The sequence below is a fragment of the Nannospalax galili genome, unplaced genomic scaffold, assembly GCF_000622305.1.
Source record: "Nannospalax galili isolate Female #2095 unplaced genomic scaffold, S.galili_v1.0 scaffold990, whole genome shotgun sequence".
NCBI lineage: Eukaryota > Metazoa > Chordata > Mammalia > Rodentia > Spalacidae > Nannospalax > Nannospalax galili.
The window spans coordinates 1-111,735 of record NW_008328087.1 but is presented as its reverse complement, the minus strand read 5'-3'; the positions used below and the strand labels follow the sequence as shown (position 1 = coordinate 111,735).

General features: G+C 44.3%; 1 protein-coding gene, 1 non-coding gene and 1 pseudogene across 2 annotated transcripts; 1 reads left to right on the top strand and 2 right to left on the bottom strand.

Moving 5' to 3' along the window:
• Positions 1 to 16,366: 16,366 nt before the first annotated feature.
• On the bottom strand, positions 16,367 to 77,015 carry Rbm20 (RNA binding motif protein 20; the record flags this gene model as incomplete). Its single annotated transcript, XM_008846359.3, has 13 exons — positions 16,367 to 19,084; positions 23,728 to 23,849; positions 30,406 to 30,540; positions 32,058 to 32,715; positions 33,765 to 33,869; positions 42,366 to 43,035; positions 45,442 to 45,521; positions 54,416 to 54,547; positions 57,170 to 57,310; positions 71,077 to 71,174; positions 71,990 to 72,081; positions 74,090 to 74,151; positions 75,929 to 77,015. Coding segments are annotated over 13 exons (3,493 nt in total), but the record flags the coding sequence as incomplete, so codon positions are not given.
• Positions 61,795 to 63,741, bottom strand: LOC103744451 (annotated as a pseudogene).
• A 12,492-nt stretch (positions 77,016 to 89,507) lies between the features above and the next one.
• Positions 89,508 to 89,612, top strand: LOC115072378. Its single transcript, XR_003851431.1, has one exon. It is a non-coding gene; the product is annotated as a U6 spliceosomal RNA (small nuclear RNA).
• Positions 89,613 to 111,735: the final 22,123 nt, after the last annotated feature.

Below are 111,735 nucleotides of genomic sequence, written 5' to 3'. Positions count from 1 at the left end.
TCCTAAAAAGGTTCCAGGGACCCGGGGGGGGCAGGGGGGCCCCCCCCCCAAAAAAAAAAAAAAAAAAAAAAAAAAAAAAAAAAAACCCACTTAGTAACTGAGAATAACGTTATTTTATGTGTGCCTCGGGGAAAGTATTTGAACCAAAGCATTAATGAATTGTGTCTGGGGATGGGGACTTGGCTCGGGAAGGGAAGACCTTTTACTTCTTGTTACCTATCTAACAGGTTCAGTCATCTTGAATTTACACATAAGTTTGCTTGTGTGTAAACTTGGGGAAGTTATCATTTGTGGGACTTGAGAGATGGATCAGTGGGCAAAGTGCATGAGGACATGAGTTTGGAGTCCCAGCCCCTACATAAAAGCTGGGTGCAGCAGCAGACATGTATAAAACCAGCACTGGGGAAGCAGAGGCAGGTAGATCCCAGGAGCTCATCGGCCAACTAGACAGCTGAACCAGTGAGCTCCAGATTCAGTGAGAGATGCTCTCAAAAAAGTAGAGAGAACAGAGAAAGACACTGAATGTTGACTTCTGGACTCTATATGCACATGCACATGTACATATGTGCACACACACACACACACACACACACACACACACAAGAAGTTGTCACTTGCCAAGGTCAAACTACTGAGTGGCACAACCAAGACCCTAGGTGAGGAGGACTGGTCCCAAGCTCTTTTGGTCTTTTTTGAGACAGGGTCTCCCTGTAGCCCCAGCTGGCCAGGAACTTGCTATGTAGACCAGGCTAGCCTTGAACTCACAGAGACCCCTCCCCCCGCCTCTGTCTTCCAAGTGCTGGGACTAAAGACATGTGCCATCACACCCGGCTCTACCTAGACTCTTAAGGACCCACTTGGGCAGGAGTTAGTCTGTTGTGAGCCCTACGGTCTTTTCCTGAGTGGCTTCTTGGCAAAGGGTGAGCCATGGACTGTCCTGGATAATGCTCTTTTTCCAACCTGTTCTCCTATTCCGGGAGCCTCAGACTTTCATAACAGGAACTGGAGTGGTCACTGAGCAGCCCAGCTGTTCTCTAAGGGCTGCTTTTCCCTTGAGAAAATGTTACCCAGTTTAGGTGAGATTTGCTCTCTGCAAACCTGGAGACCACAGGGGAGCTGAGCCATCAACTTTGCTTCCTCAGAGCAAAGGTGTCATGGCTTCAGTGAACTGGGACATCTGTTTCTCTTGTGTACCATTTCCTCAACTGTGTCCTGGGAGATGAAAAAGATGACGTGTCTATGGCCTCATCCACATCTTTGGGAGGATCAAGGGAAACTGCTGCAAATGACAGCTATAAGAAGCAGCAAGTTCCTAAACTACAGGAATGAAGCCAGGCCTGCACACTGCTGAGAGAGCTGCCCTGCACCCCTGCTGGGCTATGACACCCTGGAGCCCAGTTAAGCTGAGGTGTCTCCTTAGCCATCATCTCTAGAAAATGAGAAAAAAGCCATTGACTAGGCAGAGCCACACATCTTGTTTTTCATATGCTGTGCTGCTTTTGGCTGACTCTTTGGCCTCCCTCCTGAATCAATATGACAGTATCAGCCACCCCATTCTGGTTGACATTCCAGACTTGGCATCTCCCTGATGGTCTCATGGTGCTCACCTGATCCTGCCTTCCGTATACACCCTTCTGGAACTGCTCCAACAGCTTTTCTGGGAAGATATGCCCTGGCCAAAGTGACCCAGTGACAAGCTGTCACATTTAAAGTACCAAAGCTGTCAGGAATCACTTTGTTTCATCAGTTTGTCCACAAATACACAGACTGCCCATTTCCAGTGATCCACTCTGGATGGTAAGCTGCTAAGGGCAGTGGCCATGCTGTATTTTTGCTTTGTACCAATAGTACACTCTGGTACGTAGAACCCACAGGAACTCCCGCAAGAACCTGGTGACTACGCAAATACTGGACGAATCTACTTATACTCCCTTATCCTCTGCCACATTTGACTGCTTAAGACATTGCAGACAATCTACTTAAGATTTGCAGGGTTTTTGTAAAAACAAGTAGCTAGTAAATATTTTATTTTGAGGGTCTAAAGAACCAAAAAATCAATGCTATTACATGGGAACCTAAAAAGCAAAAGAGGAAACAGATTTATATGAGTTTGTTTGTTTGTTTTTGAGACAGGGTCTCAGGTAGCCTGGGTTGGCTTTGAACTCAGTATGTAGCCAAAGATGAACTTGTACTTTTGATCCTCCTTCCTCTACCTCCCGAGTTCTGGGATTACAGGTATGTACCACTACACCCAGTTTATGTGATACTGAAGATTGAACCCGGGGCTTTGTGTGTGCAAGGCAAGCATTCTACCAAATGAACTACATCTCCAGCCCTCTATGAAAATTTTGTTGATGAAATTCAAAATATAATAATAATTGAGCACATCCCTTTGCTAATACAGGTCTCCTAATGAGAAAAGCTAACTTCCTTTTTGAGTAATAGCATTTTCTAGTCAGAATTTGAAGTGTCTTTTGTTATTAAAGGTTATTGCAAATGTTCATCTATGTGTGCTGGTGTGTAACAAGATTTTATGTGTTGTATCTTTGAAAGTAGCAGTTGAATTTCACATAATTTGTATGTCATAACATATTCCTTTTATTTCTTCAATGATTTTCAGCTTGTAGGCAGTGAGCTGTAATTTATCAATCGTTTACGATAATACAAAGTAGAATATTTTCATTCTTTCTCTTGTCTCTGCCCCTAAAACCTCCACTTAAATTTTAAAACCTTCTCCAAGAAGGAAGCAAAGCTAGGCCTGACAGCTCAGAAAACCACCCAACAAAAGAGAGGAGAGAGAGAGAGAGAGAGAGAGAGAGAGAGAGAGAGAGAGAGAGAGAGAGAGAGAAATTTAGAAGAGCTGGCTATTGCTTTATAGCCCCAGCATGGCAGAACAGAGTCAGAGCTCCAGTAGGTACTTCCTTTCCAAGGCTGGCATTAGCTCTTTGACAACGGCATAAAAACCGAAAACCACTGCTTCTTCTCTAACCCAAACCACAGAGAGAGGTGAGGCCTTCGAGAGGCTGGGTTAATGGAAAACAGTTGTGCTTGCTGAGCCCTGCCCACCAAGGGAACAAATTTAAACCTCTAAAATCTCGTTGCATCTTGAAAAACATGTCATTTGGAGAAGACAACTGGCCACAGCACAGAGTTCAATGCTGGCAAAACAGCATAAATAATGCATGGCAAGGACCTGGCTAAGGGGTTGAGGGATTTGAAAAAGTAAATCATTCACTGGCTCATTATTCAACACATTCCTCAAGGGTCTGCGATGGCTGGGTACATATCAGGCTTTGGGTATACAGAAGATAAAGCAGACCCAGTCCCTGCCCTTGGGGACTTTATGGCAATCATCCCTCAGGGTACTGGTTCTAGGATTCCCTTGTAGAAACCCAAATCCACAAGTACTCAAGCCTCTGTGTAAAATAGCAAATGTTTACATATAACCTATATATGTCCTCTCATATACCTTAAACCACCTCTAGATTACTTACAGTAACCAATACAATGCAAATGTTATGTAGCTAGTTATTATGCTGTATTATTCAGGGACTAATAGCTGTACATGTTCAATGCAGACATACATTTTTTTCCTAATTTTTTTTTTATCCACACTTGGTTGACTCTGAATGTAGAAGCCATGGACAGCTAACTTACCATCTTAATTTACTTTAATTTCATTTAATTTTTGAGACAAGATCTCATGTAGCCCAGGCTGATCTCAAACTCTAAATGTAGCTGAAGATGGCCTTGAGCTTCTGATTTTCCTGCCTCTACCTCCCAAAAGCTCGAGTTACAGGTGTGTGTGTTGCAATACCTGGTTTATACAGTGCTGTGTGTTAAACCCAAGACTTTGTGCATGCCACCAACTGAGATACATACCTCACACCTGACTTACATTCAAGAGCATTTGTAAAAGCCCAGTATCCCTGGGCATAAAGCTTCCTTGACTTTAAGTAATCACAAGATGAAATAGTTGAAAACAGAAAGAATCAAATAACCTGACTACTTTATTGTGAGCCCTTAGAACATCTAGTGTGCAGATTTCCATTGAGAATCTCGAAGAATGCAACCCCGCTAAACTCATTCAATTATAGTATCCTTTTGTGAGTTGCATCTCAGAACACAAAGTCATATGAAACATAGTTTGGAAAGCACAGCTCTCAGGACCACTGGGTACTGCCATGGAGACTGTACCATGAACAACTCCAGTAAAATCACTCATACAGAATCATATTCATGCTACCCTGGAGTTATATGACCAGTGGATGTGACCTCCACACCTGGAGGGAAAAGCATGGGCAGCATAGTCTTCATACGGTTCAGGCTACTTCATTATAATTCCTGAGTCAAACCTGACCAAGATGGAAGCATAAAGAGTCACACCCTACCATGCTGAAAGGCGCCGCAGCTACTTGCCTCTCAGTGCCTTCCCACAAAACAGCAGAAGTACCAGTGATTCTCTTTCCCTTTGCTTTTGCATTGTCAGTGTGAATGTCAGTGGAGAAAGGCAAAAATCTCATTATGAATGCAAACATAGTTTTGACCTCATGCAAAGCTGGCAATCTCAGAACAGAGTCTAACTTTTTATGGTGCTGGTAAGATCATGGGGAAGAGTTTGGTGCTGGGTCATGCTCTTCTCCCTACATCAATTCCAGTTAATAAGGATGAAGTATTCTGATTGCTTGAGTCTAGATCTGGTGAATGCCTGTCTAAGAAGGATGGGTCAGACTAAGTCATGTTGTTCAACTCAAAGGGAATGGGTTCCCTCCCAAGAAGCAGTGGTTTCCTCACAGAAAGAAGAGGGACAGGAGACTCACAGGCAAAAACAAACTCTGTGTGACCCAGGAAGGTAAGTTGGCTGTGACTGGCTGAGGACTGGGTCTATTCTGGAGGAAGCCTGAGGCCAGCATCAAGCAGGACATGAGATGAAAGTGGAGGAAGGTTCCCCAGGTAGGAATCTGCCCCTGAGGGCACAGCTCCTGCAGCCAGTTTGGTAGCTTGTGAACTCAGTCCAGCAGACAGGACCTGGTGGCCAGAGCCCAGGTTGGTCAGACAGTGTGTATTTGCAGAAGTTGGCACTTCCATCTAGGGCAACTCAATAATAGTGGGGTATAACTGTTTACATATTTCCTATCCTGGTCGGGAATTGAATGTCAGGGAGTTTCCAAGGATGGTAGGTAGGGGTGAGACAGATGGGATTCCAATGTCTGAGCTGAATCAGGCATATATAACATTTGGATTTTGTTTTTGTTTTTTGCATGTGTATGTCTATATAGTGTGCATATATATGTGTATGCATGTTCACATATGTGGGCGTACATGTGTGTAGATGCACATGCGTGCGTTGACATCTAGAGTCTTCCTCAGTTGCTCTCTAACTTGTGTATTTAGGCAAGGGCTCTCACTTGAACCCAGAATTCACCAAATGGGCCAGTAAGCTAGCAAGTAACTTGGGGAATCTCCTGTTCTACCTTCAAGCACTGGGAATACAAGCAGGCAACCTTTGCATGGGTGTTGGGGATCTAAACTCTGGTATCCACATTTGTATAGAAAGTGCTTTATCCTCTGAGCCATTGTCCCATCCCATGCCCAACTTTTGACATTGCAACATGTTGTTGCCATGTACAAAGTTCACATTTGAGAACTTCACAATCAAGTTATTAAAAAAATTCACATAAGAAAATCTCATAGCCGGGCCTGGTGGCGCACGCCTTTAATCCCAGCACTTGGGAGGCAGAGGCAGGTGGATCTCTGTGAGTTCAAGGCCAGCCTGGTCTACATAGTGAGTTCCAGGACAGCTGGGGCTACAGGGAGACCCTGTCTCAAAAAGACAAAAAAAAAAAATCTCATAATATTTTAAGTAGGTTTACAATTTTGTGTTCAGGCTCCATTCATAGCCTTGGACACATGGCTAAAGGCTGGGCACTCCTGCATACTAAGTTGATGAAAATTAGCTATGTCACCCTAGGCACTGCAGTTTTAAAATGGCATCTGCTCAAATGCAGTGCTACTGACCTAAAGCTTTTCACTTTCCCAGGTAGTCCTCCATACCTTCCACCCTCTTACAACCAGAACACAATACACCAAACTAATCTGGCCTCTAAGGAACATTTTGGGAAGACCAAAATCCTTCCCTTTTAAAATGCTCCCTTGGGTTTTCTTAATATCAGACTTTCCCAGGTATCCTCCTGATTTCTGGATGCTGCTCCTCAGTTTCTTTGCAAATCCCTTAAACAATGATAAGCTTTGGGATCTCTGCCACAAACTTTCTTTTCTTCCCTCTAGGGTAGTCTGCTCTGGCCCCATGCTCTCAATTTCTGCCGCATTTCTTTCTTAAAACCACTACAGACCACCCCCACTTCTGCATGCACAAATGCATTCTTTGTGTACTAATTTCCCTCTAGACTTTCCTTAAGACTCTGGAATAGTCAGAGCAATGGTACTCTATTGGCACCAAGGCAGTCATAAGCCCAAACATACTGTGGGACTGCAACCAAGTCATTGTGACCACCCAGATGTCTAGACTGTGGTGTGGTGGGGGATGCAAGAACATTCAAGTGAGCTTGTCTTTCTATCCCTATTTCAGATTGACATTCACGTTTTTAAAAAGCTGTGGAGACTTTGAGAGGACTGGGCTGCAGTTCCTCGAGAATATGTCATTGCTCCTTTCAGTGTAATTAAGCAAATGAATTCTTCCTATGTGTCAAGCACAAAGAGTAGTTGTCATGAGGGCTCAAGGGGCAGACAGACACAGACACATCCCTAGTATGAATCAATTGAACAGCCTCAAATAGTTCATCCCCAGTGCACTGTTGTATTTTTAAAAACCTAAACTAAAAATACTATACATATCTATTGTAAGCAAGGATCTGTCTAACAAATGATTTGTGTGTTAGAGTTTGATTGACAGTGTTAATTTCTTTCCTAGTTGTCTAAAATACAAAAGCAAGATTTATATTCAAGGGGCTGAGCAACATGGGTGCATATATGTGTGTGTGTATGCATAACTAATACTCAAAAATGTTAATAAATTTTAAAAATTAAAAAAGATTTATAATCAATTAATTGATGCTGTCTTAGAGTAAATGAAAAATATTACATGGATTCCCCTCAAAAACATTGGTCTATAATCCACAGCAATGTGTTTCATTAGGTTTCCAACTCTCCATTCATTTGTAACAATCATCCCTAGAGAGACTATTCTCTTTCTTCTCCCTCTGACTCTCTCTCCCTCTTCCCCTTCTCTGGGAACCAATCTTAGCCATCTTTGTTGGACATAACTGGTTCTTCTCTAAGTGAAACCCCTACCTTGATGGCTGCTCTTCATGAGTTTCACCTGCACATAAGCACACTTGAACATCTAATAGTTTACATGAACATACATACACTCACACCATTCTTGTATTCTTGTACATGTGCTTAAACACTAGGTTGAAGCCTTTTTCCGCTACCTTGCATCACAGTGGGAGGGAAGGATGAAGAGAGGGAGAAAGGAAGGATGACTTCTTTTCCGGGAGTGAAAACACCAGGGAAGGAAGGAGGGAGTGGCTCTATCAGGTGACCCATCAGTGAATGAAAGAGGCAAGACAGGAACCTGACTCCCAGGTGCCAGCCAGACTGACTCAGATGGGAAGACTGGTTGCAGAGAGCTTCGGGGATTGGTTTTATCCCAGAGCAGAAGGTTGTGTTAACCATTATGGGGTCTGAGCACCACTCCTATTTCCATTCCCTCAGATTAGAACTAGTCACAAACAGCTGGACGGTGGAGCTGAAGAGATGGCTCTGCACTTAAGGGGGCTTGCTGCTCTTATAGAGGTCCTGGTTCAGTTCCTAGCATCTACATGGCAGCTCACAAATGCCTAGAACTCCAGTTCCAGGGCATCTGATATCCTCTTCTGGCCCCTTTGGCTTATGCACGCACATGTGTACATAAACTCATTTGGGCAAATATATACATACATTAGTATGTATATAAATATCTTTTTTCAAAGGCTGGACAACAAGAGAAAAAGAGACTCCACTAACATGGAGACGGTCTTGGAACTCTGGGGGATGTAAAGATGGCAGAGGAAGAGGAGGCAGAAGGTGGCCTCTGGGAGACAATATGTTCTTAGGACCTTGGAATAAATAAGGGCCAAGCTGGGAGGAGGAGTCTGCAGTGGGGAGAAGCAAGGGATCCCCAGTTTGTCCACCTTGCTGGACTCTGGAGTTTGAGTCCTTGGCCTCTAGTGTCCAGGAGTAGATGGAGCCTCAGGGAGTCTCAGAGCTGGAGAAGGAACTGTGGGAGAACTTAGGACCTGGTCCCTAAGGATAGGAATGGGCTGCAACCTGGCTGTCAGGTTACCTCCTCTCTGAGCTAAACATTGTTTACCTGATAGCATCAAGTGAGAAGCCACCCCTGGCATGCTGAGTGTGCCCTTCCCTTTGCAGGGTGCTGGGCAGAGGGAGAATAAATAAGAAAAGCAGTGTCTGGGCTCAGGAGGTCAGGAGGAGCTCTGAGGAAAATGCAGTGTAGTTGGTCTTGTGTCCTCTGTGTCCCCCTCTACCTCCCACCTCCCCCATCTGATCTCTTACCACAGACTAGAGCCAAGGCTATCTTCTCCTTAGCAAAGCCTACAACCGCTAGAGTTCAAAGCTTTCAGAAGAGCAGTCTGAGGTCTTGTTCCTTAGGCTCTGGGAGTCCCTGCTGTTTCCGAGGCTTTTTCTCAGCAAGGCTCTGGGGATCTCTGGCTATGGGTGTGTACCTCTGGGAATAAGTTAGGTTTAATTATTAACCACCTGGCTAATCCAATCAACTTAGACCAAGGTCCCTCTCTGCAAGGGCTCTTCCACTCCACCTTCTGCCCACCCCCCATCACACCTTACTGCCTTTTAGACGATTGGAGAAGAGGGTGCCAGGAGCTCCCCACAGCCAGATCTTCAGGAGGCACTGATGAGGTGCACGAGATAGGCAGGTGTGGCTTCCAAGGTACAGGGTGAACCAAGGCCATCTACTCAGTGTTGACATGACTGTCACAAACACTGTTTTGTTCTAAGCTCTGCCTGGGAAGGTCCTGGGGAACTGGGTGGCCCTGGCTAGGAAGGGACACAGAATGAGAACAGACAGGTTTGGGGAGGGGATGCCCCTGGGGTCATGGAGAGATGAGGCCTGATTAGAAGGCCCAATTCTGTGGCTTATATTAAAAGGTTGAGTTTTGGACAACATAAGCAGGGCCATGGGATGAACAGAGACAACTCTGGGCTAGGGAAGACTGGGGAGGCAAGGATGGGCAAGGCAAGGCAACAAGTAGGTGTGGCACTTTCAGAGCCCACCGTTACTACAGCCAACCAGCTAGACCAGTGCTTGTGGTGGCTGGTTACTGGGCAGAAACCTGAGGCTCATTCCCTTGTTGCTCCAGATGATCCCAGGGTTAGACAAGGGAGCCGCTTAGACCTTCAACTAGCAGCCACTGATCCTGGCCCTGTGGTAGGCACAGAGCAACAGGACATGTTCCTGTCCTTGTGGCCTCAATGTCTGTTGTCTGCCTCCTAGGTTTTCAGGCAAACAAGGGCAATCAATATAGAAACAGATCACAAAGCAACATGACTAGGGTTACTCGTGAGGGAGACCAGGGTAGAGGTACAAAGAGTCCTGGGACACAGTCAGGCATAAGAACACCAAGGAGGGGAAGATCAGAGAGAATCGAGGAAGGCTTATGAAGATGGTAACATGAGGGCTGGGGATGAAGCTCAGTTGGCAGAATGTTTGCCCAGTATGCACGAAGCCCTGGGCTCCAGTCCCAGCACTGCAAAGAACTGGGGTTGGTGGCATATGCTTATAATCCCAGCACTACAGAGGTACAAGTAGGAGAATCAGAAGTTCAAGATACTATACTGGCTGTAGAGCCAGCTCAAGGCCAGACTGGGCTCCATGAGATCCCGTCTCAAAGAAATTTAATGAAAGTAAATAATAAATAAATAAAGATGATACAAGTAGGGTGTAAAGGAAGGTCATGGCTGCCAAGCAGTAAGAAAGGAGATGGTGGGAAAGCCATGGGTGAAATCAAGCAGCTGCAGAAGGAGTTTGTTTGGGGACCAGTGAAACATGATCTTGGCTGAGTCATAAATTGGGGCCGGCAGAGAGTGGGGTTAGCGGGGGTAATGATGAAGCAGGGCTAAGTGGGGGAGGCTGAGTAGCAACATAAGACTTAGAAGAAGCATACAAACTCAGGGTCTGGGACCTCAGGGTGGTAGCTCCTAAGGAAGTCTGCCCCATGGAGGCACTTTGCTGTGTTGCTGATAGCAGACACCTCACTGAGTGGGAGGATAGGAACGAGATGGTGTCCTTCCTAGGCCTATGGCCAGCTGTACTACGGATATGAACAGTTTGACCAGGGGAGTCACTACTCTACTTTATTAGGATGGACTGTGAGTCTCCACCCTGTCTCAGTTTTACTTCAGTACCCCAGGGAAGCACAAAGCACATGTCAGATAAACACTTGGGGAAACAGGTGACGGCAGGTGACACTGCCCAGTCTTGAGGAGGATTTGCTCCCAGAAACTCAAGGGTCCTGACCCCCAGCAACCTGTCCCTATCCAGAAAGCTCTTCCTTCCTATGCTTGCAGGCAAACCAGGGTGTCCCAACACTGTTATTCCCCAGCCACACCTTATCAGACAGAATAGGGAGATTCTCAGTTCACTTGAGGGACTCCATAGTGCCTAGGAGGCTGTGGTCATTCTTTACTGGGACCCCAAGAAGTAATTGCTAGAGAAGTTTTCTCCCAGAATCCAGGGAGGCAGGATCCTCATACAGGCTCTCTGCTGTGTGGTGTGGCGAGGCAGGACAGCCAGATGAAGGAATGATGGCAGCCTCTGCTGGGTCTTGCAGATCATGGTCCCAGAAGTTCAGCCAGTCAGTCAACAGGAGGCATTTCAAGAAGAGCATGAGAATAAAACAACAGAAGTCCCTCAGGCTCAGTGTGCTTGCCCTCAAGCAGGCTGGGAAGGTATGAGTCTTTGGATGCTAGGATGTCACCTTGACAACAGGAACCCACTTAACATAGGGAAGGAGCCGTCCTAATGTCCCCTCCAGAAGGGCTTCCATTTTGCTCCTTCCAATAGTGGGCTGTCAGGTACGAAAGGATTTTTTTTCACTGCCTCAGTGCCTCTGCCCACACCACATGCACAAGGCATTTCTAGAATATAGTTAGGTAGAACAATCTCTCTCGGAGAGACTGGAATGATAGCTCCATTACACAAAGGAGTGTGTACCAGATCATGCTTCCTCTTTGCTTTGGCTCCCAAGAAGCTCCCAGTCACATGCCATACAATTGCTCTGTCAGCTCTTATAGATCTCGTACTTAGTGCCTCTAATCCTCTTCAGTTAGCATTTAAAATGTTTCTGTTGGCTTAGTCAGGTCATACTGGCCTATATTTTGTATCATCTCAACTCCTTGTTGGAAAAGGGTGGCAGGTAAATAAATAACTAAGTTTCACTGAGGAAGGGGAGGTCAAACATTCAAAGCACTAGCTAGCATTCTGGGGCCAAAGGAAATGCCATTTTGGTCATAGCCTGAAGTCCCCCAGGCCCTGCAGCAGAGAACAGGTGCTTTCCCTTTCTTGCCCTACCTGAAGCAGGAGGAAGTTGAACAGCCCTAGGGGCTTCTCCTCTCATCCTGTCCCTCTTGCCACTACAAGACACAAGTCCCCAGGCAAGATCTTTTGAGTGGGGAGAGGGAGAAAATACGCAGTTTTGCTCCTCTCTCCTCAGCCTTCATTCTTCCTTCCCTTGAAGGTGGGGTCCTTTCTTAATCTACTTTCTAGGAAGGGAAGGTATTAGGGTCATTGCTTTCTAGAGTTAGAAACGAGAATGTTTGTCATGAGCCCCTGGAGCACAGTTAAGTTACGCTGCTTTTGGTATAACCAGAGCTCACAGTCTTCAGGAACAAAAGTTAGCCAGGCTTTGAGACAGGCAGGGGAAGACAGCGGCTAAGAGAATGGTTTGAAGCCCAGTGTGGTGGTGCAGGCCTGTAATCCTAGCACTCAGGAGGCTGAGGTAGGAGGATCACAAGTTCAAGGACAGCCTGGGGTGCACAGAAAGAACCAGCTACACTCAGTCAGTGGCTGCTGAGAGAGAGAATCAGATTTCTCCAGGGACAGGTCCCCTGATAGGTTATCGAATCCCAGGTGGTCAATCCTAAACACATACCTATAAATAACACTGAATGGACTCAGTAGGGGTGTGTGTGTGTGTGTGTGTGTGTGTGTGTGTGTAAATTGGAAGAAGTTGTGAAGTTGAGAGGGAGTGGGATACATAGGAGGAGTTGGAGGGAGAAGGATGGATGGGAATAAGGTAAGTACTCAAGTGTGAAATTCTCAAAAAATAAAAAAATTTAAAAACGAAAAAAGCCCTGTCTTTGAAAAATGAAAGAGAGAAAAAAGAAAAAAGACAAGAAAGTAAGTCTCTTGCTTAAGGCTTCTCTGGCCTTTGCAAACTGCTTTGTCTCCCAAAGCCTCACTTTCCCGAGCTGTGAATGGGAAGAATCGCTGTGAGGACAACATCCCTGCAGAGTAGCAGAGTACACACAGGATGACACTCAGGAATCAGCAGGTTGATGTGGTCCTAGTAGCGAATCACACAAGGTAGGAGAGCAAGTACCTGTGAACCCCAGGGCAACACGGCCTTGCTCCGTCACTACAGTCTCTCATTTCAGCAGGATCACTGGCTCTGTAGTGTTCTGTCCTCAGGGACAGACTTTACCAGATCTTCAGGGACCTCACTAAGGACCAGACACTGCTGTCATTAACACAAAGAGACCCAAAAGGAGTTTGGAAGGAATGGGAGAAGAATAAGTGGGGGCAAATATGATCGAAATATATAATATACATGTTTAGAAAATTAAATTTATAAAAGGAGCCCCGAAGACTGACTCTGTCTAAGCCCAGTAACTGAATTTCACTAAACAAACCCTGTCTCATGCCTGTCTCCTGACCACCCTCACACCAACTCCCATCATCTTCATCTGTCATGGCTAGGCTGGTTTCCTTTCCTCTGTCCCCCATTGGCATGCTTTATACACCACAGTCCCCCATACTCTGAATGGTCTCCATTCATCTCTCCTATGTGCATGGCTGTAAAATAAATGCCCCTTCTATGCTAGGAACTGATGGGGAAGTCCCTAGTTGTCATGGAGGCAGTGGACACCACCTGCACTGAATGCCCCAGAGGCTTGCTAAAATGTAAATGCCTAGGCTTGACCTTGACCAGCCCCTCAACGGGAGGCACTGAACTCTGCAGTTTTGGCAAGCCTTCCAAGTAACTGGGATCAGGCATCTGTCTTCAATCTCTTGTTCACTGCCAATGTACAGCAAGGGCTAGACCTGGTAAATTCCCTACATAATCCAATAGAACTCTGGGGGCCCCAAGAGTACTATTCCAGGAGATTGGAGTCTAAACTGAGTTGCCCTAGGCAAGCCACTTCCCCTTTCTGGGCCCTTCTCCTCATCTGTTTCTCTTGCAAAAAGAACTAAAGTGGATACAGGGACATGTTGCTGGAGTCCCAGAACTTGGGAGACTGAGGTAGGAAGATTGTTTGAGCTCAGGAGTTCAAACATAGTGGGCAACATAGTGAGGAGAGGAGAGAGACACACAGAGAGAGAGAGAGAGAGAGAGAGAGAGAGAGAGGCAGAGACAGAGAAAGAGACAGAGAGAGAGACAGAGAAAGAGAGAGAGAAGGAAGGGAGGGAGAAGGGGGAGAGAGAGGGAGAGAGAGAAGAGAGTGAGGAAGGGAGGAGAGGTGAAGGAAAGGAAGAGAAAGGAAAGAAAGGGAATGCTCCTTTAAGATTTCAGGGTTTCTGGGGGCATCCTACTCTTAAATACTTGGGATTCTGTTTGTAAGACTATCATGGTGAGAAAAGAAATTGGGAGTTATATGGGGTGAGCCTAGATATCCCCGTGATTGTCTAAGTAGACAATCAGCACTTGCTATTGATATTTGAAGGACACAGAGGTATTGGGTCAGACAGAGGCCAAAGTCAGTATCTAAGAGGCTTGACTGAGGAGGCACTGCGAAGAGCAACCCCAGCCTCTAAGTCATGCAAGTCAGGCCAGGCAGGCGTAGGTACAAGGTGGGATCCGAATAGCAAGGCTCCAGGTTAGGGAACCAGTTCAGAACCAGACTGGTGGGACATCAGAAAGCAGATGGGGACACCCAGGGAAGGGGGAGCAACTCCAACTTGGATGGGAGGTGTCTCAGGAGAGTGTCTATGCCGCACAACCCTGGAGCCTGGACCTCCACCATAGAGTGCAATGTAGACGGTTCTCTATAGAGCTGTGTACATCCAGCAACATGCTGGGTCTGGGGACTGGAAAACCCCAGACATCCTGGACCCTAAGCTTTACCTCATTCTGGCTTTGGTTAGGGCATACACAGAAGCTGCAGGGAAAGACATTCCTTCCTCAGCCTTCTTGAGAGCTAGAGGCCTGAGCTCAGCCCTAGGCTGGCTATCAGGGGATGGAGGTGGAGGTGGGGCAGCAACAGGCTCAACAGGAATTTTCTGTAGATCCATAATCTGCTCCAGTAATTATAGGTGGCCCCACTCAGCCATCTGGATCCAGGTTGCCCATCCCATCCTCACTGACTCAGAAGCACTGCCAACAAAGGTGAAGGGCCTAGAGAATGTTACAGGCCATTGGAAGCACTGGCCAACAGGGCCCAGGAGATTGACCATTGTTTTACTAGAACAAATTTCTGAAATGTGGAAGGTTGTTGCACAGACAGAGCACTGATTGCAAAAACAAATGAGGTTTGGTGCCTTGCAGCATAACAAATGCTCTCACCAGCAATTACCTTACCCTGAAGGTGATTAATATCATCAATCCCTTTTATGCCCAAGGAAATGAACCAGAGGAAGTGATAGAACTAAGGATGGCAGAGCCAGGCCTGTGCTTGGGACAACTATGTCCACTGATGGTCAGATCTTTGTTGTCACCACCAAAAATGGCCAGACCCTAGTTTAAGACAACTGGGTTTAGTCACTAAAAGATTAAGGAGTAGTAATGTTAAAAGTTTGTGGGTAGCAATGTTAAGAGTTTGTGAGAAGCCCAGAGCATCCTCCCTAAGAACCTGACTCTCTCTGGCTCCTAATCAGAGTCCTAAGTGGAAGTTGATTTGTAAACTCTGATCAAAACTTTGAAACCTTAGAGGGCTTTGGAAATGGTGCAGTTAGTAAGGTGTCAGCTGAGTAAACATGAGGACCCAAGTTTGGATTCCCTGCACTTACTTAAAAGCCTGTGACTCCAGTCCTTGGGAAAGGGGGTGGGCAGAAACGGGTGGATCCTTAAAGCTCATTAGCCAACCAGCCTAGACAAATTGACAAGCTCTAACAAGAGATCTTTTCTCAAAAACTAAGGTGGAGGGCCAACAAGATGATTCAAGGATAAAGATACTTGTGCCAAGCCTGAGGACCTGATTTCAATTCCCAGGACTCACATAGTTGAAGGAGAGAACCAATTTATAAAAGTTGTCTCCTGAATTTCATACATATACCATGACATGCACAGGCCCCTACAATAAATAATAAATAAATATTTAAAAAATAAGGTGGAGAGCATTTGAGGAAGACACCTAGCATCAATGTCTGGCCCCTACACATACATACACACACACACACACACACACACACACACACACACACACACTTGAAAGTAAAAAAGCAACCAAATCATAGACTAGCTCTGTAAAACCTCTGACCAGATGTTGAAGGATATTTGTATGACACATGGCCATTCATAAGCTTTCAAATTCTCTTTATTAAAAACCTTTTCTTCCCCCTTTTGTAAAAACAAACAGTTTAGCAAAGGGTCAGTTATACAGATCAGAAAAGTGGTGACAGTTTATATAAGACACTCAAAAAATTCTAATACTTTACAAGTTCAAACTTAAATTAACGTGGTTTTGTTTTTCTCAAAAACTCACAGAACAAACTCTGGTCCAGTTCAAGAATAATCTTACAGATCACCGCCTCGGACTGTCCAACAATGGGAAACCAAAATCTAATGGTCGATGCTCATACCAAATTTAAGTTCATCAAACTCCTTGAGAGTACTACCTAGAGAACAATCAGGTGTTAATAATGAGAATAAAATTACACAGGCCTCCCGTTGTATTAACCCAGGATACAAATGGATCTTTTGTGCAAGGTAATAACTATTCTTGAGCAACCTTAGGGAGAGACATTTTAAAATAATTGACAAAACACTAAATAAAAGCTTTAAAAAAGAAATCAATATTTTCCTGGTTGCCTTTAATACTGTATTATGTGTGATGCACATAGAAATAAAAAGTGCAAATTGTAGGGTCAGTGAAGGGTCATGCCAATGAAATTATATAAAAATAAATAAATATACACACAAGTATAGAATCGCCAATGATTTTAAGTGGAAGGTTCTGATTGAAAGTAGACTGTCTTTTCTCTCTGCCTTGAGGGAACTCTCTCACTTTCCCACATGAAGGTCATTTTATAAGTTGACTGGGCCACATGGATTTCCATAGAAACACTACTGGGATAGGGGCTGGCAGACTTGGTGAGGTCTGCCTCCAGTTTGTTGGAGGATAAAATGTCTAGCTTCAGATGGAGGTGCAGATGAATTCAGGGAGGTGGCTATCAGCTGTTCTCAGGAGTTTGAGGTTTTCTAAGAAATAGGAAAAGCTTAGCTGGTGACCAGAATGCTGGGTTAAAACCTGTAGAATCCTCCAGGGGAACAACAGGGGCTGAGCCATAATCTTTAGTTTTTTGGGTTTTTTGTTTTTTTTTTTTTTTTTTTGATCTTTTTGAGACAGGGGTTCCCTGTAGCAACAACTGGCCTGGAACTCACTATGTAGACCAGGCTGACCTCAATCTCAGAGAGATCTGCCCGCCTCCCAAGTGCTGGGATTAAAGGCGTGCCACTACACCCAGCAATCTTTAGTCTTTTCTCTTTGGATACAGCCAGCTTTCCTGAAAGCTCTAACTTCTCACCGCTCCTGTCCAGACTGGCCTTTCCTCCTCTCTTTACCTTAACTCTTCTCTCTCACAGGTTCCCAACATTTCTCTCCTGGCCAGGGACTGCAGGTCTCAAGGTTCTACGTTTGTTTTCTTTCAGTGCCTCAGTTTCCTCTCTCATAAAACTAATATTAGTGTTGAACTAGATCATTTTTTTGTCCTTCTATTTGTGTCGAGTACAGAATTCCAGTATAAGATTGAAAAAAAAAAAAAACCCCACATGATCCCTGTGCATGTCTACCCAATTGCACTTGGGGGAATAAACAACAGGCAACTCACACGGACTAGCCATCCATATTCCTTCAGTTATCACAGGCCATGGCATGGAGGGTGTCTTCAGGAAGGCACCTCTACTCATGAAGGCAGCACCAGGCTCCCTCTGACCTTTTTGAGATCCACTCAATGGCTCTGGCAGAGCTCATTTCTTCTAACACCTTTATCTCAAACCCTTCCATGAGACCCTGCATGGGGGGTCTGGAGGTGCTGATCCCATTGGGAATAAGGGCTCCGTTCTTTCTCACATATTGACAAAGTTGGCATATGTGATGAACCCCAAGCAGTCCCTCCATCTGACTACCTACAAATACCCAGCAAGCAAATGTTTTAACTTCTCCCCTACTGAGGGTTAATTTTGAAATCATTCTAATACAAGGTCAGTTGGAGCCAAAAGTAGAAGCACCAAGGGGTGAGTCAAGGTCAGATGCCAATTCCTTGATACTGAGTCAGGCCAGTGCTGTGCACTGCAGTTATCAGTATGTGCCGTGGGCCCACAGCAACTGCTGCTTTAGCTATAGGGAAAGACATTAGCTTCAATTTCAGTTAAAGTGAATTTATAACGAAGTTACTGTCCTACAAAGAATAACTCCTGACACTTCCTGAAATCAAGAAGGAAGCAAGTTTGGATGGACTCTATCAGAACTCCCACAATGGAGGGCTCTTCTTTTCCACACCAAATTAATATGATTTTACTTTAAGGCATCAACCTCATGGATTTCTAAAATAACTGAGGAAGCATGAGTTCTTGAAAACAGGGACTTTAGGGCTGGACACATTGCTCAGTTGGTAAAGTGCTTGCCTCTGATGCATGCACCTCTTGGTTTGATCCACAGCACCACAACACCTGTAATCTCAGCACTGGAGAGGTAGAGGCAGGAAGATCAGAAGTTCAAGGTCACCCTTGGTTTCTTAACAAACTCAGGGCAATCCCTGGATCACAGGAGACTCTGCCTCAAAACAAAACAAATCTGAGAGATTTTTGGCTGGGCATGTAGCTCAGCAGTAGAGAGCCTGTTTAGAATGTGCAAGGTTCTGGGTTCAATTCCCAGCACTAGCCAAGAAAAGAAAAACAGGGCCTTTTCAAAATGACCAAGCTGGAGGAAGCCTTAATGAAGTCACTCACATCTCTGCCACCCGATTCTTTGGTGTCTTCCCTCAGGACTACAGAACCCGACTCGGCTCCCCCATCCTTGGGCACACAGAAGGACAGGTTGTAAGAGCGCTGCAGATTCACTGAAGTGGCTGTCCACATTCAAGGGCTTCTGTTAAAACTTTTCCTTGTATGACTCAGCCTCATCTGACCTGCTATAACCTATCAACACTTTAAGCACAGTAGCAATCCCTGAGAAGTTGGATTTTATGGACAGGAAAATAACCTTGGCACAGAAGGGAGAGGTGAGAGGAAGAAAGAGCAAACTGAAAGACTGCGGGGGAGAAACAGGAGCCCACAGGGAGCTGGTCACCTTGGTGGGCTGGACCCACAAAGGAGAGCTGGCAGCTCCCCAGAGACACAGGGGTGTTTTGATGAGTCTCTGGGAACAAGCCCAAGCACCATGTCCTGCCCGCTCTCCTTCCTCTCTGGTCTCAGTCCTGTCCCTGTGGCCAGGCTGGCCCCACTTCAGCCGGCTTCCCGTCCATCTTCCAGAAACAGTGGTGGTGGCAACAACAGCATCAAAGCTTTTTCCTTTCAAAGTGTGGCACGATTCCGCTGTCTTCAGGGCTTGGACTTCCTGCCCTCTCTGTCTCCTTCAGGCCCTCCTCTGCCAGCTGGGATAAGTACTTCTGTGGCGGAGAGAGGGACAACAGAGGCAGGGAGATGTCAGGGTGTGGGTTTGCAGGTGTGTGCCTAGGTCCCCTTTTCTAACACCTGTGACCAATGGCAGCTACCTCTCCTGTCACCAGTGTATCTTGTGGTGAGAGAACCCCCTTATGTTAGTTTACAAACAATGTGAATCTCTTGTAGGAAAAGTAGAGAGTACAGATACCAACCATCGCAACCACCCCCAGCCCTTCTGTGGTGCCAAATACTTACTAACTCTCTGGCTTACATAAACTCAATCCTTGTGATAGTGCTGCCTATTTTCCAGAAAAAGCAGCAATGTCCACACATAAAAAGCAGAAGGAGGGAACGTGGGTGAGGGGCAGAAGCCCAGAGACAACTGTTTCCTATAGCTTCAGGCTATGGGGGTGGAGTTTAGTGGTCCCTCGGTGGGTTGAAAACAGTATGTCTACTTTCTAGTTGGGGGCTGCCCGCACAACTCCAGAAGCGCTCAGGGCTGTGACTGGCCATGGCTCATTAGCCAGCTGGGGATGCCTTTAAAATGCCTGGGTCCAGTGCTGTAGTTAGGATGTGGAATGGTCTGGGGCCCCAACAGGAGTGGTCTGACTCTGTTGGGACAGCAAGGACTTTATAAACAGCAGCAGGTAAGGAGTCAGAAGGATCAGGTCCAGTACAGGGGTTAAGTATGCAGGCTCAACCATATCAGATCAAATTTTAGCTCTCCACAGGCAAGTGACTAAATGTCCCTGACTGTAAAGTAATTGTAACCATGACAACCCTGCACAGGGAGGGCTGGGGGCTATAAGCTGACAAGACACCACACAAAGCATTTATCACAGTGCCCAGCACAGAGTAAATTTTAGGAATATCAAGCTTTCACCTGAGCTGGGCCAGCAGTGGGGCTTGGGGGACGTCCCTCACCTCTCCTGGCCCCAGACTTCTACTCTGTTAAATGGGAGCAATAGCGTCTTCCTCGCCCTCCTTCTGGGAGGAGACTGGCTTTCAGAAGTGGGTACAGATTGACTGGGAGAAGGGCCCTCAGTGGACACCTGTGGCTGAGGCTGCTGCCGAAAGCCCAGGTTTCTCCCCTGCCTGGCTCAGGAACCTGAGTAGATGAGTGTCTTGCCTGTATGTGCACTCTTCCCTGAGGCTTGCAGCCAGCAGTGTCCACTTTCCTGTCTAGTCCAGCCTACACTTGCTGCTCCAGATCACTCCCAGTGGGTTTTCATAGCGCCATGGCACAGCAGGGATTTCTGGAAGCTGTATACAGGCACCTTCCACCTGCTCCTGCCTCCCAGGGCATCCCCAACCCCCACTCAAGGCCTCCTGCTGAGTGATAATTTTACAAGTTGCCTGACTGAAGAGGCAGCCAGCACCATCTGTGTGGGTCTGAATTCTTCAGTTTTCACAAGTTGTGCAGTTTGCAGTGGAGTGGGTGAAGTGAGGCTATAGGGACGGAGACATTCTGTCAAGGCCACTGACAGAAACCCTATCTGAGAAGGCTGTGACAGAGGCTCCTGGCTCCCTGACAGATGTGCCAGGGAAGCTTGAGCTGAGGTTGGCCAGCGTGAAGGGCTGAGGCAATGTCTACACCCGATGTGTCTGGGGACCACAGGCATGTCACTGGCCTGCTGTAGGAATGGGATGCCACCCGGGGTTTGGCCCTAGAGGCCCTAAAAACAGTGAAGGCCGCTGCCTGGAAAAAAGGTAGGCCCTGTATTCTTCATAACTCTTTGAGTGGTAGTGAACTTGAACTCTGTGGTCTCTTTAGGGGCTGTACAATTCTACTGAGAAAAGATCAAAGAGTTTCACATTGAAACATCAGAAGTTACTGGAAAGATTGTTTAAAATGTACTTTATTGGGTTTGGTATGTGGCTTAGTGGTATAGAGTCTTTGCCTAATATGCACGAAGTCCTGAGTTTGTTCTTTAGTGCTGTTAAAATTTTAAAATGAAGATTCTGGGCCTTTACTAGAAAGAGTAAGCAATGTGCATGGTTTGGAAAATCAGTACCAGAATGTCTCCACAACCCTTCCAGCTTACTACTTACTGTCCAGGTCTGGGCAGAATGATGAGGTCTTTGGGCTAGATGACTATCCTCAGCTGCCTCTGTAGAGACCAGTCTGAATCCCCTGCTCTGGCCATGCCATGCTTCATTCCCCCACCCCACCTCCTTCTGCCCTCCAGGAGAGAAAGGACTATGGCTGCCAGGTCAGGTCACAGAGCAGCTGCTCTCTGGAGGGAAATTAAGAGGCTTAAATGACCTGTGTTTGGGCACAGCTAGTGACAGTCTTTTACAAATAGTGACTGGGCCAGGAAATTACAGGTCTCAGTTTCTAAGACAAGCTTAGTAAAGTAAAAAGAAACAAATGGTTAAGAATCAAGTGATCTAATCCTAAATCCAGTTACTTACTATCTGCATGGCCTTGAATAGATCCTATAGCTTTTCCTTGAGCTTCTGTTTCCTCAATTGCAAAACAAATCCAAACTTCTTAATTAGATGTGCACATTTTATAAGCATCCCAAGAACTTTCTCAAATTACATGCTACTACTCTACTAAATATGTCACCTAGTACATATACGTCAAAATTCTACTTCATATTCCTGGTTAAGAACCATTAGCTCAGGGTCACCAGATGACTCATGAGTAAGGATGAGTGCCTCCAAGCCTGAGTTCAGTCCCTGGAACCCATATGGTAGAAAGTGAGAATGAATTCCTGCAATTTGTCCTCTGACCGCCCCACATACAAAATTAAAAAAAAAAAAAAAAAAAAAAAAAAAATAAAAAAAAAAAAATCAGCCACTCTAAAAGATTTAACTGTAAATTCCAGGAATGCCTGACCTGGAACCAGGGCAAAGATACCCTGGGCATTTCATGATTTGAGCCCTGTGGATTAAACTCTCTTTATCATTTTAAAATTTTCTGTTTTTTTTTTGTGTGTGTGTGTGTGTGTGTGTGTGTGTGTGTGTGTGTGTGTGTGTGTGTGCAAGTATGCATGTATGTAAGCTGGAGATTGACATTAGATGTCTTCATCACTTTCCACCTTATTTTTTGAGACAATTATCTCTCTGAACCTGGTGCTCACCAATTTGGCAAGACTGGCTAGCCAGCAAGCTCCAGAGAGCCTCCTGTCTCTGTTTCACCAGTACTGGGATGATAGGCATGCACCATCATGCCCAGCTTTTCTGTGAGTGCTAGAGATCCAAACTCAGGTCTTCATGCTTCTGTGGCAAGCACTTTACCAACTGAGCCATCTCCCTACCCCTCAACTCTGATCCTTATAGTGAAAATTTAGCTGCCTCGAGAGGCTCATTCCAGAACATGTAAATGCCTGTAAATGCCTGTAAATGCCTGTAAATGCCTGTAAAGCCAACCCTGTACCAGAAGCTAATCATGAGAATGGCATTTACATTATAATAAACTATATATTTGGTAGGTATACATTATAGAATGCATTAGTATTGCTCATTGATTTTAAGATACTTTGAAAAATGCATTAACATCTCTGAGATTAAAAAATGCATTTAACAACTGATGGAGTCTCATTGTTTAATTTGCAGCATTGCTTTATCTAGTTGGTATTAAAAAATAATGTACTGGGCTAGGGATGTGGCTCAGAGGCAGAATATGTGCTCAATATACTTGAGGTTCTGGGTTCAATCTCCCACGTGTTGAAGAACAAGTGAAAATGGTGCTTTACAAATAATGGCATCTTAGATTGTACGAATCTAGTATGTAATATGTATTTTTTAATATTTTATTATTTTTATTTTATGTGTATGAGTGTATTGCTTACATGTATGTCAAGTGCACTAATATTGTGCAATGCCAGTGGAGGTCAGAAGAGGGAATTGGGTCCCCTGGAACTTGAGTTACAGATGGTTGTTAGCCTCTGTGTGGGTACTTGGATTTGAACCCAGGTCCTCTGTAAGAGCAGCCAGTGCTCTTAACCACCGAGCCATCTCTTCAGCCCATATGGTATATTTTTATATATGGTGTTTTACTATAGCATATTACTTAGTTTTTTGATTTATTGTTGGTCTTCTACATTAGGCTGGAAGCTCTATAAGGACAGAGCTTTCCCTGTATTTGTTGCTGCTGTACCCAGTGCCTAGAACAGTGTTGGGTGTATGAGCTTCTGAGATATTATTTGCTGTCTGAACATTTAAATGGGACAAAACTGTGGTTTTCATTCCAAAATATTACCTACATGGAGGAAGAGAAAAGGAAACATCTGCATTGTAACAGTCCTGGTAGGAAGGGATTAGCTGTGCCATGTGTCAGGAAAATACCAGCATACCCCAAGTTATGCTCAGTGTGGCTAGGGAGGCAGATGTTTAAAAAGCTACCCAAGAGTATGTTGTAAGTGTTAAAGTAGACATGATGCTCTGGGCACCCATGGGCTATAGCCATGTTGTGGAGTAGCCTGGTAGAGGCAGGTATTCTCTACATGGTGGGAGGAGGTATCATCTTAGAGAGGATGTATCTAAAGGGTATGCTTAGGGAATGGCAAATCACTATGCCTGGCCTTGAAGATGGGAGTTCAAGTCAGAGGCAAGAGAGGCCTAAGACTCGGAGTGCCTGGCCTGTACATGAAGATTGGGAAACCCCAAAGGCTGTGCATCAAGGAAGGTAGAGCGTTACCTGTAAGTTCCTGTAGTGGACAGCACTGCGACAGTGGCTCACCTTCGCTGCCTCCTCACTTGTGTAGAACAGGCCACACAGCTTACAATAAAAGCCAGTCCTGGGAACCACGAACTCCACTCCTAGGGAAGGGTGGGGAATGGAGAGCAGCCTTAGAAAAGTAGTGGAAGGCCCCTGTGGTCTTGCAAGTTGCAGGGGCTCAAAAGAAGAGCAAGAGCTCCATCCCTCATTTACTGCTGACTTTAGTGGTTACCTAGCTCCTCCAACTCTGACCTCAGTCACATTTACAACACAGTCACAAAAGAAAGTGCCTTCTTCATTCACAGGTGGTTGTGAATGCTGGGTGGAGGGCACTTGGCAATTATACGCTCTGTGTCCTGCCTTTGGGAATCTGGGTGAAGTCTTCCTCAGTCAACCTGCTCCTGGGGAAAGGAGAAAGGAGGAGGCTTCTGAGATTTCTTAGGATTTCACCTCTACATGTCTCTGCCTTTGTGACCAAAATTCTGGAAGAATTCACTGTATTTTGGATTTTTTGTTTTCAAAACTTTATTTTTTTCTTTTCATTTTTCTTTTATGTGTATGTGTGTATCGCATGCATGTATGCAAGTGCACCTGTGTAGTGCAATGCCCGCAGAGGACAGAAGAGGGTGTTGGATCCCCCGGAACTGGAGTTACGGACAGTTGTTAGCTACCATGTGGGTGTTAGGATTCAAACCTGGGTCTTCTGCAAGAGTAGCCAGTTGTCTTAACCACTGAGCCATCTCTCCAGCCCTTTTAGGATCATTTTAATTAAAGAAAAATCTGAAAATAAGTAAAAGATAGCAAAGTATTTCTTGCCATGTTATTTATTGATATGTAGGACTCTGGGGAGGGCTTTGTTGTTGTCATTGTTTTGTTTGTTTTGAGACAAAGTCTTATTTTATAGCCCTGGCTGGCCTCAACTTGCTATGTAAACCAGGCTGTCCTCGAACTCACAAAGATCCACCTACCTCTGCCTCCTGAGTGTTGGGATTACAGACATGTGCCACCATGCCCAGCTGTTTCAGGGCAGTTTTAATTATACCCTAAATGCGATTTTCTATCTTCTCTTTTTCACACGGTATATCATAAACATCTCCTATCTTTCTTCACTTTTTATATCTCATCATCAATTGATGATTTATTAAATATACATTCCAGAATTTGGGGAGGGGGACTTATGATTATAAAAGCAAGAAACAATGGGTGCCCAGCCCTCAGGAAGTGATAATACTACAGGCAGTCGACTCATCTTTGAAGTGGTGGTGGCTGGGCCAGCCTCCAGGAAGGTGTTCCTGAGTCACTTCTCCTCCTGAAGAAATAGTCCTCCAAGTGGAAGAGCCCAGATCAGAAGGGTCCAGTCCAGATGCTAGGAACCCACATAAACCTGATCCACTCCTGGGCTTCATTTCCTCAGCAGAAAATGGGAGTAAGATGCACTCATGCCCAGCTCATAGGGTCTGATGGTGGCACTCCATAGAGAGAGCAGGGTGTTAGGGCTGTGCAAAGTAGGTCCTCCATGGAACTACACCCAAGGCACTAAGCCTGAGGGGCCCAGGTTCTACTTGCTAGATGGGAAACTTTCCCCAAGTATGAGCAGAACACAGCAGCCAGGTGGGGCTGCTCCCCTGTCCTGTGCTGAAGGTGGCAGTGCTGGGATATCTGGCCACACTGTGCAGACAAGAGAAAGGGGATATGGTTACTTCTCCCAGGGAAGAAGATGGCAAGGCCTGGGCTGGCCTCCTCACCACAGCCTGGCTCCTCCTCTTCCTTCACTTGGTGCTTAGTACACAGCAGACACTGTCATGAGACACAGCCTAAACTTGTAATTAGAACTTTTTTTTTCCCACCTCAATAGAAGTTACTTGTTGGTGTGTAGAGGCAGCTTGGAGGGAGGACAGGAGAAGAGAGGGAGCCCACTCTACAGCTTGCCAGGTCAGCGTTTGGGACCTGGATTTTCTCTAACTGCTGCCTACCTGTCTGCCTGCCAAGCCTCAGTAGCCTGCAGCAGTCCCCAGAAGTGGGAGGGTGTCACTCAGTCCAGCTGCCCAAAGGGGGCTCAATGTCTTTCCCTTCTCGTTTCTCCCAAGCTCAGGGCAAAGGATAAACACATGGCTAGTCGGGGAGGGGGCTGTAGGGGGACTGTCCAGTTTTCTCCTCCACCTCACAAATGGGCTCCAGGATGCAGCTGAGTAAGGGGCAGTAAGCAAAGCCTACCACCTCCTTTTTCTGCTGTTGTGAGACAGTTTTGTGCTGGCTACTACTCCACAGGGGCTCAAAGCTACACAAAGCTGCTGGGAAAGAGCTCTGATCAGAGTCTGCTGTCCTATCCTGTCCCAGACCCTACGGGGTAGGCCACCTGGGAGGTACAGAGCCCTGGGGATGCCACTGGTGTCCAGGCTATAGCCTCTCAGTCCCTGTCCTGGGATCACCAGAAGGGGTATAGCTGCCTCAGGGGAATTCACAGAGCCTGAGGCAGGAGGCAGAGAGGGCAGCCATGGCCCTTTTCAACCAGAGAAGTACAGCTACCATCTGTGGGGTTGGGTATGACACTGCACCACCAAAAGCCAAGCAAAAAAAAAAAAAAAAAAAAAGAAAGCTTGGAAGCCAAAGCCATAGTAGTAATGGAAAGAAAATGGCATTTAGAGTCAGAGAGGCCTAGCCATTTTATTTAAGCTGTGTGACCTCAGGGACATTATCAAACCTTTCTGAAATTAGTTTTCTCATCTGTAAAATATGAAGAATAATACCAATACCATGGATGGTGTTGTAAGGAAGCACCTGTCTGTAGTTTTGCCTGGTGCTCAGAAAAATATTAGTTTGAGAACACTTCTTCCAATATATCTTCACAGAAAACAACTGTCTAAATGCTGGCCTTCCCACCCACTCTCCAGCCTTTCATCAAGGCTGCCCAGAGAACCAGCTCCACAATTCAGCAAGCAGTAACTTTCTTCCCAGGCCCTGCTCAGAGGGTTGGGTCATTCCAGGAATCAAAAGATAGCAATGGAGAAAGAGAAGTGAAGTGTGTGGGGGGGGGCATATGATCCCTAAAGGAATGGAAGCCCACCACAGAAAAACCCAGAGGCTGTGCAGACAACATCGAGTTCACTACCACTGCCTCAGGAAGCCTGAATGTGAGGATCTAAAACGGCAGTGCTGAGCAACACGGCCACAGCCTCAGCAAGCTCAGCAGCCACTGAGTCCTCCATTTCCTCAGCCTCGATTAAGTACCATCATTAAAGCTGCTTTTGCCTCCTAATAATAGCTCCTGGCATGGGTAATTATGACTGTGTCATACTAGCAAAGCTTGGGGTGGAGAGAGGGGGAGGCTCACTTTTTGCCAGCAATGCTATTTGGTTCTGGAAAGAGCAGGCCTTGGCAGGCTTACATTGTCTGGGGTCATGCAGAACTGGCTGGAATCACACAAGCAGTGCCCAGTGCCGTCCTCTAACCATGAATGCCCCGACTCCCCCACTCCCTGACAGCAGGGCTAAACGCCCTTTTCTCCCAATAGGGTGCCCAATCCTTGGCATCCTGTAATTCACCACTGTGCTCTCCACAGTGACTTGACTGTGCCTTTCATGTTTCTGGAAATCTCTCTGCAGTAGCGATCAGCCCTGGAGGGTAAAGGGTTTGCAGCCCAACAGTAAGTCTCAATTCTGGAATGAACAGTAACACCAAAACAACCCTTCAGTCATCCCTAAGTTCCTGCTACTAGAAGGCACCGAGACCTTACGTATATTTGTTCATTTCCACTTCAACATAGGTCTACATGGTAGGCTGGGTGGCCTCTATGACTTCTCCACATTCATGGATGCAGAACTCCAAGCAGAGAGGTTAGAGAGGTTGCTATTTGTAACCCAGCCATCATGTAACAGAGATGAGATTTGAACTCAGGTATAAGAGGCCAGAGTCCGTGCTCTTAACTTCCCACAGAAATAGTGAAAGGAGATAGCAGGGTGGTGAGAGAGCAGACAGCCCAAGTTCCTGAACCTGATGTGTATTCTTGAGAATGCCTCTGGACTTTAGTCTGCTCACCTGTCAATCAGAGAAGACAGTACTATACCTTCCTGGGGGTGGGAGTATGGAGACCAATAAGCTAATGGCTTTCTAAGCTAACTGAAGATGATCTGTAATAGCCCATTCTGGAAACAACACAAATGTCCATCACCAGGTAGATGAAAATCTAGAATGTGCTATATCCAATCCACAACGCAGTACAGGTACATACATATGCCAAAATGGATCAAATTGCACCCTTTATGTGTACTTCATTGTATGCCAATTATACTTCAATGCAGTTGTTCAAAAAAACAAAATGAGATACCATTTTCCTCCTAACAGGTTGGCAAAGATTAAAAACTGATATCCAAAGTTGGCAAAGAGGCAGGGAATGGGAACTCTCCCTCAAGGTAGCACTGAAAGTTGCTATCCTCTTTTTAAAGTGCAATTTAGTAGCAATTATAAAAGTTTTAAATGCAAATGTATACAGCCCCCACAAGGCTCCCCCGCCTGGCTAGCATCCTGTTTCAAAGAAATGCTGGCATGCACACAAAAGGAACCAAACAAGCACATCTGGACTGCAGCAGGGGACAGGGGTAAGAGTACACTACTAGAATTTGAGTCCCAGTCTTTCCCAATCAGAAGCTCTGTAACTCTTCATCTCAGATTTCTTATCTGTAAAATAGGGATTAAAAAATACCACCTGTCTCATCAGTGTTTTGGGAGTGTTAATGAATTAATATATGCAAAGCCCTAGGAATACTGCATGGTGAGTGAGAACAATAAATAAGAGCTTAGATGTTACCACATTTTCACAACGGAAAAACAACAAACAGGAAACCACCTAAGTGTTCACCAGCAGAGAAAAGGTTCAGCAATTCTTTGGTGCAGATTTTATGATGGAATATTTTCAGTGCTTTAAAATAAAGTGTTCTCTGTTTACTGACATGAAAAGATCTGGTTATGAGAAACACAGAACATGATGCATACACTGTGGTCCTATTTTTGTGGGAGAAGACAGCTGTGGACCTGACAGTGGCCACCTCTGAGACCGGGGAGGGACAAGATAAGACCTTCAATGCCGACCTTATCTGGGTCTTATTTTTTAATTTGTTATAATAAGCTTATGCATTTTCTGGAATGAAAAACAGTACTGGAAAGACAATGTGTCAGAAACTAGGATTCACTCTTATTTTTTGTGTCAATTAGATTCCAAGTTCCTGACTGGTTTGAGACTTATTACTCTCTCAGTGCCCCCAGGGTGCACAGCACAGTGCCCCATGACCCAGTAAGTGTTTGCCAAGTGTCTCCATGCATGAATAAACTGTAGCTTCAGAGAGACAGGTTTTGCAACATTAGTATCCAGAGTTAAAGTGCCTAAGAGCATCGTGATTCAAAGGATCTGTCTGCCTTTTGCTTTTAAAAATATTTGTATGAGGGGGCTGGGAAGAGGGATCAATGGTAAAGAACTCTTACTTTGCAGACACCAGGACTTCAGTTTGAATTCCTGGAACTCATGGAAAAAGCCAGGAATGGTTGTACATGCCTGAGAGCCCAGCATTGGTGGGCAGAGACAGGCAGATCCCAAGAGCTTAAAATGGCAGATCCCGTCTTAGCCAAAATGGTGACCTTTTGGTTCCATAAGAGGGATGAAGGATCTCTGTGTAGGTGCTTCTATTAGTGTAACCTTTCCCATTGCCTTTAAAAAAATTTTTTTTTATTTATTATTTTTATTTTATGTGTATGAGTTTATTTCCTGATGAAGGATCTCTGTGTAGGTGCTTCTATTAGTGTAACCTTTCCCATTGCCTTAAAAAAAATTTTTTTTATTTATTATTTTTATTTTATGTGTATGAGTTTATTTCCTGCATGTATGTAAGTGCACCCGTGTCATGCAATGCCTGTGGAAGTCAGAAGAGGGTGCTGGATTCCCCTGGAACTGGGGTTACAGGTGGTTGTTAGCTGCCATGTGGGTGCTGGGAACTAAACCCAGGTCCCCTGCAAGAGCAGCCAGTGCTCTTAACTGCTGAACTGGCTCTCCAGCCCATCCCCCCTAATTTATCATTGAAAACCCACAGACTGGTCCAACTCCGTTACAGATGAGGAGACTAAGGCTCAGGAGGGCAAGACTCATCTGAGGACACGAGAGTGACCATAAATGAATGGGTCTGAGTCTTGCTGTGTTCCATGCTCCCTTGATCAACTCTGTCTGCTCCAGTCTATTCAGTGGTACTCATGCCTCAGAGAAGGTCTTTAAAGGAGAAAAAAAAAAAAAAAAGTAGTGTAGTTTTGGGACAACACGGGACAAGGAAAGGAGGGAAGATACCAGAGGACATTCATTTCAATTGACTATATGGAGGTCTCTGGACCTCTGTTTTCCTGCCTGGACTTGTCTCTGTATGGTCAAGAACAAAGCATTCCCTGATGGAGTAAACAGGCTTCTGGGTCTCACTGCTGTGCTGTTCAAGGTTTGGTCCCATGGGTGTCAGGTCTCCCACTGAGCCTGAAATTAAAGTGACTTTACTATCTTGCAAATATAGGTTATTGCCATCGCACATTAAAAACAATGACAAAAAACCCTCTAGAGCCCCTCAAAGTTGCTTTAGAACTGTCACTTCCTGGAGCTGAAGTTCAGAAAGGAGTGTATATTTTACCTACCTAGAGGAATGCTAAGTTCACTGAACACATCCTCTGGTTCCCAGGAAGGCAAAGAAAGGGGCTCTTTCAGCTCTGCTTCGGTGAATTCTGGTGATCTCACATCCAGAGATTTCATTTCCATGTACCTGGTGTTTTCTGCAAAACATAGAACGGGGGAGAGGAGGGGTCCCTAATGAAGCACAGCAGGACTCAAAGAGTCGCCGTAATTCTATTCCCTGCACTGTGTGATTGGGAATTGTCCCTTGGACTGCTTAATCACATGAGGCTGGGGCTAGGCCTGCTAATTAGAACCAAAGCACTATAATTAAGATTATTTTCCACTGCCAAAAAATGCAATAAAACTTGGCACATCTTTGCATTTGCCAGGGAGGAGGGGGGATGCCTTCAGTTGGAATGAACTACTCTCCACTATCCCCAAATCAGAATCGCTCCATCTCTATAAGCAGAAGAATTTTTGAAAGGCAGAAATTGTGCTGACATCTACCAAGACTGGCCAAAAAGGCAGAACCACTCTCACCCCAGGCTTGTGAACAGTGCTGTTAAATATGAACTCCAAATACTGGGTAAGCTAATAAACCACCAAGACCAGCACGTGTTGAGACCTGTAGGACAAAATAAAAGGGGTTCCCTTAGAGCGAGGTGGAAATGTCAGTGCTTCTTTATTTATGCCTGCTCTAGGCCTCTTCGTTTCTCTAGCAACAAGCTGGCTGATCAAGGCAGAGTTTCCATGGAGACTCAGATCCCGGCAGGTGAAAAACAGCTCGGGTCAGCTTGACATGGAGGAAAGCCCAATCCTCCGGGTCACCCACCAGCTCATGCCACCCACAAGGCTCTGGGTTGAAATGCTTATTTTTCAGCCTTTCCTCTATATTTTCGGACCCCTGAGTCTTACTTCAGCCTGGGTGATGCCACGAGCTTTCTATAAAACGAATCTTTAGTTACTTCCACTACGAGAGTCTTAAGGGCTGCTCTCCCTCCCTCTACCCCTCAAGAGTCTTGGATGGATCTGTTTCCATTTGGCAGAGAAGCCAGGGCTTTTGCCTATTTTAGACTCCCTAGTTCATGATGTCATAGTGCCAAGCATAGACACAACATCACCTCCGGTAGAGGCGGAGTTGTTTCTGGGACAGATCCTGTATCACTAGCAGACATCGGAGAAAAACAGGTCTGAGATAGTAAGAAGGGGAACAAGCCAAATCCTTTAGGAAGACCTGTTCCCTCCCCATGAGTGCCTCTCACTCCACACTCCCTCTCCCACCACAGAAATAACAGCCAAGGGGTCTCCACTGTGCAGGAATGGGCAGCCAGCTGGTCCCAAAGAATCCAAGTTCCCTTTGCTGAAAACTCAACCTGATCTTAGTTGCCCATGCCCACATGGGTGCCCATAAACAGAAAAATCTAGCCCGAGTTTGCGTCTCTGAACACAGGTAGCCTCCTATCTGATTTCTTATATACCATTTGCCTAAAAGCTCTAACAGTTTAACCAGGCCTTTAGAAGCTTGCTTCTGTTAGTACATGACTTTCCGTCTTGGTTTTAAGGTAAGTTGAAAGCTCACATCTCTGTCTGTTCCAGCCTGCACATGCCCTAACGTCTGGAAGGGAGCAGTGGTCCAATCTGCCCAGCCACCCATGAGGAAAGGGAAGATAGTTACCCTCGGTCAACACGCCTTGGCAAGCCTGGCCTTGGAAGTCGCTTTCAGGGGGGAGGCTGGCTTTCTCTTCCAAGGGGCTGACTTCATGAGCCCCATCTTCTGGGGTCCCCCTGGCCTTGCAGTCATCGAGAAAGGGGCTAGACTGCCCGGCCCTCTCGTCTGCTGGCTGGGGGGAAGACATTTGCTGGGCTGTGGGGGCCAGACGCACATCTGAGCTCTCTGCTCCTCTTGCCTCCTTCTCGTAGCAATCTGAGTCCTCCAGTGAGAGGCCTGTCTCGCATTCAGCTGGCTTCCGCTCAGCATCCAGATTTAGGCCAGGCATCTCCACGTCCGTGTCATTGGGGCAGCGCGTGGAAGCAGAAGGCAGTTGCCGGGGCAGCTTGAAGCTGATTTCTGCAGCCCCGTTCCCTATGGTCTCTCCTTCCTTGGTGAAATCCTTGGCCAAGTCCAAATCTAAGGTGGCTGCCACACAGGGGCACATTTCAGGGCAGATTTTGTCTTTCTGGGCAATGGGCATAATTTCTTCCAACTCCAGGATGTCTGGTTCCATGATGAAGTCTTCTTCTTCTCCTACCTCATCCACTGTAACCAGCTCCTCCATGTTCGTGGGGTACCAGCTGTCCCCCTCAGCCTCACTTCCACTCTCCCATTCTTGTTCCTGTATGAAAATACAGAATGGACACCAGACTGTGGCTGAGAATGTTCAACCAGAAGCCACAAACATTGACTATCAGCTCCCTCAAGTCAGAAAGACCCTGAGCATTCCACCTTCTCCCTGGGAAGCATTTACTAGGTACTTAGTGGACATGAGCAACTCGAGTCCCACATCACTCACTCATCTTCCAGAGTATGCCCAAAGTTACACAGGTTTTGGAATCAGTCCTTGCTGCCTAAACCACCATGTTTAAAATGATACAAAGAATCCTAACCCCTGGTACATAATTGGTGTTCAATAAAGTTTGGAATGAATGGATACATTATAAATGCTAAAAACTTGTTGGAACTGTTTTCTTGTATATGTGGTTATCACTAAAGGTAACTATATTGAAATCACTCAAAAAATTCCTCCACCTCCCTCTTTCAGCAAAGGTACAACTTCCATTCTCACACTTGACCACTCCTATATTTTCCCCTTGATTTTCCCAGCAGCCTACAGGCTGGGGCAGACAGATTTAGGAGATTAGCTTCCCCTGACCGGAAAGGCACGAAGCTGGCCATCATCCAAGGACATTTCTTTTGGCTTGTGGAAGCCCAGCCCAGGAGGACTGTAATTGGATTTTGATTTTTAACTAAGTAAAATAATCTTTACAAAGCATAGAATATGTCCTATTAATCTCAGTGTCTGGGCCTGCCGAGGTCAGGACCCCAACTTGAATACTGGTATCCCCTACCCCCTAAGGGACCTGCCTATTTTGGGAGCCTGGCTCTGAAGCCTGGGTCTTTTTAGGGCACATGTTTCTCTTAGTAGAACAGCCAAGTTGCTGGAGAGGGAGGCAGAACCCACGCATGTGGCTGAAGATCACCTTAGTGAAGATACTCAAAGATCCCCCACAAAGCCATTCCTCCAGAAACTGCTGAGGGCCAGGGCCATTGGGGCCATTAGTGGAGATTTACATACATTTCATGCCACCACTGCCAGGCAGCTCCTGTGACTGAGTCCCTGATGGCTAAATATGACAGCCATACTAAGATCTGGGACAACTTTACCTTCTTCGTCCTCGTGCTTTCTGGATCAGACGACTCTGTTCCTTTCTCCTGTCTGCCCACTGATTGAGGGCTTCCATCCATGCCCTCCTGTTCCTCTTTTCCAGCCTTATCAAAGGAAGAACAGAAAAAGGAGAGCAGCAGTGAGCAGAGGCATGGGAAAGTGGGAGTGTAGAGAGAGCAAAGGTGTTCACAAGCATAAACTTTTCCTTTCCCCCCACCCTGTCCTTGAGAGGCAGCTGCTGAGGAAACTGAGGCTCAGAAAGGCTAAGGAACTTGCTCAGTCACACAGAGAGACATAAAAACATCTTGAAAGTTAGGCTGATGACTTTAGGGGGAAGGAAATCCCTGGCAATCTGGGTGTTTGTGGGGAGGATGAATACAAGGAGCTAAGGGCGACCTGACCTAGGCAGGTAAGATCTAGGGGTTAGCCACTGTGATGGCATCGTCCCCAAAGCCATATTTTTACCATTAAAAATATATCACAGTTTGTCCCCTTATGGGTAGGAAAGGAGTTGTCAGCCAACCAGAGCTACAGCCTGAGTATACCCCCTTGGCTTCCTCCTCCCTGCTTTACGGTCCTCCAGGTAGTCAACCACATCTGGAGAACAGAGCAACTGAAAGCAGGTGTTCGGCTGCTGAACAGCCTTTACAAAGGGGGTCAGTAATCTATAGTTCACAGAGTGCAATTATAATTTTGAAGAGCTATATTTTTAAAATTAGGCATATGTGTATGGTTATCTGCACATGAGTCCAGGTGACCACAGAGATCAGAGGCACTGGATCCTCCAGAGCTAGAGTTATAAGAGTTTGTGAGCTGTCCATTATGGGCGCTGGGAAACAAACACGTAGTCTGGCAGAACAGTGCTAAGCCATCTCATTGGACCCTAAGAGTTACATTTTAAATGATCGTCTAAGTACCCACATAAAATCCTCAATTCTGCCTCTTGGTCTGAATAGACTAAAATCTTTCCAAACTGATCCTTTGTAGAAAGGCATGCTAATTCTCACCTTAGAAGTTTCTGGAGGGTACTCAGTCATGACTTAACCTTTGGTCATCAAACCATGACTATTCCCTGGGCTTCCTTAGGGAATGATTACATTTTCTCAACATTTTTTGGCTGAGGTTGATTCAAGGTAAAGGCTCTAATTAATTTCAGTCAGACACATCCCCTTAAGCTGACAAGGAGCCAGTTGGGGCAGGAACCCAGGACTGACTGGTTTAACTTGTTATTCCTGGACAGGGACAGCTGATGTCTTCAAGTCCTTGCTTTTTCCAGTGTTTGGAGCAGCAGAATCCAGTGAAAGCTTTTCCTCCAGTCTTTTGAGTGTAAACCCAAGCATAATGCAGCCACAAATGCCTTCCTAGCTGTGAGAAGTCAGTTTCTGCTAAATGGTGACCGCATGCTGGTTTTTATCTCCTTGACTAAATTATCCATGGTCTTTCCTCATCAAAATAAATAAGCCTTACCCCTCGCAAGCAGTTCCTGGAGACTTACTGTGCAGCATCCCCTCCAGTTCAAGCTGGAAGAGGAAGGGGCAGCCTTGGGCACCTACCCAGAAGCCCCTCACCTGGCAGACCACTAAAGGAGCAAGGTGGCACTTTTCAGGGCTTCCCTTCTCCCTAAGGTGACAGTGGCAGCTTCAGGAGAACACAATGGAGTCCATACAAGTTGCCCATCCCTACTTATAGACCAAGGCAGATACTTCCACTGCAGAAGCAGGGCTACTACCCAGCCACCTCCTAATTGCTCTCTCCTTTCTGCTCTCTGCCCTTCCTCCAACACAATCAAAAGGGTCCTTCTAATATGGAACAATAATCACACCCTCACTTGAACTTTCTTGTCAGAACATTTCATTTACTTCCCCTTTTGTTGAAGATTTAAAATCTTTCATCTGCACACAAGGTCCTGCGTAATATGGCTCTTGTGGACAAATCCATCTCATTTCCCAATGTGCTAACTTGTGCTCTCTGCTCCAACAACACTGGCCTCTAGTCATACATGGGACCTTTGCATGTGCTGTTACCTCTGTCTGCTCTCCTTCCCCTTTACCTCCAAAGTACATAAGCTTCCTTCAAATTTCAACAGGGAAGGCTTGGATCTGTTACAGGCATTAGTAACATCTTACACCCCTTTCCTTAGCATTACCCAGTGTGTAAGTGCTGGTTCACATGTGCTACAACATGTGCGTGGAGATTATCGGGCAAGCTCTGATATCAGTCCTCATCTTCAACTTCTTTGAGAAGGTTTCTTTGGTGTTTGCCTCTGTGCACACAGGTTAGGTGACCCATAAGTCTCCAGAGATTCTCCTGCCTCTGACTCCCACTTCGTTGTAGGAGCCCTGGGATTACACATGTGCATTACTGTGCCCAGTTTTACCTGCATTCTGAAGATTTGAACTCAGTTTCTCTCTACCCACTGAGCAATCTCCCCATTCCTAGACTATACACTTTCTAAAGTATGGCAATTCCATACAGATAAGTGGACTTGAGTCTTGCTCTACGGAACAGGAGATCTGCCAATAGGGGAATGCACATCTGCATGGTAGCCACCTCTGCCAACAAGGGCATGAACTTTTGCATGGTAGCCATCTAGAGCTGAGCAGCTGCTGGCTTCTCCCATAGACAGGTACTACCTCCTAACTCTGTAGGGCCCCATTACGCCTGCTTGGCTTTACTCATCCAATCTGCCTAATAGGATTGGATTCCCTGGACATTTATAATCTTGATCCATCCTTTCTAGAAGGATAAAGGGGTTCTTTTTTCCCTTAGTTTCTTTTTTCAGTGACTTTATTTCTTTCTTCCTTCCCTAGCATGCTAAGGTCAGGACTGGACTTGGCCACCCATGAACACTGAGAAATACACACATGGGTTTTCCCATCTAGGTATTTTCTCTAGAGATTTCAGAGGGTCTGTCATGAGCACAAGCAATCATACCTACTTAACAAAAAACACCAAGGCAGAGAAGAACAGGATGTGACCTGGTTCTCTGGCATCAGGCCTTTGCCTCCAGAATCTGGCCTCAGTCATTCTCTCCTTCCACAGATACTGATCAAATGCTCACTTTGTACCAAGCTCTACTCCAAGGGCCAGGACAAGGGCGTGAATATAAAAGACAAAAATTTCTGCCTTGTAGAGATTAAACTTGGGGGTTTGGGGGTGAAAGTAGACACTGTAAAATAAGGATGCTAGGTGAACAGCATTGCTGAACACAGGAAAGGCAGGAGGGGAAAGAAGTGGGTTGGGATGTTGATCTTATGCAGTAGCCATAAGTGAAGAAGACAAAGATGCTAAGTTAAGCATACTAGGTGGACTTCTGGAAGGATCATGTGCAAAGGCCCACCAACTTGTCCTCTTGGCCCCTGTGAGCCTCTGCTTGAAGCACTGAGCCATCACCAGCACCTAGACTACTTCTGAGCAAATAACAGTTGCCTAACAGTGTCCACACAGGGATGGATTCCAGGACTCCCCTCAGATGCCAGGATCTGCAGATGCCCAAGGCCCTTATATAAAACAGCCGACCATTTGCCTATAACTTATACACATTTTCCTGTAACTTACACACATCCTCTCGTATACTTTAAATCTCCTCTAGATTACTAGTAATACTCAATACCATGCAAATACTATATAAATAATTACTGTCTTGTTTAGGGAACAAGAAGAAAAAAGTCTGTAGATCTTCATTATAGACAACTTTTTCTCCCAAATGTTTTCAGTGTTTGGTTGAATCCACAAATATGAAACCCATGGATACACAGGACTAACTATATCCTCTTCTTAAAAACACAGGCTGGTTTACCAGGTTCTTAGGATCTAGTTTAAGTCTTAACAAGGCACACAAAGTGTGCCCACCCCACTCATTCCTTTAAAATCATCTCCCATGCCTTCCCTGCTTGGCCATTCAAGAAAACAGGTAGTGCACACCTTTAGTTGAGGCACTCAGGAGGCAGAGGCAGAGGAAGGTGGATGGATCATTGTGCTGGATAGCTTTAGTGTCAACTTGACACACCTGGGTTGAGGGAGCCTCAATTGGGGAATTGCTTCTATTGGACTGGCCTGTGGCCATGTCTGAGGGGTATCTTCTTGATGAGTGATATGGGAGGGCCCAGCCCATTGTGGGTGATGCCACCCCTGGGCAGGTGGGCCTGTGTTGCATAAGAAAGCAGGCTGAGCAGGGGCCAGAGGAGCAAGCCAGTAAGCAGCATTCCTCTATGGCCTGTGCTCCAGCTCCTGCCTCCAGGTTCCTACCCTGGGTTCCTACCTTGGGCTCCCTGATGAACTGTGACCCGGGAGATGTAAGATAAATAAACCCTTTCCTCCCCAAGTTGGTACTGGTCAGAGTGTTTTGTCCCAGCAATGAAGAAACAAACTAAGACAGTAATTGGTACCAGAGAGTGGGATATTGCTGTGACAGACCTGAGCTTGGTGTTTTGGGGAGGGCTGTTGAAGTGTTTGGAACTTTGGGTCAGAAAAGCCATTGCGTGCTCAGAGTTTGTTGCTGTGGAGCTTGGAAGAGTTGCAGATGATGGAGGCCTGGCTTGTGAAGCTTCAAAGGGAAGCAGAGACTATCAGGGCTGTTGGTATGAGATTTTTGGATTGAGAATCTGGATTCTGGTTGGCGGGGGCTGAAAAATCAGCTGTGATTAAGAAGAGACCAGAAACTGAAGTAAAACCTTTGCTTTACTGGGACAATTGATGCTGGTTAGCTCGGGCTGAAAATCAGCTGTAAGTAATAAGAGACTAGCATCACTGAGGCGAAGTCTTCTGGGAGGTATTTCCTCAGGGTCAGCACACAGAGGGGACCCAAGTCTCTATCTCAAGCTGGAAGCAGGACTTGGTAATGTGTAAGAGTCTCCTGCATGGTTCTGGTGTTGAAAGCATGAAGGGGTCGCAGAGAGCAGCTGAGGCTTGGCATGCAGAGGCCAGGAAAGTCCATAGGTGAACGTGCAGCTTCAGTTGCAGTTAAGACCCCAGGATTGAAGGGGTCATGGAGAGAATCTGAGGCTTTGCACCCAGAGAGGCAAGAAGAAGCCATTGGTGAAGGTGCAACCTCAGTTTCAGTGGAGACCCCAGCTTTTTGGAGATGCCGGGACCATGGGTCAACCACCAAGGACAGCAGCAGATGTGGAATGGAGTTGGCCTGGGTCTGCAAGATGACCTGAGTGTGCTATGGACTGCAGAGTCAGAGCAATGGAGCCACCAGTACCCTTTGGAGCCCAGAGGATCGTGAGTGAATCCCAGATGTCCAGCCTCGAGCTACTTTGCTGGACTTAGGTTTTGCTTAGGTGTGCCTGATTCTTCCCTTTGAAATAAGACAGTACTTGTTTTGGATTTTACAGATGCCCACCCATAGTTAAGAGACTTTTAAAAGAGACTATGGACTTTTAAGTGCTTGGATTTCTTAAGGATTGTAGGTTTTTAAAGTTGTTCTGTCTTATGCTGTGATATTAACATATCTTGGGGACAAAAATTGGAAAGTTATGGTTTAATAGTGATGTTTGTATGTCAAGTTGACAAGGGGTCAATTGTGCTGGATAGCTTTAGTGTCAACTTGACACACCTGGGTTGAGGGAGCCTCAATTGGGGAATTGCTTCTATTGGACTGGCCTGTGGCCATGTCTGAGGGGCATCTTCTTGATGAGTGATATGGGAGGGCCCAGCCCACTGTGGGTGATGCCACCCCTGGGCAGGTGGGCCTGTGTTGCATAAGAAAGCAGGCTGAGCAGGGGCCAGAGGAGCAAGCCAGTAAGCAGCGTTCCTCCATGGCCTGTGCTCCAGCTCCTGCCTCCAGGTTCCTGCCCTGAGTTCCTACCTTGGGCTCCCTGATGAACTGTGACCCGGGAGATGTAAGATAAATAAACCCTTTCCTCCCCAAGCTGGTATTAGTCAGAGTGTTTTGTCTCAGCAATGAAGAAACAAACTAAGACAATCATTCTATGAGTTCAAGGAAGCCAGATCTACAAAGTAAGACCTTGTGTCCAAAAAAAAAGAAAGAAAGAAAGAAAGAGAACAGGTAGCAGTCTTTGAAATGGGCAAAAAAAGATTACTGGATATTTTTTTAAATTTTTTTTGTTTTTGTTTATTTATTTATTTTTGAATCCAGGGTTTCTTAAGGCTAAGCAAACACTCCACCACTGAGTTTCATCCTCAGCCCTCCACTTTGTTTCTTTTGAGACAGTGTCTCACTAAGTTGCTCAGGCTGACCTTGAACTAGAGATCCCCTTGCCTCAGCCTACCAAGTATCTGGAATTCCAAGTCTGGGTGTCTTTTAATAGAATGCTAGGCATTTATCTACCATATCCTTCTAGGATATCTGATTCTTTCTGTAAATGTTTTATTTATTACTTTTATTTTATGTGCATGAGTAAATTGCCTGCATGCATGTAGGTGCACCTGTTGTGCAATGCCTGCAGAAGTCAAAAAAGGGTGTCAGATCCCCTGGAACTGGAGTTAGTCGCAATGTGGGTGCTGGGATTCGAACCCAGGGCCTCTATAAGAGCAGCCAGAGCTCTTAACTACTGAGTCATCTCTCCAGCCCCTGGGTATCTGATTCTTTAACAGTTGGTATCTTTTATGATTTTATAGTCTACAAGTTTCTGAGAACTGATCACTGATTCTAATGCAAATGATTCTTCCTCATAGAGCTGTAAATGAATTTTATCCAGTGACGATGCAGTCAATTTCCTGTCCTCTGCAGAAGACAGCAGCTCCACATCACTGGCAAATTCATACTTGTTTATGTAAGTTGTCTACTTTGGAGTCTCCTTTGAGATACTCTTATATCTTACACTGATAAGATGTAATGAATGAGTTAAATAAAATCTCTGAGAGGTAGTCACTAGATGTTTACACCACATTCATTATTTTAATTTAAAAAACAGAACCTTGAGGTGGAGAGATGGCTCAGTGGTTAGTTGCTCTTACAGAAGACTGGGTTTGGTTCCTAGAACCCACATGGCAGCTCACAACAGTCTGTAACTTCAGTTCCAGGGGACTCAGTACCCTCTTCTGACCTCCATGGGCAATAGACATGTATGTGGTACACATACATACATTCCAGCAAACACTGATACACATAAAAATAAATAAATCTTTAAAAAAAAAAAACAGAATCTTTAATATGTCCTAAAGATGCAGCCTTGAGTATCTTCATGTTCTTGAAAACAGTCTTTTCTTTACACTTTTACCCCCATTGTACCTTTTACCAAGAATACCAAAGTGGCTTCTGTCCACTTTCAGTACCTAGTTCAAATCCCTCTATGTGCAGCTTTTATCCTGTGCAGAGTTAATCGCCTACAGAGCAGTTTAACCCCTGTACATTGTATGGGATTATTTTATAGATCTGTTTCCACCATTAGATCTTGGTCTCTGTCATAACATGGGCCATGTCTTACTCATCTTTAGATTGCTTGTGCCTAGAACACTGCCTGGTAAAGTGGCACTCCACCCACACATGTGGGGATGAAGGCTCAAGTAGTTGCCAAAGTGTGACTCTTCATGTTCATGGGATTAAGAATTGGGCTTTTTATTTGGATTTACTATCACCGACTCCTGGGTAAGGGTAACTAGTATATACGCAAGGAGGATTTTTTTTAATTGTTTCTTATGCAACTGGCTAAACCTCTACTGTCCCATCCCTACTTAACCATAGGAAGCCTCGGCAAGAAGGAACCTTATAAGCCAAGTCAGAATTTAAAGCTGGTACCCAGAGCTCCCCCAGGACTCCCCTGTGAACTGAATCAGTACAACAGACACTTGGATGCAAGTGCCAGCTAATTACAACGTACCTTTATTAAACTGAAACTAAAGCCCTTTATCTAGAGAAATGTACCATGCCTGAGCATCCAGTTTAATTTAGGGGGTGGTGGCTGCTTCTCCTTTGCCACCTCTCACTGGAGCTCCAGGACTGGTAGATGCTTTTAGCAGGAGGACAGAGTTGACCAAAGATCTAATCTCTCTTGGGTGACTCTGTGGGTGCCAACACCCCAGGGCCACTCCACCCTGGGCACACAGGACTACAGAAGTCTTCCGTCATGTCCCTCCTTAAGTTCTAGTAAAACAACTAGGTGCTGTGGAATTTGGGGCCAGATCACTAGATAAAGGTCCCATTTCCCAACCCAATCTCCTTGGGCAAATACAATTCTCCTCTGTAGTACTAATAGTACTAACCTTATAGGGTAGCTATGAGGATTAAATAGTTCAGTTGATATACTGTATTTAGCCCATTGCCTGGCACATAGTAAACAGTCAAGAAATGTTTATTTGTGGGGCTGGAGATACAGCTCAGCAGTTAAGAGCACTGGCTGCTCTTATAGAGGACCTGAGTTCAGTTCTCAGCACCCACATGGCAGCTAATGACTGTCCCTAACACCAGTTCCAGAGGATCCGACACCCTCTTTTGACCTCCACCAGCACTGTATGACATGGGTGCATTTACATGCATGCAGGCAATACATTCACACACACAAAATAAAAATAATAAAGTATTTTTTTAAAAGGTAAATGTTCATTCATTCAAATGCTCCTCAGCAATATATTAGAATCATGATTTTCCTCTGGGCCTGCCTCACATTACCTGGGGGAAACAATTGCATCATTACCTCAAAGTCTGCCAGTTTGCTTTCTTTTTTGTCATCAGCTCCTTCTTGGTCTCTATCAGGTCTCTTGGTTTTATTTTTCTCACTCTGCTTGGACTTGTTACCCTCAGGAGCCCTAGTGACCTTGGGCTCCAGCCCATCTTCCTTGCCTGAGTCCTCAGGGTGAGAGTGTCTACTTTCCCTTGGTCTGGCCTCTTCTTTCTTTCTGGACCTTCCTGGAGCATCCTGCTGCTGTTTTAAGTACTTGTCCGTCTTGGCTTTGGGCTCTTTCCGATAATAGCAGTCTTCCCGGCCTTTGTAGCTGGACACAGAGTGGAGCGGGCTGGGGGACCCAGACTTCAGGTACTTTTCCCGGTGGCCTCTCCCTCCTTCCAGTCGATCATCCAACTCAGATTTGTCCAGCTGCCTGGGGTAGTGTTTGCGATCATGTGCCCACATGTCTGTCCTGTCCCTCTTGTCCTCCCCATTCTCCCTCCAGGGGACAGAGTCTCGCTCTTCTTCTCTCCTTGCATAGGGAGAGTGCTCCCAGGTGTCCCGGCCATTGCCCCAGTCCGCCCGGGAGGGGCCTGGAGGACTGTGGGAAGAGCTGCAGGATGTGAAGCTTGGAGTGTGGGACCTGGGGGAGAGTGACCTGCTCACTGGACTGCGAGAACGTGGCCGCTCTGGTCCGTATCTGTGAGGGAGGAAAGGAGCAGCATTCAGGCTCTACATAACCTATACCCTGCATCACCGAGATACAGGCACACACAATTCTCTCACAGGTGCATCTAGCACAACCTGTCCAGCTGTACACTCTTCAGTCACAATACAGCACTACACTGAGTGGTCCAGGAAAAAGCCTATCCCCCTGCCTGGCTTCTATGAGGAGGTATTGTTCCTAAGTCACTTCCTGTCACCTTCCTCAGTCTGGGTGTATGAACTGGGAAGAATAATTGCATTGGTTTGGCTCAGTCCTACATTTCTTTCTCTGAAAAGTGAGCTATAGCTGGGGTTGGCAGCATACACTTTAATGCCAGCACTCTAGAGGCAGAAGTAAGCAGATTTCTGTGGGTTCAAAGCCAGCCTGATCTATATAGAGTGTTACAGGACAGCCATGGCAATATACTGAGACCCTGTCTCAAAAAACCAAAATGTTAGTACATAATCAGGTCTGGAGAGATGGCTCAGCAGTTAAGCGTACTTGCTACTCCTGCAGAGGGCTTATGTTTAGTTCCCAGACCACCTGTAATTCCAGTTCTGGAGGATCTGATGCCCTTTTTGGCATCCTTGGGCACCAGGCACGCATGTGGTACTCTTATATACATGGAGGCAAATACTCATACATGTAAAATAAAAATAAATAAATCTGGGGCTTAAGAGATGGTTCGGCGGTTAAGAACACTGGTTGTTCTTGCAGAAGACCCGGGTTCGAATCCCAGCACCCATATGGCAGCTAACAACTGTCCGTAAATCTAGTTCCTGCGGATCCAACAGCCTCTTTTGACCTCCACAGGCATTGCACAGCACGGGTGCACTTACCTACATGCAGGCAATACACGCATACACATAAAATTAAAAAACAAAACAAAAAATAAATTTTTAAAAAGAAAAGAAAAGGAGAAAGCAAGTGAGTTGTACTTGGGAAACTAGCCCCAGGAAGACTCTCTGCCTGGGGATGTGTAGCGTAGAGGCTCTGGAGTGAGGGCTCAGGGGGATGCCCTGGTTTGGCCTTGGGGAAGCTGCCTAACCCAGGTCCAGTCAGCTGGCCCCTTGCTTATCAGACTTGAAGCCATTCTTCTACCTGGTCTCCATCAGCATTGGGTGATCTCTTACCCTCCATTTTTCTCATTTAGTCCTCATGTCAACCTGCTAAGATTCTGGGCAAGGAAGAGGGGTGCCCAAAACTGGGGAATGGCAAGTATAGGAGGGAAGACTCATAGACCCCAAAATAAAGAGCTATGAAGACATCTAAGGATTGGAAAGGTATCAGAACTCTGGCCTGCTATAATTGAGATGAAGAAATTAAAACCCTGAGAACAGGGACCTGCCTAAGTAAGGTCTAGAGCATGACCTCTAATCCCTTCCACACTGCCACAGAACTGCAGGTAGCATGCTATGTCTTTCCATATGTCATTTAAAACCCAAAATAATCACAGTTTTTTGTTTTTTGAGACAGGGTCTCCCCAGTATCCCCAGCTGCTCTGGAACTCTCTATGTAGACCAAACTGACCTGGAGCTCACAGAGATACCACTGCCTCCACCTCCCACATCCTAGGATTAGAGGTATGTACTACCACACCCAGCTAATAACCACAATTTTAAACAAACACAAAAACAAACAAAAATCCCAAGCTTAAACACTCACATACATATACATAAACACATAGTCTCTGAAGGCTGGTTATTTTATTAAGCAGATCAACTGAATCATATACTCAACATCCTAAAAGGAGGGACAATTTTCAATTTGGTTCTCAACTGTAAGCCAACCATGTAGCCCTTACTGCCAGGAAACTGGTCTCTCTAGGACTAGGGTACCTAGGCCAGCATGGGAAAGAGCATGGACTCCTGCCCTCTACAGTGAGGCTAGAGCACCCTCTGTGGACACTCTGGGAAAGAGCCAGAGACTACAGGCCAGGTCATGAAGTTTTCCGCCTTGGCTTTTCAGAAGGCTGCCTTTGGGAGGGAGTGATCATGGTTAACTTGTAGCCCTTGCTGGCAAGGTCATAAATGAGTTAAAGTCACTGGGTGATTTTTTTTCTTACTCCTACATCTGTATTCAGTTCATGAAAAATCAAGAACTGGTTGGTTCTAAACAGAATCTCCACCATCACCATGCATATTCGAGGCATTTCAATAGAGTAATAACTAACACTTTGCTACATTGCTTTCTAATACAGGAGGAACGACTGGAGGGCCAGCATCTTGCATTCCCCTATGCTTAACCTAAGCAGCACTTCTGGACCTACATGATACTTTTCATTTGAACAGGGACAGGTAGGGGCCAAACGGCAGAGGGATGGAGTAGGAGCCAGGGTAGAGCATGGTGCAACTCAAATTCCCTAAGAACAGGACTCTGTCCTGAGACCCAAAGCCTTACCTGTCAGCTTCTCGGAACATGTCCCTCTCCCTCTGGGAATGGATGTCCTGGATGATAGCAGCCACAGTTTTCCCAGGTTTCTAGACAGAGTCAGAGAGATCATTAGATAAGAGGCAGCTACGCAAGCACCAGAGGGAAGCAACCATTCTGTAGGTTGTTCATTGCCTAGTCCACCAAAGAGGAAAAGTACCTTTTGCAGTGAAGATAAAAGGTCTAACCCAACAGATGAGGAGTGTGATCAGAGTAAAGACCAGAGTAGGGCTGAGAGTCCAGAGAGGAGCCAGAGTTTACCATCTACATCCTGGGGGGCAAGTTGTATCTGTCAGTCTCCCCCCTCAGCCTCCCAAATTTAAAAAGAAGAAAAAGAAAAACAATCTTGTGGAGGGGGGATGGGAGGGAGAACAGTAGCAGCTTCCACCTTCTATATGTGTATTAACAGATCCAGAGAAGCTGCAACAGAGCTTCTAGATGGCATAACTCCAGAGTCACTAGCCATACCATGTTCCATGGGTGATTCATGAGGTATGTCAAAGGTCACAGAGACAAAGAATGAAGACTTGACAATAACACTTTACCTCTGGTTTCTGTGTCCCTTCAACACCTTACTCCTATCATCCAGCAGTGGCTCTATTGTAGCTAATAAGGTTTATCCAAGGTGCTGTCAATTGCTACATGATCATCTACTTTCTTACTCCTACATCTGTATTCAGCTCATGAAAATCAAGAACTGGTTGGCTCTAAACAGAATCTCTACCACCTTCATGCATATTCAGGGCGTTTCAGCAGAGTATAGACTTGCCCTAAAGAGCCAGATACTGTCACTTTGCTACATTGCTTTCTAACACAGGAGGAACAACTGGAGGCCTTATCCAAGGTGCTGTCATTGCTAATGGAATACTTTTCCAACAGTATCTTATGTTGTGTTCATTCACAGAGGTCATTAGATACTCCAAGAAAATCAGTGAGGTAGGATTGCAAGCTGTGTGGCATATTTTACAGTTGAGGACGCTAGACATCCAAAGGCTCAGCCCTTTCCAGAGGTCATTGGGTGATGTCTGTACCAAGCCCAGTCCCCAAATTCTAACCAAAGCCTTTTCCTAGACCCCTAATGGACAATGATAAAATAACCAAAAATAAATATTAAAAAAGGAATTTATAAGAAAAGGGCAGGACAATATTCCAAAAAGCCTGGAGAATTTGTCCATTCAATAAAATGTACCAAGCTGGGTGACTTATGGTATGTGAGTCATATCTCAATAAAGCAGATATTTAAAAAACAGACCTATGGGGCTGGAGAGTTGGCTCCGTGGATAAGAGCACCGACTGCTCTTGCAGAGGACTCGGGTTCGATTCCCAGCACCCACATAGCAGCTACAAACTGTCCTTAACTCCAGTTCCAGGGGAATCTGAAGCCCTCTTCTGACCTCTGCGGCATTGCACAACACATGTACACTCACATACATGCAGGCAATACACGCATATACATAAAATAAAAATAATTTTAAAAAAACAGAACTAAAATCCCCAATCAACCATGTCAAAGTTTTTTTTTTTTTTTTTTTTTTTGTCCTTTTGAAACAGGGTCCCCCTGTAGCCCCAGCTGGCCTGGAACTCACTATGTAGACCACTCTAGCCTTGAACTCACAGAGCTCTACCTGCCTCTGCCTCCCAAGTGCTGGGACTACAGGCATGTGCCACCATGCCCAGCTCCATGTCAAATTTTGATAATTTTATTTATTTTTATTTTATTTTTAAAATTTTATTCTTTTAGGTCCAGAGCAATGATACATCTCTTTCAAAAGTGACTGTAAATTTTTAGGTTCAGAGTTGAATTAATACAGTTAAACAATATTGACCTCGGTATAAACCCTGTAAGACATAAAACTGAATGAGTTTCTAACCTTTAAAAAAGATCTCCATTTCATTTTAGAATATATTGTTCCTTGCAGAAAGACTCATTGTTTTTGCTATTTTTACAAAAACTTTATTGAGAATTTCATACATGTATATAAGGTGTTTTGATCAAGTCCACGCCCACTCCTTCCCCTCCAACACTCCCACCTCTGAAGAGGTAACCCTAAAATCTTTTAAGGATTAGATACAAGCTCCCAAATACTTTTGACATTTTCGGCCTTTGGAACAGAGTATGTTGCTAACAGGCCCAAGGACATTTTGACTTTTAGCCAAGAAACTGGCTACATCCCTCTTCTGGCCTTTGAGGTCACTGCATGCACAAGGTACATTTCTTTGGGGTCTTTTTACCCTAACTGCCTACCCAATTCCTACCTCCTATTCTTATCATGCCATCCTCTGAAGGGGTTACCCAAATTGCCAATAGGGGACAGGGACACAGACCACTCTGGCTTCTTCCATGCTGAACAGGGACGCAGGGTGAGGCAACTGGAGTACCCCTTCAGTGGGTCTATCTAAAAGACTCCCAAACTGCATAACTCTTGCCTCTAAGAGGAAAAAGAAAGTTCTTGAATCATGAATAGGAGGTGTAAAGGAGAAGTAAAGGCAAGAGTAATTAGCATTACAAGTTCTAGACAGGGAACCAGAAAAAAAGTCAGAACAGGGAAATTTTCAAATGTTCATATGAGACTCCATTGGAGTTTCTTGACAAGGGCTTCTAAAAGCATCCCTCTACTGGGTTCTTCCTCATTAGTAACTAGAATAAGAAATTATTTTTTTTATTAAGAAGGCCAGGTGTGGTGGCAATACACCTTTAATCCCAGCACTCAGGAGGCAGAGGCCAGTCTCATCTGTATAGCAAGTTCTAGGCCAGCCAGAGCTACATAGTGAGACCTGAAGGAAGAAGAGGAGGAGGAAGAGGAAAAGGAGGAGGAGGCAGTCTAATCAGAGGCTAGAGAGATGTCTTAGTGGTTAAGCACTGCTCTTGCAGAAGACCTGAGTTTGGTACCAAATACCCACATAATGGCTAACAACCATTTGTAACTCCAGTTCCAGGGGTTCTGAGGCCCTCTTCTGGCCTTTGAGGTCACTGCATGCACAAGGTACACGCATATGCAGGCAAAACACTCATACACACAAAAAAAAAAAATCAAAAAAATTTAAGAAGTCTAATCAACTGCTCTCCTTATTCTTGCTTTTTTTTCATGTATTTTACATAGATGCAAGAAATCTTCAGAGCCATTCAAACATTAGCGATCATCACATAGCTCATTCTGGGAAATCCAGGCCCAGCAGTACACAATAACTGGAACTAGAATTCCAATTCTTGGAAAGGCATGACCACTGATCTGTTATCACTGGGGTTGAGGGTAGGGCTGGGAGAAATACCTAGTAATGGTGAGAATGGAGGAGGGCCTGCCTGGGATTCAGGGTGAGAGGCCAGGAACACAGGGAAAAGATACAAAATGCTCAAGTTAAGGAGGAATGTCCTGTCAGCTCAAGATGCAAAAGGAAAGAAAGTCAAAGAGAACATAGTGACCCTGGTCCTGAGCCATGAAGAATTGAGGACACAGAGACCAGTCAATTCTCTGCTCGAGAAAAGGCTCAGGGGCTTAGAACTGGTTGGGGTAGTTATATAAAAAGGTACCTCACAACTTGGGCAAAATAGTACCTTGTATTCAACAGAAAGTATAAAAGTTGACATTTCATGAGAATATGAAGTATCACCTGCAAGTAATCAGGTCACTCAGGGCATGTACTGTCAACTGACACCAGATCTGTTTGAATGGGACCAAAACCTTGCAGAGCCCAAGGCTGGGTAAGGAATAAGACATAGCAACTGGCTTGGGCTGAGAAGAAAGCTTCTTCCCAGATGTTTCCTTCCATGCCACACTCACTCCAGACAGGTTGTTGGCACTCCTTTGAAGTAGAAGGAGGCTCATTCGAAGTCAACCGCACTTCACATGGATCCCGCTTTAGAAGTTTGTGACTGTCTTCATACAGCCAACACATGACAAATAATGAAGCTTGAGAAAGCCAATGGGAGTCATCAGGTAGAGTGGGCCCTTCAGACAATACAGATGACAACATCTAGTGACTCATGTAGGCCTCCAGAGGTCACAGTGATGGATTTATAGTGTTCTGGGAGGTGGAAGAGCCATTTCTTGTCTTAAACATCCCATATACCTTATTCATCAGCATACAACCTCTTTGGGGAGCCACTTTCAGCCCAATGCTGCATGGAATTACTTCTGTTCAGATTCTGTTTTCCAAGTAAGGTGGCTCCGAGCCACTTTCTTCACATGGGCAATCTCAGTGCAGACCCTTACATGAAGCAGGTGCCCATATACCTGGTCCACGATGGCTGACCAAAGAAATGGATGGAGGCAGCTGAAAAGAGTAATCTTCAGAGACAATCTGAAGATACTACATGCTGGGGTAGAGTCATCATAGACACCGTGTCCCCTTCTGAGGATCAGATGGTCAGTTCACTATTTTAAATTAAAAATTGGTTGGCACGCTCCAGACCAAATTCCCTGCCAGCTGTCATCCAGGACTAGGAACAGAAGCGGCCAAAGATTTTTCAAACAACAGAAATGGCTTCTCAATTCTGTTTCTTTCAGACTGGCCTCTGTGTCTACGGTTATAGAAAGGAGGCAGGTGCCATAATGCTATCAGCATCACAGGAAAGTGGAATTGAGAGAGAAGAGAGTCAGTCTATGATGAAATTTGGGGTTCCTTGTTATTATAGGAAAGTTTACACATGCAAATAGCAGAATGAATGGTATGCGGAATCCCATACCCATCTCCAATAGTTCTGCCCAATCTTGTGGCATCTAAACTCCCACCCTCTTTCCCCACTCTTGAGATAATTTTGAAGCAAATCTCAGATGGCATGTCTTTTCCTCTATTCTATGATGACACAAATGCAGCTCAACAGTCACTTGGGGGAATAGCCATAGTGCTCATTGTCAACACATCTTGCTGTGCCTAAGACAGGGTGAGATTCTAAGCCCAACACAATCCTAGTAAAGTGTTACCCTACTGACAGGGAGACAGCAGAAGTTGGAATATCAACTCTGTAAGAGCAGCCCTGGCTCTGCCCTCCAACTGGCAGGGTCACCTGGGGCCAAGGCTTATTGCCTATGGGAAACTCACTTTCTTCAATTCGAAAGGTGGCATAATGAGGCCCATCTGGCATCTACCAAAATCCTCAGGGCATGGCAGACGCAGGACGAAAGCAGTGGAGTGCATGTCTAACACAAAAGGAGCTGCTATGATGGGGGTGGGCTTTCATCCCTTCTGTCAGCTCTGCAGCTGTTGGCCATACCTCCAGAATCTTGGAAAGATGTTGAAATCTTCCAAATGAGCCTGGAATTCACCAGAGCCAGACTCTTTCAAGGCAGCCCCAATAGTTTCTGATATTATTGGGCTTCCCAGCCTCTACACCACCTCTCATTGAATGACTTCCTAGACCCCCTCATCCCCTGTGCAACTAATTCTTCCCATCCTACAAAGCCCTGTCAATCAAAACACAGCCTTCTCCTGGCCACTGAGATTGGTTCAGGGATAGAAACATGTGCCAAACTAGTCTAATCAGAATGACTCTCTTGAGGTTTTGTGGGAGCTAAAAGGAAAAGCCTGGTTCTCTTACTGAAAGAGAGAGGACATGATGAAAAGCCAGAGTTACAGAAGGCTATCATGCCATCTAGAGGAGAGAGCCTGGGGCTGCTGAGGGACATCCTAGGAAGCACCCAGAAAACAAAGCCATGAGGGCAGATGGCAGCTTGGAGAGCAATGTCCTGATGATCTCACTTGGGCCAGAATTCAGCTGTACCTGTGGCCAGCACTTCTCTTGGCTACAAAATTCTTTCTTTTAGCTTTATCAATAGGGCTTACTTGACACAGATTTGTTACACACAGAGATGAGGAGAGGAGGGAGAGGGAGAGAGAGAGAGCTGATTCATGTCAATTCTGAGCCCTTAAGACCTTCATTACTACAAGGTTGAAATATGCTGAAGGTCACAATGATCCTGAGAGACAGTATGACAACTCAAGGAGCAGAAAACACATACTAAAGATCAGAAAACAGTATGTTCTAGACCTTTACTATTTAAAGTATATTCTGAGGACCAGCTGGGAGCTTGTTAGAAATGCAGGACTATGGCCTCACCCATACCTACAAATCCAGGGCACATTCTGACAAGAGCCCCAGGTGATTCGCATGCACCTTGAAGTTTAAGAAGCTGTCAGAACACAGTCTCCACAACTTCCTGGCGGGGGGTGGGGGAGATGGGGGGGTCCGGAGGCGGGCACGACATGGTAAGTAAATATCTGATCTTACTGGTTTTTTTTTTTTTAATGTGAATGATGGAGAACATAACATCATAATAAAACAATCTACAGCATTTGGTACAAACTCAAAATAGTCCAGGTTTTATACATAGGTCTTCCAGTAACTAAGATTTTGGGCAAGTTGCTGAACTTCTATTATCCTTAGTATCTTCATCTGTAAAATTGAGGGTACAATGCTTGTCTAGCAGGACTGATGTCAGGACTAAAGTACATAATGTATGTAAAGAGCTTAATGCATTACTTGCCTCAGAGCAACACGACTCAATTAAAGGTAAAATTACATTATATTCTTATAATTACTATTATTATCCACCCTACATACCTCACAGGCTAGTGAGATTGTGAGACCCAAAAGAAAATGCATGGAAAAAAATTACTTAAAATCAAAGAACTTAAGTACATCCTTAACTGATCTGGGTACTGAGGTTCACAGAGGTTAAGTAACTTGTCTAAGCTCATGGAAGCAGAAAAGGGTGGAGCCTAGAATGGCGCCACCACCTTCCAGTCTGGCGTAGCTCCCGTGGTTGCTGGTGGCTCTTTGCTTCCATGCTTCTCCTCCCACCACACCAAGCTCCTCACACACTTGCCGCCTCTATGTCCATGGTACCAGCCTACTTTCCACCTACAGCGGGCATTCAGCGGACCTTAGCTGAACTTCTTTGGCCATAGTTTTGCACCACGTGAAACTCACTTTCTTGGTAAGGTATTACTGTGCTTTGGTCCTTTAAGAAACTGATTATTGTTGTTCAACATAATTAGAATCTTATGACAACATCTCATTTGGAGACCCAAGTTCCACTGGGAACTCACTGCAGAAATTCAATTCCACCCCTCAGGGGAGAATCCAAGAGAATTGGAACTGGCAAGTACAGAACAGGGTGGGGCCTTTTACTTGTCTGATGCCTCATTAGGGATTTAAAAAAAAAAAAAAAAAAGAATCCAGGCTGTGCCCGAAGCAGAAATGTTGCAAAGGGAACTTCAGAGACAATGCAAGCAAAGCAGGAGGACTTGGACAACTGGGTGACATTACCCAACTGCATATGTCGACTTGTTAGAATGCTATTCCTTGCTAGAAGCAACCACTGAGCCTTTGTCTTCTGATGTCAACCTTGAAGATTAAGGACATATTAAGGGCTGTGAGTTGTGAACAAATTGGACCCTAAGTAAACATGGCGATGAACCAGAAAAAAAAAACAAACTATTAAATGGAACAGTAGAAAGCATAAAATAAGAGGGTAGATTTAAACATAAATATCATACCAATTATAATAAACCCAAACAGACTAAGTGCTTTAGTTAAGAAAACTCCTGTAAGTCAACAACAAGGCACAATCATAGGCACATGAAAAGAAACTTCCCACCAAGATCCAGACTGAAGAGTCAGTAAACATAAGAAAAATTGTTCAGTCTTAATACTTCATCAGGAAAATAAAAGATAAAACCATGATTGTTTACCCATTATACCCCCTCCCAAAATTAAAATGTAAGACAGAAAAAGGTTAACAAGAATGTGGACCACTATAAATTCTTAAATACTACTAAGGAGAAAGTAAAATTGTAACAACTAATTTTGGAAAGAGCGTGCTCTCACTTTGTAAAGTTGAGGGTTAGCATGTCTTATCATCGAGATTCCAGCCCTAGTGATCCATGTATCACCTAGTTACATGCCCATGTGCATTTGTACCACAGTAACATGCTTGACAAGACAGTTAGCAATGCTCTTAATATTCTAAAGTTGGAAACAAACCAGATGTTCATCAGTCGTAGAATGGATCAACAAATGCATAGCCATACAACTAGAGAACAGTGAAAACAGAGATCAAAGGTACAGTGTTAAACAGAAGAAGCAAAGACAGCAGGATTCTCTTCACAGAAAGTTCAAAAATGGGTGGAACTAGCCATACTGTTGAGGGTGGTACAGATGGTGGTAGAACTAGAAGAAAAACACGGAAATGATTATCCTGAGTAGAAGAGTGGAAAGAGAAGGGTTGGGCATGAGGAAGGACCCAGGAACCTCTAGATACTGTCTGCATTTTGATTCTCAACTTTGGTGGTAGTTTTATGTGATGTATGAGATCTCGCACAGTATTAATTTTAAATTTCATAATATTATTAATTAGTTCTGTGTAGGTGCTATACTACTCGTCAAGAAGAAAAAGGAAGGAAGAATGAAGAATAAGCTAGAACAAAAATAAAGCCTGCTTTGGAATTGACTGAATGCACCTGAGTTCTGAGTGGTCTAGTCAGTCAAGTGCTGCTTAGGAAGACTTCTATGGGGCTTCAGAAATAACTGTGGATGGGGAAAGAGAGAACAAAGGACCAAGGGGAGGGCTGGAGGAAGAAAAAGTTACTAAAGGGCTGAATGCGTAGACAAGTTACATTCAAGGGGCTATGCCTTGAATTATCCTTTTTGAAATACAACCACTTTCTATTTCTTCCTTCAAGACTTCTTCTGTAAACATCTTCCCCTCTAGAATCTTTCGTAGCTCTCAACCCATCTGAAGCATTCTTTTGCATCTTGTACTCACCTCAATGAATTTACCACATTATAATTTGCCTTTCTAAACGATAGCCTCAAAAGCAGTGAGTAATTGTTTAATCATTCCCTAAGGTCTCCTTCCCAAGCAGCACTGGAGATCAATGCCCGGCAAGCAGAGAGCTTAGCTGACACTTGATGAATAACTAAATGAATTCGAGAATGCTTTACCTTCAGCTGCAATTCCTTGTATCTCTTAGACATCCGAATAAGCAACTTTTCACCGTTGATCATAGCAGATTTTTCTTGGTAATACTGGACCATGGCCTGGGCAGCTTCTGTGTAAGCCATCTCTAAAAAAGCCTAGGATAGACATGAAGGACAAATAGTAGATTTGACTTTAATGATCTTAAACACAAACCAGTACCAGATATGGTTCAGTGTTGATAAGGCTCAAGAACAGGTGGAACAGCTGATGATGACAAGTTAGAGTTGCATTTCTTTGTGATATGGGGTGGGGAGCTGACTGAAAACCCAATGGTCTGGAAATGTCCTATTTCTTGGCCTGGGTGTTACTTATATTAAGTTTACATTTGTTTAAAAAATTCATGGCTTTGTATGTTGAAGACTAATATTCTTTATGCACTTGAGAATATCTGTTTTATAACTCAATAAAAAGAAAAAAAATCAGTACAAGAAACAGCTCTCTTTGATCTTATCTGTTCAAAGAGAACTTTTTATTAACTTCACCAAAAGAGCTCATTACAGGATGGCCCCTTTTCTGATTTCCTTGGTTACCAAACATTATTCTGAATTATGTATGTCCATCCTGGGTTACATCATCCCATGGAATCTCTCCTGGGATGGGAGGGTCCATGAACACAATTCCCAGGGGGGCTGCTGTGCACTCGGCCTTGGGCTGATGTTTGATGGTAGTAACATCAGGGGACAGAGGCCCAAGCCTGTAGGGTTACTTGAGTTCCCACTTGTCTCATGAAGAAAGAAAGACGTTAAAAAACTCAGAGGCTCATAAGCCCCTAGGTTCAAAGGAAGGCAAAGCTGTTGTGACTTAGAAAAAGGAGCCCGCCCCACCGTATTTACATGGCATCTTTCCTCTTATTTAACTCTTCAGATAAACACAGAGAAATGGGTTTTTCCATCCAATCTGTGTTTACAGAATTTCTAAATAGACTATGTTGATGGACTTCATTTACCTAGCAGCTGCTGGGGCAAATTCATGGCTTTGTGGTTTCCTGGGTTGTTTGGTTTATACACATACTGATGTGTACTGATGTTGGTCCTTCTATGTTGAGGCTTACAGTATAGCAAAGACACTCTAGTTCATGCATTTCTATTTGGGGGACATTAAGCTTTTCTATGTTAATGAGCACCCCATAGCAAAGCAACTTCTAGACAATTCAGAGGCCTAAGTGACCTGTAATGAGGGACCTCTCATTGTGAGCCCCTAATCCTCCCGTTTTCATTGCTTCCTCCTCCTTCCCATTTATTGGTTAATTTTTATTTCATCAGTCATGTGAAATGTGTGGTGAAGAAGTCAGGATTCTTTGGGGTTTTATTTCCCATGGTGCCACCCAGTTTTCTAAGGTCTCTTGCTTGATTTAAGCATATAGCACTTCTAACTGTTGCTTCTCAAATGGGGAAAATAACGTAGGCAGCCTCAATGCATTAATGTTGCAAGCTGACTTTGTATATTGACCCTGAATAGTACTAGGAGAAAGAATGCAAGCAGTGAGTAGTCTATCTCTAGGCCGAGGGACTGAGATCACTGATGATCCGCTGTGGCATCAAGTTTTCAGAGTTCACATCTTCACTGGGCAAAGAATTTCTCTGCCTACTTCTCAGATTCATAAAGCAAAAATAGCTGTTAACATAAGGACAACGTGGGCTGTAGAGATGACGTAGTGGATAAGAGCACTTGCTACAAAAGCATAAGGACCTAAGTGTGGATCCCAGCACATTCATAAGAGTTAGCCGGGCGTGGTGACGCACACCTGTAGTGCCAGCACTCAGGAGGCAGAGGCAGGTGGATCCCTTGTGAATTCAAGGCCAGCCTGGTCTACATAAGTGAGTTCCAGGCCAGCTGGGGCTACAGGAGACCCTGTCTCAAAGAGACCAAAAAAAAAAAAAAAAAAAAAAGTTAGGTGTGGCTGCACACACCAGGTCTGTGGGGAGCAGAGAGAGGAGGATTGTAGGAGTTTGCTGACTGTCAGACTAGCTCCAGGTTCAGTGAGATCCTGTCTCAAAAGTTATAGGGCACCCAGCATCCTCCTCTGGTATCCTCTGATGCGTCCACAGGTACGCACACCCTGGCATACACACGTGTATATATCACACACATCACACACCATATATGACCATTTGTGGTATAATCCCTGCCCCTTTAGAAAGAAATCAAGCTTGTCAGGTCTCAAGGGCTCAGCCAGTTCCCACAGGCTAAGCAATTTCAGGTCCTTAGACTTACTAAGCCTTTAGCAATCCCCTTATACTTTTTTGCTAGGGGATCAAAGGCCTCACACACAAACACCAAGGACTGGTTAATAGATCAGTTCCTGGGCAGTTCTTGACTGGTTCCACACCCAGGCAATCAGATGTGATGTGATCAGCTCAGAAGCTTCTACTATAGTATTAGCTCAGAAGATTTACAACATGGCAAGGACAGGGAGTTCATCAATTTCCATTTGAAGGCCAATTAAGTTTTCTATGTTCATGAAGCACCCCATACTAAAGTGACCCATTTCCCTTCTAGACAATTCACAAAGACCTGTACCCAGCACAAGCAGGCAGTGCAGAGCCAAAGGAGACAAAACAACAGCCCCAACGTACACTGCGCTGAGCTAACAGAAGTCAACCGTGCTTCCCCTCTGTCTGTTAGGAACAATTTCTTTTTTTAAGGAAGTCTGTGCTCCCCTTTCACCACTGCGTGCTGCATCCTGGACCCCACAGAGTGAATATGCCCAGGCCTACCTGATTAGTCGACTTCATTAGGATGTAATTTGTGACCTTCCCAAAGGGCAGCCCCAGGTTAATGACGTCATTCTCAGTACAGCTGCCCTCAGGGAGATTGCAGATGTGCACCACCCTTCCAGCACCTTTTCTCTGGGAGAACTGTTAGAACAAAGGGGACAAAGAGCAATAGTGAGTCTCCCTCTTCCCCTCTATGCAGAATATTCCTAATGGCCACCTTCCCCCAAATAATGCAAAATGGCTGTTTATAAAACCAATACAGAAAAGAAACACATTCACAGATACACATAAAATATCAACTTTATGCCATCTGCTTACAAAAAGGATTCACATTTCCAATGAGAAGTGAAAGATAAATGCCTGGACTTAAAAGGGCCCAGAGTTAACCTCCAAAGGGCCCCATACGGGTTAAGTAAACCTTAAGTAAACCTCAGATCCAAGCTAATTTCCAACCCAGGAACTATGTAAAGCCACCAACCTGGAGACTGTATTATCTGGGAAAACAAATAACAGCCCCTATTGTCTCAAAACCTCCAAACCCTTTCAGCAGCACTAGCCCTACCCAACACTCCCACCCCCATCCCCATTTCCTAATCCCCCATCCTCACGCAGCCCACCAACTGTGCCTGGGGGTGCAGTTTCAAATCCCTCTGAGAAACTGTCACCACCTTCACTGTTCTTAATAAAGAACCATCTGCTCCTGAGGTTGATCTCATCTTTCATTTTCACATTGCCCTGGTCGATTCTGATTTAACATTTTCTAACAAGTAGTTATATCCAAGGCTGGGAAACAACTAAAGAAATGGGCATATCCAAATGTTGCTAGAGGGGAGTTGTGAGTTCACAACCTTTTCATGACACATTTTCTTAGTATTAAATACAACTTAAAATACACATCACCTATGGCCCCAAGATCTACTTTCTGAAATCTACCTTACAGAAGAAGAAAGAAGGAAAGGAAGGAAGGAAGGAAGGAAGGAAGGAAGGAAGGAAGGAAGGAAGGAAGGAAGGACATTTTAAAATACATCAATATACGAAGACTTATATAAAAGGACATTTATTGAATATTTTGTAGAGTGGCAAGGTGTTTCAAAGCAGCCTATATGTTCAACAATTGAGGACTGTCTAGGTAAATGATGTTCCAAGCATATAATGGAAAATTTCATAGTCATTAAAAGGAGGACAATATGCTGATATGCAATATTTTTAAATATTTTATTTGTTATTTTTATTTTATGTGTATGAGTGTATTGCCTGCGTGTATATATATAAGGGCACCCATGTCATGTAATGCCCGAAGAGATTAGAAGAGGGCAACAGATCCCCTGGAACTGGAGTTACAGTGGTTGTTAGCTGCCATGTGGGTGCTGGGAACCAAACCCAGGTCTACTGTCAAGAGCAGTCAGTGCTCTTAATCACTGAAGCATTTTTCCAGTCCCTGATATGCAATATTTTAAAGATAAATTATGAAGTGAAAAACAGGTTGCCAATTAGTACATGTACTATAATGCCATTTTGTAAGATAAAACTATTTGAGAATTAGGTCAAAGAAGCACTGTAAAATCTTTGATAATTATTGGAGGTGAGTGATGGGAACACAGGGGTTAATTATCCTAACTTCTAGTTTTGCATGATTCAATTTTCGTGGGATCTTTTTTGCACCAAAATGTTAAAGGTTATCAACAGTGACAGACAGGCATGTAGCATAGCTATCGACCTGTCAAGGCTGGCTGCCCTCTGAGGAGAGGAACAGGAAAGGGAGCGAGGGGAGACACGTTGGGCCTATTTTGGCTAGACCTCATATTGTTTGACTTACAATTTAAAAAAATTCCAGTAAAGAAAAAAGAGGACAGAAAGGTTTCTGGAAACAGAATATGCATGTACAGATAGATATTCACAGCATCACTGTGGTCTGAGGCAGTGGTTTTCAGAACATTTTTTTAGCCTTGGGATCCTTTCCTCAAATAAAAACCTGCTCACTAGCCAAATATATTCAATAAAAGAGGGACTGTTCTGGTTAAACTTTGGGGTTTGAGCCCTGCCTCCACCTCGGCCAGGCAATCCTAAAGGCAATGCAAAGGAACACTGCTTGCAAGCTCAGACCTGGGCCCAATCCAAGCTCCTGGAGGAAGTGTGTCCATAAGCTTTGTTCTTAATCTCCAGGAGGTCAAGAAATACCAAGTACACGCCAAGCCAATGTGGAAGAGGAAGATGCAGCTTTCCAAACTTGAAACACATTCTAATGGCACAACCAACATTTGCACAGTCACCATTTTCTACCATAAAGTGAATTTCAGTATCTAATTATGGGTCTGACTCTGCTTAGGTAATAAGAGGGAGAGCATCTGAGGTCTCATCCCTAACAAGGGCTGGTACTTAGGTAACACTACTATGAAAACCCCTCAATTTGTCTCATCTGGGCTGAGGACAATTAGACTCAGTAAGCATTTCCTTTCATGGTTCAGCCTTGAGTGGGAGAAACTTCAGGTGTGCTTTTCTGACTCTGCCTTCAACAGTGTCCCAAAGAGGGACATTGATTCAGCATGTGGCGCATGCAGAGGAGAACAGCCTTCCTCTCCTACCCCTATCCCTGAAGTGCAAATGGACTCTCCACAACCTGGGAGACTCTGAGCCTGGTCAGAAGCAAAGACTAAGTTCATTTTCAGGGAGGGTGGGAAGAGAGCTGTAAAGAGTCAGGGGCAGGATCTCTGCCTCCCACTGGGGTGGTCTGAGGCAGATGCAGCTAAGCTCTCAAGCAGGGCAAAGCAGCTAGTTCTCTGAGTTTATCACTAGGAAGGCTAAGTCTGGGCATTCTGCCTGGTGTCTTAGCCTGGCACGTTTCTAACCCATGTAACTTTGCTGTGGTTGGTGTGGGCAATGTGCTTGGCCAACTCAGCAGACAGATATAAAGTTTAATTCCAGGCAATCCTTCTCCTGGCCTGTCCAGTTGCCTAGTGACTAGGTACAAAGACTAGCACCTCTCTCACGTCTGCTTACCCTGAAAGGATGACTCAAGAAGACTTTATCTGAGCCCAGGAGAATAAAGAGGTACAAGCCTCCCAGAGAATAAACCCCATAACCACCAGTCATCAGATACCTGTTCATACTATGGACTTCTACAGGCAAGGCACTAAAATGAATGGATCTCGAAGTTTTCACTCACATTTAAAGATATAATCTCTGAATCCCTCCCCACACTGGTCAGAAATAGGAGTGGACTTTTATTGATTCTTTAGTGGTCAATTATTAAGATAACCATGAGAATTTAATATTCTAGTTAATTATCTACAGTTAATTTGGAGCTTCCTAACTGGTAAACTACAGACAGGTTCTTTTTTAAATATTTTATTTATTATTTTTATTTTATGTGTATGAGTGTATTGCCTGCATGTATGTGAGTGCAATGCCATGGAGGTCAAAAGAGGGCTTTGGATTTCCCTGGAACTGAAGTTAAGGACGGTTTGTAGCTGCCATGTGGGTGCTGGGAATTGAACCTGGGTCCTCTGCAAGAGAAGTCAGTGCTCTTAAGCCATCTCTACAGCCCCCAGACAGGTTTTAGATATGCCAAGAGTCTGATTTCCTCAGACTGGAGGCCACAGACCTCTAGCAAATGACTCCCTCAGTCAATCATTTTCTAAGTGAGCTATGAAGTGAAAATCTTGAGCTGGCTGTGTTCATGGTTTGCTTTGAGTGTGTCTAGCTTCAGGGAACATGGTAAATCTTACCCAGTTAGAAAGAGAAATGGTTTTTAATGCGTTAAATTCCTCTGCTGCTATTTTATTTGGAAAAACTTCAATCTAAATTCTTTACTATCATTGATATCTTGTTAAATTCACTTTCGGTTCAAAGCCATGTTTCATTCGTAGGCAACATGGAATAATGAGTATCATCACTTTATTCTTGAAATGACTTATATAAACATGGCTATTAATTGTCCTATGCTCTATGAAAGCTCTTAATGAGGAGAGAGAGGAATGGACAGAGGTCCTGGGTGGTACATCTAGAGTGAAGTTTGTTCCCCCAGGGCCCTGACAAGTGCAAGTGCTTGTGAGCAAGCAGCATGATGTTAGATAGTAATTCCAAGCTTGGGATCGCTAATTGGCCCTGAATGGTCTTTGAAGTTAATAACATAGTAGTCCTTCCCTTATCTGCAGGGAAGATGGCCCAAGACCTTCAGTAAGTTCCCAAACCAGACATAGTATCAAACTCTATATATACTTTTTTTTCCTACACATGCATACCTATAATCAAGTTCAATTTATGAACTTGGCACAATAAAAGATTAATAATAACTAACTATAAAATAGAACAATCATAACAACATACTATAATAAAAGCTAATTAAAATTTATAATTTTTTTGCTTCAATTCTCACTTTATTGCAAGACAGTATAATTAATTATAAATTTAAACTATAACTTGGTGATTTTAGGCACCAAGTCCAAATTACAGAGTAAGGATCAGAAATATCTGACTGGCCAATAGATTTAATTCAGTAAACGAACTTTGAACATGTCTTAGGAAAGGTACACTAATTTCAATGGACAGCAATACAGAAAAACTGTCACACAGACAAATTTCCATTAGTTAACTGTTTCTGGCTGTCTCAATTGCGATAGATACATCTACATCACAGGCTGTGCTTGAGCCTTCTTTGCGAGCAGCTTCAGATCTTGGATGCACTTGGTAATTGTCTCTTTTTCCTACTGCGCAGAGATGCTCTGCACCACCTGCTTCTCCACCCAGTCTATTGTGTGTTCTTGCTCCTTTCGATGTATCATATCCTGCATGGAAATATGATAGTTCAGGCAATTCTTCACCTCCTTATATACTCTATGTAGCCGCTCCTGGTAAGTGACTTCCAAGGCCATGGCAATGTTATTCCTCTGAACGCCAACAAGGTAGTGGTGCTTCTGAACCAGCTATTTCTTCTCTCCATCAATTGCATCCTGGATTTGTTTGATGCTTGCCTGCTTTACTTCTTCTAGCTGAGCAATTTTTTGCTCATTCAGCTTATTAGTAAATTCTCCAATAGAAGCACCATATTTTTTAATGACATAGACCATTAATCCTACTACCGCTATGGTGGAGAAGGTCTCTGGGGTGATCACATATATTTCTTTGGACAGAAAATACAAACTAAGCCCAGTTCCAATCATGTAGGGTCCTGTCACATCAGTTTTAGGATAAAGGAACTGGAAGAATTCCTCAGGGATCAGCCCAAGATGCACTTTTCTTCCATATTCAGGAAGAGGTGGTACAGGGGCAAGACATGGCTGCCCTCCCGGGCCCCAGGATGGCTGCGTTCTTCAGCCATGGGCTGCTGTGGCCACAGCAGCAAGTACCACTCAGGACAGCATGGTCAGCACAGGTCCAGGCTGCGGGCTTTGCGTCCCTGTGACCCTGACCTGAGACCGCCAGGGCCAGAAATAAGATGGCCACTCCAAAACTTATGAATAATTTTAATAATTTTTTATTTCTTTCTGAAATGTTCCATGTAATTGTCTCAGACCTTGATTGACCCCGGGTAGCAGAAATCAAGATAAGGAGGATTATTATATTGTGGGGACAGGATGCTGCTTGATACTTCTGACATTCTACAAGCTGAGATAATATCATAGTTCACTCTATCGATAGGGTGTCAAGTTAAATTTGGCCTGAGGATGCATCCATACTTCACGTCCTTAGGTAGCACTGCAATCAACTGAGTATGTACAATAACTGAACACTTCACTTAGGAGTGTAGTTTTATATCAAATGGCTGAGTCTACACCAGTCATAGCAACTGAATCTCAGTCAATCACAGGCAGCTAATGGATCAGTCCAGGGTCAAATGAGGCAAACACTAATGTATAACCAATCCAAATATCCCTGCCTCCCTGCCCTGCCCTACTCAAATGGTGTAGTGCAGATCTCTGACTGTTCTGGTGCTGTGAGATGCATGAATCATTCTTACTCAACTAAACCCAGTAAAACTGAACTCATCCAAGTTTTTCTTTTATTATTACTTAGGGTGATCAGAAAATCTGATTAGTGTTTCTGTGAATTTGATTATCAAAAATGGGTAACTAGGTAACTAGGTAACTCATTAACTTTGACAAATAAAAATATTTCCAAACATGGGACACAGGACAGTGGGTGCTTGAGGCAGAGAGAATAGAAGGGAGCTTAGGCTTTAAAAGCTTGGGGCTTCTTGATGTTATAGGAAGAAACTAAACATGGCAGCAGGGACCTGGGTTCAAGTTCACCCCAGACACTGATTAGACATAGAACCACTTTCCCTTTATAGTCACTAGTTTCACAATATCTGGAACTAGGGAAGTGGCTATATGTCTGAAGTAATTCCAGATATAAAATATCTATGTTTATGTGGCTCTAAGTTCCTAAACTCTAGTCCTCCCAGAGCCTTGCCAAGCAAAACCCTAAGGTGACTGATGATAACTTCTCTCAGTTCAGCATAAACAGGAAACCTGTGTCTTCCCACACCATCCCAGTGAATATGTCATTTGTCCTCCCTCACCATGTGATCAGCTCTTTAGTCAGGGATGTTCACAAGCCTGTTCACCTTTCATCTCGCTGCTGGTGACCTCAGCTGTGCTGCTCTAAGAGTGACTGTTGCCATGGTGTCAGGAAAGGTCAAGATGACAGTGATGGCCTGAGATGACTGAAGACACAGGATCTGGGGGCCTCTCTGGGGACACACTTGCATCTAGTACGTGCTTTACAGACACCAGGCACTAGGGGCAGAGCAGTGAGAGAAAGACAGACATGAACTTATGTCTCTGCTCCCCTGTAGCTCACTGTGGGCCAGTTACTGAATTTCTCTGGACTTGCATTTATTTGTCTGTAAAACTAAGAGAATAAAAATTGATTCCACCAGCCTGTTGAGGTGACCCACCACATTGTAAATTAAGTGCTTTGGTACAATGCCTGACTTCTAGCAGGTGCATATAAATAAATGTCTGTCTCCTTCTTTCCTCCAACTGTTAAAGAGTATGCTATGATGATCCTGGAATGGGAAAAATATTGCTGGAATTATGTAAGAGGATATCCATACTCTTAGGAAATCATGCTAAAATACAGGCCAAAAGGGACAATGCCTTCAAGCTATTCTAAAATGATGATTCAGGGGGAAAATGCCTACCTGACAGAGAGATGTCTGATGAATGGATGAATGGACAGACAGAGGAGACACAGAGAAAGAATGACGACATACGCTAGGCAAGATATGAAGGAAAAGTGAATCCCAGTAAGCATCATATGAGAGTTCCTTACATTTTTTTTCCTAATTTTTTTGTTCGAAATATTCAGAAGTATCGAAATATATTCAGAAGTATCAAAAATACATTTTAACAGAGGAGCTTTGGGGCTGAAAAGCAAATGGACTTAAAGCAAATGTCAGGCTCTCACCAACCTGCATTTCTGCTGTGAGGTGTTGATGGGCTCAGTTCACACCCACCCACGAGGCTGCTCTGCTGAGCTCCCAGGAGGCACACATGTGACAGGTGCACTTGAGACTTTCCAGCCCAAGGTCAGATCTCTAAAAGAGCTAAGGTGTCAGGGCTGTAACCAAAGCCCTAATTACCAATCTAAAGAGACAATCACCCTCTCCCAGCTAGAGGAGGCACTAACCTCGAATGCCCCCACATGGGATCAGAGCTTGAGCTGCGTATTCTTACATGCTGGGGCTACTCTTCAATACCAGACACTGCTTCTAATGGTTCAGACAGCCTGGTCCCAGACTCCTCATCTCACTCACAAGTCTTTTATAGCTGGGTGGAAATGTGGAAACAGCAAACAGACCTGTCTCTGAAAGATCGGAGACCTTTCAATGCCCTTTGGTGCAGGTAGAAACAAGCTCTGTGCAGGAGTTCAAAGAAGAGGAGCAGGTCAAAGAACTGAGAATTATAATAAGAATGTGGCCTGGGCTGAGGCCTGTAGGGTGACCAAAGCCTCTGGGTATGCTTTCTGCAACTACAGATTATAACTTCCATCTTCAAATTTCTGTACTCCAATTAATGTCTTTGGGTGACCTAAATTCAAATGGCAGAGTCTATGGGCTGACAGAATGCCCCAGGTGCAGAAAGCCAGCATTATCAATCAGCCACTTTTCCTCCCTCCTGGGAGGACTGTTTGTTGAGACTGACTGTTTCCCAAGACAGCTTGCCTCCTTGAGCAAATGATCCCAAGAAGAGATCATAAACCCTCTGTCTCTCAAGATAAACCAGAACAAATGGTACCAAGAAGAAGGGGGCCATATGGGGCCATAAACATCTCAAGAGTGCCCCCCGTCTGTACATAGCCAGCCACAGCTATATCCTATATAAGCCCCATCAGTGCCTCCCCTGGGGCAGCAGTCAAGTCCAGCTTGCAGGAAGGCTGCTGTCCCCCACTGAGGAACTTTGATAAACTCAGTCTTGTCTGAGGTCAGGTATGGTCTCCTTTTTCCTCTCCTAGTGTTCCTGTATTCTGCATCCCATAAACCTAACATGGGCCTCTGCTGGTTGTGTGTTAAATGCATATAAGGGGAGAGAGAGGGGCAAACATTTACTCCTCATGACAGTGATTCTGAACCAAACATGGAGATAGAAATGGGTGTGGATACCTTAGCTATGTATCTTGGATTAATGTGGGGGATGAATACAGGTGCTACTTCTGTGGTATTCCTAAATATTTTATTGAGCGCCCTAGGTTTGACTTAGTGTCAATTCACTTTTAACATCCACGACTCTAAAGTTTACAGGGATAAAGTTACTCAGCTTGTGAACCATTCAAGGGACAACCTATGACTTCAACCCTCCACAAACATTTACATTTTCCTCAGCCTCAGTTTCCTTACTTATCTGAGTCCCTGGAGTAGAAGGTATTGGTAAAAAAAAAAAAAAAATTACAAAGACATGTATCTCCCCAGGCCACAGAGGCTCATCTGTGATGCAGGCACTGAATAAAGTCAAAGGTGGCTGTGAAAACTACAAGACAATTTTACAAGGACAATCACAGATAAAATATGTCTGCAGCAGGTGCCAGGAACCTATTTACGGTCTCAGAAGGTACAAACAGCCCCTTCCAGAAACCTGATTACTCTGTTTATGACGACTCAGACAGCCAAGAAGAAGCAGCCTCAGCTTTGTCAAATGGTTCAGCCTACGTGAAAGGCAACACCTATCTCTAGGGACTCTGGGTGGTGTGGGAGGGGCTGGGGACACACACAAATCATACACCACTAGCAAATACGACATACAACTGTCACCCAATGTCCCTTCTCTGTCAAAATAAACATGGAGAGGAGAGGCTTCGACTCTAGCAGAGACAGGCAAGTTTAAATTCAGCCCAGCTGTTGCCAAAGGGTTTGCAGAGATGGCAGATGGTTTTGTGGTAGTTTTAGATTTTGTGGTGGTTTGGTATGTTTTGCATGCTCAATCCTTCAGCCTTTATGCTTTGTTCTCCTGCTTAAATACAGGAAGATTTCAAAGCAGCAACTGTTTTGCTGTTCCATAAACAATAGTGGTTTCACAGTGGTGGAGTCCTGGCTACGACTGGTTTTGCTCAACAGAATGTGTTCCTGAAAAGATCTACATAAATGGACTCAGAAAAAAAGAGCTTGAGCTGGCTTACATAGGAAAATTCATTATACCCCCATGGGCTCTCCCAGGGGGATGTTCAATGTGAATTTTCCCAGTAAGCATAGATTTTGTAAGGAGAAAAGGCCAGAAAATTGTATACTCTGCAAAAGTAGCTCCCAGGTACTCTACAGAGCCTGCCTAAGTCTCCTTAGGTGAAAGTAGCCCTCCTTGGATGGTCTGCGTATCTTTGGAGGTCAGGATTTGTAAGCAGGAGGCAGAATGATGGTTCTGAAGGACTCTCCTGAGACTTCAGGAGCCTTGCTAAGGAGTTTTCAATAGCAAATCAATTTCTCAGCTTGGCTTCTATTGTCAATATTTTTACATTTCAGGTTTTCCAAAAGAGATACACCTGCTGTTTGCCAGAAAGGGCTACCTAGAAACCAGAATTTGACAGAAGGATGAAAGTAAGTGATCAAGGCACTGGTAATGCAGGAACTGGCTGGGACCAGCTTTGTACTTGACCTCCTCCCCCCAGCTATCTTTGAGAAGGTTCTTGCAACCAGCAAAATGTCACAAAACATAGTGATAAAACCAGTCGAAAGAAGCTCCTTCAGTGTCTATAGGAAGTCCCTCTGAATGCTTGTGTTCATCTTGGGAGATGTCTCAGTACAGAATTTGGATATCTTACATGACTGACCTCTTCTGCTTGCTCCATGGATGGCTGAGACCAGGGAAGTACCTGTCACCCCCAAAGTAGTCTCAGACCCCCTGAATAGCTTGTGGGGTAAGCATGAGGAGAAGGGAGAGAAGCTGTAAAGGAGAAGAATCATAGCAAAAAGGGGATCTCCGAGAGCCTCAAAGTGGGATTGCATGGCTAGGAGGTGAGAAGTGAGGCTCCCAGAGTCAGGATGCTTGGGCTTTAAACCACATGCAGCATTGTGGCCTTAGGCAAGGTACCAAGTTTCTCTAGGCCTGTGTCCCGAGGCATATTTTTTCCTTCCAGGGTGAGGCCTGCTCCCAAGAATTGGCTGTGGAAAGTCAGCTACTGAGGGAGCTGCTGAGCAGCACCATCTTGGCAGCAGCAGTGGGGTGAGGTGCGGGAGACAACACGGGAGAGGGGGTATTTACTGACCTGGGGCAAAACTGCAGGCCCATGAGGCATGGATGAAAGCTAATGGAGACTGTGGGCAGAGCACCGGCAGGCCACTGAGCCACAGAGCCACAGAGCAGAACGGGCTGCTGGATGTTTGCCTTTGTAAGTTATTCTATTTCCCCTACCCAAGATATAAACTATGAAAAATTCAGATAAAGATGTGTTATGTGGTTTGTCTAATAGTGCCAGGAGCAAGGGACCCTGAGAGAACTCGGGTGACAAGGCCTCAGTCTCTCAACTGCATAAGAAAGGTAATAATAGTCGGGCACGGTGGTCCATGCCTTTAATCCCAGCACTCAGAAGGCAGAGGCAAGTGGATCTCTATGAGATCGAGGCCAGCCTGTTCTCCATAGTGAGTTCCTGGTCAGCTGGGGCTACAGGGAGACCCCATCTCAAAAAAAATTTTAAAACGTCCACCTGTAGGGTTGTCTGGAGGACTAAATGGGCTTATATAACACAAAGGCTAAGATACATTAAGCACAATAGAAATGTTGGCTATAGTTATTATTATCATCTTATAATGTCTGGGGCCTCCATGCTAGCTATGTAGAACACATCATGTTTTATATAAACTTCCCATCCCTAGGTATTTGGGGGAAGCAGTATGCAGAGCCTTTGAGTAATAACATGAAATGTCAGATCATCATGAATGCAAAGCCTAACTTGTATCGTGCTTGCCTAACTTGTATGAGATTTAAGGTGCTTTCATGGGAATCACAAAATATGTAGGGAGAAGCAGATATGACTAGTAGACAGACTGGTGCAAGGGGAACACTGGCACTGAGGCTCAGCCAGAGTCACATGGCTGGAAGATGGCTGGTCTTGATCACAACAACTTCCCCACCACTTTTGGTAGCTAAACTGGGTAGAAGGACTTGTTACTCAGTAATAACCATTGTTACTTCTTCAGTACAGGACCACATATATTGTCCATTTGATCTTTAAAAAGACAAGACTACTCTGTGGTCCATCCTGAGCCTCACTCTCAGCCTCTGGAACTATGCCAGAAGGCTCTATGTGATATTCCAAGATGCAAGGCATAAAAGAAGGTAAGTTAGAAGCCAGGTGGAAAGTAGCCATTTATACTACCTTCAAAAGCCATCACTTGGGGAGTCATTCAAGATGGGCATTTAAGGAACAGAACCTTAGAGAAGTGATGTGACCTGCCTCAGGCCTCACAGTTGTAGGCTCCAGGACTTGAACTTAGGTCTGATTCCAAGGCCATAGGCCCAATGGTCTGCACTGGAAGGTAGGGATGAGACCCTGGACAGATCCCAGAGCTGACTTGTTTATGTCTTCCAGCCTCCCCCATAGGGGGCTCAAGTGATGCCAAGTCTCTATCTTGTACCCAAACCCCAAGGTGGAGTCAATATGTAAGCTCTGGCCCCAGACCACCTGTTACCCAGCTCAGCTTCTCCTCTGCTTGGTCACAGTCTTCTCCCTTTAGTGCCTGAAGTGTGGGCCCTAGAGCAGGGGCCCATGCTGCCTTGAAACAGCAAGGGCCAAGGAGCAGGACATGAGGTCATATTACCAGGGGTCTGATTTTAAAGACAAAGGACAGACCTAATTGAAGCCAGGCATCTCCCCTCCTGAGACTGACCCAAGGTTATCACTGACCTAGGCATGGCTCTGAGAGGGAGAATTCTCTTTGACCAAAACATGAGCTTGCAGACAGGAACTCTTTCCTAAAGGACTTTGCCCACTCAGCGGCACACATACATAGGCGATGGATAAACAGAAACCTGGGCTAAGTGGGTCTCCTGTTTGGCCATGAACCTCACTTGCTCCCCAGCATCTAGAAGCTGCACTTCACTACTGTTTTTCCAATGTTTTGCATGGATGCTCACCACACGTGGAAAGAACAGCACCTGGAGAGGACTGCATGTAGAGGCCTGTCCAGGAGAGCTCTTGAAAGAGGCTGCAGCTGTTCCCAGCACGAATTAGAAAAACAGGCAGGGGCAGAAACACTCAACAGATGCCCTCTAGCAGAGCTAGGCCAGGCATTTTGTTTTACAGCCGATTCTGCCTCATCTTGCACCCACCTTTCTCTTGGTCGGAGAAGATTGCATACAGAAGGAAAATAACAGGAAAACACTGGAAACCAAGGAGAGAAAGGGGGTTGTGTCACAGTCAGTAGAAAAAGGAAGGATGGATCTTTAGGGCACTGAAATACTCAAGTGCATGTTATATATAGAGAAAAAAAAAATAAAAGCATATGGGGCTAGGGAGATAATGGCTCAATGGGTAAAAAGCACTATCTTGGAAAGCCTGATGGCCTGAGCTCAGTCCCTGGAATCCACATAAAAATCCAGATGTGGTAGCATACATCTGTAATCCCAGAAATCCTACAGCAAGAAGAGGGGGCAGAGACAGGAGAGTCCCTGAAGCTCAAAAGCTATCTCGCCTGAAGGACGCAGCATGGTGAAGAAACGAGAGACTACTTCAATAAGGTGGAAGGTGAGAACTGATTCCTGAAAATTGTTCTCTGACCTGCAACTCTCACACACTGACGACTGACAGACTGACAGACTGACTGACTGACTGAATGAGCAAATGAACATCAGTACCAAACAGCTCCCTCTGGGGTTAATAACCAGTTAGTTCTTATTGTCACTCTCACTATGTGGCTCAAGCTTCCGAATCACTGTCTCTTAAGAAGTAATCCACTGCAATAAAATATCCAAAATTCACATATATATATATGAATATATATATGTGAATTTTGGATATTTATATATATATATATGCATATGCACAAGGGATTTCTCCCCTAAATTGGTGTCATTGCTAGAAGTCAATAAATGCCATTGCTTGTGAGAATTTATGGCAGAAACCCAGGCACAGTGATGCACAACTACAATCCCAGCACTTGAGAGGCTCAAGCAAGAGAATTGCCATGGGTTTGAGGCTAGCTTGGACTACATAGTGAGTACCAAGCCACCCAGGGCTATACAGAGAGACCCTGTCTCAACAAATAACAAAAGAACTTAGGGCAGCATTTTAATGAGCTTGTTTCAATACTGACAGGATGGCTGGACTATCCCTTGGCCTCTATTTAGAGATGCTTTTCAAAATGACATAAAGCCTCAGTTTCATCCCAAGCTCCTCTGGACCTCCAGGCCTAGACATGGCAGATGATGTAAACACTTTGGTGGTGATGATGACAATGGATAAAAGGCTTTCATACTCACATTTGTCCCCAAGGCAACTGAAGGAAATGCAGGATTTGACTGAGCAAAGGCCCTTGTTGGAATGGCCGCAAATGATGTCCCAAGACTTGAGGCATAATCTGAATGAAAAATGACACCAAGTGAAAACCCAGTCACAAACTTTACTGTCAAAAGTCATGGTTGGGGGTTAGGAGATAGCTTAGCTGGTAAACTGCTTGCCTTACAGGCATGAGGCCCTGAGTTTGACCCCCAGAACCCCTAAGAAAAAACTGGTGTGGTGGCATATGACAGGCAGATTCTTGGGGCTTCCTGGTCATCTAGCCTAGCCTAATCTGTGGGCTCCAAGTCAATGGGAGGCCCTATCTCAAAAAACAAGGTGGGCCAGGCGTGGTGGTGCATGCCTTTAATCCCAGCACTTGGGAGGCAAGAGGCAGGCAGATCTTTGTGAGTTCGAGGCCAGCCTAGTCTATATAGTGAGTTCCAGGACAGCTGGGGCTACAAGGAGACCCGGTCTCAAAAAGACAAAAAAAAAAAACAAAAACAAGGTGGAAAACTCCCGAGGATCACACCCCAGATTGACCTCTGACCTCCACACACATATACATATGTGCACCTGCACAGACACAGAAGTCATGATTGGGATACACATGAGAAGAGGAAACTGGAAATTTTCTCCTACCATATTTATTAGTGTTTGGCATGATTATAGCTCTAGGTTCACTGTAACTGGTGCAGCTGAGGGTCTGAAACATCCCAGAGAACAGTGGCGGGCAGATAGCTGGGCCCAATGCATGTTAATGCTTGGGATCTGCTTGTCTGGACATGTACAGAAAGCGTATATCAGGGAAGTCTTGGTTCTCACAGGCAAGATATAATGAACTTGTGGACAGCTGATTTCTGCTGCAAACCCCAATCTGAGGGTTCCTTTACTCACCTTCATTCCCAGAGGGGTTAAAAACAGCTGTGCTGTTGGGGGAGGCACAGAGTGTCCCCTCTGTCGAAGTAAGTATACACCGGAGGCCAGCACTAGAGAGGGGATGAGAGGGAGAATCAGTTCCTCACTAAGTTCAACAACAACAAACACTATGTGACTCAAAAATTCCACTTCTAGGTATAGACCCTCCAAAAGAGCACTGGCTGCTCTTGCAACGAGCCTGCGTTCGGTTCCTAGCACCCATGTGGCAGATCGCAACCACCTGTGAGTCCAGTTCTAGGAGATCTGATACCTTCTTCTAGCCTCCCCGGGCAATGCATGGATGTGGTATACTTACATACATGTAGGCAAAACACTCACACACAGAAAATAAAATGAATCTTTTAAAAAGATGAATGGATAAGCAAAATGTGTTTGTATATACATATATTAATATATTATTTAGTCATAGAAAGGTTGGTTATGTGTGCTAGGATGTGCATGAATCTTTAAAAAGCCACAGCTTATATAATATCATGAAAAGCCATATATTATATGATTCCATTTATAATAAATGTCCAAGAGAGGCAAACCCATCAACAGAGATTGGTAGTTTCCTGGGGCTGTGGACAGGAGAAATGGGATAGACTATTTAATGGGTAGATGGAGGCAATACTCACACAATTTTTGAATGTACTAAATGCTGTTTAATTGTAAGCTTTAAAATGGTTAAAATTGTGAGTTTTGCCACAACAAAGACAGAGAATCAGAAAACGGAAGCATCTATAAAAATTCTTTTAATTGTGGCAAATTATATATGACATAAAGTATACCATCTTAGCCATTTTCTGTTTTTTTAAAAAAAAACTTTATTTTATGTGCATGAGTCTGAGTGTATGTATGTGCACCATCTGCCATTAGGTGCCCTCAGAGGCCAGAAGAGGGCATCAGATCCCCTGGAACTAGAGTTATGTAGGTGCTGGGAACTGAACCCAAATCCTCTGCAAGAACAAATGGTCTTAACTGCTGAGCCATCTCTGCAACTCCTTCCTTAGCTGTTTTTAAGAGCAAAGTTTAGTGGCATTAATATGGTCACATTGTTAGGTCGCCATCACACCATCTAGCCACAGAACACTTCATCTTACAAAACTAAAATTCTGTGTCTATGAAACACTGACTCTCCACTTGTTACCAACCCTAGCAGCTGGCAACCACCCTGTTTAGCCTCTAAAATGTCTCATATGAGTGGAATTTTACAGCTCAAGAGTATTGTACTATTTGTCAGGATTTCCTTCCTTTTTAAGACTGAGTAATAATGTTCCATTGTGTGGACAGACCGCATTTTGTTTATCCATTCTTCTGTTGATGAGCCTCCCAGTTGCTTTCACTTTTTGGTTATTGTGAATAATACCAGGAGTCCTTTTGAGTGTGTTCATTGCAAAACACTGAATCCCAGTTGTCTGTTCTACATCCTTGGGTGAAACAGCCTCTTCACCACCTCACAAGTCTCTAGGCCCGCCTTTACCCTATTTACCTGTTCTCAGTGTGGTAGTCAGGTAGTTCAGTGGGATCTGCATGTATGACTCTTTTGCTCAAGCCCCCACCAGCTCCAATCACACAACAAAACTCAAAGTCTCCCCAATAGCCCAGGGCTCAGGATCTGGGCTTTGGTACCTCTTTGGCTTTCTGTTCTGGTACTTTGTCTTTCTGTTCTGGTCACACTGGATGTTGTCTGGCATCTCAGGTCTATAACAGCTTCAGGGCCTTCAAACCTTCAAATCCTGTTCCATCTAGCAGGAGTGTGCTTCCCCTAGACAGCCACGACTTCCTAAGGTGTCTGCAATGAGGTCTTGCCCAGCTGCCCTATTGTAATGCAGGAACCACCTCAGAGCCCATGTGCACACATGCACACCTGTCACCTCTTCTAGCATCATTCAGTGTTCACATCAGGAATGCTGTCATCATTTCTGAATCATTGTCTTCATTAAGCAGAAGTTCCTTGAGGACCAGCACTTCTTCACCTCCTTGATTCTCTGGTTTCCCTATGCCCAGCACAGAGAACTCCCAATGCTCACTGAACACTTGCTAAGCACATGCACAGACCTGTTCTCCAACACTTACCTTTCTGAAAAGAGCAGGCATTTCTGGGCATGCAGCTTCCCTTTTACATGCAGCTCCCAGTCCTAGATCAGAAGGACAGAGAAGGATCCAAGTTGAACTGAGTACATGGGGAGGCAGAGGACAAAGGCAGTTACCACCAGCCAGGCAGGATGCATGGGGTGTCCACAGGTTGGACCAACTATGATACCACATCTCCATCTCCTGCTCCCTCCGCCCCCTACACCCACTCTCCTAGGTACTGCTTTCTCTCAATCTCTCTTGTCAGTCCCTTATCTGTATTTATACCCTGCACCCATCTTGGACAGGTGCCCAGACCTGAAAGTCAGATTTCCTCTTTGCTTCTCAGTGGACCCCTGAACTCACCTCCTGCCTCCCACTCTTCCTCTCCACAGAGAGACCCCACCCACTTCTCTCTGGTCTGAAGATGCACAATGAGTTGTGAAGTCTCAGAAAAGGCTGTGAGAGACAAAGATCTCCAGTACCTCCTAACATCACTGCCCTGCCCCAACATGTAGACTAGAGACTGGAAAGTGCGTCTCATTTGAGTCACAGGAATGCACTTAGGTGACATGACCCTAGTAGAGGTGAAGGATATCCTGTGCTGGGACTCCCACTAAGGAGGGACTGTATTATATTCTTGAATCAGATGGGAAAGGGATAGCAGTCTCAGGGAGGGTCACACCCATGTTTGAACCACTACTCTGTCACTTTCTAGTTAGGTGGCCTGGTCCAATCATCTCATTTCTCTGGGCCCTAATTTTCTCATCTGTAAAATGAGGATAATAACATATTTTCCTTAGCTGGGTATGGTGCTGCAATGCCTATAATCCCAGCATTCCAGGAAGCAGAGACAGGAGGGTCAGGTCAAGGCCAGCCTCAGTTACATAGTGAGTGCAAGATCAGCCTAAGCTACATGAGACATTGCCTCAAAAAACAACAAACAATTATTGTTTTTTATTTCTGTTCCAAAGGCCCAAAATGTTAAAATGTCAAAAGTATTTGGGAGCTTGTATCTAATCCTTAAAAGATTTTAGGTTTACCTCTTCAGAGGGGGGCAATGTTGGAGGGGAGGGAGTGGACATGGATTTGATCAAAACACTTATATGCATGTATGAAATTCTCAATAAAGTTTTTGTAAAAGTTGGGGAAAAAAGATTAGATCACCAGGATTAGTTATCCAGGTACTCCAGGGAGATACATGGAAGAGAGGAGGAACCAGTCCCTATGCTTCAGGCTTCAAGGAGAACAGAAACATTCTAACATCTCTGTACAAAAATTAAAGGTATGTGTTTAGAACACCCCCCAAGGAAAAAAAAAACCAAACAATTATTTAAAAAAAACAAAACAATATCTCATATAGTTAACCACTGGCACACAGAAAGGGTTTAATATATTACTTATTGCAATTATTATTGCTTTGAAATATTTCATTGTATGATCATCTTGCTTGGGATCCAAAATTCCACCACTACCCCCTTTCAAACTCAGTACAACATTTGTACTGGAGGAACTATAGCTTCTAGGCTTTCCACGGAAGAAAATTCCCCCTGTGGGAAGCAGGGTTACCCTCTTGCTTACTCAGCTGTAAATAAAGGAAGAAATCTCTTATTTGCCCTAAAGCAAGGGAAGGACCCTGACAAATTTCTGAAATTCCTTTGGGTCCTACTACCTGTGATTTTAATAAAAGGAATTGATGGCAAACTTCCATCCTCCAACCCAGAGGACTTCCTCCTTACACTGAAGTCACAGGGATGCACCTGGGTGACATGACCCTAGCAGGGGTAAAGGACAAACATCCTGAGTCCAGCTCTGGCTCCCAGCCCGTCTTGGGTGACTCACCTTCAAGTCAAATACCTTCTTGTCACAGATGCTACAGATGTGCGGCAGGTGGAGTGGGGCCACGCCATGGAAGTCGTTGAGCTCATGAACCTGCAGGGGCCTCACTGACAGCATCGCTTGCTCCTCCTTTGCCCGCCGCCGAGAGCCAGTGAACCCCTGCTTGCTGTTGTTAAGCCGACCCCCAAAGTTAGGAGGGGTCCTATCTGAAGTGGGCTCCTCGGGGTCATATAGTTCATAGGGCTGGCTGGGAGGTGGAGGCCACAGGTTGGATCCTGCTGTAAGATCAGGCTTGCTTTGACCGGAGAATCCAGAGGGGCTCTCCCACTGGTTGTTTGTGCCCTGCAGCAGTCCCCCGACTTCCCCTTTCATGCCCCTGGTCTGCTCAGCTGGAAATCCACCTGCTACATGTGACCCTTGGGTACTGGGTCCATAGAAGTCTTTAGAAAAGGCAGTTTGGCCATCTTGCCCTGTGTGACTGTAGTGGCCTTCATAGGTCACACTGCCTGAGGCCGAGGCTGAGGCTGGCAGGAAACCTGGCTGACTGTCCATTTCAGAGCTATAGGCCTGGCCAGGATTGGCTTTACCATACTCATAGAATCCCGTGGTAGCCGGTGCAGCCCCCGCCTTCCCAATGCCCAGGATGACTGCTGGCTGGGTGGGGGTCTGAGGCATCACCCCACCAAAGGGATGTACTACCACAGCATTAGCAGGCTGGCTGGGGAGGTTCACAGAAGGTCCTGGGCCTCGTGTCTGGCTGGGGGGTGAAAAGGTAATGGCATTTGAGGGAAATCGGGCACTGGGTATGGTGGCAGTATGCTGGGAAACCCCAGTAGGGCCATGGGGGCTGCCGAGTACAGATGGATGCTTCAGTTGGTTGAAGAGAGGTTGGGACATGGCCACTTTGGAGAGGACTTGATTCAGGACGGTGGCGGCTGCAGTGTTGTTAGTGACTGCTGTTTGTGCTAACTTCAGCCGGTGGAGGGTGAGCTGGGCCTGTAGTTGGGCCAGCTGGAGACTGGCAGGTGAAGGGAGGAGAGGGTTCGGGTTACTGACTGAGAAGGGGTTCTTGTCCAGGAGCTTGGCGGCACTGCAGGGAGACAAGAGATCCAGATGTACCACTGGGTTTCAGTGAGGGGGCAAGGGTCTGTTTCCGCCTAGCAGCGCCCTCTTTTCCTATGTAAACAAGACCCTCCTTCATAGGACCTATATACAAGTACTTATTAAAAAAATTCTCAGACTCCTCGGTAATTAGAAATAACCATTAGAAACAAGTATTTGCCTAGCGAAATTATCAATATGAAAAAAAACAGACTCTGCATATTGGAGAGATCAAGTAGAAAAACCTATGTCAGCCAGGTGTGTGGCTCACACCTGTAATCCTACCAATCAGTCTACCAAGAGGCTGAGGCAGGAGGATTATCCTAAGTTTGAGGCTAGTCTGATCTACATAGCAAGTTCCAGGCCAGTCCAGATTACATATGGAGACCCTGTCTCAGAAATGATGTCAATTATAGTCTAAACTCACACATCTTTGGTAAAGTCTAGAATATGCATTCATTATATCATATTCTTTCACTCAATAATTCAATTGTGCAAATCTATACTAAGATCAAACTTAATACTTAAAAATGTTGCCATGACATTATTTAATAGTTGAAAATTAAAAACAGCTCTAGCTGAGTAAATTTTGATATATCTATATAACAAAACATTAACTAACCATTTATTATTACTGTTTACTTCATTATTGTAACATATAAGTTCATATAAGTTCATTCAAAAAGTTGTGCCCAGGGCCAATGAGATAGCTCCCTGGGTAAATGCACCTGTCACCAAGCAAGACAACCTAAGTTCAATCCCCAGGACCCATATGTTAGAAAGAAACTTCTGCAAGTTGTCCTCTGCCCTCCATACACACACCATGGCATGTATGTACACACACATACACACACACACACACACACACACACACACAAGAATAATTTTAAAAATTTTTATGCAGCTCTACATCTAAGATAGAAATCATCCCATCATGATAACACCCCTTATATCTCTCTCTCCACCACCATCCATACCCCATCATTGCCAATGATAAACACCATCTTGAATTTGGTAAAGTTACCATTTACAAAACAAAATACAAAAAAAAAATCACTTTACTGGCATGAAAAAATCCATACGCTCCAATGCTGGAGGAAAAAAAAAGTTTCAAATCTGCATTCAGAACGAACTGTATGCACATTTATGACGGGCACATTTTTCAGCCTTGTCCTCATTCCACATCCAAGAATAACAACCCAGCTCTTACACCCAAGCAGTATATGCAATAACCAAAAAAATCTTACAAATGAAAAAAAAAAAACAAAACTAAATTTGAAGTAGTAGGCATTGGTCAGGTCTCCAGAATCTTTTGAGAGGTTCAGAGGAATTCTACTGGTCATGTTTTCTTGTGATCTGTGTTGGTTGGCTATTATGTTTTCTGGACCAAATGAAAATGTATTGTCTATAAATAGGACAGACTTTCTCAGAGAGTCTGTTACCACAGCCGAGGCTCTTGGGTAAACCATATTTTCTGGGTCTTAAGTTCTCCTTATGGGAAGCAGGTGTAATCAGGAAATGTGTTTGAGATATTGGTGAACTGGAATTCCAGGACATTTGAGTGAGAAAAACAAGACTGTGAAATTTAAGTCTGGATTGTTATGGACCAGCTAGGCTGCATCATCAGTCTGCTTATGAAGGGGGAGGTAGGAGAGGGAATGCACAGCTGGGACACTTTGGTTTCTGCTGTCACAGGCACTGTGCAGTAAAGGTTCAACAACAATGAAGCAGAGAGGGAGGACTGGTAGGGAGATTTGGGTGAAGAGAAAAAGAGACAGGGAATTGTGTGGGGCATCACACCCCTCTGGCTGCTTCAACTTCGGGGCTCCTTTGAGGTTGTTTGCCTTGCAGGAGGTGGGAAGAGGTAGGAGGAAAAGGGTGGGATAGACTGCTTCAGTTTACGGCAATGATGCTCCTGTGACCAGTGTTTAACTGTGTGATCTTAAGGGTCACATGAGATCAGTAATTTTCATCCCAGTTTTGCAAGGCAAGAACCTACAGCTCAGAAGGATTAGTACCCTGTTTCTGAACACTTGCTGTTGCTAAGGAAAGGGTGGTAAGCTCATGAGATTCAAAATCCAACCCGGCTTTGAAAAGCAGAAGCACCTGGCAATTAAAGTAGGAGTTTCCCAGCCCTCTTTGAGTACAACCTCCTGAGTTGTTTGCCTAATTTTGTTTGAAGTGAGATCCCAGAACATGAAGCACAACCCACTCTTACAAGAACAAAGCACATTGCAGAGCCAGATAAAAAACGTCTTCACTACTCTTTCCCACTTGTGTGAGAAATCAAAAACTCTTAAGTTCTTCTTGACACACCTGCTTAGGAGCCATGCTGAGCTCTGAGGGCAAAGCAGGCTGGCCACATTGTGAGATCTGGGGAAAGAACAGGCTAATGTATGATAGAGCTTTCCCTTTCTGTGGGGCTGTACTGGTTGTAGCCAAGCTTTGGGGTCCGTAGGGCAGCACAGAACCAATCGTAACAGCAGTAGAGCAGGGGGGAATGCTACTGTCTACTCAGGCAAGAATAACTGAAAGAAGGGGACGATCCCCTCTGATGGACGATTTTGACTTGTGCAGTATTAAGTAGCTGAGCTCTAGAAGAGTAATTAAGCTTAACTCAAAACCCTGTCCACACAGGCCAGCTCTTCCAGGTTTGTTCACCACTCAAGACTGTTCTTACTAACAAGGCGTTAATGAGGTGTCAATGTGGTTTCCATGACCAAGAGAGAAAAAGTTGGCTTTGTTTTTCCTAGAAAAGTCAGCTGTATGTTCTAAACTTCTGTTCTAGACTAGGCTAGAGGGAGCTTCTGCTGGGGTAGGAGTTCTTTTGACTTTGAAAGGCTATGTGAGGAAAAGCCATCTCCCCACCTAGGAAAGCCAAGTCATGCAGAATGTTTGCAGGTCAGCCATGGTCTGGTTATGGAACTTTGCCATCCAGGAACCAGATTCTCTTCCTAACTTCTGCTCTGTCTTATCATTCTTACTGTCCCATATTTCTTCAACCTTAAGCAGAAGTGATACCCCATGAATCATCAGCACTGATTATCTTTTAAACCAAAATCTTAGGTGAGAAAAAGGCATACTATTTCTTTTTAATTAATTAGTTTATATTTTATGTGTATGAGTGCTTTGCCTACATGTATGTAAGTGCACCACATGTGTGAATGCCTGCAGAGGTCAGAAAAGGGTGTTGGATCCCCTGGAACTGGAGTTATTGGCAGTTGTTAGCTGCCATGTGGGTGCTGGGAACTGAACCTGGGTTTTCTGAAAGATCAGTCAGAGCTCTTAACTGCTGAGCCATCTCTCCAGTCCCAAGACTATTTTGTTAAATGAAAAAACAAAACAAAAAAATCCCTAAAATTCTTGGCCTGTAAGAGTTAGTAACCTGGCCAGGCTTGGTGATGTGCATACCTGTAATCTCAGTACTTGAGAGGTAGAGGCAGAATGATCAGGAGTTCAAGGCTAGCCTTGGCTACATAGTGAATTTGAAGACAGACTGAGTACGTGAGTCTTCTGTCACAAAAAAACAAAGGGAGAGGGACAGAGGGAGGGAGGGATGGAGGGAGGGACAGAGGGAGACCTTTAGATGCATACAGTGATCTCATAGTACATCTTCTTCATGGGTTGTTTTACTGTTTTGTTTGAAGAGAGTCCTCAGAACATGAGGCACACCCACACTCAAATCCAAGTACAAAACACATTTCAGAGCCAGATTAAAATGTTGCTATCCCCATTTGTCTAAAAAAAAAAAATCAAGCTCTCAAAAAGAAAGCCGTAAGCCGTATTAGAGAGTCCTGCATTTTTCCAGCACACTGCTTCACACTTGGGGTGGGGTGGTGGTTTATCAGAACCTGGTAAAGAGGATTTTGTCATGGTCATTAAATTAAGGATTTTGAGTTGAAAGAAGATCATTCTGAAATTATGGAAGTATGCCTTGTATAATCACAAAAGTCCTTACAAGGTGGAGGAAGGAAGATGGGAGTCAGAGGGAGAAGATGTAGGGATAGAAGTAGGTATCAGAAAAGACAGATGCTACGCTGCTGTCTTTGAAAATAGGAGAGGCTGTAAGCCAAGAAGACATAGGCAGCCACTAGAAAATTTAAAAAGCAAGGGAACATATGTTCCTGAAAAGCCTCCAGGAAAAAAAAAAAAAAATATCCCCATGGACACATTGACTTTAGATACACTGAGAATGGTTTGCAGTTCCGGCTTCCAGAAATAAGAGAATAAATCTTTTTTTCCTTAAGCTATGGAATTTGTGGTGATTTGTTACTGCAGCAATAGGAAGTAAATACAGTTCCCCACGACACTCATATGTAAAGCCTGGTTTTGTTTAAAGAGGCCAAGGTGGGGGTGGGGACTTGCCTGAACATTGTGAGCATGAAGCCATTATCGTCCTGGTCCTGCCAGAGGCCCTGGGGAGACAGACCACCTGAGTGGACAATCGAAGAGCCTGGAAAGCTAAGGCCATGTAGACAATAAAATATGCCCCCACCCCCAGGTCTTTTCCTTTGAAAGTCAGCTTTCTACACCCAGCTAGAAAGCAGAAAATGGGAAAAGTTCAGAATTGCAGAATTTTAGGGGTCAATTCATCCAATGTCCTCATCAGTACACAGAGAAACTCACTTGTCCCAAGCCATATAGAAGGTTGGTGATAAAACCGCAGTGAAAACCCAGATCATCCAACTCAACTTTCAGTGCTTGAGAGAATTGCCTTGGCTTGATAAAGCCCAACTAAGCTGCAGGACCATCTACCTCATCCCTGAGTGACTTCACTACACTGACCCCCTCCATTCAGAAGGCTACTGAGTGCTTCTACGTGCAAGACACTCACTGAGCACTGGGAAAATGCAGAGATGCTGGTCCTTTCTAGAACCCCTCTCCTCTGTTTTCCAGAGGCAGTGGCAGCAAGGATACCCCTTGTCTAGACAGTGGGTGGCACAAGATTCTGTATACAGCTTCTCTCCTAAAACTCTGTGCAGCTGTACTATTTATAGCTCTCCTAGTAGTCCTGGGATCTGGAAAGGTGGAAGAACAGGTTAGTAGTTCACAGAGTGACAGATCTATTAGGCAACCTCCCTGAGCCTCATTCACACTCACAGGAAAAAGACAGCAGACTGTACACACCCTGATTTTCCAAGGCCTTGGGAAGGCTCCATCGTCCTAGGGCTAAGGCTTCATTTCTAAACCATTAATTGTTACGAAAAAATCCATAGTGTATATTTAGACTCAGAATTCTAGTCTGTTTAGAAAGGTTTCTTTTTTGAGTTAAAGCAGTATGTTCCTGAAAAGTCTTAAAACTAAAACATATTAGCTACCCTTAAAATGCTAGGTTTAAAAGAGACAGAAGAGAACTGTCTCTTGTGGTTAATTCCATTGGGAAGGATACATAACCTATTGTCCCACCAGGAGAGCAGGACAGCTGTGGTGGTGCCCATGGTCGAGCCTGAACTTTTTCACTTTTTCTTGTTTTGTTTTTGTTTTTGTTGAGACAGGGTCTCACTATGTAGGCCTGGCTGACCGAGAACTTGCTTTGTAGAGCAAATTGGCCTTAAAGTCACAGAGGTTCACCAAACTCTTTGATTTTTGTCTTAAGCAAGATGCAGTGGTATATTAGTATTTGGCCAGATGAAATGAGTTGGATTCCTGGTGTGGTGGTACACGCAAGTCAGTAATTCCAACATTAAGGAGGCAAAAGTAGGGGGATTGCTATAAGTTTGAGGCCAGCCTGATCTACATAGAGTCCTAGGCTAGCCAGAGATACATACAGAGACCCTGCCTCAAAAATCAACAATGAAAGCTGGGTGTGGTGGTATATGCCTTTAATCCAAGCACTCCAGAGGCAGTGGAAGACAGATCTCTGTGAGATCAAGGCCAGCCTGGTCTACATGGTGAGGTACAGGTCTGCTGGAGCTACAGGGAGACCCTGTCACAAAAAGACAAAAAAAAAAAAAATGAGGGGAGGGGAGAGGAGGGGGAAGAGGAGGGAGAAAAAGATAAAGAGGAGAGGAGGGAGAGGGGAGGGGAGAAAAAAGAAGAGGGGAGGAGAAGGAAGAGGAGGAGGAAGAGAGATAGAGGAGGAAGTGAGTTGGGATGCTGGAAATCCAGTAAGATTTTTGTTATACAATCCATCCTGTTTCAAAAGGAGACTGTCAAAGATGTACACAGGACCCTCTGCTCTGAAATAGTCTCTTCATCAAAGGGCCAAATGTGTCCTTAGAAGTGTGTCCCTTCAACCCACATGTACTAAGCATGAGCTATGCAAAGCTTCCAGGTATGGGGACATAAAAATGGAGAAAGAGGCTTTCTGAGATTGCCAGGGAGAGCATGATGCATTCTGACTGAGGTAAGCTCAAGACCAGATAAGGTTCATACCATCGTTTTCAAGAGATTTAACAAATGAAAGAACAGACCAATTCAGAGGCATTCCCTGAAGTCTGAACAAAGACTCATCAAGGCTCTGGGCTTTCTAACCCAGTGACAGATGTGGACATGGATCAGCAATGTGTGACGGGATGAACTGTGGTCAGGAACCCAGCTTCTATCTGCCTTGGAATTTTCCCACCTGTGACACAGAAGCAATAATACCTTCGTAGTATCTCAGGCAGGGACATCACAGCATCACAGTCCCCTGGCCACAGTGATTAGAGAGGCACTCCTTGACATTTTGTCAGGACAGAGATTCACTGCTAACTAGCTGTTAAGCCACCACTTAAGGAGAGACTGCTTGGGAATAAAGCCAGCCCAGTGGACACTGGCTTTAAGACAAGTGCGAAGGGAGCAACTAAAGACCCCATGGGAGAACCACTCTGCCTGGCTCTACCATGAACTCTTCCATACATAAGCCACAGCAGTTCCTTAATTTATTTAATCAAAAGTAATGTTGGTGGGCTGGAGAGATGCTCAGGGGTTAAGAGCACTGGCACCCGCATGTTCCCAGTACCCACATGGTAGCTAACAACTGGCTATAATTCCAGTTCCAGGGGACCTGATGCTTGCTTCTGGCCTCTGTGGGCATTCTTACATATATGCAAGTAAGGCCCTCATACACATAAAAAAATAAGTCAATCAAAAAAACTAAAAAAAAAAAAAAAAAAAAAAAAAAATGTTGGGCTGGAGAGATGACTCAGAGAGAAAGCCACTTTTCTGCTCTGGAAAAAAACATGTATTTCTGTTAAAAAAAAAAAAAAAAAAAAAAAAAAAAAAGATAATGTTGGGCTGGAGAGATGACTCAGCAGGTAAGCGCACTTACTGCTCTTGCAGAAAGACTGTAGTTCCGTTACCAGCACCCACATTCAATGGCTCACAACCACCTATAACTTCAGTTCCAGGGGCTCCTCCATCCTCTTCTGGCCTCTTCTGGGCACCCACACTTATGTGGCATATACACACAGACAAGCATACATAAATAAAAATAAAATAATCGAAAAGAAACGTTACAAACTGTATATGGTGACACACTGCTGTTATCCCAGAACTTGTGTAACTGAGGCAGGAGGATCACAAGAATTCAGTGCCAGCCTTGGGCTTCATAACAAGATCCTATCTCAACAACACTACAAGGTCAACCTTCTAAACAATCTGCATTCAATCCACCTGGGCTCCTTCCAAAGCCTACACTAACTCAAGCCTTGTTGATTCCCACCAGTCTCCTCTATGGAATGAACTCACTATAAGGACCAATGGTCAGAACTAGGAGGTCACTGTAGAGGAGACCTGTGCAGTGACTTTAGTATGAGTATCTGCAAACCAGAGACCTGCTTCTAGAAGGTTCAGGAAACAGATCATACCTCACTCTATGGATATGAGTCCCATACCATGGTCATAAAACCAAAGTACAAATGGGATTTGGGAGGAGAGAACCCTGCAAGGGTGTGGGCTGGGTCACCCTTTCGCAGGGTTGGGAAGCCTGCTCTGGACACACAGGTGCTCCTATGAGCAGGAGATACAGTTTTGTGGCTCCCAAAGTTTCTAACAAGCTGTGACACACCCTCAACAGCTGACAGGTCATTTTTGCTGCACTATGAACTGACTTTGTGTGAAGCATTTGTTATTCCGTCTTGTGGTTTCTAATAGAGAGTGTTCCCCAAAAAGGCTCCCGTGTTGAAGATTTGGTTCCCTGCTGGTGGCACGGTTGTAAGGTAATTGGATCAGGAGGGCACTAATCCCAGCAATTGATTAATCCATTGATGAGCTCATAGCTGAATGGGTTCTTAGGAGGCGGGGTCTGGTTGGAGGAAGAGGGTAACTGAGGCATGTCTCTGAAGGGTAAATCTTGCTCTGGTCCACTCCAATCTAACTGTCTACTTGCCAGTCACCATGAACTGAGCAGCTTTGTCCAAACATGCTCCCACTGTCATGATGTACTGCCTCACCACAGGCCCAGAATCAACAGTCAACCAGCACAGGCTGAAACCGCTAAAACTATGAGCACAAATAAATCTTTCCTCCTTTAAATTTCTTTTCTCAGGGTTGGAGAGATGGCTCAGTGGTTAAAAGCACTGGCTGCTCTTGCAGAGGACCCAGGTCAGCACCCACATGGCAGCTAGCAACTATCCTAACTCCAGTTCCAGGGGATCTGATGTCCTCTTCTGACCTCCATGGGCATTACATCACATGGCTGCACTTACAAACATTCAGGCAATATACTCATGCACATAAAAAATGAATAAATTAAATATTTAAATTGCTTTTCTCAGGCTAATGAGACGGCTCAACAGATAAAGGCACTTGCCACAAAGTCTGATGACCTGAGTTTGCTCCCTGGAACCCACATGGTAGAGAGAGAAAAGTGACTCCCACAAATTGTCCTATGACCTCCACACATGGCACATGTATCCCCCCAGACGTGTGTAATAAAAAGTAATTAATTGCTGGGTCAGGGGCCACACTTTTATTCCTAGCACTTGGAAGGCAGACGCAAGTGGATCTTTGTGAGATCAAGGCCAACCTGATCTACCTGTTGAGTTCCAGGCCAGCTGGGGCTACAGGGAGACCCTGTCTCAAAAAAAGCGGGGGAGGCTGGAGAGATTTGCTCAGGGGTTAAGAACATTGACTGCTCGTGGAGAGGACCTGGGTTTGATTTCCAGCACCCACATGGTGCTAACAACTGTCCCATTCCAGGGGAATTCGATGTCCTGCCCTCTTCTGACAGCTTCAGGAATTGTACAATGTGGGTGCACTTACATACATGCGGGCAAAACACTCATACACACAAAATAAAAAATAATAATAAACCCAATAATAAACTGGAGGGAAATATACTAGTTCAAAAAGCCTATTGACAAATACACATCCTTCACACACATACACATACACACACACACACACACACACACACACACGAGTACATATGTATAGCTAAAGGCTATATAATAAAAAACAGTGCAAAGCAAGAGGAACCTCCCTTCAAGTTGTTGGTTAGGGTAATTCAAGAGACTCCCCCAATAGCACAGTCTATTACCACGGCCCTTGATTGCCTCCCAGAACATGAAGGTAAGATCCTATTGCTGAAGATAGGACATACTTCAGACAGAGGACTTCAGATATAGCAATCAAGCTGGAACTGGCTAGCCTCCTTCCAGAAGACAAGCTCTCATGGTATCAGAGGACACTATGCAAGCTGCCAAGGAAGAAAACCAATCAATGGTCCCACCCAGCTGTAAAACCTAATAAACACAATGACTGGCCCAGTAAACTATCTGTATTGGTGCAGTAGTGGTACTCTTATCCTAGGGATAATCATCAGCTGTCTAATTGGACCTAAGACCCACTCAATGGGAAAGAACTCATGTGTGGAACTGTAGCCATAGCCAACTACACGTGGCTGGAGAGGTCATAGATCTTAGAGAAAAACCTACTTTTGTCACATCTTACTGTACACTAAATGTGTATCCTTATATTTACAGACAAGTGTACCTCTCACCAATCATTTAAAAAGCTTCTTTTTGCAACAGATAGGGGCTATTAAAGAATTCCAGAACTGGTCAAACACAGAGAACAAGTGTCTGTAAGATGCTTAACCCTAAGTGACACATTTACTATGCAATCTCTATTCCTAAGGCCCAGGGAACATAGTGGAACAGGAGGCAGAAGGAATATTAATGTGTCTTTCAACTCTCACTAGAAGAGTTTCCTCATGCAACAGATGGTGATTACTTGAGAAAGCCACAACAGGCCAAAGTGCAGAGAATAAGAGGCTGCAGAGTGTTTGTCCCTGGGTAGGACACCTATATCAAACCTCAGCCACCCAAGGCTCAGGGGCCATTGTGGAAAAGGGGGCAGAAAGACTGTTAAGAGCCAAGGGTGGTGGATGACTGCAAAGAACAGAGTTTTTCAGGTGGCTGGGAAGTTGTTCATACGAACTTACAGCAATGGTGGCAGAATGCACAAGACCCATGAAAGCTCAAACCAAACAAAAACCCCAGCACAGAGGTGGGGAAATGGGTAAGGAAACTCCAACCTTAGCTGAGGAACTATTGGCAAACGATGGCTACTGGGAGAGAGAGTTGGTTTTCTTTAAGTAAGTGATGCTAAATAGGTTGACAGTGGATAGACTCACATCAAGGGACATTTGGGACACAAGATAAGCCTGTAGACTGCATGAAATCCAGTGGGAGTTTGTAGGAGGGTTTTGGATATGGGAGGAGGTCTAGATATGATCAAGATGCATTGTACCAAATTTGTAAAAATTTTAAAGCTAATAATAATTATTATTATTATTGTTTTTCTCATATATCTATATTTTTTTGAGATAAGGTCTCTCTATAGCCCCAGCTGGTCTGGAACTCAACAGGTAGACCAAACTGGTCTTGATCTCAAAGATCTGCTTGCTTCTGCCTCCCAAGTGCTGGGATTAAAGATGTGTACCACCATGCCTGGCTTTCTAAGATATTTGTCTCAGTGGCAAAAAGTCTGAGTAACATATCCCTCTAGAAAAAAAGACCTTCTTTGAAAACACAGTGGTTCTTGGTCTTCTGGCTCAGCAAGTGGTGGGGGTACACAAGAAATATATAGCAGTGGACTGTCCTGTATGAGTTGGAGGTCAGAATCAGGCATCTTGGGTTCTAGCCTGAACTTGCCACTTGTCAGCTATGTTATAGTAGGTAAGAGTTCCTACCTCTCTGAGATAGGATCTCACAGTATAGGTCTGGTTGGAGCTGTCTATGTAAACCAAGCTGACCTCAAACTCCTAGTGAGCCTTTTGCCTCAAGCCTCCCAGCAGCATTCCCATTTATAAAAAGAGGTTACATTCATCTCATTTAAGGACCATAGACACAAAGTGCTGTATGGATGCTCTGTAAACTGCCAGGTGCCACACAGATGTAACATTCTGCAGAACTTTATGGGGAGGACATTTTCTACATGAGTTAAACACATACTTTCCTTTTAGAAAACAGTCCTCTCTGTGGGAAGTGGTGTTTATTTATCTTTAGACAATCTCACTGCCTCTAAGAATCAGGGTAAAATGTATCAACTCATTGGTTCAATTGTATTAATGGAGAACCTTCCATAGTAATGTGATCCTATCTCCTTGGGAGAGGAGGGACTTTGTGTAGACACAGAGCACAGGTTTCAGAGTTAGTACCAAAGTGAGTATGAATTCCAGTTTTACTACTTATAAGCCAGTGGCTCTGGGCCAATATTCATCTTCTCTAAGCCCTGGAGTCTTTATCATTAAAGGGGAAATGGATGTATCCAAGCTCCAGGCTTGTTCTGAGAGATGATGGGTGCATAATTATGTAGCACAGTTCCTAACGCACTGCTATTATTTTTTGTCATTCTAGTATCATTGGCAGTAGAATCCTTATTGTTGTCAACCTCAGCACAAGGCTGCAGGGAACTCTGCCAAGGCAGAGGAGTCTTCCTTACAGATAGAGAAGGATGCAAAGAATGTAGAGATGTAAGTGTGGAGAGAAGAAGAAAAGTGAACAAACTGCTAAGAGAGGAGGGAGCAGGGGTAGGCTGGGGTCAAGTTGCAGATAGACTGGCAGCAGCGGCTGGGTGAACTTAATGAGGTAGCATCAGGTTTGCAGGGCTGTGGAATAACAAGGGGGCAGCTGAAGCTCTGTGGTCTGACCATGTGCGACACAACCACAAGCTCTTTCCTGGTAATGTCCAGCTCCCCAGAAGCAGATGCCAAGCACCGTAGTCAGAGTGTGGTGGTACCTCAACCAACAAGACCAAATTCATTCACAATAAGCATGAATTTAATTCATGAATTTAAATCCACTCCAATTTCAACCCAGCTCACTTTCCACTGAATAATGAATTTTCCGTTTCTTATTTAGTGCTAAGATATAAAATGTGATCCAGATGAGAGGCCCCAAGGCCAGGCAAGAGGATGCTTTCCACATTTGGACACAACTTTACAGCCTGGCCAGATCAAATCATGGGCAAAGCTGGGGTCAGGTCTTCACTGGGTGCTGCCCTTCTGCTGTCTCCTGGAGGCTGTCTCATAGATCATAAATGCTAAGCTCCCGGGCTCCACAGCAGCACATATATAAAATTTAGAAGGCAACAGAGAAGCTTAGCATGGCCCCTGTGCAAGAATGCCGCATAAATTCCTGAAGCATCTCCTATTTTTCTATAGCACTATAATTTATAATTTATCTATTATATAGTTTAAGATAAACTATACAGGAGGAGCCCAAAGTCTCCAAACATAAAGGAATTCAAAGGAGATGGAAAGACTAAACCCAGACTTAATCAGTATACAGTGTATGCATCTGCTGAAATATCACACATATGTCATAGTACCATGCAATGAGTGCATGTTTAATAAAAGGGGAAGATTCTTGACTCCATTGTAATGCTCTCAGAAATTGGATGAACTACAGGGGTAGGTCCCTAAATGCCAGGTCACAAAGACACGAGTGATGACATCCCAATACTATGGGGGCTAAAGTTTCAAATTCTAGCTAATTATCACAGATAGGAAAAGTAAGAAGGGACTTTAGAGATCATCTAGTGAGCACAATCCACACATTTGACAGGGGAGAGAAAGTGAAAACCAGGGAAATTGGCGTAGTATGAGTCAACCCCAGTCAAATTTCGCCTAGATAGAAGAGCCAGGACTGGAACCCCAGAGCCAATGTGGTGGCTAAGGTGGGACACAATCCACCAGCATTCAGGGGGGAGTCTTCTCCTTTATGGGGACAAGGTGCCTGCAGGCTCTCTTCATGAATAACAATGGTGCTGCTGGATCATCACTGACTAGGCCTCTGTGACTAATTTTGAGATTACTGGGTCGATGCTGCTAACCCATGTTTGGGCCTTCGCCACGACATTACCATAGAATGATTCACATCACCGTGACAGCTCTTGGGATGATTCATAACAGCCATAATAATCCTGCCGTCCCTCTTTTGTTTTGCATTTTTCACTTGGGTTCATTAGTGTTTCTCCCTCATTAACTACCTGATCTCCAGAATACCCAAAAGGCAGTGAAGTAAAATGTAACCATTTACATCAAGAAGACATGTTCGCACTCACTTGTAATTCCAGCATCCAGGAGGCTGAGGCAGGAGGATTGTGAGTTTGAGGCAACTCTGGGTCACATAGTGAGTTTCAAGCCAACCTAGGCTATATAGTGAGACTGTTTTAAAAACAAACAAACAAAAAGACTGGGACCAAGAAAGGTGGGTGAGTCACCTGAGGTCATCCACTGAATAAGGAAGGGTCTTAACTAAAGGTCTTTTAACCGCAGTGACAATGTTCTTTTTTTGTCTGTTTACACATTTGCTAAAGGGAGCTTCTAAAACTGTATTCCTGGCCCTCCTTCCCTGCATGTGACTTTGATATTCAATCTCCACCCTTTTGGTCCCCTGTACTCTGGATCACTCTTATCAGGCAGCGTGCAATTCTCACAAAGGAGCAGCTAGTGGTTTTATAACGGACAGGGGTGGGGCTGCCTTTCCTCCCAGAGTTATTAGAAGGACCCAGCATGTCCAAAGGAGAAGTGATAAAGCCACAATTGCAGATAAAATAGCACACAGGCCCTCTCCCCAGTGCCGTACCAAAAAGACTTCCAAGGGTGTCCAACTTTTTGACATTGTGACATGACACTGTCAGGCCACACTCAAAACCATAGCTATCCTGGGATGCACGCAGCCTCTGTGGGGCTGCAGACTAGACATAATTAAAGGGAGAATTCAGGTCAACTTCCCCGCTAAGAATAATATACTAGTTTTCTTTTTCTTCCTTTATACCATATAATTTTCTTTTTTAAAAACTTTTTTTTTTTGCAGTGCTAGGGATGGAACCCAGGGCCTTATGCCTGCTAGACATGTGCTCTTAGCTACATCCCCAGCTGTCCATTTTTCTTTCTTTTAAAATATTTTTTATTTTATAAAACTTTGATATTAGAGGAATAAACTTATTTATTTCATATTCTTATTTGTGAATTTTAAAAATATAACAGTAACAAGAGCATAACAAATTCCACAAACTCATTGCCATGCCCTAAATAATGGTCATTTCTGACTCATATAATTCTTTATGAAAGAGATATGGCAGCACATACCTGTTATCTCAATACGTAGGAGGCTAAGGCAGGAAGATGGACAGTCTGAGGCCAACCTGGGCTGCATAGTAAGATCCTGTCTAATTCCACAAACGTGGTGTGTGTGTGTGTGTGTGTGTGTGTGTGTGTGTGTTGGTGGGTGGGTGTACAAAGTTGACATCCTCTTTGAGATGTTTCCCAGTCCAATTCCACCCTCATCTCCCCAAAGCCACCTATGGGTGGTTTGTGTTTACCAATCTATCTATGTTAGAATCTATCTACATATGAAAAACATGAGTCTTCTACATGTATGTGTTCATAAAACAGCATATAGGGCTAATTTCAACAAAGTTTCTCCAGAAGAAATAAATACATATTCTCCTAAGTTTCTTTCAAGATTAAACGCAGCATGATGGAGTGAAAATTTAGCAAAATCAGGAGCTTCAGGTTGGGTCCTAAGGCTAAGATTACTCTGTATGGGACTGTAGGTCAGTCTTCTTCCCTGTATCCCAGGAATTTTTTTTTTTTTTTTGAAGAGAAAACTGGATGAAAGGACCTCTGAGCTCCCTTCCACCTTTGAAATCTGATGACTGTGCAGTTCAACTTCCTCATCTGTCACGGAGAGACAATAATGCCCCGCTTGCTGTGGTCCAGGACTGCCGTAAAGATCAAAGCGGACATGCAGGTGCTCTGTGAGGCACGATGATAACCATAACTATGCTTATTATTATTCTCAGAAACTAGGCTGATGCTAAGCTCTCAGGAATACTTTTAAAGAAACCATTAAGACATACGTACAAGATTTAGTTCAGATGACTGCATTGCAGGCCAGCCAGTGTGAAATTGACTGAATTTCATGTACCCCTCTTATATTGAGGAAGCCATTGAGCACAGCTCTCTTAACTCTATTGGTAAAGATTTAGCGAATGAAATACCCAAGTGTCTCGTTATATAATCCTCTGTTCCATGAAGACGTTTCTAGTCTGACTCAGGGCTTTCAGAGTGAAATGAGCTTGGATCCATTTGGGGCTAGAGTTGTTTTGTCTGATACACAGCTCTTCAGAAGATCCACATCGGACAGAGTTTTACTTATTTTATGAAGGTTAAAATCTAGGAAGCTGGTTTGACCTTTGGGGGATTTTTCCATTTTCTCAGTAACATAAGATACAGTGATCACTCAACTGAGACGCTTTCCGGGGGCGGGGGGGGGGCATTTGAGAATTTGGAGATGGAAAAACAATTTGAATTATATACTTTAAAAGTCTAGGGTTGGGGATTTAGCTCCATGGTAGAGTGCTTGCCTAGCAAACACAAGGCCTTAGGTTCGGTCCTCAGTTCCGGAAAAAAAAGTCCAATGCAAAGTTCTCTAAGAAGCCAAATTGCTAAAGTTTATATGTATGAATGAAATGTCAGGGTAGTACTGCCCTGGAGGAAATCAATATATTCTCAAGTATTGTGCCTCTGTGTTCTGGTCTGTCTCCCTGTGACACTTTCACCTAGAGAAGCACCATTCTTCAAAATGCAGCTCATCCAGGAAGGCTGCTTCTCTTTCCCAGCCCCCAGAAGGCTCTGCCACTCTCAGCTCCACTCTCTTACCGCGTATGCCACCCTCTCAATAACTGAACAACTTCTCCATTACCCCATGATCATTCGAAAACAGAAACTACAGGTCCCATTCCATGTCACAGCGTCTGGTTACCTGGCAAATATGCAGAACCAATTAGCGTTTCTGTTCATGTACAAACTGCTCCCTGTATGTGCATATGCAGACAATAATTTTGTGTATCGCATTCTCAATTTGGTTTCCTGGCTAAATGGCCCATATATGTGTTGCTACAACGCTTCGAAAGATGAAGCTCTGAAGAGAATTTGGATTAGATTCAGTCTTTGAACACTGTCAAAATTATGTAAATACTACCAACCACAGCAAGTATAACATTCTAAAATATTCAACAAATGGCTTGTTGTCAAATTTGCCTTTTAACTAAATCTGAAGAAAATGCCACTTCAGTGTGCGGTCTGAGATGTGTGTAATCTACATGATTTGGAGATGAATTATGTGATCCAGGAAGGTCTCTATGTTCTCTGGGCTTTCTTTTCAGCACAGTGCATTGCTGAGGTGTTTTTTTTTTTTTTTTGGTTTTTTGTTTTTTTTTGTTTTGTTTTTCTTTGAGGGAGGGATAAATGTACAAGATAATTATGAAGTTCAAGTCCATTTTAAACCAAAACAAAATTTTAGATATTTTAAAAATATTTTTATTTTTTATTTTTATTTTGTGTGTTTGAGTGTATTGCCTGAATGTGTATAAGTGCACCTGTGTCATGAAATGACCATGGAGCTCAGAAGAAGGCATTGGATCCCCTGGAACTGGAGTTACAGATGGTTGTTAGGTGCCATGTGGGTGCTTGGGAATGGAACCTGGGTCCTCTGCAAGAGCAGTCAGTGCTCTTAACCACTGAACTATCTCTCCAGCCCCAAGTTAGTTTTTTAAAATTCTCAAACTAGCTGATCTTTTCGAAGAGCTACCATATTAATATGGGAATTTTAACTGATGTGCTTTAACTGTGTTCTTAAAGCTAAGAACTAGGTAGGAATCTATGTGAAGCTGAAGCGGTGGGACAGGTTTAATGAAGGGGGTGACTGTTTTGGATATAAATAGACCTGCTATTATGCAGGTTGTAGCACTGATAACTGCACATCTTATTAAGTTCATTCTTATTGATGTAGGTCTTGCTTTTCTTGTCTGTAAAATGAGAGAGTCGGATGAGACTACATCTAAGGTTTCTTTATACCTATGGTTTTAGGATGGTGTTTTCCTAAAGCAGTCATTCATGACACTTGGAAATGTTAGGATGACCCTGGTACACAGGTGCATGGTACTGGAATGATTTTGGGACAGAGAGAGTTTAGTTTCTGGCCCCTATTTTCCCATTAGTCCTGGGTGGTTTGGGGAAGAAGCACTCAACCTCCATGTAACTGAACTGTATGGTTATAAATGGACAGAGGGACATGACAGTGGTGGTTCTCAGGTACCAGGAGAACTTAGAGATGTTGAATGCATGTCCAGACTCTTGGGGGTTGAGGCAGGTCAGAGGGTCTGCATTTCTAGCAAGTTCAGGTGATGCTGATGCTGTGTTTGGAGAACACTAAACTTAAATATCTTAGAAATGTTTTTTAAGTCTAAGAATCCATGGTAAGGGATGAGGAATTTAGTTACCTATATTTTTAACGAACCATTTCCAAATCCACTATACACTCAGTACACTAAGAGAAAGTTTTCCTTTCTATAGGGTTTTGGACACTGCAAAATAATATCAAGGGGCACATGTACTTAATCTTATAGTAACCTTCCTTATTGGACTCAGCAACATTGTCAATCCCTGGCCTCCTGGAATAAAAACACTCAAGGGTCAGAAAACCTTAGTTGAGTGATTGTCTCAGCATTACATGATTAGTTTTGTTGCACAGGAGAAAACCATAGATCCATTCACACTGAATGCAGAGAACAGAGTGAATCACCTCTTCAGTTGAACACCACCAGCATTTATATATATATATATATATATTCTTTTATATATACATATATATGTATATGTATGCATGTATATACATATATATATATATATTTCCATAGTTACCCTAAGAAGAACTAGTCTGAAAAATCAAACAAACAGGCCCCGCATGATGATACAGGCTCTGGTCCCAGCACTCAGAAAGCTAAAGCAGAGGAACATAAGCTTGAGGCTAACCTGGGCTATGTAAAGAGTTCCAGGCCAGCCTGAGCTACATAGTAAGACCTTGCCTCAAAAAAAATGACCAAAAAAAAAAGAGGTTTTGGAGTAAATTTGTCATGTCACTAAATCTCAAACTGGCAGAACTCTGGAAGTTGGAATCAGGGAGCTCTTTAAAATCCCAAAGCTTGGGTCCCATCTCCAAAGGTTCTGATTCTCCTGAGACCCAGGCATCAGGGTATAAACAGCTCCCCAGGAGAACTACCATGAAGTAAAGGCTGAGGATCTCCAATCTACAAAAGAGGAGAATCAATCTGCTTTTTATTACTTTGGGTCTCATAAGCCATCTGTGTCACTCCAAAGAGCATGGACATTTATCTTAAATTACCTTGAAGAATAAATGCTGAAAAATTTCCCAAGTCCACTGAGGGTCACCCTCAGAGCAAGTAATCAAACAATATCTCCTAGCTACATTGACATACCTTTCAAGAAGTTCAATAAAACCTCTCTGTCTCTCTCTCTCTCTCTCTGTCTCTCTGTCTCTCTATCTCTGTCTGTCTCTCTCTCTCTCTCTGTGTGTGTGTGTGTGTGTGTGTGTGTGTGTGTGTCTGTGTCTGTGTCTGCGGTCATCCTCTGAAGAACATATATACAGCTTCTGCTACAGAAAACCAGGTGAAGTTTGCTTGCTGGGGGAAAGGATTTTTGCCTTCTAAATCCTGAGTGTCTTAAAAACATCTTCCACATCCCCAAATCTCCTAAACTCCCAACTGTCTGCCTTGCTCAGCATGGTGCAGATTAGAGGTACTGAACAAACACTTGCCCAACTGGCTTGAATTTATAGCCATCTCTAAGAACAAGGGAACACAGTTCTTAGCAGAATAGGCTGTTTCATCAGGAAGTACAAGGTATTTATCAGGGCTATGTGTAGTTTGATTCCTTTAAATTCTTTAGATTCAATGAGAATATTAGGGTTGGAACTCGATATATCAATAAATGATACAGCTATTTATTGAGAAAATATGTTTCCCACACTGAATGGGAGTTTGTGGTGACTTTCTGACTATAGCCCACAAAACCTTGGTGCCTCCTAAGGCCCAGAACACCACACAGCAGGTCACTTCTAGCATTGGCCTCTATCTTCTTATACAGAGCTGTGGCCATACGAAAGTTGCTGCAGAGTGCAGATAAAAAGCAAAGCAGGAACAGTTGGAGGGACAGGCCATCTCCGTTACATTCACACGTGCTGTTTGAGATATTTTCTCAAAACACCACAAACTAAACCTGCAGCTTAAGATCCAAGCAGATTGAGAATCCCCTCGGCTGAGACCCTCAGGGTTAAAACTTGAAGGCTGGCTTTTTTCACTTGAAGCTGCCCTCCAGCATTTTCCCCCCACCGTCCCACGCATTGCTAATTAGGAGCAGCCAAGGCTTGACATGTACACAGTCCTCTATGGTGAAATTGATTATTATATTACTATGGAAAGTAAGGAAGTCATTTTGTTCAAAATATCAAATTCCACAAAATCATACATAGCAGCTGTTGGCATATGCATGAGGGAGAAGGGCAAGTGTGTGAAAATACCAACTCTCTTCCCTTTAGCTTTCTGACATCTTTGCAAAATGTGGGAAAAAGAAAACAATATCAAAGGAAGAAGGAGAAAACAAGATTTGGATGCATTTAAGGCAGAAACCAATAACAACTCTAAATAACGGACTTTTTTAAGGCTAAAAAGCACTCGCATGATAGAAGATCCATCATACATGCCAGTTTATGAGTGGGGTCTAGCTTTTACAAACATGGAAGCAAGAAATCAGTATCCCTCCACTGTGTGTGTTGAAGCTTCTTTTAATTACATCAGATAAAAAAATGAGGTGAGTCATGGTTGGGTGAGCTGGAGCCTAACAGATCATCACGCCTGTGGCCAAATGTGTCTTCAAAACTCAGTACTGGCATTTAGACACCTACTTGTTTATTTGGAGACTTTTAACATTGTTTTGTTTCAAGATTTTAACTTTCCTTTAGGGTCACTGAAACTCCTGTTCTGGCCAACTTCAGCGGTGTAAGCTGAGTTTTCTCTTGGCGAAGTATCCCTTACTTCTAAATTGCCACCATGGAACTCCCGGCCGGTAAGCATGGGTCTGAGTCTGCACTCAACTGATCCCAGACATTTCAAATACCTTTACATTCATTTTTCCATCACTGGCAAATGCCATCACTCAGTCCCAAGCACCTCAACTTGAAGAGACCCCTGGTGTTCCTAAGGTTTGGGAGTTCTGAATACATCCCCTTTTGGTCTCTCATATCCAGTGAGAACGCAATCTGTTTTCCAGTGGCTGCACGACTTTCCTTTACACAAGGGTTTGGTAACTGGCATAAAAAGAGCGTGTAGACTTACCGACACTGGGATCGCTCATTTCACTGGGGTCATGAGGTGCTGTTTTAGGTCACATGTTAAACTGCCGTTGGGAATCACTTATTAAAATTCTTTTAAACAGGAAGGGGTGGAGATGCGGACAAATCGCATACTCATGCACAAATGCTTAGCGCCAAGAACATGGTCAGAGGTGCCGTCTTGACTAAGGAATAGAAAGAAAGCTGTCCCCCTTGGACTGGGGAAAGGTAGCATCATGTCATGCAGTCTTACCTTTCTGAAACAGACCAGGACACCTGGCATGAAGGGCTGACCTGTGGCCACCGAAGCCGGGAGTCATTTTGCGTGTGGCGCATGTACCTCCCTAGATAATTCCAACAAACATTCTACAAGCTTTCTGCATGCCAATCATGACAGGCCTCCGGTTAAACTCTCAAGAGTCTGGGAAGGGGCAGAGGAGGGGGGTGGGTGGGATGTGAGCAAGCGAACCAGCAAAAGAGAAAGAGCGGTCCCAGGCACTGCCTACCGTCTGCAAGGAGAGTCACATGCCGCCGGGAGCCATTCCTGCCGCATTACACACGCTGAGTGTAAATGGCAAACAATATCAGTCGATGTTTACCTCACATGTTCTCAGCCTCTTCACATATCAACAGCCAGGCCAGCTCTATGCAGTCTCCTGAGACTGCGTCTGAAGGAGGCAGTCTTGGCTAATCCTGCTGGTCATTTTTAAGAAAATTCCAAAGCCTCCTGGCCTGGTTCACTTCCCAGTTTTTTTGTTGCTGCTGGTGGTTGGTGTTGGTTTCATTTTGCTTGTCTGTCTGCTTGTTTTTAAATTCTGGATTCACGCGTGACAGTTTGGTCCTGAAGATACCCACATGTACCTTCAGCGATGCAACCATGTCAAATGGCACTAATACACCGACTCCCAGTAGACAAGCATCTTGCTCTCCCTGGATTTTTCTGCTAATTTTTGTGCTATCGGTTATTGAGTGAGAGTTTCATCTTCAAATCATAACTCAGTATCTTTCAGCAGGAAAATGGGTTCTCCTTTGCCCTAGGCAGTGGCTGGGGTGGTGTCACCTCCTACAGAGACCACCAGACATATGTTGTTTGTCAGAACTGGGGACAGGGGAAGTGGTAACTGTCATCCTCTATGCAGAGACCTGGGATACCCAAAACATCAATAGTGCTAGCTAGGGCTGAGAAACTGCTCTGAGGCTAAGGACTTCAACCCCCCTGGCAGAAAATACAGCTCCACCTCCTAAACACCCAAGAAGTCCTTCCCTGAGATGTTACTAAGGCCCTAGAGTCACAGGATGGGTTTAGCCTTTTTCTATGGTTTAATTACTTACAAATTTGCTGTTTTTCCCAGGAACCACTGTTCTCCTGCCAATTTTAATTTCTCTTTGAAAATCTCATATTTAAACCATCAAACCAAAGTAAACTTCCATGTGACTTCCAAAGTTAAAATGTGCAATAGGTAACCATCATTCACTTTTCCCTTCTGGGGCACTGTGATGTTCAGTGTGGTGCCCTCCCAAAGTGATTGATGGAGTGTGCTTTCTGAAATGTGGAAATCTCTCAAAGAGCTTATACACAGCATAGTGATGAGTGTTCACTAATGTCGGAGACCACGCTGCCTGGCAGCCCTCCCTGCCCCTCAGGGCAAGCAGCCTCCAGAGAACTTGCTGATCAGTCCTCCCTGCCCCCTAAGACAAGCAACCCTTCCGGTGAGTTAAGATAAGTTTGAACAACCACCAATTTCCTTAGCCTGCAACCAGACCATGGCGCCAAGTCCCCTCATCCCAGGGACATTCATTAACCCATTGAGACAACACCTTCCCTTCCCCTTCCCCAGCTAACTTCCCGCTTCAGCCCGTATAAGAATCCCCGTGGAAAAATAAACTTTGGCAGCTTGATCAGAGTTCTTTGTCTTGCTGTCATTTTTCGTGTCTCTCGTCCCATCATTCCAGGTCCCTGGGAGTTCGAGTCTCCGTCTCCCACCCTGCAGGCCGGGGCACACTAAGCTCTCCTTCTCTGCTCAGACCCTTGGAGGGAAGGGAGCATGATGAAGCCTGTCTCCCAACCGTACCACACAGGAGTGTCAACAGCAGGGGGCTTTCCTTATTGCCAGGATTGAAGTGAACTGACTAGATGATGCTTCTAAGTCTACCAAAAAGATGAAGTGAAAGCTGGCCAAATCCATCTGAACAGCTTGTATTACCCACCTACCCCACTGAGCTCCCAAGAGAGCCTAAGGGTATCTCTTCCTAATTCAGTGACAGCTCAGGCAGCCCCAGGTTCCATTGTCTCCAGGATGCTAACTCAGCCTCAGATACCTAAACATGCCAGTTCCAGATCCTGGCCTATGGGAACTAACCGACCTGGCCACAGCTGTATTTCTGCTCAAGCCTCATCTCTTCCCTGATCTCCTAGGTTTCCCTGAAGTATAGGGTTCAGTACCAATCAGTGATTACATATTTTAGCTTTCCTAGGTCTTGGTCTTCATTTATTATGCCCAGGACTTTCTTAGGATAAGATTTTCACTGAAAAGTAGTCCACAACATACATTTCCCCAGACAGGGAATCACAACTCATCTCCTACCTAATTACTACCAGGGGTAAGTAGTTGAGTATGGCAATTCAGAGCAAAGGCCCTGGAACCAGCTAGCCCAGAAGAGAAGAACTAGGCCCACCTCCAGGATCATGGTAGAAGGTGCATCAAACACAACCTAGCACCTGTGACAGTCAGAGCTGTATCTTCTGTATCAAGTGTGGTATAGCAATGCACTGAATGTGACCTTGACTATCAAAAAGTGCCCTATCTATGACCTGGAGTGTGAATTGTGGGAAAAATCCATGCTTAAAATTAGCTTCTCTAATTGTACCAACCTAGTTACCCAGAGGCTCAGGTACCCCAGGGTAGCATCACAGACTGAAATTCAGTTTAATGTAATGCTGAGTACCAGCACTGTGCCTCCAAAGTAAGAGGGGTGCGGGGGGACCACAGGCAGTTGGAGTACTAATAAGGTAACATTACGCTACCTGCTTCACATAGTCTCTAGGTTTTCACATGTCTTACAAAACTAAGATCCCTCTTTGCAGTTTATGGAGAACACTGAGGCTTCAGTGACTCCTCAATGACTACCTTATCGGAAGAGCCAAAACAAGAATAGAGTCATTTGAAACATGGTCTGCTTGATTCCGAAGACCATGTCATCCACTAAAATGCCTCTCAGTATAAGGTGAGCGTAAACATGAATAATAGAGCCAACTGAAATAACTGCTGCATGGAGATGTGTCCGAAGTACAATGAGGGTACAGCTCCGTGCAAGGCCCGGTGCAAAATGAAAATGCAGAGCACCTGTTCAGAAACTTACTAAGAAGTTCAAGATGGCTACAGCAGAGGGCTGAACCAAGCAAACCCAGGGGCCTTCTGAGCTTGGGCCCTTTTTGTGAATGCATGACCATGAAGCCAGTCCTGAACCGAAGGGAAGAGCTTTGCCAAGCTGAAGGGACCATGTCTCCCAGCGACGCTGACAGCAGCAGTTAAGACAGCACCATAGGCCCATGGCTGTTGGGTGGATATTCAAGCCTGTCCCTAATTCCTTTGACTAGTTCCTTCTCCAGAGCTAGGGGAGAGGTAAAACTTGGACTGAGAAGCAGGTGGTATGTCTGGCCAAGTGGATGAGAATTTTGCTTTGTTTTGTCTTGTCTTGCCTTGTTTGTATGATACTAATGCATAGGCCCTGGGCATGCTAAGCAAGTGCTCTACCACCAAGCTACATCCCCAGCCATCTGGCCCAAATGAATACTGTTATTTACTATGATGCTATAGGTCTCCCCTGCTTCCATGATGGAAGGGGGTAATTTTGCCTTCAGCCCTGGAGACACATCTTGCAGTGGGTCTTATAATGATATTCAGTACAAGTAGGAGAGGGTATTAAATGTACCAACAGAGCAAGGGATGAGGCTGGCAGAGATCTAGAGCCCACAGATAGAAGACAAAGACAGGAGAAGGTTGAGAATATAATATAATAATAGATGATGACTTTGGTGGTACAAGATACGGGCTGGGCTGGCTTTCTCATCCACTCACTATGTGATCCCAGCAAGTTACAAGTTCCTGTGGTTCAAGACATCCAGTGTCAAGTCCACAGGAATTTAAGGATATACCATGCAGATATTAAAAAGTGATGCTTACTGTCCTCTTACTCCTTTACATGTTAAAGCCTGGCACACAAAATTATAGATTTTATATATACATGTATATGATGAAATAACGAGAGAGAGAGAGAGAGAGAGAGAGAGAGAGAGAGAGAGAGGAGAGAAGTGTAGAAGACAAAATAATCCTTTGTCGGAAAGAAATTTTAGAAAAGATACCAAAGGGACAGCCATGTTTAAATGGTAGGCTTTTAGGTAATTCCTCTCTCCTTTCTCCTGCTGTAAAACTTCCAGCTTTTCCTTAATAAATATATCTTTTTCCAATTAAAAGATTTTTTTTGAGGCAGGGTCTTCCTGTAGCCCCAGTTGTCCTGGAACTCACTATGTAGACCAGCCTGGCCTTGATCTCACAGAAATCTGCCTGCCTCTGCCTCCTGAGTGCTGGGACAAGAGATTTTTATGAGATAAAATGATTTAGATGGGGTAATACTGCCCTGCCCCATCTAGCTTATGAAACCTTCAGATGAACCTCCAGATGAAGTTGCTTAACCTAGTCCCTTTCCTACAGCTGGGACTTCTAAAGAGCTGCACACTAAAAGCTAAGGGCAAGGCATATGTAGAAATAAGAGTCCAAGTCAGACATTGACACATTGGTCTTCACATGAAGGCCAAAGCATGTGATTCAGGTGGTTTTCATACTAATGATTCAGGAATATGCTCTGCAAAAGGAGGTAGAAGATGTCAGCATGTGGTTATAACCTCAGACTTCACCAGAGGGATCAGGGTCATCGTATCTTGGTACATGCTAAGCTTGATATCTACAGACCTTTGCACAAGCTACTCTTTCTACATTCTCCCCTTGCGCTCCCATACCCCCACAGAACCACTATCATCACTGGATCCATTTCAATAATCACTTAGGACCAAGAGGAAAAGGCAGGGGCAGGGTAACACTCAACCCATGGTAAGAAGCTTAGCCCTATGGCCTCCTATTTAATATTAGATCCCTTAGCTCAGTTTGAGATAACTGTCAGGGCAATACTAGGTAACTTTTTTCTTCTGATTATGTAAGTACAAAAGGAATAGTAACCAAAGAAGAATCTAGGCCAGGCCAGGATTAGAGGCTCTGTAGCGTGGCCTCCTTTCATCCTCAGTACACTATGCCAGGATTGCCTCCCTCGTCTGTTTTCTCTTGGAAAGCTTGTTGAATCTTACAGAATCTCCATCAATGCTAGATGCACAGAGCTGGTGCCCTCCACAGCCCTTCCCTCTTTCCCCATCACTGGGATAAGCCAGTGGCTAACTAGAATAGCCCAATGGTTGGCCAAGAAGCACAGAGCCCTTCTTTCATCTCCTCTCCTCTCCTCTTCTTCCTTAACCTCTTCAACACAAAGCAGTATTCAACGTTAAACTATCTTTAAACACCAGTTTCTCTTTAAAATCAGGGTTAATGGTGTCATTTTTATCAATGGGGAGTGGGGTTACTCCAGAAAAAAGTGAGTCTCAGGCCCATGGGATGGATGGGAAGCTGCAGGTGCATACATGAGTGTCCTTGAAATGCACTGGCAGAGTTTGGGCACAAGAACCAGTGTGTTCTACCATGGTACAAGAAAATGCAATTTAAAAAAACAAAAAACAAAACAAAAACAAACAAACAAAAAAAAACCAAGCACAGGGTTCATTCCCAGAATGCATAAGCTTGGCCTCTGGAAAGGTTGTATTCTGCAGAGACAAAGGCCTGCCAGAGTCACTAGCAGAGGAAACCAGTCAAAGTGGTGAGGCAGACAATGCAGCACGAGCCCTCCCATCCTAGGGAGGGAAATCAGTCTTCATTGAATAGGGCATTTGATTCCCATCTGGCTAAGTCTCATTCCTCTGTAGTCTCTCCAAGACTCACAAGCAGAAGCAGGGCACATCATTAAATTTTATAGATTTCCTCTTTAAAGGCTGAGCAGGCATGGATCTCACAGTGGGACTGCAGACCAACCATATCTTCAAACCTTTGCACAAACTACTCTCTACCTAAGCTGCAGTTCAGTAGAATACCTGCTAGCGATGTGTATCAATTCCAATTAATATTAAGTAAAAATTTAAACTCAGAGGCTGGAGAGATGGTTCAGTGTGGAAAGTTCTGGCTGAAGAAGCACAAGAACCTGAGTTCAGATCCCCAGCCCCATGTGAAAATCTGGCTGTGGCAGTGCATGCCTGTAATCCTAGTGCTAGGAGACAGGAAAGTCCCTAAGGCTTGCTGACCAGCCAGTCTAGCCAATCAATAAGCCCAGCATTTAGTGAGAGACCATGTCTCAAAAATTAAGGTGTTACACAACAGAGGAATACACCTGATATCAACCTCTAGCCTCCACATACATACACAGGTATGTGTACCCTCACATAGATGTCCATATGTATGTGTGTGTGTATACATGCATTTTAACTCAGACTCTCCATGGAACTCGCCCCACTTCAGCCACCTACTAGCTATGTGTGACCAGCAGTGACTGTAACGGACAGGATGACATGGAACATTTCCACCTTTCAGAGAACTCTGTCAGATAGAACTGCTTCATATTTTCCTGTGACTGCCTCTGCTAACCGCAGGCCTCTGAGCCACTGATACTGTCTCAAAGAGGCAGCCCAGTATTTGGGAATCTAAGACAGGACAAATGGCTACTCTTCAACCTCCTTCCTTAGCCAACCTTCATCAGAATGAAATTATCGTTTTCTTATTTCATTTTGTGCTTGCTTACCACTGGGTATAAACACTATGAAAGGAGTTTTCCTGCCTATCTTTTTTTACTGCTCCATGTCCAATGCCTAGAACTATACCAGGCATCTCTACATATTCTTACAGATGCATGTATAAGAATAAGTAGCAATGGGCCAGTGAGATGGCTCAGCAGGTAAAGGTACCTGCTGCTAAGCCTAACAACCTGAACTCATTCCCCAGGACCAGCATGGTAGAAGGCCAGAACTGACTCCCACAAGTTGTCCAACGATCTCCACATATGCACGCGTGCACATGCATGCATACACAAACACAGAGAAGTAAATAAGATGTCAAAAGAAAAAACTAAGCAAAAAGCGGGCTGTGGCTGTAGTTCTGTTGGTACAGTGCTTGCCCTGCACAGATGAAGCCCTGAATTTGACCCCCAGTACCACATAAACGGGGCACAATGGTATATGCCTGCAATCCCAGCACATACAAAGTACAGGCAGGAAGCTCAGTAGTTCAAGGTCATCCTCAGCTACACAGAGAGTTCAAGGCCAGCTACAAGAAGCATTTCAGTTTAAAAAAAAAAAAAAAAAAAAGAGAGATTCCAGAGGCCATCCATCTTCCCTGCTCTGCAGGGTTCCCAGACACTCACCCCAGGCACTTGTTCTTTTTTCCTGCAGTTGAGCACTCACTAAAATTTTGAGGGAAGCCTCTTTAGGCTCTGGTAGCACACAGGCCACCAGGGAGACATCTGTGTCCAAACCTTTGGCTTATTGTGGAGCACAGGTACCTGGACTTTGGCTGCTCAGGTACAGTGGCAGCCCTTCAATACCTGACTATCTTATGGACCTCTACCTCCAAGTCTTCAGAGAACCTAGGCGGCAGCATCTGTCTCATCTCCCACAGTCACCCACATCCTCACCCTTATGCTTCTGAGAGACAAAGAAAGGTGAGGAACAATCAGATGTATAGCATGAGACCTCAAATGAATGTCTGCTTCATCATCGGGAACCAGCATCTTCTATAGAATGTGCTCTTATTAAGGATTGTGTCTATCTGAATATCAATGACTTCTGTTCTCACAGAGGATAAAAGAAGTTCATTATTCTACTGTGATCAGCGGGGTTTATGGAACATCTTTATATATGAAACTAGAACTTAAGGAGGTCTTATTAAGTAATTATCAGAAAACAGCAGCCATTTGGAACACAGGGATGGCCTATACAGACTGGAAACATAGGATAGAATATGAAAATTCCCTAAGACTGATTCTGACTTGAATTGACCAAATGCTTTTGTAATCCAAGTTCTTCACAATATGGAACCCACAGAGTATCTTAAATAAAAATGAAATGGTTTATAAAAAACAGAACAAACAACAGGATGAGATGAACCAATAAGTTATAGTAGGGTCAATTCCATCACTCTGGGATTACAGGATACCAGCCATCCCAGCCAGCTGCAGCCTACCTCCCCATGGACCAAGTTAACATCTAAGCACTGGCCCCTCAGAAGCATACAATACCACCAAGCATGGGGATGCTGAGGTAGGAGCAGAGTAGGCAAAACTGACTCTCTAACTCTTGTCTAGGACCCTAGTCGCCTTTTATTCCGTCTTTATCAAAGTCCAACATGTCACACTGCCTTCCTTCCCTTCTTTTGCAAAAGACCAAGATACTCTTTAACAAAATAGCAGATGTTCTCTATCTTGGTACCAGTTTTCTTCCATGCATGTGTATAAAAACAAATGACTGGATGGGGTGTAAGGCTTCGGTGTGCTGACACATTGCCTCCTGATGGCCTCAGGTGGAGGAAGAAGAGGGGCCTCTCTACTGTTGTTTCAGTACTCACATCAATGAAAATTTCAATGAGTATCTATGAAGAGTATGTATGACAGTCAGCAAACACAATCGCCACAGCCAAACACCACAGCACAAAGACACAAAGGCTGTAATGCACATCATGTGTCATGGGGCACTGAGCTTTCCTATCAAGCTGAGCACAAAACTCACCTCTAACTGGGTTCAAATTACTTAGCCAGAGAACTAGGACATGGATGGAGAAAAATAAGCAAGTAGAAAGCCAAACAAAAACAGGCAAACTCTGTGTACGACAAAACTAGGAAGGAGTCCTCAGAGTCAAGGAAGTTGGGGGACTGTTGGCTGAGCAGCCCTGTATCTTGTCAAGATAAAGGGGGGCAACTTGAAGCTTTGGAAGTGTCCACTTTGGCTCTTGTTGAGGAAACAAATCAAGTTCTAAGTTGTTTTCCAATAAAGACTCCTTGGGTATTGTTCACCAGGGTTTTAACTGATCTCTTGGCGTCTTCAATTAATAAACACATTGACCCTGCCTGTATAGGAGTTCTTGAGGGCAGTGAGCCTGGAGAGACTTGGCAGGGAGATACATCTTGCCCTCCAAAGTTTTATTAACTCAAATTCCAATAACCAGTCTGACACAATTTCCAAGAAATCAGGTCTGCTTCGATGCTCATAAATTAATCACAGGAATTGCACAAATGGGACAGGCAGCAGGACTGGTTCCCACTGTCAGGTGCGTTCCACTTTGGGTCTTAACCATTAAAGCTCAGCTGACTCCATTTCCTGACCAAAGCACATTCCTCCTCTGGCTGGGAGAAGCCCAGATATGAAGGGGTGCACACTGAGGTCCTAAGGAGGGAAGAGATACCAGTCAGCTACCTTGGTCATATCAAACCCCACATGCAGTGGGGTGGCCAACATTACACAACATTACAGCCAGGCCACTCTCCCAACCACCCTCAGTGATTCCTCAAAATCTCAGTTTCTCTAACTAGGTGACTATACATGTGCTCTTTGCTTAGGTACAGACTATAAACATTTGGAGGAAAGGGACTCTGTAGTACCCAGCACTGTGATTTCTAGAAAGAAGTCTATTTAATATCTTCTGAATGAACGAATGACTTCCAGGTTTTTCCTCATGTTGATGACAGTTTCAGAGGTCTTCAACCAAATGTAGAATCTGAGAACCCATCAGTCACAAATTCATGGTTGACATTTGTAGTTTATATGTGCATTTGTGTATATAGGTGTATTCATGTATGTGCGTACATGTGTGGAGTTGAGAGGACTGTCTCGGCCATCATTCCTCAGACATCATCCACCTTGGAGCTTTGTTGTTGTTTGTTTTTTGAGACAAGGTCTCTCAGTGGTCTGGAACTTGCCAAGTATTATAGTCTGGATGGTCAGCAAGCCCCAGGGATCCACCTGTCTCTGCCTCCCTAGAACTGGGATTACAAACTCATGCCACTATGCCCAATTTTTTTATGTGGGTTCTGGAGATAAAACTCAGGTTCTTATGTTTGCAAGGCAAGTACTTTACTGACTAAGCTATCTCCCCAGCCATGACATTTGGAATTTAAAGTTTGAAAATCTTGATCCAACACCATCTGGTCAAAACGTGACATTACGGGGAGGCCAAAGGACCCACAAGGGACCAAAACCTCCCTGATGACATATCCTAAGCTATAGCCAGAGGCACGAATCCACTTCATGGTCACAGACACACGTTGGAGTGTTAAGGATCAGGACAAAAGAGAAGATGCTGCCTACTAATGTGGCCTCTCCAGTCTGAATCAGAGCCAGCTGCACTTAGAACCACCCTTGAAGATGCTGGACATCGGCCACCACAGGGTTGCTCAGCACCAGACTGGACCAACTAGGAAGCCAGATAAGAGTAGTTTCCTTTAGAGGCTCTTTTTTTTTTTCAAAGCCAAGATGAAACTTACTGACCAAGAAATTGGCTAACCCTCTAAGAAAGAACAAATATCATTCCTTGGTGGGCTTTTCAAGTTCATAATGCTAATGACCGATCAGAGGTGTTCTATCAAACATGTCCAACCTGGGGCCTCATGGACTGCATGCATGCCAGGATGGCTATGAATGTGACTCAACACATGCAGATGACAACATCAAGTCACAATGTCAAAAGATTTTTGACACTCTGAAAGTCTATACCAAGTCACTGTCCTATATGATTGCTAACCTCTTAGAACAATTTCATACAAAAACCCTCTTTAATACAAACTCAAAGTCCTATGTTCTCTTTAATCACTCAGTCCTTTTAAGTTTCTGAATTTCTTAAGGACAAATACAACTGCTAAACACACACATATACAATCTCACACAATAAACATGGAATAGTCTTTTCCTAGAAGGCAGGTGAGGTAGGTTGGGTTATGTGGACCACAAGCTCTAACTGAAAACAACCCTTGATAAACCACCTTAGAAACAGTGAAGAGTTATGAAGACAGCTCAGCCCTGTCAGTTTGGATGTGGGGTTGGGGGAGGGGTAGGCATCATGAAGTCAAAGGCTAGAGGAATATTTAAGTGCTGTGACAGCTAATCATTGTTAACCTCACCTGGTTTGGAATCACTATGGAAACACACTGAGGGTGAGGTTTACTTGAGCTGGTTTACTGTGAGTGTTGATGGTACCGCCCCAGGGGCTGCAGTCCTAGACTGGATAAACAGAGAAAACAAGCTGTGCAAGAGCATTCATGTTTGTCTTATTATGGGAAGCGCAGGTCAGATGCTAAAAGCTTTTGCAATGTGATGATAATTAAGAACTTTGGAGCAGGAAAAACTCTGAGACAAGAGATAGGTGTGGAGGAGGTGAGCAGGAATGTCTAGCCCACCCCCACCTCCATCGAAGTCTTTGTTTTCCAAAGCTTTCACATTCCTGTAACCTCTGCCGCCATATGTTACTTACCTAATTACCATGTATGTGCTATGCACCTTTTGCTTACATTCCTCACATATGAATATAAAAACCCTCCAAAACTTGAACAAGGGGTCTGACTTTTTATCCCTGAGTCATTCCCGCTAGTGTCAAATTAAGCTTCCTTTCCTCACCTGACTTTGGCTGTTGGTCTTTGATTTTTTCCATTAACAGTCTCTCTCTGCTTCCTGACTGCAGATGCAGTGACCAGCTGCCTCATGCTCCTTCCTTTGCCATGACTTCCCCACCATGATGGGCCATACTCTCAAACTGTGAGCCTTCTTATGCTGTTTTTGTCAGGTATTTTGTTACAGCAATGAGAAAAGTAACTAACACTAGTACCAAAGCTATTTTTTTGCCTTGGATGTATTGGACAGATAAGGGATTTCAAGGCCCAGGACACAACCAATGTAGGGATTCACTGGGGACCTTTCCTTCCATTAAGCTGGTTGTACTGCAGACAAAAAGAAAGTGACCCCACATTGAATACGGGGAACACAAAAAAGAATAAGGAGCAAAGAAAGTGACAAAAATAGAGACAAAGTGTTGTGAGTGTCAGTTGTATAGGACAAAATAGTCCATGGAGCTCTTCAAAAAAGCACTTGGTGAAAGTAAGTGCTGGAAAGGACCTTTCCTTCCATTAAGCTGGTTGTACTGCAGACAAAAAGAAAGTGACCCCACATTGAATACGGGGAACACAAAAAAGAATAAGGAGCAAAGAAAGTGACAAAAATAGAGACAAAGTGTTGTGAGTGTCAGTTGTATAGGACAAAATAGTCCATGGAGCTCTTCAAAAAAGCACTTGGTGAAAGTAAGTGCTGGAAAGGCTAAAAGTTTTTTTTTGTTTGTTTTTTTTTTTTTAGTGTTCCTAGACTTTTGTATTACAAAATAGAAAATGAAGACTTGTATAAACTTTAGACTCTGATGAGTAAGCACAATTTCTGGAGTAGGAAGAGTACATAACTTTCAAGCTCACAGAAGGAAACAGGTAGTAAAACTATAGAGAAAATAAAGGTACTGTGACAAAGCCACAAGGAAGGAGGCTGGGGTAAGCAGGTGGGCCAGGGGTGCTCTGGGCCTCCAGAGCCAGGACTTTCCACTCACAGACCTGGTGCAGTTACTAAGTGTTTGCTTTGTTAAACTCTTTAGCTTCTATATTTTTTTATGTATATTCAATATGAATTTAAAACAAACAAGCAAGCACATATCCCTTTCGACTCTATATCCAGATCCTTCTATTTTAACCAGTGTTTGGGCAGATCAAAATCCTATGTATGTCGACATAAACCTATAATGAAATAGATAATATCAACAAAATAAGTAGCAATTATGAGAAACAGCTATTTAGGGAAGTAACATGAAGAAGGATGAACGGTATCAGAGACTCTTCTTTGTCCCAGAATCTATATTTCTCCTTTATATTAAGAAAAATTTGTAGATGGGAGCAGGAAAATGCTGAGGAATCTACTATCAAAGTTTTATTTCTAAGTTTCAACTTTGAATCTTGCTTCAATAGTCTCAAGCAGTGACCTTCACTCAGAGGGAGGCTACAAGGGCTGGATTCATTACTGTATATTGTTAAAGCCAGTATCTAAAAGCAGAGATACCAAAACATTTCAGTAGAAATGGAAGTGTTAGGGTTATTTGTAATTTCTTCTAAGATATCCAGATTGATATAATTTGACTTCTAAGCATTGTGGCTGTATAAATTGTACAGCAAATTCATACATCAAAAAATTTCAGTATCTGTAAAATACCATGCCATCAATCTATATGTGTAGTATGGCAATAGCCCAAGAGTCTGATTTGCAAGAAAGAAGAAAGAATCTGTGACATCAACTTTAAATGAAGATGTCATTCTCTGAGAAACTTAAAATATCAAGGAAGAGGTATTGGGAAAAGGAGTAGAGAAGTTCTGAAATATAAATTGTTTTTGCTATTTAAAATATGCATGTGTTTGAATTCTTCAAGATCATCTTCAATATGTATATATTCAGTAAACTGTGTCTAGCTCTGGATTTTCAGAGTTTGCACATGGCATCCTATCTATCATCTTATAGAATTTTAAGATGAGTTTTAGAATATTTTATTTATTTTTTATGTGTATGAGTGTATTGCCTGCATGTTGTGTAATTGCACCTGTATCATGCAATGCCTGTGGAAGTCAGAAGAGGGCATTGGATCCCCTGGAATTGGAGTTATAGATGGTTGTTAGCCACCATGTGGGCGCTGGGAATGGAACCCAGGTCCTCTGCAAGAGCAACCAGTGTTCTTAATCACTGAGTCATCTCTCTAGCCCCTCAGATAACTTTTGAATGACAATGTCTAAATATCCTGGATTTGAGAATGTGAAGGGTATGGTAGGAATGCAAATGATGGAATCAAACTAAAGCCCCCCCAGGTCAAAGTGGATTCAAATCAAGTCCCCCAGATCAAAGAAGAATATTTTGGGAAGCTGTATAAGGAAGTA